Source organism: Leptodactylus fuscus, chromosome 6, assembly GCF_031893055.1.
Source record: "Leptodactylus fuscus isolate aLepFus1 chromosome 6, aLepFus1.hap2, whole genome shotgun sequence".
Lineage (NCBI taxonomy): Eukaryota > Metazoa > Chordata > Amphibia > Anura > Leptodactylidae > Leptodactylus > Leptodactylus fuscus.
In genome coordinates, this window is record NC_134270.1 from 173899856 (window position 1) to 174007716 (window position 107861).

At 45.5% G+C, this 107861-nt stretch overlaps 2 protein-coding genes across 2 annotated transcripts; both read right to left on the reverse strand.

Annotated features, from left to right (window-relative positions):
- Nucleotides 1-30155: 30155 nt before the first annotated feature.
- LOC142210149 (sialic acid-binding Ig-like lectin 12) lies at nucleotides 30156-62148 on the reverse strand. The gene is made up of 10 exons (XM_075279176.1): nucleotides 61998-62148; nucleotides 49254-49622; nucleotides 47756-48118; nucleotides 43428-43721; nucleotides 39565-39825; nucleotides 35820-35928; nucleotides 34702-34756; nucleotides 31904-31983; nucleotides 30428-30473; nucleotides 30156-30266 (listed from the first exon to the last, which is right to left on the reverse strand). Exons 1-10 carry the CDS (start codon nucleotides 62146-62148, stop codon nucleotides 30156-30158), a joined length of 1839 nt encoding a protein of 612 aa, XP_075135277.1.
- Nucleotides 62149-69682: 7534 nt separating this feature from the next.
- LOC142210150 (myelin-associated glycoprotein-like) lies at nucleotides 69683-95312 on the reverse strand. Its single transcript, XM_075279177.1, has 7 exons — nucleotides 95302-95312; nucleotides 77063-77223; nucleotides 75829-75887; nucleotides 74586-74889; nucleotides 72061-72354; nucleotides 70862-71122; nucleotides 69683-69789 (listed from the first exon to the last, which is right to left on the reverse strand). Exons 1-7 carry the CDS (start codon nucleotides 95310-95312, stop codon nucleotides 69683-69685), a joined length of 1197 nt encoding a protein of 398 aa, XP_075135278.1.
- Nucleotides 95313-107861: the final 12549 nt, after the last annotated feature.

The window sequence follows — 107861 nt, forward strand, 5'->3', positions numbered from 1 at the left end:
GCCTCTAAAAAACCCAGTTTGGACCAATTCATGGTGGAGGGAGCCTCTAAAAACCCCAGTTTGGACCAATTCATGGTGGAGGGAGCCTCTAAAAACCCCAGTTTGGACCAATTCATGGTGGAGGGAGCCTCTAAAAAACCCAGTTTGGACCAATTCATGGTGGAGGGAGCCTCTAAACAGCCCAGTTTGGGCAAATTCATGGTGGAGGGAGCCTCTAAAAAACCCAGTTTGGACCAATTCATGGTGGAGGGAGCCTCTAACCAGCCCAGTTTGGGCAAATTCATGGTGGAGGGAGCCTCTAAAAACCCCAGTTTGGACCAATTCATGGTGGAGGGAGCCTCTAAAAACCCCAGTTTGGACCAATTCATGGTGGAGGGAGCCTCTAAAAACCCCAGTTTGGACCAATTCATGGTGGAGGGAGCCTCTAACCAGCCCAGTTTGGGCAAATTCATGGTGGAGGGAGCCTCTAAAAACCCCAGTTTGGACCAATTCATGGTGGAGGGAGCCTCTAAAAACCCCAGTTTGGGCAAATTCATGGTGGAGGGAGCCTCTAAAAACCCCAGTTTGGACCAATTCATGGTGGAGGGAGCCTCTAAAAACCCCAGTTTGGACCAATTCATGGTGGAGGGAGCCTCTAAAAACCCCAGTTTGGACCAATTCATGGTGGAGGGAGCCTCTAAAAACCCCAGTTTGGGCAAATTCATGGTGGAGGGAGCCTCTAAAAACCCCAGTTTGGACCAATTCATGGTGGAGGGAGCCTCTAAAAACTCCAGTTTGGACCAATTCATGGTGGAGGGAGCCTCTAAAAAACCCAGTTTGGACCAATTCATGGTGGAGGGAGCCTCTAACCAGCCCAGTTTGGGCAAATTCATGGTGGAGGGAGCCTCTAAAAACCCCAGTTTGGACCAATTCATGGTGGAGGGAGCCTCTAAAAACCCCAGTTTGGACCAATTCATGGTGGAGGGAGCCTCTAAAAACCCCAGTTTGGACCAATTCATGGTGGAGGGAGCCTCTAAAAACCCCAGTTTGGACCAATTCATGGTGGAGGGAGCCTCTAACCAGCCCAGTTTGGACCAATTCATGGTGGAGGGAGCCTCTAAAAACCCCAGTTTGGACCAATTCATGGTGGAGGGAGCCTCTAAACAGCCCAGTTTGGACCAATTCATGGTGGAGGGAGCCTCTAAAAACCCCAGTTTGGACCAATTCATGGTGGAGGGAGCCTCTAAAAACCCCAGTTTGGACCAATTCATGGTGGAGGGAGCCTCTAACCAGCCCAGTTTGGACCAATTCATGGTGGAGGGAGCCTCTAAAAACCCCAGTTTGGACCAATTCATGGTGGAGGGAGCCTCTAAACAGCCCAGTTTGGACCAATTCATGGTGGAGGGAGCCTCTAAAAACCCCAATTTGGACCAATTCATGGTGGAGGGAGCCTCTAACCAGCCCAGTTTGGAGAAATTCATGGTGGAGGGAGCCTCTAAAAAAACCAGTTTGGACCAATTCATGGTGGAGGGAGCCTCTAAAAACCCCAGTTTGGACCAATTCATGGTGGAGGGAGCCTCTAAAAAACCCAGTTTGGACCAATTCATGGTGGAGGGAGCCTCTAAAAACCCCAGTTTGGACCAATTCATGGTGGAGGGAGCCTCTAAAAACCCCAGTTTGGACCAATTCATGGTGGAGGGAGCCTCTAACCAGCCCAGTTTGGACCAATTCATGGTGGAGGGAGCCTCTAAAAACCCCAGTTTGGACCAATTCATGGTGGAGGGAGCCTCTAAACAGCCCAGTTTGGACCAATTCATGGTGGAGGGAGCCTCTAAAAACCCCAATTTGGACCAATTCATGGTGGAGGGAGCCTCTAACCAGCCCAGTTTGGACCAATTCATGGTGGAGGGAGCCTCTAAAAAAACCAGTTTGGACCAATTCATGGTGGAGGGAGCCTCTAAAAACCCCAGTTTGGACCAATTCATGGTGGAGGGAGCCTCTAAAAAACCCAGTTTGGACCAATTCATGGTGGAGGGACCCTCTAAACAGCCCAGTTTGGGCAAATTCATGGTGGAGGGAGCCTCTAAATACCCCAGTTTGGACCAATTCATGGTGGAGGGAGCCTCTAAAAACCCCAGTTTGGACCAATTCATGGTGGAGGGAGCCTCTAAAAAACCCAGTTTGGACCAATTCATGGTGGAGGGAGCCTCTAAAAAACCCAGTTTGGACCAATTCATGGTGGAGGGAGCCTCTAAACAGCCCAGTTTGGGCAAATTCATGGTGGAGGGAGCCTCTAAAAACCCCAGTTTGGACCAATTCATGGTGGAGGGAGCCTCTAAAAACCCCAGTTTGGACCAATTCATGGTGGAGGGAGCCTCTAAAAAACCCAGTTTGGACCAATTCATGGTGGAGGGAGCCTCTAAAAACCCCAGTTTGGACCAATTCATGGTGGAGGGAGCCTCTAAAAAACCCAGTTTGGACCAATTCATGGTGGAGGGAGCCTCTAAAAACCCCAGTTTGGACCAATTCATGGTGGAGGGAGCCTCTAAAAACCCCAGTTTGGACCAATTCATGGTGGAGGGAGCCTCTAAAAAACCCAGTTTGGACCAATTCATGGTGGAGGGAGCCTCTAAAAACCCCAGTTTGGACCAATTCATGGTGGAGGGAGCCTCTAAAAAACCCAGTTTGGACCAATTCATGGTGGAGGGAGCCTCTAAACAGCCCAGTTTGGGCAAATTCATGGTGGAGGGAGCCTCTAAAAACCCCAGTTTGGACCAATTCATGGTGGAGGGAGCCTCTAAAAACCCCAGTTTGGACCAATTCATGGTGGAGGGAGCCTCTAAAAAACCCAGTTTGGACCAATTCATGGTGGAGGGAGCCTCTAAACAGCCCAGTTTGGGCAAATTCATGGTGGAGGGAGCCTCTAACCAGCCCAGTTTGGGCAAATTCATGGTGGAGGGAGCCTCTAAACAGCCCAGTTTGGGCAAATTCATGGTGGAGGGAGCCTCTAACCAGCCCAGTTTGGACCAATTCATGGTGGAGGGAGCCTCTAAAACCCCCAGTTTGGACCAATTCATGGTGGAGGGAGCCTCTAAAAACCCCAGTTTGGACCAATTCATGGTGGAGGGAGCCTCTAAAAACCCCAGTTTGGACCAATTCATGCTGGAGGGAGCCTCTAAACAGCCCAGTTTGGGCAAATTCATGGTGGAGGGAGCCTCTAAAAACCCCAGTTTGGACCAATTCATGGTGGAGGGAGCCTCTAAAAACCCCAATTTGGACCAATTCATGGTGGAGGGAGCCTCTAAACAGCCCAGTTTGGGCAAATTCATGGTGGAGGGAGCCTCTAAAAACCCCAGTTTGGACCAATTCATGGTGGAGGGAGCCTCTAAAAACCCCAGTTTGGACCAATTCATGGTGGAGGGAGCCTCTAAAAAACCCAGTTTGGACCAATTCATGGTGGAGGGAGCCTCTAAACAGCCCAGTTTGGGCAAATTCATGGTGGAGGGAGCCTCTAAAAACCCCAGTTTGGACCAATTCATGGTGGAGGGAGCCTCTAAAAACCCCAGTTTGGACCAATTCATGGTGGAGGGAGCCTCTAAAAACCCCAGTTTGGACCAATTCATGGTGGAGGGAGCCTCTAAAAATCCCAGTTTGGACCAATTCATGGTGGAGGGAGCCTCTAAAAACCCCAGTTTGGACCAATTCATGGTGGAGGGAGCCTCTAAAAAACCCAGTTTGGACCAATTCATGGTGGAGGGAGCCTCTAAACAGCCCAGTTTGGGCAAATTCATGGTGGAGGGAGCCTCTAAATACCCCAGTTTGGACCAATTCATGGTGGAGGGAGCCTCTAAAAACCCCAGTTTGGACCAATTCATGGTGGAGGGAGCCTCTAAAAACCCCAGTTTGAACCAATTCATGGTGGAGGGAGCCTCTAAAAAACCCAGTTTGGACCAATTCATGGTGGAGGGAGCCTCTAAAAACCCCAGTTTGGACCAATTCATGGTGGAGGGAGCCTCTAAAAACCCCAGTTTGGACCAATTCATGGTGGAGGGAGCCTCTAAAAAACCCAGTTTGGACCAATTCATGGTGGAGGGAGCCTCTAAACAGCCCAGTTTGGGCAAATTCATGGTGGAGGGAGCCTCTAAAAAACCCAGTTTGGACCAATTCATGGTGGAGGGAGCCTCTAAAAACTCCAGTTTGGACCAATTCATGGTGGAGGGAGCCTCTAAAAAACCCAGTTTGGACCAATTCATGGTGGAGGGAACCTCTAACCAGCCCAGTTTGGGCAAATTCATGGTGGAGGGAGCCTCTAAAAACCCCAGTTTGGACCAATTCATGGTGGAGGGAGCCTCTAAAAACCCCAGTTTGGACCAATTCATGGTGGAGGGAGCCTCTAAAAACCCCAGTTTGGACCAATTCATGGTGGAGGGAGCCTCTAAAAACCCCAGTTTGGACCAATTCATGGTGGAGGGAGCCTCTAACCAGCCCAGTTTGGACCAATTCATGGTGGAGGGAGCCTCTAAAAACCCCAGTTTGGACCAATTCATGGTGGAGGGAGCCTCTAAGCAGCCCAGTTTGGACCAATTCATGGTGGAGGGAGCCTCTAAAAACCCCAGTTTGGACCAATTCATGGTGGAGGGAGCCTCTAAAAACCCCAGTTTGGACCAATTCATGGTGGAGGGAGCCTCTAACCAGCCCAGTTTGGACCAATTCATGGTGGAGGGAGCCTCTAAAAACCCCAGTTTGGACCAATTCATGGTGGAGGGAGCCTCTAAACAGCCCAGTTTGGACCAATTCATGGTGGAGGGAGCCTCTAACCAGCCCAGTTTGGAGAAATTCATGGTGGAGGGAGCCTCTAAAAAACCAGTTTGGACCAATTCATGGTGGAGGGAGCCTCTAAAAACCCCAGTTTGGACCAATTCATGGTGGAGGGAGCCTCTAAAAAACCCAGTTTGGACCAATTCATGGTGGAGGGAGCCTCTAAAAACCCCAGTTTGGACCAATTCATGGTGGAGGGAGCCTCTAAAAACCCCAGTTTGGACCAATTCATGGTGGAGGGAGCCTCTAACCAGCCCAGTTTGGACCAATTCATGGTGGAGGGAGCCTCTAAAAACCCCAGTTTGGACCAATTCATGGTGGAGGGAGCCTCTAAACAGCCCAGTTTGGACCAATTCATGGTGGAGGGAGCCTCTAAAAACCCCAATTTGGACCAATTCATGGTGGAGGGAGCCTCTAACCAGCCCAGTTTGGACCAATTCATGGTGGAGGGAGCCTCTAAAAAAACCAGTTTGGACCAATTCATGGTGGAGGGAGCCTCTAAAAACCCCAGTTTGGACCAATTCATGGTGGAGGGAGCCTCTAAAAAACCCAGTTTGGACCAATTCATGGTGGAGGGACCCTCTAAACAGCCCAGTTTGGGCAAATTCATGGTGGAGGGAGCCTCTAAATACCCCAGTTTGGACCAATTCATGGTGGAGGGAGCCTCTAAAAACCCCAGTTTGGACCAATTCATGGTGGAGGGAGCCTCTAAAAAACCCAGTTTGGACCAATTCATGGTGGAGGGAGCCTCTAAAAAACCCAGTTTGGACCAATTCATGGTGGAGGGAGCCTCTAAACAGCCCAGTTTGGGCAAATTCATGGTGGAGGGAGCCTCTAAAAACCCCAGTTTGGACCAATTCATGGTGGAGGGAGCCTCTAAAAACCCCAGTTTGGACCAATTCATGGTGGAGGGAGCCTCTAAAAACCCCAGTTTGGACCAATTCATGGTGGAGGGAGCCTCTAAAAACCCCAGTTTGGACCAATTCATGGTGGAGGGAGCCTCTAAAAAACCCAGTTTGGACCAATTCATGGTGGAGGGAGCCTCTAAAAACCCCAGTTTGGACCAATTCATGGTGGAGGGAGCCTCTAAAAAACCCAGTTTGGACCAATTCATGGTGGAGGGAGCCTCTAAACAGCCCAGTTTGGGCAAATTCATGGTGGAGGGAGCCTCTAAAAACCCCAGTTTGGACCAATTCATGGTGGAGGGAGCCTCTAAAAACCCCAGTTTGGACCAATTCATGGTGGAGGGAGCCTCTAAAAACCCCAGTTTGGACCAATTCATGGTGGAGGGAGCCTCTAAAAAACCCAGTTTGGACCAATTCATGGTGGAGGGAGCCTCTAACCAGCCCAGTTTGGACCAATTCATGGTGGAGGGAGCCTCTAAAAACCCCAGTTTGGACCAATTCATGGTGGAGGGAGCCTCTAAACAGCCCAGTTTGGACCAATTCATGGTGGAGGGAGCCTCTAAAAACCCCAATTTGGACCAATTCATGGTGGAGGGAGCCTCTAACCAGCCCAGTTTGGACCAATTCATGGTGGAGGGAGCCTCTAACCAGCCCAGTTTGGGCAAATTCATGGTGGAGGGAGCCTCTAACCAGCCCAGTTTGGACCAATTCATGGTGGAGGGAGCCTCTAAAAAAACCAGTTTGGACCAATTCATGGTGGAGGGAGCCTCTAAAAACCCCAGTTTGGACCAATTCATGGTGGAGGGAGCCTCTAAAAACCCCAATTTGGACCAATTCATGGTGGAGGGAGCCTCTAACCAGCCCAGTTTGGAGAAATTCATGGTGGAGGGAGCCTCTAAAAAAACCAGTTTGGACCAATTCATGGTGGAGGGAGCCTCTAAAAACCCCAGTTTGGACCAATTCATGGTGGAGGGAGCCTCTAAAAAACCCAGTTTGGACCAATTCATGGTGGAGGGAGCCTCTAAAAACCCCAGTTTGGACCAATTCATGGTGGAGGGAGCCTCTAAAAACCCCAGTTTGGACCAATTCATGGTGGAGGGAGCCTCTAACCAGCCCAGTTTGGACCAATTCATGGTGGAGGGAGCCTCTAAAAACCCCAGTTTGGACCAATTCATGGTGGAGGGAGCCTCTAAACAGCCCAGTTTGGACCAATTCATGGTGGAGGGAGCCTCTAAAAACCCCAATTTGGACCAATTCATGGTGGAGGGAGCCTCTAACCAGCCCAGTTTGGACCAATTCATGGTGGAGGGAGCCTCTAAAAAAACCAGTTTGGACCAATTCATGGTGGAGGGAGCCTCTAAAAACCCCAGTTTGGACCAATTCATGGTGGAGGGAGCCTCTAAAAAACCCAGTTTGGACCAATTCATGGTGGAGGGACCCTCTAAACAGCCCAGTTTGGGCAAATTCATGGTGGAGGGAGCCTCTAAATACCCCAGTTTGGACCAATTCATGGTGGAGGGAGCCTCTAAAAACCCCAGTTTGGACCAATTCATGGTGGAGGGAGCCTCTAAAAAACCCAGTTTGGACCAATTCATGGTGGAGGGAGCCTCTAAAAAACCCAGTTTGGACCAATTCATGGTGGAGGGAGCCTCTAAACAGCCCAGTTTGGGCAAATTCATGGTGGAGGGAGCCTCTAAAAACCCCAGTTTGGACCAATTCATGGTGGAGGGAGCCTCTAAAAACCCCAGTTTGGACCAATTCATGGTGGAGAGAGCCTCTAAAAACCCCAGTTTGGACCAATTCATGGTGGAGGGAGCCTCTAAAAACCCCAGTTTGGACCAATTCATGGTGGAGGGAGCCTCTAAAAAACCCAGTTTGGACCAATTCATGGTGGAGGGAGCCTCTAAAAACCCCAGTTTGGACCAATTCATGGTGGAGGGAGCCTCTAAAAAACCCAGTTTGGACCAATTCATGGTGGAGGGAGCCTCTAAACAGCCCAGTTTGGGCAAATTCATGGTGGAGGGAGCCTCTAAAAACCCCAGTTTGGACCAATTCATGGTGGAGGGAGCCTCTAAAAACCCCAGTTTGGACCAATTCATGGTGGAGGGAGCCTCTAAAAACCCCAGTTTGGACCAATTCATGGTGGAGGGAGCCTCTAAAAAACCCAGTTTGGACCAATTCATGCTGGAGGGAGCCTCTAACCAGCCCAGTTTGGACCAATTCATGGTGGAGGGAGCCTCTAAAAACCCCAGTTTGGACCAATTCATGGTGGAGGGAGCCTCTAAACAGCCCAGTTTGGACCAATTCATGGTGGAGGGAGCCTCTAAAAACCCCAATTTGGACCAATTCATGGTGGAGGGAGCCTCTAACCAGCCCAGTTTGGACCAATTCATGGTGGAGGGAGCCTCTAACCAGCCCAGTTTGGGCAAATTCATGGTGGAGGGAGCCTCTAACCAGCCCAGTTTGGACCAATTCATGGTGGAGGGAGCCTCTAAAAAACCAGTTTGGACCAATTCATGGTGGAGGGAGCCTCTAAAAACCCCAGTTTGGACCAATTCATGGTGGAGGGGGCCTCTAAAAAACCCAGTTTGGACCAATTCATGGTGGAGGGAGCCTCTAAACAGCCCAGTTTGGGCAAATTCATGGTGGAGGGAGCCTCTAAAAACCCCAGTTTGGACCAATTCATGGTGGAGGGAGCCTCTAAAAACCCCAGTTTGGACCAATTCATGGTGGAGGGAGCCTCTAAAAACCCCAGTTTGGACCAATTCATGGTGGAGGGAGCCTCTAAACAGCCCAGTTTGGGCAAATTCATGGTGGAGGGAGCCTCTAAAAACCCCAGTTTGGACCAATTCATGGTGGAGGGAGCCTCTAACCAGCCCAGTTTGGACCAATTCATGGTGGAGGGAGCCTCTAAAAACCCCAGTTTGGACCAATTCATGGTGGAGGGAGCCTCTAAAAACCCCAATTTGGACCAATTCATGGTGGAGGGAGCCTCTAACCAGCCCAGTTTGGACCAATTCATGGTGGAGGGAGCCTCTAACCAGCCCAGTTTGGGCAAATTCATGGTGGAGGGAGCCTCTAAAAACCCCAATTTGGACCAATTCATGGTGGAGGGAGCCTCTAAACAGCCCAGTTTTGGCAAATTCATGGTGGAGGGAGCCTCTAAGAACCCCAGTTTGGACCAATTCATGGTGGAGGGAGCCTCTAAAAAACCCAGTGTGGACCAATTCATGGTGGAGGGAGCCTCTAAAAAACCCAGTTTGGACCAATTCATGGTGGAGGGAGCCTCTAACCAGCCCAGTTTGGACCAATTCATGGTGGAGGGATCCTCTAAAAACCCCAGTTTGGACCAATTCATGGTGGAGGGAGCCTCTAAACAGCCCAGTTTGGACCAATTCATGGTGGAGGGAGCCTCTAAAAACCCCAATTTGGACCAATTCATGGTGGAGGGAGCCTCTAACCAGCCCAGTTTGGACCAATTCATGGTGGAGGGAGCCTCTAACCAGACCAGTTTGGGCAAATTCATGGTGGAGGGAGCCTCTAAAAGCCCCAATTTGGACCAATTCATGGTGGAGGGAGCCTCTAAACAGCCCAGTTTTGGCAAATTCATGGTGGAGGGAGCCTCTAAAAACCCCAGTTTGGACCAATTCATGGTGGAGGGAGCCTCTAACCAGCCCAGTTTGGGCAAATTCATGGTGGAGGGAGCCTCTAACCAGCAGAGTTGTGGGAAAGCAGGGTGGAGGGAGCCTCTAACCAGCAGAGTTGGTGGAAATCAGGGTGGAGGGAGCCTCTATCCAGCAGAGTTGGGGGAAATCATGTTGGAGGGAGCCTAGTATTAGCAGAATTGTGCAACGCTTATGGTGGATGAGTATGAGGATGCGGAGGAATTTGAGAGGTTGAGTACAGACATGGAGTTTCATGTTGGGGTGCTTTACACAGGTGGGCACAAAAATGAAGGCTCTATCCAGTGGTGGTTCATTTTTATCAAAGTGAGCCGGTCGGCACTCTCAGCTGACAGACGGGTGCGCTTGTCAGTGATGATGCCACCGGCTGCACTGAACACCCTCTCAGATAGGACGCTGGCGGCAGGACAGGACAGCACCTCCAAGGCATATAGGGCAAGTTCAAGCCACAGGTCCAACTTCGACACCCAATACGTGTAGGGCGCAGAGGGGTCGGAGAGGACAGGGCTGTGGTCGGAAAGGTATTCCCGCAACATGCGCCTATACTTCTCACGCCTGGTGACACTAGGACCCTCTGTGGCGGCACTTTGGCGAGGGGGTGCCATCAAGGTGTCCCAGACCTTAGACAGTGTGCCCCTCGTTTGTGTGGACCGGTGAGAACTTGGTCGCCTACTGGAGGAACTGTCCTCCCTGCCGCCAACGTCACATGCTGGAAACATCTCCATCATATTCTGCACCAATTGCCTGTGGCAAGCATTGATGCGATTGGCCCTCCCCTCTACCGGAATAAAAGACGAGATGTTGTTTTTATACCGGGGGTCAAGGATAGCAAAGATCCAGTACTGGTTGTCCTCCATGATTTTGACAATACGCTTGTCGGTTGTAAAGCACCCCAACATGAACTCAGCCATGTCTGCCACAGTGTTAGTTGGCATGACTCCTCTGGCCCCACCGGAAAGTTCAATCTCCATTTCCTCCTCATCCTCCATGTCTACCCATCCGCGCTGCAACAATGGGATGATTCGAAGTTGCCCGGAAGCCTCCTGTATCACCATCACATCATCGGACAACTCTTCTTCCTCCTCCTCCTCCTCCTCCTCCTCCTCCATTAAACGCGATGAAGCGGACAGATGTGTGGACCTACTCTCCAGCTGTGACGGATCGGATGCTATCCCTGACTCCTCTGTGTGATCTGAGTTATCCCTGATGTCAATCAGGGATTCTCTCAGAACACACAAGAGCGGGATTGTAAGGCTCACCATCGCATCCTCAGAGCTCACCCTCCTTGTGGACTCCTCAAACACCCGTAGGATGTCACAAAGGTCTCTCATCCATGGCCACTCATGGATGAGAAACTGAGGCAGCTGACTTTGTGGCACCCTAGGGTTTTGTAGCTGGTATTCCATCAAAGGTCTCTGCTGCTCAACCACTCTATTCAACATCTGAAACGTTGAGTTCCAGCGTGTGGGGACGTCGCACAAAAGCCGGTGTTGTGGCACATGCAGGCGTTGCTGGAGAGATTTTAAGCTAGCAGCGGCTACTGTCGACTTGCGAAAGTGGGCGCACATGCGCCGCACTTTCACCAGTAGCTCTGGAACATTGGGGTAGCTCTTTAGGAAATGTTGCACCACTAGGTTGAAGACGTGGGCCAGGCATGGAACATGTTGGAGTCCGGCAAGCTCCAGAGCTGCTACCAGGTTCCGGCCGTTATCACAAACGACCATGCCTGGGCCCAGGTGCAGCGGCTCAAACCATATTGCCGTCTCATCGAGGAGGGCATCCCTCACCTCGGAGGCAGTGTGCTGTCTGTCCCCCAAGCTGATCAGCTTCAGCACAGCCTGCTGACGTCTACCAACGCCAGTGCTGCAACGTTTCCAACTCGTAGCTGGGGTCAATCTAACAGCGGAGGAGGAGGCGGTGGCGGAGGAGGAGGCGGTGGCGGAGGAGGAGGCGGTAGAGGAGGAGGAGGAGGGGGGTGTTCTTCTCGTGTCCCTGCCAGGAATGTTAGGCGGGGAGACGAGGTACACCGGGCCAGTTTGGGAAGCAGTCCCAGCCTCAACTACATTCACCCAGTGTGCCGTCAGTGAAATGTAGCGTCCCTGTCCGCATGCACTTGTCCACGCGTCGGTGGTCAAGTGGACCTTTGTGCAAAGCGCGGAACTAAGGGCCCGCCTGATGTTGAGTGACACGTGCTGGTGCAAGGCGGGGACGGCACACCGGGAGAAGTAGTGACGGCTAGGGACGGCATAGCGAGGTGCCGCAGTTGCCATCAGGTCCAGGAAGGCGGGAGTTTCAACAAGCCGGAACGCCAACATCTCCTGGGCCAGCAGTTTAGCGATGTTGGCGTTCAAGGCTTGCGCGTGTGGGTGGTTAGCAGTGTATTTCTGCCGCCGCTCCAATGTCTGAGAGATGGTGGGTTGTTGTAAAGAAGCGCCTGATGGTGCCTTTGATGGTGCAGGAGAAGGAGATAAGATAGGAACAGGGGAGGATGAGGGAGAAGTCAACAAAGTGGCGGAGGCAGATGAAGTGGTGTCCTGGCTCGTCCTCTGGAGTGCATCGCCAGCACAGTCAGCAGTGGCAGTGGCAGAGGCAGAGGCAGTGGCAGAGGCAGTGGCAGTGGCGTGAACGGCAGGCGGCCTTTGTCCTGCCGTTGCTGCCTGCCACTGATTCCAGTGCTTGGATTCCAAATGACGGCGCATTGAAGTGGTGGACAGGTTGCTCTTCTCAGAGCCCCTAATCAATTTCGAGAGGCAAATTGTGCAGACAACACTATATCTGTCCTCGGCGCATTCCTTGAAAAAACTCCACACCTTCGAGAAACGTGCCCTCGAGGTGGGAGTTTTTCGGGGCTGGGTACGAACTGGAACATCTTGGGAGATTCCGGGTGTGGCCTGGCTTCGCCTAAGCTGCTGACCTCTGCCTCTGCCTCTAGCTACCCTTTTTGGTGCTGCACCTGCCTCAACATCCACACTTCTTTCCCCGCTTGACATCCCCCCTGTCCAGGTCGGGTCAGTGTCCTCATCATCCACCACTTCCTCTTCCAACTCCTGTCTCATCTCCTCCTCCCGCACAATGCGCCGGTCAACTGGATGCCCTGACGGCAACTGCGTCACATCATCGTCGATGAGGGTGGGTTGCTGGTCATCCACCACCAAATCGAACGGAGATGGAGGAGACTCTAGTGTTTGAGCATCTGGACACAGATGCTCCTCTGTTAGGTTCGTGGAATCGTGACGTGGAGAGGCAGGTTGAGGGACAATGAAAGGAGCGGAGAACAGCTCTGGGGATAAGGGACAGTTGGGGTTATTGTTCTGTGAAGCTTGGGAATTTTGGGAGGAAGGAGGACAAGACTGTTGGGTAATAGGAGGAGAGGAGGCAGAGTCTGACTGGCTGCTGGACAATGTGCTGTAAGCGTTCTCTGACAGCCATTGCAAGACCTGTTCCTGGTTCTCGGGCCTACTAAGGTTTGTACCCTGCAGTTTAGTTAATGTGGCAAGCAACCCTGGCACTGTGGAGTGGCGCAATGCTTGCTGCCCCACAGGAGTAGGCACGGGACGCCCTGTGGCTTCACTGCTACCTTGCTCCCCAGAACCATTCCCCCGACCTCGCCCACGGCCTCGTCCACGTCCCTTTCCGGGAGCCTTGCGCATTTTGAATTCCCAGTTAGAAATTGGCACTATATACCAGTAGCAAAAATTGTGGGTGCACGTAACCCCAATATATTCTTTGAATTCCCAGTCAGACAATGGCACTATATACCAGTAGCAAGAAATGAGGGTATTTATAACCCCAATATATTCTTTGAATTCCCAGTCAGAAACTGGCACTATATGGCAGTAGCAAGAAATGAGGGTATTTATAACCCCAATATATTCTTTGAATTCCCAGTCAGACAATGGCACTGTATACCAGTAGTAAAAATTGTGGGTGCACGTAACCCCAATATATTCTTTGAATTCCCAGTCAGAAACTGGCACTGTATACCAGTAGTAAAAATTGTGGGTGCACGTAACCCCAATATATTCTTTGAATTCCCAGTCAGACAATGGCACTATATACCAGTAGCAAGAAATGAGGGTATTTATAACCCCAATATATTCTTTGAATTACCAGTCAGAAACTGGCACTATATGGCAGTAGCAAGAAATGAGGGTATTTGTAACCCCAATATATTCTTTGAATTCCCAGTCAGACAATGGCACTATATGGCAGTAGCAAAAATTGTGGGTGTATATAGCCCCAATTCTATTGCTAGGGGACTTGCAGGGTATTTCTGGGGTGAAGGTGGGGGGGGCACACCGTTGGAACGGGTATCGGGGGTATATATCGGGTATACGGGAATACACTGACAGTGTATTCCATTCAGGATCCTGGGAAAGCTGGGTTGCTGCGATTGAGCCCGTCAGTGCCACGTTACACTGACAAGCTTCTCCCTGGAATTTAGCTCTTATAAGAGCTGTTGGTTGTCTTCTCCTTCCTATCCTAGCCTGTCCCTGCCTACCCAGAATCTAAGCCCTAGCTAGCTGGACGGAAACCTCCGTCCTCGGTGAATTGCAAGCTCAGAATGACGCGAACCTGGGCGGCACTGTTCTTTTAAATTAGAGGTCACATGTTTTTGGCAGCCAATGGGTTTTGCCTACTTTTCTCAACGTCACCGGTGTCGTAGTTCCTGTCCCACCTACCCTGCGCTGTTATTGGAGCAAAAAAGGCGCCAGGGAAGGTGGGAGGGGAATCGAGTAATGGCGCACTTTACCACGCGGTGTTCAATTCGATTCGAACATGCCGAACAGCCTAATATCCGATCGAACATGAGTTCGATAGAACACTGTTCGCTCATCTCTAATGACAATGACTCCATGCTAGGCTTACTGTGTATACATCGGGATAGTGTTACATACACATACTCAGTAGACAGTATAACATATTAGGCTCAGTTGCCAAGTATCACACAATATAGTCTTATATACCTCAGCTTAGCAGACAGCACGACTCAGGTTTCAGTTCCTCTATGTTCTCTTGACTTTCACTACATGATTCTTCTGCCAACAGACCATTCAACAACATAACAATTTTTGTTTCCTCGGTTTGGACAGAATAGATGTGAGGAGAAAGTGTCCTTCCGGAACAGACGGCTTCCAGCTATAAATATCTGCAGATTTCAGTATCCATTTCCTGTTTTGTTCTTCCAAACCCAACATGAAGACATTTCTGCTCTACACACCATAAGACTAAATCTCAGGGTCTGATATTCATCACGGGCTCCAGTCCAAAGACATAACACTGGAACAATACTATGAGCTGATGGGACTCCTCCTCTGTCTTCAAAGCATCTCTCAGATCAAAGGTTTGTGATAGCACTAGGGCAATTATACAGGGTGTGTCCGGTGTAAGAACTTCTGAAATAAGGCAATGTATATCAAAAGATGCAAGAAAATTTCTGGAGAATTTAGGAATAGATTATGGCAGCCTGTATGCAAAAATAAATGTTACCGGTGTCAAAACCCTATAGTAGTATCCATCCTACCAATGTGAAACATACTATAACAAGGGGGCATTTAACTCAATGGACATCTTCAGTAAGTAACATAGATAGACCAGTTCTGCCAGATTAGAAATTGTTGCTCGGGGGGGGGGGGGAGGAGGAGGAGGAGGAGGAGGAGGAGGAGGAGGAGGAGGAGGAGGAGGAGGAGGAGGAGGAGGAGGAGGAGGAGGAGGAGGAGGAGGAGGAGGAGGAGGAGGAGGAGGAGGAGGAGGAGGAGGAGGAGGAGGAGGAGGAGGAGGAGGAGGAGGAGGAGGAGGAGGAGGAGGAGGAGGAGGAGGAGGAGGAGGAGGAGGAGGAGGAGGAGGAGGAGGAGGAGGAGGAGGAGGAGGAGGAGGAGGAGGAGGAGGAGGAGGAGGAGGAGGAGGAGGAGGAGGAGGAGGAGGAGGAGGAGGAGGAGGAGGAGGAGGAGGAGGAGGAGGAGGAGGAGGAGGAGGAGGAGGAGGAGGAGGAGGAGGAGGAGGAGGAGGAGGAGGAGGAGGAGGAGGAGGAGGAGGAGGAGGAGGAGGAGGAGGAGGAGGAGGAGGAGGAGGAGGAGGAGGAGGAGGAGGAGGAGGAGGAGGAGGAGGAGGAGGAGGAGGAGGAGGAGGAGGAGGAGGAGGAGGAGGAGGAGGAGGAGGAGGAGGAGGAGGAGGAGGAGGAGGAGGAGGAGGAGGAGGAGGAGGAGGAGGAGGAGGAGGAGGAGGAGGAGGAGGAGGAGGAGGAGGAGGAGGAGGAGGAGGAGGAGGAGGAGGAGGAGGAGGAGGAGGAGGAGGAGGAGGAGGAGGAGGAGGAGGAGGAGGAGGAGGAGGAGGAGGAGGAGGAGGAGGAGGAGGAGGAGGAGGAGGAGGAGGAGGAGGAGGAGGAGGAGGAGGAGGAGGAGGAGGAGGAGGAGGAGGAGGAGGAGGAGGAGGAGGAGGAGGAGGAGGAGGAGGAGGAGGAGGAGGAGGAGGAGGAGGAGGAGGAGGAGGAGGAGGAGGAGGAGGAGGAGGAGGAGGAGGAGGAGGAGGAGGAGGAGGAGGAGGAGGAGGAGGAGGAGGAGGAGGAGGAGGAGGAGGAGGAGGAGGAGGAGGAGGAGGAGGAGGAGGAGGAGGAGGAGGAGGAGGAGGAGGAGGAGGAGGAGGAGGAGGAGGAGGAGGAGGAGGAGGAGGAGGAGGAGGAGGAGGAGGAGGAGGAGGAGGAGGAGGAGGAGGAGGAGGAGGAGGAGGAGGAGGAGGAGGAGGAGGAGGAGGAGGAGGAGGAGGAGGAGGAGGAGGAGGAGGAGGAGGAGGAGGAGGAGGAGGAGGAGGAGGAGGAGGAGGAGGAGGAGGAGGAGGAGGAGGAGGAGGAGGAGGAGGAGGAGGAGGAGGAGGAGGAGGAGGAGGAGGAGGAGGAGGAGGAGGAGGAGGAGGAGGAGGAGGAGGAGGAGGAGGAGGAGGAGGAGGAGGAGGAGGAGGAGGAGGAGGAGGAGGAGGAGGAGGAGGAGGAGGAGGAGGAGGAGGAGGAGGAGGAGGAGGAGGAGGAGGAGGAGGAGGAGGAGGAGGAGGAGGAGGAGGAGGAGGAGGAGGAGGAGGAGGAGGAGGAGGAGGAGGAGGAGGAGGAGGAGGAGGAGGAGGAGGAGGAGGAGGAGGAGGAGGAGGAGGAGGAAGATTTGAATGGAATTTTCTTGATGGCTACAACATAAGACAATTAGCTTGGGGGTTATAGTTGTTGGTTAGAAGGCCATAAAGATCTCAAGCAGGGATCTCCCCATATAGTCTGTGAGCTTTCAATTCTTGTGTTCCCTCATTGGAGGAAAAAGGGAAATACCAGTTGACAGGGCAAGAAACATGTAGCATTTGGGGAATTTTGCAACATGACACCCACATGAAACCATTTATTTATAGTATAAGTTCTTGCAATTCACGCTAGGTTTCATCCAATGTGAATGGTGCCTCTTCTGGCATCGCTTCCAATCAGAATTGCGCACCATATGATACATGCATACACTAAAAATATAGAATGGCACATATAACACATTTTTAGCAGAAAAAGAAGCTATTCCTTACCATGTGCGGATAGGGAGAAGGTGGACATCTGCAATCTATTAGCGTTCACCTTACTACTAAAGGGAAATTTAGTTTAACCCTATATGAACTGAACACATTACTATTTCATAGTCATGGGCTAGATGGTTTATTATATCTCCGTATATTTTGCAGTATGTGGAATCTTAAGATGCATTCACATGGAGAAAAATGGCGCTGAATTTGGTGTGGAATCCACATCAGATTCAAGTCAATTGAAGTCAATGGTAGTTTTTTTTTTCAGCGGTGAATCTGACATGGATTCCACACCAAATTCAGCGCCATATTCCTCTGTGTCAATGCACCCTCAAAGGCCATACCTGCTGTGCATAGGATTCTGGGACAGTAATATGAAAATAAGAAAAACAATGCTCTAGCCCAGGGGTAGGGAACATACGGCTCTCCAGCTGTTGCAAAAGTACAACTCCCAGCATGCATACTGGCTCTGCTGTTCTGGGAACTCCCATGGACGTGAATGGAGCATGCTGGGAGTTGTAGTTTCACAGCAGCTGGAGAGCCAAAGTTTCCCTACCCCTGCTCTAGCCCTACATTATGGAAAGCAGTTCCCTATACCTTTAAAGGGATCCTATCATTCAGACGACATTTTTTCTAAGTACCACATCGGAATACCCTTAAGAAAGGCTATTCTTCTCCTACCTTTCGTTGTCTTCTCCGTGCGGCCGTTTGCCTACAATCCGGGTTCTTGTCTGTATGTAAATTAGCTCTCTCGCTGCACTGGGGGCAGGCCCCAGCGCTCAGACAGCACTGGGGGCGGCCCCAATGCTGCGAGAGAACTCTCTCCAGAGCCGCCTCCATCTTCGCCAGGAATGGCCTCTTCATTCTCTTCTTCCGGCGGTGTCTTCTTACTTCTAGGCTTCGGGCCTTGGGCAGAGCAGACTGCGCATGCCCACAGGCCCCGAGAAAATGGCTGCTTACAATACTATGAAAGCGGCCATTTTCTCGTGGCCTATGGGCACGCGCAGTCTGCTCTGCCCAAGGCCCGAGGCCTTAGAAGTTACAATGTTGTCTCAATGATCAGATCCCTTTAACTTGGTTTTCTAAGAAACCTAGTGACATTTCCTGGGATAAAATAATTCTCCAAAGTTGCATTGTTGCCTGGGCACATTGTACCCCTTCCACATTCCACATCTATGACCTCTCATTTATCCAAACCAGTTCCCTGCTTCACAGTGATAAAGGGCACTAACTACAAACAGCTGTCTGTAGATGCTTTGGTTGTAATCTCAGACAATATCATAAATTTTCTTAGAAAACCTGCATTGATCTAGACAGATCTACCTTTAAAAAGGTGGCGCTAGAGCAAGTTTTAATTTTTTCATCAAGGATAACTTACTTGCATATCCTGGTTACAGTTACAGGACATGGGGAAGAGACTCTTAAAGACACAGAACATGATATTTATAGTTCTTATGTTGGTGCACAGCTGATTGGTTACAGTTTCTGTCAATTCATTGGTTACAATCTCTCATAGGCATACAGTTTAGTCCTTGCAGACCACAATGGGTTTGTATACTTCTAGTCCCTAGTCACAGACATCCATATATTCCAGGACTTTCTTCAGCCTACAGTACAGGCTCTTTCCTGGAGGCAGTAGGCAGCCGCTTCTATGTTTCCCAGAGACATATGTGGTCAGTAGGGTTGAGCCGATCTTGAGATTTCAGGATTGATTTTACAATCCGATTTCCGATCATTTTCTAGCCGATCCCGATCGTGAAATTTGCTCGATCGCCGATTGCGATCCAATCTTTCCCGATCCCGATCGCTCAACCCTAGTGGCCAAATAAGACCATGATAAGATCACAGGGGTAATAACAATTCGGTGCCCAGATGTATACTTTGCTAGGGGTCGAGATTTAGCCTACTATGTGCTATCAATAATACTCAAAAACACCTTTGGACCACCCAGCTACGATCGCTTAGGTACAATTTTTCTTCCTCACTAGTAGTTGGTGAACCTTGCAAGAATGGTTTCACAAATATTCATGAGGTTCACCTGGAAGTGCCATTATTATACTCTGGGGTCACATAATAGGAGGTTCATGGGAAGTTCAGAAAAAAACATCCTTACTTACCTTTCTTCACCTCTACATGACTCCATTGTGGAGTCCAGTCTTCTCTCCTGGCATCTTCTTGCCTCTTGGGTAATGTCAGTGGTTCCGGGTCAATGCTGAGTCTTATGTTGGGGTCTCAGAGATTCTGTAGGTCATAATGCTTTGAAAAAAGTACCCTGACATTGATGGCTCCCACATGACTGCTGGGACCCAATCACAGGTTTCAAAATTTGCTTAGGACCATTAATGCAACCCAGGAGGTGAGAAGATGCCTGGAAAGAAGACCGGACACCACAGCGTAGCCCCAGAGGTTTTCCATTATACTGTGGGGTCACTACAGACCACAGTGTATAAATAGGGATTTGTGAGTGGCAAACCTCAAAAATTTTTAGGTTCGGATGAATCCACCAACCATCAACCAGTTTGCTCATTTCTCATCTCATTTACTCCACATACACCTTACAAATAATACCGACTTGCCATCAGATCTGGGCCATTACTTTTGTCCGTTGGGCCCATACCTTAGTCATTAGCTAAGTCAGCAGCACGAGACTTAGAGAAAGACAATCACCTGTGTTAGTTTGGGAGGACGAGGTATCCAGCGACGTAGATGCATGGCGTAGGGCCACAGTGGGCCCAGTACATCATTGCTGTAGTAATGTGTCATTATGAGCTAATGGATGTTGTTGTAATCTCATGGCTGAATACACACAGACAATGGTAGTTATGTTCTCAAGATGGCTGGCTACAAACTAACAACAAAAGAATAGAAAAAACAAAGTTACCCTTCACCAGCTCATGCAAAGCTACAGTACTGAGTGTCTGAATGTTAGACAGATGACTCTCAGATTGTGTATTATGTGTACCTTTAACATAGAACATCAGGAGTCCTGCTCATCTACCGGACGGATTCTAAATACAACCTCTGCCCACGAGGTATTGGTCAGTGTTTCCACTTTTTTGTGAACTATATCCTGAATTATACCTCTGTCTTTACTATACTGTTGGCTGAGTAACTGTGTACATACATTACTTATCCTGTATTATACTCCAGAGCTGCGCTCACTATTCTGTTGGTACAGTCACTGTGTACATACATTACATTACTTATCCTGTATTATACTCCAGAGCTGCGCTCACTATTCTGCTGGTACAGTCACTGTGTACATACATTACATTACTTATCCTGTATTATACTGCAGAGCTGCACTCACTATTCTGCTGGTACAGTCACTGTGTACATACATTACATTACTTATCCTGTATTATACTCCAGAGCTGCGCTCACTATTCTGCTGGTGCAGTCACTGTGTACATACATTACATTACTTATCCTGTATTATACCCCTGAGCTGCGCTCACTATTCTGCTGGTACAGTCACTGTGTACATACATTACTTATCCTGTATTATACCCCAGAGCTGCACTCACTATTCTGCTGGTACAGTCACTGTGTACATACATTACATTACTTATCCTGTATTATACTCCAGAGCTGCACTCACTATTCTGCTGGTGCAGTCACTGTGTACATACATTACATTACTTATCCTGTATTATACTGCAGAGCTGCACTCACTATTCTGCTGGTACAGTCACTGTGTACATACATTACATTACTTATCCTGTATTATACCCCTGAGCTGTGCTCACTATTCTGCTGGTACAGTCACTGTGTACATACATTACTTATCCTGTATTATACCCCAGAGCTGCGCTCACTATTCTGCTGGTACAGTCACTGTGTACATACATTACATTACTTATCCTGTATTATACTCCAGAGCTGCACTCACTATTCTGCTGGTGCAGTCACTGTGTACATACATTACATTACTTATCCTGTATTATACTGCAGAGCTGCACTCACTATTCTGCTGGTACAGTCACTGTGTACATACATTACATTACTAATCCTGTATTATACTCCAGAGCTGCGCTCACTGTTCTGCTGGTGCAGTCACTGTGTACATACATTACATTACTTATCCTGTATTATACTCCAGAGCCGTGCTCACTATTCTGCTGGTACAGTCACTGTGTACATACATTACATTACTTATCCTGTATTATACTCCAGAGCTGCGCTCACTATTCTGCTGGTACAGTCACTGTGTACATACATTACATTACTTATCCTGTATTATACTCCAGAGCAGCGCTCACTATTCTGCTGGTGCAGTCACTGTATACATACATTACCTTACTTATCCTGTATTATACTCCAGAGCTGCACTCACTATTCTGCTGGTACAGTCACTGTGTACATACATTACTTATCCTGTATTATACTCCAGAGCTGTGCTCACTATTCTGCCGGTGTGAGTTGTACCTGAAATCTCTGGATTAGATTTGAATTTGGTGCACGGGCAGAATAGTTTTGGTGCCTCAGGAGAATTAACATAGAATGGAGTAGTGTGATTCTAGTTGCAGAATTGTGAGTTCTTCTCTGGAGTACAATACATACCCAGTCTGAGATAAGTAATATAAAGTATCCATAAAGTTGCTCCTCTAGTAAGTGTAGTTTGCACCTGACTCCTTTGCACAGTACGGTCCAGCATTCTATTGCTACGAATTCCTGTAATCTCCAGGGGATCTGGTCGCGACTTGGGTCTGAGAGACGTTTGATCGCGTGTAAGCCATCAGCCAGACAATAGTGTTTTCTTACAAAGTATTTCCTGACTTTGTGACTTGAAATTAAATTTATTTACCCGGCATCACTCAATGGACTTAAAAAAAGAAGATATTTTGACATAAGCTTTACATAGTAAGAGAGTCTGCGAAGGGTGAAAAACGGAGCCAAGGACGGACAAGACCACACAAGGGTGGAGGCAATGTTCCATTAGTGAGGGGAAAATTTCTTCCTGATTTCAGTCTGGTAATCCAATTAAATCCCTGATCAACTTCCTAAAAATCAGCAATCTAATAATAGCTACTGTATAACACAAAGAGCCTCACCTCTTCACCGGCCACTGACTTCCTGCTCACACTGCATGGACCAAGTGGCCACCAACAACTAGGAAAGCTCCGGGCAAATGCTCTGTGTTCTTCTTAAAGAGCCACCATGTGCCCTTGATCTATATACACCAGTAACCAAACATCTCTGGGTATTTAAGGCTCCTTCCCCTGAGGATGATGCCTGGATAATAAGGTACCTAGTATCCGGCTGTGAACTTGTTCTGACTTCTGCCCGATTAGTGTCTTGACCCTGCGCTACCTGCACTGACCTCAACCTGGTTTTCCTTTCTATACAACCTTTACCTGTCCAGACCTCAACTTGTCCCCTGACAACATCTCTGCTTGCGTAGGATCCCTGTGTTGATGTCTCTTGACCCACCTGGCTTAGATCTCAGTGAATGGAAACTACTCTATGAGGAAGAGATCTGGCATCCCCTGCAGCAAAGTCCAGGTTCCCATAGGGGGGTAAAGTGTTGAATATCGGGATACTATTTAGACAACATCCTTTGGTCAAATATGTCAGTGCACCCACTGCATTACAGTTGTTACTCTCAAAAATGGCATCCAGGCCCCTTTTCCCAGCTCTGTGCAGCACAGATGTTTTCATGCTATCAGAGCTTGCTGTAGGTTGAAAGCAATAGGGAAAAAAGCCTCCCATTGATCTCAATGGGGAGCGCTCGTATGCCGGCACCCATTCAAGTCAATGGGAACTGGTTTTTACGCGCTCATTCTGAACGTTCCAGACTTGGCCTATACTTATAACTGTCTGCAGGGGACAGGGAGGAAAGCCAGGTAGGAGCGCAACAGCAAGCACAGAATACAATGGAGAGGGGGAGGGGGTGTTTACAGGATGTCACTAAAACAGGCTATAAACTCCAGGAGACTGCTTATGTGACTGAATGTGAGACTGCGTCACTGAGGGATCTCAGCTACAGACTGCATTGTACATTGGTAAGTCATACAGTTCAGTGCAAATTGAATAATTTGTACACAATTTTCAAGGAAATACTGTATATATATATATATATATATATATATATATATATATATATATATCATGACTATGTAACAAATGTAATGATAATAATAAAGTGTATTAGTGTATTAGTCTATTTTACTCCACGTCCTCCTGTTCCCCCCCCCCCATTCTTCCATCCCAAAACGCCCTCCGGTGTGGTCTCTGACCTCTGGAGCCCTAGATGCCTTTCCCCCTCCTTCATACTGTACATTTAGAATTACATGTAAGGCCTGGTTCACAACTGCGTCAGTCATCCGTTCAGGGAAGTCTGCATGGGGCAAGAGGTGTGCAGTGAAACACACAGACCCCATAGACTATAATGGGGTCTGTGTGCTTTCCGCGTGGTCTCCGCACGCAACATGCGGACAGAAAAATTCTTCATCATCTGCTTTCCTATCTACATGAACCATGCGGAGACCGGGTGGAAAGCACACAGACCCCATTATAGTCTTTGGGGTCCATGTGCTTTCACTGTACACCACTTGCCAATGCGTTTGGTAGTCCATTCGGGGGGTCCCCATGCGGTTTAACCGACGCAGATGTGAACCGGGCGTAAGAGCAGTAGTAATAAATAAAGGAGGGGGCGGACTGTTCTTTATTGTACGCACCCCTTTTATCAGAGAGAAATGTAAAATGTGCTGCAGCCATAATGTGACTATGAAGTCTTACAAAGTGCATAAAAGAATCCCATATTCCATTAAATGAGACTAATGTATCTGTAAAGTCAGTGGCCATTTAATAAATTTATGTTGTATTGGCTGCACATACATAAGTACATAATATGATGCACAATGGGAAACGTATTATGTAACAATTGAATAATTGAGCTCTTATGTTCAGGCCGTGTGGTTTACCGCACCTACAAGTCGGGAGCTTATTTTAGGGCTACCGATGTGCAATCTGCTGGAGGCTAGAATCATTTAGGCAGGATGGATCTTCTAAGTGTTAGATTTAGTTGGTTGCGGAGTCTTGTTAAGTTAAGTGTCGCTCAGCAGAATGTCCGAGTGGCACGTAAGGATTTTCCTGACTCCTTGTATTATAAGTCTTTACAAGGTTATGTCTGCAAGGATTGCCCTGCCATTCTTCACTTTCCTGCTGGAGATTGTCCCATTTGTTGGAAGAACTTAAAACTAAATTGTTGGATTATTTTTTTTATTTTTTTGTTAAAGCGGCTACAGCAACAGGAAGAGCCAATGGGATGTTTTCTTAGACACGGGGTGTGTGGGGTGGGGTAAGTGGGAAGTGCGGAAGTCAAGGAGACAAGTCATATCGAGCTGCTGAATGGAGCTTAAAGGGATTCTACCATTAAACTACTTTTTTTCTAATTACCACTTTGGAATAGCCTTAAGAAAGGCTATTCGTCTCCTACTTTTAGACGTGGTCTCCGCCTCACCGTTCCGTAGAAATACCGGTTTTTACCAGTATGCAAATTAGTTCTCTGGCAGCGATGAGGGCAGGCCCCAGTGCTGAAAATGCGATGGGGGCGTCCCCACTGCTGCTCGAGAACATGATCCTGCGACGCCTCTATCTTCGGCTGGATCCTCCCCTTCTCTGTCGTCTTCCTCCTGCGTCACCTCCGACGCCTGCGCAGTTGGCTCTGCCAGTGATACACTAGTAGAGCCAACTGCGCATGCTGGCTGGCGGCCATTTTTGGGAGGCCGCTCTCGCTCTTGTAGTTCAATGCAGGAGCGGCCTCCCAAAAATGGCCGCCGGCCGGCATTCGCACTCAGCTCTGCTGGTGTCTCACTGGCAGAGCCAACTGCGCAGGCGTCGGAGGTGACGCAGGAGGAAGACGACAGAGAAGGGGAGGATCCAGCCGAAGATAGAGGCGTCGCAGGATCATGTTCTCGAGCAGCAGTGGGGACGCCCCCATCGCATTTTCAGCACTGGGGCCCGCCCTCATCGCTGCCAGAGAACTAATTTGCATACCGGTAAAAAACGGTATTTCTAAGGAACGGCGCAGCGGAGATCACATCTAAAGGTAAGAGACGAATAACCTTTCTAAACGCCATTCCAACGTCTTATCCACAAAAAAAGAGGTTTTAATGGTGGAATCCCTTTAAGTTAACACTCTGCACCATAGAGTCCTGGAAGTGACGATATGGTCCTTACAGACCTAGCCCTAATCTCAACATCATCAGTCTGTCTTGGATTAGATAAAGAGACAGACGGATTGGAGCAAGCAACATCCACAGAAGATCTGTGTTTAGTTCTCCAAGATGGCGGCAGGAACAACCTCCCTGACCAATTCTGCCAAAACTGTCTGCAAGTACCGAGAAGAACTGATGGAAGGCAAAGGGCAAAGGTCACACCGAATATTGATTGGCTTTACATTTCTTTTTCTTCATTTTAATGTACACAGATAAGCTATTAACCCTTACATATCTGAAAGCATTCTTCCTTTGAAGTATTTTTGAACACCTGCCTGATATTTTTGCACAATACTGATTTTAGGCACATTATGCCTCTCTAAAAGGTCCATATAAAGGTAAGTAGAAGAAATAAAGGTCCATATAAAGATTGTCTGACCTTTTGCACGACCTCTTGTTTGTTTCTATAAGGAGTTCTGGAATTCGACATATTATGGGTGGACCAAAGGAAAAGCTCCTACAGATACTTTCCTTCTGTCGTGCAGGCGCAGAATTCAATGAAAGGAAATAATCAGCTGTCTTCATATTCTGAAAGCGCAGGATATTTTCCTAAAGCATCGGCCGCCGGACTCTCCATTATCGAATTGCTGGGTTGATATTGAATTTCCTGTTGGCAGACTCACGTTAGGAATGGCTCAATGTTGGATGACAACCTGGATGTCCAGGAATGGAATATCCCAAAGATACTGAGGAATTTAGGAAAAGTTGAAGGTTTAGGGAGAGAAACAGCAAAGGAAGATGCAAATAAATGTGAGGTTATGTGTTTGGATCAATAGAGAGAATATGATGTAAAATTACCGTATTTTTCGGACTATAAGACGCACTAAGGTTTTAGAGGAGGAAAATAGGGAAAAAAAAAATTAAGGAAAAAAAAATTGGTGAAATATTTAATAACCTAATAATATAATATTTCACCAATGTAAATAGAACCGGGGGCTTTCGGACACAGGGATACCAAATGTGTATGTGTTTCACAGTAATGTTTTTGTTTTATATGTATTGTAGGGCTATGGGGGTGATTTGAACATATCTATCTAATCTATCCTATCTATCTGTCTGTCTGTCTGTCTGTCTGTCTGTCTGTCTGTCTGTCTGTCTGTCTGTCTGTCTGTCTGTCTGTCTGTCTGTCTGTCTGTCTGTCTATATCTATCTATCTATCTATCTATCTATCTATCTATCTATCTATCTATTCTATCTAATCTCATCCATGGATGGAAAGAGACACCCTGCAGTGAAGCTATGTAAGAAGAGAAAAAGAGGCGGGCCAGACGGGTGAAGGAGGTGTGGTTTTCTAAGCAAACTTGAAAACACGCCTCTTTCACCCGTCTGGCTCGTCCCTCCTTCACTGCCTCTCACATCTTGCTTCTGCAATGAAGCCACACAGGCAGGGAAGTAGGGGCGAGCCAGACGGGTGAAGGAGGCGTGGTTTCAAGCTTGCCGAGAAAACCACGCCTCCTCCTCCCGTTTGGCCCGCCCCTCCTTCCCTGTCTGTGTGGTTTCATTGCCTGAGCCAGATCTGAGAGGCAGTGAAGGAGGGGCGGGCCAGACGGGTGAAAGAGGCGTGGTTTTCTCGGCAAGCTTGAAACCACGCTTCCTTCACCTGTCTGGCCCGCCCCTACTTCCCTGCCTTTCAGATCTCGCTCCTGCAAACACGCGACACAGACAGGGAAGGAGGGGCAGAGCAGGCAGGCACCGTGCTGCTCTTCTTTTCATTCGCACAGACGGGACACAGACGCTGCGCACGCTGCATTCGGACTATAAGACGCACACACATTTTCCTCCCATATTGGGAGGAAAAAAAGTGCGTCTTATAGTCCGAAAAATACGGTACATATTTGATAGTAAAATTTGGGTAAAACTGGAAATGACACACGTTGGTGGACAATAAAATGACATGGTCAATAACTTGTTCAGATAACTTAGTCTCATTTCATAGAGCATGTGATTCTGGACCAAAATGTAATACACTTTAATTAAATATATGACTGTTTTCTTTATAATATTCCTGCCACTAGGTGTCTCCCTTCTAGCTAATTTGCATTGCACTTAAAGGGGTTGTCTCATCACAAGGATCCTATCTATACTGCTAGTTTATGTGGATTTAAGACTTTTCCTAAATGCATTGCTTTATCAAAACTGCTTTGTTTGGCTGCTATCTTAATTTATTCACTTCATTGTTGACACTGGCCCTTGGGATTATCTACTTATTTGTCAAATGATGTAGCTGCCTGCTCTCAGGGGGGAGGGAGGGGCTGGGAGAAGCTCGGCGCTGTTTGTGTCTGATAAGTAGTGGAGCTTCTCCGATAGGGGAGGTGAGAGCTCCGGGATTTCTGAGCTCTTATCAGTCGGTTTAATTGAATTTTGCTGATAAGGGCTGAGATAGGGAGTCCGTTACCTCTGTATGTAATGCAAACTGACTCAAATCCTGCTCTGCTACATCAGCTTCACACTGTGGTAATTCATTTACAACCAATCCCGTGCAAGTGAAACCCCGCCCACCCATGTGCCGAGAAAAGCAGGAAGTGAAGAGAGCACAACAGTCTGCAGGTTAGTGAACAAGCGTCATGGGAATACCCCTTTAATTGTTACCAGAATGTCCATAGATACATTAGATAAGGCAGATTTCTGGAGAGGGAGGGTCTGTTCTATCCTCACACAGTGAATGGGAGGGTTGAGTCTCCTCATATCCTACACAGCTATGTCTATGAACTATTGCTCTGTGCAAAGAACTGAACATTCTTCAAATCTCACATCTAATGTAAGAAAAATCTTCTATGTACTTATATAAACTTCTGACTGACGAACCGATCTGCATTACAGCTCTACTCCTGTAAGTCCCTCCTTATAGTTTAACTTTTTATGAAATCTCGAGTACCCTTTGACTTCGGCAACCAGTGCCAGGAAGTTGCTGCCAAGGCAAATATGGGATGTATCAAGCGAGGAATAAATTCTAGGGACAATGCATAATGGTGTCTCTAGTGATGACTAATGACTAGTTAAATTATACATGGAATACTGCACACAAATTTGGGCTTCTCTATATAGGAAGTGGAGAGGGACTAAAGTAATTAAAGGGGTTTTCCAGTTAGATACATTTATCCCCTCCCTACTCTCCCGATTTCACAGGGGATTCTCTGGCTATACGGTCTGACGATATTAAAGTGACCCCTATAGCCCAAGTAACTAACCGTGCAAGCAGGAGAGTAAGGAGGTGGAAGGGGGATATGGGGGACGGGGGCTGGATCCAATAACATTACCCGTGCTCAGAACCAGGTGGAAACGCGTGGGTCCAGCATGACGTACAATGTGCACATATATGAATGGACGTTACAGAGATCCTTCTGGGGATCTGTTTACACCTACAACAGGTCTGTATCCACGCAAGGACTCGATGTCTACGCCTTGTACTTGCTGTATTTATGGCCTGTTTGCACAACAGTGAAGTCAAACTATAAAACAAGATAGAATACACAAGCAGGTTTGTTCCCAGAGGGCACTTTCAGACTTGGGGATTTTCCAAGAGATAATAATTCACATTTTATATGACTCTGATATTATAATTATTGGATACAATTAGATATTATTGATATAACCTAGTGATGTACCATCATAGAAAGCTGTGTCGTATTAGACAAGAGGAGTAATGCTGTATGCCCTATGACAGCCGTCCCGACGAACCCCCAACTACCCTCCAGTAACTCAATACTGCTCTCCGAGCCCCGGTGATATCAATAATACCAATAGTAATAGTAACAGATGCCAAAAATGACAATAATTTGGCCACTTGCCAACGTAGCCCTTAGCTTGCCAAAAATGAAAGGCATTTTCCAGGCCCAAATTGATGTTGCATACTGAGAACGAAGCACAGAACAAGTCATTAGTATGTGATAGGGGGTATTCAAATACCCGGCCAATCCGATTTTCAATGATTTTCCAGCCGATCCCAGTCACAATCGTGAAGTTTGCTCTGATCTTTCCCGATCCCGATCGCTCAACCCTAACCACCAATGGAAATTTTAGAATAACTGATGAAATTACTTCCAAGGTCACATCTTGGACTGATACATTTCTAGATCTTTTGAACCAAAGTAGACTCCATTAGCTTCAACAACAGAAAACAGAACAATGATGAAGCTTTAACAGATCCAGCTGTCTGCAAGAGAACTAGAACTTCTTATCCAATATGTCATAGAACATTCCAGAACAAGATTCCACGGAAGATTCCAGAAGAATTCCAACAAGATTCCAGAATGGTTTTCAAAAAACATTCAGAGACCTGCAGCCATTCCACCAAGATCCAGGTTGTTACTCCAGATATGGTATAATGGGATCCATAGAATGTATTAGGACACTAGGTCTCACCACAAGGAACATCAGTTATGGTCACATCTTTGACGGCTTTATGACCTCATCCATAATCAGGTAGATGACAGTACTTCCATTATGTGCAAAGTAAAGCAAACACAGTATTCCACAGGGACACTATGATATCACCAGTCATATTGGTGATCATGTCATGATATTTATTAAAGGACCCATAAAGTCTTCTTTGATCAAGAACATTTGGAAAAGCTGCAATGATGTTCTCGAGAAAGACAATAATCCATAGGAGCCGCACAGTGGCTCAGTGGTTAGCACTGCAGCCTTGGAGTCCTGGTGTCCAAATCCCACCAAGGGCAAAAAACCATCTGCAAGGAGTTTGTATGTTCTCCCCATGTTTGCATGGATTTCCATCCCATATTCCAAAAAAAATGTACAGTGTGAGCTCTATGTGGGGCTCACAATCTACATAAAAAATAAAAAAAATAATCCATATCCAAGCCTAGTCTATAGTAGATCTGAGTGACTGAAGAGAACTTACTCTCCGAGTTGTGAGCAGATCGTATCAAATTCTTGGCATGGACCCAATCGTGATGTTATTGCAGGACCTGAGTCAGTAGTAATGGCATCTGCTGGGACATCTGAGGACACTTTGATCTTGTCTCTGCGGTATCTATAGCATGACATGTCTAAATATTCAGCTCTGCATATTCTGTCTCTCCGGTGTTTCTTGTTGTTGGTGAGGGGTGATTTGCCGGGGACAGCTCCACTGACGTGTAGATGACGGAGTGCTCAGGATCCTGGCCCAAAAAAGAGAAACATGTCAAGAGAGATAACATGGAAATATCTAAGTATCTTTCTTTCTATCCTCATGTCTATGACCTTCGTACTAAGGTGCCATTAACCCTTCTATTGCCTAAGGGCCTTTCAAGATAATAACCCCGTCCCACTTTGTAGATACCTTGTTTGTTTCTTCTCCTTTGTCATCTTGTCCAACCATAGAGTTCCTGTAAATTGACAGAGACGTAAACTCCATAAGGCAGTCATAGGAAAATATGAAAAACACTTTGTGGAAAATATTGTGAAATTTAGAACCTCCGCCCAAAGAGAAACATTGACACTATATGCATTTAAAAGGGTCATACATGAATCTTTATAATAGTTCAGAAACATCAGAATGTCGGGAGTCTAAAACTCTGCGGGAAGAATCCCGATTTGTTGCCACCGTGGTTTTTCCCACAGAGCTTTTTTGGTGCGGGACGTCCCGTGGAGCCTTAGCCATAGTCCACTACATATCCATAATACAATGCAATGTTCACTTGTCTTTATTAGGTTTAGACCATGATACTTTGTTACAGAGGACAACAGTGACATTTATTGGGCACTAGCAGTACCCACGACTTTGTCCGCCACCCCCTGACACCCTGCGCAACCCACCTACCCACCTCCTGCACTCGCCCGGGCCCACCGTCTTCAACGCACCCCCCATGTGTCTCCCCCGCTGTGGTGCAGCCTTTGCCACCAGTCCTGCCCGAACGCTCCACCATCCCCTCTCCACGGCTCGCAACAATAGCCCCCGCTGGTAGAAGATATGCAAATCCCCCCGCTGCACCCCTACCACAGTTCCCTGTGGGCCCACCCCTGAATACCCGGCTCCCCTTTCCCCGCTGGACCTCCAACATCCCTTTCCCCCTCCCCCCCCAACAACCCTCTGCATGCCCAGACCCCCAATATCCCTTTACCCATCCCCCCAACAACAACCCTCTTCAACCACTGACCCCCAATATCCCTTTCCCCTCCCCCCCACCAACAACCCTGTTAATCCATGGAGCCCCTACATCCCTCTTCCTTCCCCTCCCCCATGCACTGTGAAAGTCCCTAATCCCCGCAGACAGCAAGCCCTGCGGTGTGGTAGCCAGAGTCCCGCGGCTGTTCTTCCCGACGGCACGTCCCTGCTGCTTATGCGGCCACCTGCCGATTGTGTGCTGAAGCGGCGAGAACTTCTGCTGGCTCCATGCTCCTGGCTGGCTTGGCAGCATCGCTCCGAACCCGGGAGAAGCCGCCATTTTCTCCGGCAAGGACTTTGTGACTGGTGCCGCCCACGCAATGCCACAAACTTATGAGGCCGCTCGGTTTCCCCTGCGGCCTGCCCCAGACTGCAGCCACGCAATCGCAGCCCAGCTGAAAGACCTGCGATGATGTCATCTCAGGTCCTACAGCAGAGGCAGAGAGAACGTTCGCCGGTCGCGGTCGGGATACCGGGTGAGTGTGGGACCTAAGACGTACCCTACTGCTCCTTCCTAGTGAATATCTAGGTATGTATGAAATCTGACCTAAATCCGTTCAGCCGTTTGGCTGTGATTGAGGAACAAACATCCAAACACAAACTCACAAACTTACAAACTTTCACATTTATAATATTAATAGGATAACCTACCGGGCTGGTGGTGAGTGTTCCATTGGTGGACGATCCAAGTTTACATACAGTAGATTATCCATCGTCACCTCCTCCGACATCTGAGTCAAGATGCAGATTATTGGTTAGGAATAGATAAATGACAGATATGGGAGATGAGATATTGAAGCTGAAATATGTATTTATAGTAATTCTAGTAAAACTGAACACATACAGTACTGTGGGAAAAATTCAGCAAAAATCAGAATTCTTTCGGCTACAGAAGAGTTGATTCTTTACTTTTGTCAATTAACAAAATTCTAAGTAAATGCAGAAAAGAGAGAAATGTAAATCCCATCAATATTCAGTGTGACCTTTGCCCTTCGCCTTCCATCAGCTCTTCTCGATACTTGCAGACAGTTTTGGCAGGACTCGGCAGGGAGGTTGTTCCCTCCATCTTGGAGAACTAAGCACAGATCTACTGTGGATGTTGCTTGCTCCAATCTGTCTGTCTCTTCATGTCATCCCAGACAGACTGGATGATGATAAGATCAGGGCTATAACTATGGGGGGGCTATATCATCCCCCCAGGACTCCTGCTCCAAAGGGTAAAGGTGACACCAAATATTGATGAGATTTACATAAAGTATTAGCCTATCCTGGATGCAGCAGTGAGACTCATCTGTTGCTGCTCTGATGCTCCCACCCTGTGTCTGTCACTGCACAGAATATTCTTTAACCTTCTCACTCTCAACCACAAAGCCCTTGACAGTGTCATAACACCATAACACCATACATCTCCTCCCTCATCTTTGTCTACCACCTTACCCACATGACCTCTGTTCTACAAATTACCTATGAAAAATATCCTCCATAATTCTGAACTTCGCACTCCTATCTGTAAGACCTTTGCTTTTGTGCTGCACCAGTTCTCTGGATTGTTCTTCCCTGGACAACTGAATTATTACTTAGCAGCGGCACTTTTAATCATCTTCTAAAAACAAACTTCCCTTTCTCCTTGTACATTTTCCATTACAATGTGGTCCCTTCTTTCAGCTTTATCTCAGCACGTTCTAGGAAGTTCTTTGTACAGATGTAGCAGAGTAGAAATTTACAGGTGAATAATAGAGATGAGCGAACAGTAAAATATTCAATATTCCATATTCGATTTGAATAGCCGCTCAATATTCGACTAATTGAATGAATTTCGAACCCCATTATAGTCTATGGGAGAAAATGCTTTGTTTCAGGGGATCCCGCCATTTGACTCAGGAGAGTCACCGAGTCCACTATGACACCCCAGGAAATGATGCCAACACCTCTGCAATGCAACTGGGACAGCAGGGGAAGCATGTCTGGGGGCATCTAACATGCCCAAGTCACTGTCGGGATCCCTGTCAGCTTGCGATATGTGTGAGCTGACTTTTTCCCATAGGAATGCATTGACCAGCGTTGATTGGCCGAATGCCATACAGACTACAGTACAATCAACGCCGGTTCTGCCGGAGGCTCGTCTGTGAGGAGGCAGAGTCTAATATCGGAGCAGAATGGAGACTGCTGTGGACCAATCTTAGACTCCGCCTCCACCAGCAGAACCAACGTTGATTGGCCGAATGCTATACTCTGTATGGCATTCAGCCAATCAACGCTGGTCAATGCATTCCTATGCCGAGATGTAGCAGAGCTGGCCATGCGCTCAGCTCGGCTACTCCGAAGATGCAGTCGAGCTCAGCGCACGGCCAGCACTGCTACATCTGAGATGCAGCAGAGCTGAGTGTGCATTGAACCCTGCTGCACACTCAGCTCTACTGCATTTCTGTGTGTGCTGAGCTCTGCTGCTTCTCTGTGTGTGCTGAGCTGTGTCAGCACTGCTACATCTGAGATCAGACACAATGGAAACTGCTGTGGACCGATCTTAGACTCCGCCTCCTCCAGCAGAACCAGTGATGATTGGCTGAATGCTTTACTCTATATGGCATTTGGCCAATCAACACTGGTCAATGCATTCCTATGGGAAAAAAGTCAACTCGCGCATATCGCAAGCTGATAGGGATCCCGACCAGATAGAGCCCCAAAGAGCTGTGTGAGTGACATTCCCCCCTAAATAAAGGTAATCCCTAGCTAACCCTGCCTGTACATCTATCCCTGTCTCACAGTCACATACAGCACCGCACCTCCCATGAGGCGACCTGAAGCGACCACTTCAGGCGGCGCTATGCCAGGGCCCCGGGGAGGCATTTTTGCTGACCTAAGCCAGTCCAGGACAAGCTGTCCTGGACTGGCTTAGAGTCACCGTCACTGAGCGGTGGATTGGGGAGGCTGCCCCTTACGCTCAGGCAGAGAGCAGGTCCTCTCCCTGCCTGCTCTCTGCCTGCTAAAGACGCTCACTCCGCTCGGCCCCACCCCTTCTGCTCGGTCCGCCCCCTCCTCCGGGGGGGGGGGGGCGGCTTTCTGACGTCTGCCTCAGGCGGCAGACACAAGTGGTTCACCCATGGTCACATAGTCCACAGTCTCAAATTAATCGAATGTTAAATTCACCATTCGTCTAATTGGAGGTCACCTGATTTCGGCAGCCAATTACTTTTTATGATTTTTTTTCGATGCCTCCGGTGTCGTAGTTCCTGTCCCACCTCCCCTGCGCTGACACTGGTGCAAAAAAAGCGCAAGGGAAGGTGGGAGGAGATACAAATTGTTACTGCGTTTGCCTCGTGGTATTCGATTCCAATAGAATACCCTGAAAGGCCTGATATTCGATCGAACAGTGTTCGCTCATCTCTAGCGAATAACAAAAATAAAATAAAATAATAATAATAATAATAATAATAATAATAATATTCTACCTTGGCTCTCACCTCAGATCTTTTCTTTTCTGTGAGGACTGAGGTTCTTCTTTTTCTAGAAAAGAAAAAATTAGTCCAACATGCTTGTGTCACATTTATCAAGTGTCAGACATTTTTTAGATTTTTTTTTTTGCAAAGGGACAGGTGGTGTGGTTTTATTTTCTGACCTTGTGCACCAAAATCTTGTCACATTTTTAAGCAAACTCATAGGAGGTGTTAGGGAGGGTTCACATGGTGTAACGTGCCGCGTGATGTGGCACGTCTACGCCGCGGGACCCTTTGCGGGCCGTACACGCTCCCATTGATTTCAATGGGAGTGGGGATCGTATGCGCAGCGCTAGTTTGCGGCCGTGATGTGACACTCCCTCCTCCCGACTAGGTCCATTCATTTGGGCCTAATCTGGAGCGGAGTGCGTGACTACCTGTGTTTTGGACCGAATCCTGAGACGGCCTCCACCTCAGGTTCAGGTCCAAAAAACCCCATGTGAACTTATCTATCTAAATCTAATGCAGTGTAAGACTGACAGTTTCACTGTCTCACATTCAGGCTACAGCTTCACGTTGCGGAAACAAAGGGAAACATCTAAGTACTTTCTTTATGTTTTCCATTCCTTTCAAGCCATTCCTGACTCAAAATTTGAGCAAAATCTACAACAAAAAAAAAAACGTTTCCGTAATGGGGCCTCAGCCTTAGGCCGGGGCCCCATAGGACGTAAATGCCACAATTTGCCTGCGGTGGAAACAGTGTGGGAAAAATCGCAACATTTTACAGTCAGGGCAACCACAGTGCGGACAGACCGCAATTTCTGAAACCGTCGTAGTTTTGGAAATTGCAGCATGTCAATTATATCTATGGAAACTCCAGAATGAAGATAAAGAAGACTATATAGTAAATAGGGAGGGAGAAAGGGAAGTAAAGTCATGTAGAGGGGAAAAAAGGAACACAGCTGAGAGAAAAATGAAGGAAAGAGGAAGAAATGGAGGGAAGTATAGAGAAGAAGTGATAAAGGACAAAGGAATGGAAGGAATCAGAATGAGATAAATATTCTATATAGACATATGTGATGTTATTGATCACACCGCACACACTATCATATATAATACACATCACTATATACCTCTTTACAATGCAGAGAATCACTACCAGGAGTATGATAACCAGAGCCGTAAATCCTGCGGCACCGCCAATGATCAGAATGTTTTTATAGTTCCCATCTTCAGCTTCATCTGAGAAAAAAAAATCATAAGTTATACAATTTATATCAGTGATATTATCCAGGATCACACAGGCTTTGCTACGTCCCTAAATTCTCTGGATCTTCTTTAGAATGTTTGCAACATTATAGGATAAGTTCCCTTCATTGCCCTAATTTATACCACAACCATTAACACCACTCTCTTATAGATACTGCTAACTAGAGATGGGCGAATCAGCTCATGATGAGGAGAGGTCGCCCTAAACATTGCAAATTGTTTTTTTTTTTTTTTTTTTTACAAAACTGAACAAATGGAGATTCCTCTCCAGAAAACTAAAATGGTCACCACATTACAGGTGAAGGCCCACAGGAGGTGACAAAAATCTAAATAAATTTTCACCTTCCATTATTTCTCATGGGCCTTGTCACAGCATCTATGTTTTACAATATGTACACTATGTTTTATAGATAGGTTCCTAGGAGCCCTAAGAGTATTCTACACTATGTATTATAGATAGGTTCCTAGGAGCCCTAAGAGTATTCTACACTATGTATTATAGATAGGTTCCTAGGAGTCCTAAGAGTATTCTACACTATGTATTATAGATAGGTTCCTAGGAGTCCTAAGAGTATTCTACACTATGTTTTATAGTTAGGTTCCTAGGAGCCCTGAGAGGATTCTACACATTATTTTATAGATAGGTTCCTAGGAGTCCTAAGAGTATTCTACACTATGTATTATAGATAGGTTCCTAGGAGCCCTAAGAGTATTCTACACTATGTTTTATAGATAGGTTCCTAGGAGCCCTAAGAGTGTTCTACACTATGTATTATAGATAGGTTCCTAGGAGCCCTAAGAGTATTCTACACTATGTATTATAGATAGGTTCCTAGGAGCCCTAAGAGTATTCTACACTATGTTATATAGATAGGTTCCTAGGAGCCCTAAGGGTATTCTACTATATGTTTTATAGATAGGTTCCTAGGAGATCTAAGAGTATTCTACACTATGTTTTATAGATAGGTTCCTAGGAGCCCTGACAGTATTCTACACTATGTATTATACTAATTTAAAGTGTGGTTCATACTGAATATGTCCTTTCCAAATCAGAAACCCAAGCTACCAAATCCGAAAATGATACAAATCTTGAGAGTTTTGCCTATCTTTACCGCTAACCTTTCCTATCACTGATCATTGTACGAGTAAGCTACACTATAACCTTTATCTAAGCCAATGAATCCCAAGCCAAGTGTAATCCGCTATATATCCAACAAGATAATAAGAGGATACAAAGTATCTCTATTATTCCTACGGATGATGACAATGGGAATAATAGAGGGGCTAGTTATCCTCTTATTATTTTGCTAGTTTCCCTCGCTCTCTCTGAGGTTTTGTTGGGTATATTGGGGGCTGCACTTTAATTGGCTTACAGTAATTTTAATTATTCATAGATAAATGTTATTTCTTAGCTTACTCCTTCAATGATCAGTGTTAGATTTACATTGAGTCCCTCAGTGACTTGAATCCTACATTCCTCTTATCACTCGGCTGACCCTACACTATGTATACACACTGAAATACTTCATGGAAATCTATCTACAGAATCTTTGCTCCTTTATGTTTTTTTTTTTTTTTTTTTTTTTTTGCACTTCTTAATGTTTTTCATTTTTCATTCCTGGCTTTGTTGATGTTTCTGGATAGATCCGATTATTTGATTTCTTACATTAGCGCTGTTCATCTACTCTTGTGATGTTTCTTATATGAATGTGTGTATCGCTTTAAGATCTCTTAACATCACAGTGAACAGAGACTTGCAACATATGTGACAAACTGAGACATGTAGCTCATGGCAGCCACCTAGTGGAAACATTATTGTAATTACAGCGCAATTTCAAGAATCAATGGCAGATCAAAAGTTGGCACTCAGTTATTAGCAATGTATTGAGAAATGTAGTTGTACAGTTTATATATATAACTCTTTAATGAATATTGATCTCTATTTTATGGCAATCATTAAGTGACTTTTTATGGAGATGGAACCCACGTCGGACCCTGAAGAAGTTCTGATTCTATTTAACTCCTTGATCACTGCAAAATGTAAGAACTTGTCATGATCCAAATAGTCTTCTCCTTCACTAGCCATTCATGTAAAGCAGTTGTATCTTACTGAGGAACCTCACCTAGTGAATCAAGGGGACCTGCCAAGGACCAAGTGCTGCCCTTACATCTGATGGTCCTCGTAAGTATCATCCTAGATAAAGACTATGCAAAAAATATGCAAATCTGTTTCCCAAGATGTAAATAGGGAAGCAGTGCCTCTGTTGTTTCCCTATTTATATCTTGGGAAACAGATTTCCATATTTTCCCATAATCCCCCCCAGTGGAGCTAAAATGGCTTTTTGCAAGACTCCATACGCCTGAGAAGCTGGTCTCTCCTTAGGGAGTGATATTATCCCCAGAACCTAGATAAAGACTGTTATAGTGGCAGAAATTGTAATGGAATAGTATATAGAAATACACAAAGACATTATAGATCCCAGGAGATGCAGAAACTCAACCCCTTAATGCAGAATGATGGTATATATAAGCAAAGAGGCAGATTGATAAGAAAGGAGAAGTAAAAGGACAAGGGTTAGTATGAAATCTTGGTAAAACCGAATGTTCCTTTATGAAACTGAGCAGTGAAACAAGGCAAGAGCTGGGTCTCTACTCATAACACAACCACAGGCAGGACGCTATAGGGTGCATGGGCCAGAGCAGGACGCCATAGGGTGCATCAGCCAGAGCAGGACGCTATAGGGTGCATGGGCCAAAGCAGGATGCCATAGGGTGCATGGGCCAGAGCAGGATGCCATAGGGTGCATGGGCCAGAGCAGGACGCCATAGGGTGCATCGGCCAGAGCAGGACACCATAGGTTGCATCAGCCAAAGGAGGACACCATAGGGTGTATCAGCCAAAGGAGGACACCATATGGTGTATCAGCCAGAGCAGGATGCCATTGGGTGCATGGGCCAGAGCAAGATGTCATAGGGTGCATCGGCCTGAGCAGAATGGTATAGGGTGCATCGGCCAGAGCAGGACGCCATAGGGTGCATCGGCCAGAGCACGACACCATAGGGTGCATGGGCCAGAGCAGAACGCAATAGGGTGTATCAGCAAGAGCAGGACGCCATAGGGTGCATCAGTCAGAACAGGACGCCATACGGTGCATCGGCCAGAGCAGGACGCCACAGGGTGCATTGGTCAGAGCAGGACATCAAAAGGCGCATCGGCCAGAGGAGGACGCCATAGGGTGTATAGGCCAGAGCAGGACACCATAGGGTTCATCGGCCAAAGCAGGACACCATAGGGTGCATCGGCCAGAGCAGGACGCCACAGGGTGTATCAGCCAAAGCAGGACGCCATAGGGTGCATCGGCCAGAGCAGGACGCCACAGGGTGTATCGGCCAAAGCAGGATGCCACAGGGTACATTGGTCAGAGCAGGACGCCATAGGGTGCATCGGCCAGAGCAAGACGCCATAGGGTGCATGGGCCAGAGCAGGACACCATAGGGTGCATGGACCAGAGCAGGACGCCATAGGGTGCATGGGCCAGGGCAGGACGCCATAGGGTGCATGGACCAGAGCAGGACGCCATAGGGTGCATCAGCCATACTAATACGCACCTTCTGTAGTGAAAGAGAAGACTGCAGACTCTCTGGTTCCCATGTCATTACTGGCAGTGCAGATATACTTCTCCTGGGTCTTATTCTGCACACTTATTTGTACATCCACTTTCACTAAGGTCTTGGCTTTCCCAGCTTTATACCAAGTGTATTTAGTTACCGGTGGATTAGCCTGACTTCTGCACTCTAAAACGATATTGGCGTCGCCTTCACCTTCCTCAATGTAACTGAGAGCTGAAATTGTTACATTCTGAGGCTTATCTGTAAGAAGATAAATAAACCTTTTAGGGTTCCTGGTGTAAAAGCTCAGCATCACTCCCCAAAGCAGCTTCTACTGACCATCTTCTGCTACGTCCCATCTGTACATTTAAGCATTATTTAAAGAGAACCTTTCATGTCCTTACTATTATATACCACTAGGACACTGACGGTGTGCAGAATACAGCACACTTTGAGCTTTGTTGGTTTGTGCCCAGGTGTTGGAGATAATGGTGCCGGCACTGATATACCCCCACTATCAGAAAGGCAGGGCTAACAGACAATTGTCATTGATGGGCTGTGAAGAACGCCGCCCCGTTGACACTAGACTGTAAGGCCCACTCTTCTGACAGTGGAGAGATATTGGTTTGCAAAACTAACTGCACCAATATCTCATGCGTCAGGGGGCACACCCCAAAAGAGGACAGTGCACTGAATTCAGCACCATAACTGCCTTCTAGCGTTATATAATACCACCCATCTGCAAGGACATGAAAGGTCCTCTTTAGATTTCACTTTCCTTCTCTATCTGAACTTCATGAAGACTTATTCGCAACTGCTATGAAATTGTCAATTAAGAAATTTGCAAAATTATGACAATGGAATTTCTGGAAACAGGTAAGTAACAGGACTAATGGACAGAAAGTAAAGCAGCCTCCTATAATCCTATACTGATCTGGTTTGCTGAGTCTGAGATCAGCAATAGCCGACATGCAAGGCAGGATAAACTTTGCTGCCTGGAACCCAAGGTGCAGCCATAGAACAAGTTACCAGATAATAGATGCAATTGCAGGTTAAGGACCAGAACAGAAACCTTATGGTGAGCAGAGAAGGTAATACACAAACTGGGGTCAAAACCAGGAGAGTACATGAATAGACACAATGAAAGTAGATGCATGCCAGAGTCCAAGCCATGGTCAAGTCCAGGAGGTTACTGATGAAGCTAAATTAGCAAGAGAAGAGCAAGCCAAAATTAGTAAATCAAAAGTTTGGTAGAAAAAACAGGGAGAGGTACTAGGAATGAATTCTAAGAACAAAGAGTCTGGAAACTAACGTAATCACAGGCAAATATTAGCTGCTGAGCCAGGTTTAAAGAGGACCTTTCATGTCTTCTAGACAGCCAACAGTGCACTGAATTCAGTGCACCTTTGGCTTTTGCGTTATGTGCCCTGGGGCTGGAGATATTGATGCTGTTAGTTTTGGCACCGGTATCTGCCCACTGTCAGAAGGGCGTGCCTGACAGTCTAGATGGGCTGGGTTGATCTTCTGCTCTCCAAAAGCGAGTATGCGTACCATAAATCTTCTTCCCCTCTCTCACTCTAGTGCACCAGTTGGCAGAGGTGAAAAATTTAGGATGCACAGACTAGCAGCCATCAAAAGAATTCAAAAAGGAGATAAAAAAAAGTTTAATCAACCTTATTGTGGTCAAAGTGACCTGTGTTGCCCCCCACCTAGCTTATGGGTCCAGTCGCAACTGTGACTTCTCAATTATGCCAGTGCTTATGGACCACATAAGACTCCTGAGCCGAAGTGTGACTGCACCCTCTGCACCTCCTAATAGGCTCTATATCATGTTTCATGACCTATTATCTCTCAAGGAGATTCAATGGTTTAAACTGTTGGCTTGCAGCTGAGATGTTGCAACATACTCGACTTCCGCTGGATTCAGGGCTCTCTCTCGCTGTTACTGGTTTGATAATCTTTATACTAAGGTTGCAGAAATACTGCGATCTGGATATTAAATGGTTTGGCCCAAGAACAACATTATCTACTAGATAGGCAATCAATCATCTCTGGGAGTCAAGATACGATCCCTACAATCATGAGAATTAGTCTACCTGAATTTATGTTACATTGATACATTTATGTGCTCGTGCTAGTGTATACAAGACTACTGTTACAATTACTCCTATTGGACTAGGAACAATGTATTTGCCATCACTCAATCCCATAGATATGAATGGAGTAGGATTTCCCTCCATTCACATGGGCAACTTGGTAACCATTGATCTAGTGATCAGTGGGGTTCCTAATGGTCAGACTCCCAGCGATCATACACCCATTGGAGTTCTTATCCAAATTCAAGGCAAATCGATTGTATTATTTTTAGCTAGGCTTCTGTTGATGATTTGCATATTGACATCTGATGTAACACAGATTGTTTTATAGGCTTTCTTCATTTGACGACCTATCTTTAGGTTAGATCATCAATGATTACTGTGGATCCAGTACCTGGGACTCCATGGATCAACTATTTGATGTTGCAGGAGGACATTATGTTGTCAGCCGTATCAGTAACAATGTTTAGACATTGCAACTTTCAGGCTCCAGATCTCACCATCCACTACAGCTCGGAAGGCGAGACTCCCATTATTTTATAGACAACCATCTTGGCTATCTCATACCTACATGTGACTTGTAACTATTTAGCATATGATTTGTTATTCTTGACAAGTAACTGTAATGTTACTGTTTTGCTTCTGGTGGTGGAAAATTTTTTTTCTACTTGTATACTACAAATGACATCCTGCTCTCACATTCCCTAATAGCTCAGGGTGTTATTAGGTTGATTCCCAAGTGAAAGGTCAGTGATTCACATCAAGGATCAGCCATGAAGAAGATTTCCCCAAAAAAATATAGGTCCCCCTTAGAGATGAGCGAGTAGTATTTGGTCGAGTAGGTATTCGATAGAATACTATGGTATTCGAAATACTCGTACTCGATCGAGTACCACTCGCTATTCGAATGGAAAAATTTGATGCAGAACCAGCATTGATTGGCCGAATGCTATACAGTCGGCCAATCAACGTTGGTTCTTCTCCTACCTTTAGAAGTCTTCTCCGTGCAGCTTCCCCGCGGCGTCTTCCAGCTCTGAATTCACTCTGCCAGGCATCGGACCTGGGCAGAGCCGACTGCGCATGCCCGCGCTACAAGAAAATGTCCGCTTTGACTGTAAGCGGCCATTTTCTTGTAGTGCGGGCATGCGCAGTCGGCTCTGCCCCGGCCCGATGCCTGGCAGAGTGAATTCAGAGCCGGAAGATGCCACGGGGACGCTGCCCGGAGAAGACTTCTAAAGGTAGGAGAAGAACCAGCATTGATTGGCCGACTGTATAGCATTCGGCCAATCAATGCTGGTTCTGCATCGAATTTTTCCATTCCAATAGCGAGTGGTACTCGATCGAGTACGAGTATTTCAAATACCGTAGTATCAGAACGAACCTCACTCGTGGACTTGGTAAGTATAATTTGATCGAACGTTGCCTACCCCTGAAACGAGCATTTTTTCCCCCATAGACTATAATAGGATTCGATATTCGATTTGAGTAGTCGAATTTTGCGGGGCTACTCGAAACGAATATTGAATATCGAGTATTTAACTACTCACTCATCTCTAGGCCTCCTTGCTCGTTTTTATAACTTTTTTACTCTATGTTATTTTTCCCTGGATTTGTGTTCCTTTATTTTTTCTGTTTAAGTATTGCTATTGTATGATCTTTAACTTTTTTTAATTTTCTGCTAAAAATATATATATTTTTCGGAGTTTTCATTGATGACAATAAGAAATAGAGATATTATCATAAATAATATTATTGTGGATGACTTACATTGGATATCCAGGGTTATAGACTGCCTCATGGTTTGGGTATTTGGGAAAGTAGCCTTACACTCCAGCTGTGATTTGTCATCCTTATGTATAGGAATATATCTGATTATAGAATTTATCCTCCAAAGTCCTTGTATAAATTCCTCCTGGCTTGTGGTGACTTCTAAGCCGGGTTTATTCCATGTAATGGTGGGGGGGCTGGAAGCGCAGGTGTGATTTACTGAGCACCGGACAGTGACTGCTTCATTCTCTCTCATCTTCTCCGGTCCTATTATTACTGGTTTGGGTGGAGAATCTGAAAGAAAGGTCGGAGGTGAAGAAACAATTGGAATGGGTAAAGAGTGACCTACTGCAGGGTCTATATACTATATATATATATATATATATATATATATATATATATATATATATATATATACAGTCCTATGAAAAAGTTTGGGCACCCCTATTAATCTTAGTCATTTTTAGTGCTAAATATTTTGGTGTTTGCAGCAGCCATTTATGTTTGATATATCTAATAACTGATGGACTCAGTAATATTTCAGGATTGAAATGAGGTTTATTATACTAACAGAAAATGTGCAATATGCATTAAACCAAAATTTGACCGGTGCAAAAGTATGGGCACCTCAACAGAAAAATGACATTAATATTTAGTAGATCCTCCTTTTGTAAAGATAACAGCCTCTAGTCGCTTCCTGTAGCTTTTAATCAGTTCCTGGATCCTGGATGAAGGGATTTTGGACCATTCCTCTTTACAAAACAATTCAAGTTCAGTTAAGTTAGATGGTCGCCGAGCATGGACAGCCCGCTTCAAATCATCCCACAGATGTTCAATGATATTCAGGTCTGGGGACTGGGATGGCCATTCCAGAACATTGTAATTGTTCCTCTGCATGAATGCCTGAGGATTTGGAGCGGTGTTTTGGATCAATGTCTTGCTGAAATATCCATCCCCGGCGTAACTTCAACTTCGTCACTGATTCTTGAACATTATTCTCAAGAATCTGCTGATACTGAGTGGAATCCATGCGACTCTCAACTTTAACATGATTCCCGATGCCGGCATTGGCCACACAGCCCCAAAGCATGATGGAACCTCCACCAAATTTTACAGTGGGTAGCATGTGTTTTTCTTGGAATGCTGTGTTTTTTGGACGCCACCAAACAACTCAATCTTTGTTTCATCAGTCCACAGGACCTTCTTCCAAAATGAAGCTGGCTTGTCCAAATGTGCTTTTTTATACCTCAGGCGACTCGGTTTGTGGCGTTCTTGCAGAAACGGCTTCTTTCTCATCACTCTCCCATACAGCTTCTATTTGTGCAAAGTGCGGTGTATTGTTGACTGATGCACAGTGACACCATCTGCAGCAAGATGATGCTGCAGCTCTTTGGAGGTGTCTGTGGATTGTCCTTGACTGTTCTCACCATTCTTCTTCTCTGCCTTTCTGATATTTTTCTTGGCCTGCCACTTCTGGGCTTAACAAGAACTGTCCCTGTGGTCTTCCATTTCCTTACTATGTTCCTCACAGTGGAAACTGACAGGTTAAATCTCTGAGACAACTTTTTGTATCCTTCCCCTGAACAACTATGTTGAACAATCTTTTTTTCAGATCATTTGAAGCGGGCTGTCCATGCTCGGTGACCATCAAACTTAACTGAACTTGAATTGTTTTGTAAAGAGGACTGGTCCTAAATACCTTCATCCAGGATCCGGGAACTGATTAAAAGCTACAGGAAGCGACTAGAGGCTGTTACCTTTGCAAAAGGAGGATCTACTAAATATTAATATCACTTTTCTGTTGAGGTGCCCATACTTTTGCACCGGTCAAATTTTGGTTTAATGCATTTTGCACATTTTCTGTTAGTACAATAAACCTCATTTCAATCCTGAAATATTACTGTGTCCATCAGTTATTAGATATATCAAACTGAAATGGCTGCTGCAAACACCAAAATATTTAGAACTAAAAATGATTAAGATTAATAGGGGTGCCCAAACTTTTTCATAGGACTGTATATATATTGGGGGGTTGTTTTGTTAAAGGGAGTCTGTCAAGACCAAAAGGAAAATCTTCCAAATCAATAATAGTACCATATCGGAGCCTTTAATAGAAACAGAAACATGTTGTGGTGGCCGCTAAAGATGGACACATCTCTGATCATTTGTTGTGTCTGAGGTTCGAACTAATCGATCTTGTTCGGATAAAACATGAAGTTAAATTATTATGCATGTAAGCCCAGGGGAGGTGAAAGAATAAAAAAAAAAAAAAAAATTCATACTCACCTTCCCTCATTTCTCCAGGGCCTCCTCAAGGTATCTGGCCATTTTTTGGTCCTCTTCTGGCCTCTTGGCCAATTGTTACAGCTGAGGCCCAATCACAGCTCTCAGTGGTGGCCGTAGTCCAGAAGAGGACTGCGAGAACGCACCGGATGCTTTAAAGAGTTGGGTTGAGCGATTGGGATTGGAAAAGATCAGATTCCGATCGGCGATCGAGCAAATTTCACGATCGCGATCGGAATTCCGATCCCCATCTTTTTAGGCGGGATTGAGGTCTCACGTTTGTTCGCACAATGCTTGGCTACTGGCCAATAGGTTTGAGCGATCGGGATCGGAAAAGATCGGATTCCGATCGGCGATCGAGCAAATTTCATGATCGGGATCGGCAGGAAAATGATCGAAAATTGGATTTTAAAAACGATCCTGAAATCTCAAGATCGGCTCAACCCTTATAAAGAGGTGCAAAACAGGTGAGGTAAGGTAAATATAAGTGTTTGTTTTTTGTTTTTTTTACACCTCCCCTTGGACTTCACTTATTTTACTCCCAATTCATGGGTGACAAACCTCAAAAGACTTAAAGGGGCTCTATCAGCAAAATCATGCTGATAGAGCTCCACATATCGAACCCTTTAAATAGGCTATTCAGGCACCGTAAATATTATATTAAACTACCCCCCATTTTAAAATAAAACCCTAAAAAAGAATGTGCTCTACTTACAGAACGTGCACTGTGGGCGGGCATTCAGGGTGTGTCTTCTTCCACACCTCCTCTTCCTCTGATGTCCTCCGGTCCCGTCCTCCTCCGGCGCTCGCAAGCGGACACTGATATAAAAAAATGGCCTGGGCGCCTGCGCAGTAGCCGCTGTAGCAGCCGCATGCTACTGCGCAAGCGCCCAGGCAAACGCTGGAGGAACACGGGACCGGAGGAAGAAGAGGCGTGGAAGAAGACACACCCTGAATGCCCGCCCAGCGTGCACGATGCGTAAGTAGAGCACATTCTTTTTTAGGGTTTTATTTTAAAATGGGGGGGGGGGGGTAGTTTAATATAAGACTTACGGTGCCTGAATAGCCTTTTTAAAGGCTATTCACGCATATGTGGGGCTCTATCAGCATGATTTTGCTGAGAGAGCCTCTTAGTTCATACAAACGCAAAACTTTTGGAAAACTTGGGTCAAAGCTGGTTCCATCTAAACTCATCAACTCATTACTAGAGATGAGCGAGTAGTTAAATACTCGATATTCGATATTCGTTTCGAGTAGCCCCTCAATATTCGACTACTCGTATCGAATATCGAATCCTATTATACTCTATGGGGGAAAAATGCTCTTTCAGGGGTAGGCAACGTTTGATCAAATTGAACTTACCAAGTCCACGAGTGAAGTCAACAGTCAAAGCGGCCATTTTTTTGTAGCATGGGCATGCGCAGTCGGCTCTTCCAAGGTCCGATGCCTGGCAGAGTGAATTCGGAGCCGGAAGACGCCGCGGGGACGTAGGAGAAGAACCATCGTTGATTGGCTGACTGTATAGCATTCGGCCAATCAACGCTGGTTCTGCATCAAACTTTTCCATTCGAACAGCGAGTGGTACTCGATCGAGTACTACTCGCTCATCTCTACTCATTACTAATGGCCACAAACTCTGGCCTGAGCAGAGCAGACTGCGCATGCGCGTGTATGCGCGTGCATGCCCGCGCATGCGCAGTCAGCTCTGCCTAGGCCGGATGCCTAGGCAGAGTGAATTCCACCCGGAAGAAGACGCGGGGACGCAGCGCAGAGAAGACTTCGGAAAGGTAAGAGAAGAACCAGCGTTGATTGGCAATGTATAGCATTCTGCCAATCAACGTTGGTTCTGCATCGAACCTTAAACTTCGAACAGCTAGTAGTGTTCAATCAAGTACGAGTATTTCGAATACCATAGTATTCGATCGAACACCTACTCGCTCATCTCTAATAATAATGTAAGGATGGCAATTACATGAAAGCTTAGAATGACTGATCATTGGCTAAATGCAAATGCCCAGAGTTAATAAAATGTCCCCCCTATTTACCTATGATGAAGAGTCTAGTGACTTTTCCATTATGGAGCTCATAGGAGTTGATATCTTCATTGATCCCGGGATAGACCTCGTCTGGTTCTTGCACATTATCGATCCGCAGGGTACAGTTGTCCAGAGAATTTCCCACCAGAGACGTTCTTCCCTTGTACTTTCCTTCCACATCAGTTGGGTTTCTGCTACTGAATATCTTCGGATATCCTATTGCTGTATTCTTATACCAGAACAAGGTAAAGTTTTTAGTATCATCAGGATAGGTGAGTTTGCAGGGAACATCCACACACGAACCTTTTAAAACTTCTATGGAGTAAGGGATCTTAAATCCCCAATCCTGGCATGAGTCAGTTTCTTGGCAACCTGAGGAAATTCCAAAATGACAATTATCGCACATGTACACTTACTTGACCCCTGTGCGTGACACCTACGATATGTTTGTGAATAGTGTGCACCAGAATAATTTCCCATCATGCACCACTTATTTGTTGCCTCAATTAGCAAGAGATGATTTGTGATGCTTATGATGTGCCAAAAATTGTAAGGTCTTTGATTCGTGCACCAAGTATTTGTTCCTACCAGGTAACCTTTCTGTCTATAGATAGTTTTCTAGTATAGAGGGATAATATTGAGGTGCACATTTAGCCCAAGGCTCTTTCCTGTGCCAAATGGGCATCTCAAGCACCGATCCTCAACGCGCTGCCACATTTTGCAAATGTAGGTGAAGAACAGGGTGGTGCTGGCAGATTTATTATAACCCTCAACAGTTTCCTGGCAAGAAGTAGAATGGTTCCCCATCTCCCCATCTGCAATGGAGTCATAGTATTTCCCAAAGTGTTGGCCAGGTCAGGTGACAATGGGCACTCTATTCCACATCTTTTGGGATTGTTCTCTGCTGTTTTTGGATGGAGGTCAAGGCCCTTACTGATGGCCTTTTTCTGCAGGGAGTCCCACTGAACCCTCTCACCTACCTACTCAATTTACTACCCAGATACCTGGGTGAAAAGACTTCCAAGCTACTTCTATATCTGTGCACCACTGCTAAAATATTCATTGTTCTCCACTGCAAGAAGAGGCTCCCCCCTACATGTCCTGAGCTACTCACTCATGTAAAGGACGTCCGTAGTCTGGAATTCCTGACCCCTTCCTTTAACCACACGGTGGAGGCCTTTGATTCCGAATGATATTCTTGGGACACCCATTGCAACATGCAAGGTCTCTCACTCTTACCCCTTGTTCCCTTTCCTTCCCTTGTTTCCCCTGTTGTCCTTCCCGTACTCTCTGTTCTACTCTCTGTTCACGCCGTCCCCTGTCCAATTTGTCCGGGGTTTAGGACGGAAACCCCTGGACGGACAGCGGTGGTAGTGTGTACGCCCCCTAGAGATATGTTTTCTTCTAGAAGTACAATAGGTTAATAAAATTGTAACAAAAAATTGTATTACAAAATTGCAATACAATACAATAGAAAAAAAAATGGAACAATGGAATGTCTAAATACCTGAGACGATGACACGGATATATCTCTTTTTGTTCTCTGTGTTTAAATCAAATGCATTGATCTTCTCACTGATCCCCGGATAATACTGCGCTGTATATCTCACGTCCGTTATTCTCAGCGAGCAGTTGTTTGTTCCATCTCTTATTAGTGAGGTGCGACCTCTGTAGTCCAGGATGACTGTAGAGGAGTCTTCGCTGTACACTATCGGATATGAGATTTTATTGTACTTATACCATATTATATGGACCTCTCCAGGGTCATCGGGGGCAGTGAATGTGCAGGGAATCTCCACATCAGAATGTTTCACTGCAGTTATGGATTCTGGGAAAGTAAATGTCCATTTCTTTTTTTCTTCATCTGCAAAACACCCTGAATAATGCAAATCATACAAAAAAATGCAATATATTACTAAATAAATATACTAAGATAAGATAATCCTTTAATAGTCCCACCGTGGGGAAATTTCAGCATGTTACAGCAGCCTAGTAATACAGATGCAGGATAATACACAGTGATATATTATAGACGTAGACACACATAAGCTGAGAAAAATACTAGAAACCCATAACAGCAATGGAAGAAAAAGAAAGAAAGAAGACTTCAGGATCATTTAGTTCTCAGTGCAGAGTGATCTTTGCTTAGCCTGATGTAGATTATACAGCCTGACTTGGGAGGAAGAATCTCTGATAGCTCCTTCTCACACTTGAGGTGAAGCAGTCGGTCACTTACAGTGCTGCCAAGTGCTGTCAAGGTCTCATACATGGGGTGGGATTTATTCTCCAGCATGGCGGTCACCATGGACAGTGTTCTTCTGTCACCCACCACCTTTACTGGGTCCAGGGGGCTCCCCAGGACAGAGCTGGCCCTTCTCATCGGCCTGTCAAGTCTATTTCTGATCTTTTCTGTCTGGTTGATATACTGCTCGCCCAACAGGCCACACCGAAAAGATGGCTGAAGCAACCACAGACTTGAAAAAGGCCCTAAGAAGTGTCCCCTGGACTCCAAAGGCCCTCAGCCTCCTGAGCAGGTAGAGTCTGCTGTGGCCCTTTCTGTGCAGCGCCTGCAGGTGATCAGCCCAGTCCAGCTTATTATTGAGGAGCACACCCAGATACTTACAAGTCCTGACTATCTCAATTCCTGTCCCCTGGATCTCTAATGGGATTGGAGCACTTCTCCATTTACTAAAGTCCACCACCATCTCCTTGGTCTTCCCAGCATTAATCCTGAGGTGGTTCTGCTGGCACCATTCAACAAAGTCCCGGTTTAAGTCTCTGTATTCCCTATTGTCACCAGCAGTGATGAGGCCTACTATAGCAGAGTAGAGATGAGCGAGTACTGTTCGGATCAGCCGATCCGAACAGCACGCATGCATTGAAATGAATGGAAGCACCTGGTACTTCCGCTTTGACGCCAGCCGGCCGCTTAACTCCCCGTGTGCCGGCTGCGTCCATTCATTTCAATGCGTGCGTGCTGTTCGGATCGGCTGATCCGAACAGTACTTGCTCATCTCTATAGCAGAGTCATTGGAGTACTTTTTGTGCTATTAGCATACTCACGCTAATCTCATTCTCACAGCGGGAGATCCCCAGGATTATGTGTATTGTAACCCTGCTTAGCACGCAAAACTTTGTCTATGTCTTTAGCCAAAACTTCAAAGGAAACTTGGTTTTATGACAATATTTCTCCAGGAGAACCTCCCACAGTTGCACCATTAAATTCCTCTGTTGTGCAAGATGAAGATGAACGATTCAAACCCAAACTCGGTACTGTTGGGAGCAGGGAAAAGGTCCAAACACAGAACTATCTAAAGAGGATTGGTTTGTCATCCTTGGTGTCTATACAATGGGGGTCTCACCAGGAATCTCATCATACCCCTTGCTTGACACTACTGTACTCTGATGAGGAATTATGACTATTCATGGTTATTTCATTTTAAGGATGGAGGGTGGGACTTCCCTTCTCAGTGATGGAGACCATGTGTGGGCAAAAATGTGAGGGCAGGTCATGGCGTGGACTTAAGCCAGTGCCCGGAGGCCGAGCAGTGAGGCCTGAGAGCTCTGAGAAGGATATGAGCACATGTTCAGTGACCCCCTAGGAGTGAGGCCCCAGCAAACCAAACTACAAACTCATTTTGGTATTGTTTCTTTTCTGTCTTTTATTCCCATTTTATTTTCTTTATGTTATTGTGATTGTACCTGCATTTGCTTGACCATCCATTGATGTGTATTCTGTACATGTTAGTGGCTAGTACTGACCTACTCAGGCTAAATATATAACATTTTCTATCTATCTACTTTCTTGCTCTGCAATCTCTCTCATAGGATCTTGCCTTTATCCTTCTTTTCAATCTCTGTCCACATCACTTGTTAATCCCAACAACTTTTGACCTTAAAGGGTTGAGAAAGAAATGCCCCTTTATGGTCTCAGTCTCAGTTTCCTAGTCCATAACAAGTTGCTGCACAGTGACAACTGGACATTTTGGCTGGACAAAAGCCAACATTTTCAGACATGTTTATAGTGCTTGAAACATATCATCATCATCATCATCATCATCAATTTTGTTGTTATTATTATCATCATCATCATCAATTTTGTTGTTATCATCATCATCATCATCATCATCAATTTTGTTGTTATTATTATCATCATCATCATCAATTTTGTTGTTATTATTATCATCATCCTCCTCCTCCAGGGAGCTTAAACAAGCATATATTAGATTGCTTATACTATAGACTCAATACTATAGCTTTGCAGTTTATTGTAAAATACTTTGGTTTCTATTACATTCTGCCAGACACAGTGTTACGGTTCTGTGTGTATATATATAAATATTTTTTTTAAACTACGGAACCTCTTAGCTGTAGAACATTACAACAAGGTCCACAGGCCCAATGGTGCACAGCTGTATGTCTGACCTCAAATGTGAACTACTGCAAGACACTGCAGCCTGGACTAAATGTGAACAGTGTGTACTGTATGACACTCCATGTGAACAAGGTGCAACTAAAACCCTGCCAGTTTAGCTCACTGGCCAGGTGCACCAGTACAAGTGAAACACACGGCTGCCAAGGGTTAAACACTCACCCCAGGCCAGCAAACACCCACACTTACCCCTGCGACAGCTAGGGGCCACCACAGAAGTTTTAGAACATTCTCCTGCACACAGCTTGGAGTTATCAGGGGAGTTTGCAATGGTCTTGCACACAGTTTGGAGTCCCAAGGGGGGTTTGCATGCTCCTGCACACAGCTTGGAGACATCACACACCCATGCTCCCGCACACAGCTAGGAGCCATACATGAAGTCAGACAGTACACATAGGCTATCTCAGAGACCATACCTGCCGCAGATCTACAAGCTGGAACAGCGTCTACCGCTCCTAGCCCTGGTGTAGAGCTGACAGTTCAGGGCTTACAGGTCCTAACAGCACCCAGGAGAAGCAGAGGAACCCCACACAGAGGCCTAGTCTGAAACCTGCCTGAATACTGGAGCCTATCCCTGACTACTGTCATTCACTCCGTGGACTTTGAGGAAATTTTAGTGGAAGTGTGAGCACCCGGTGGGCGTCGGCTCACACTATTTAAAGGGAAGTCGCCGCCCAATAGGGGCGGTGGCCATGACCTCACCGCTCATGCTCAGTAGGGGAGAAATGGCACTTAGCTTGTGAGCAGTTCCAAAAGTCTGAGCATGCTCAGTAGGGTGAAAGCTGGATGGATAGACTGACCTGCAGGTGGCGCTGTGCGCTATGATAGCAACCTGCGGGACCCAATCCTATCACACAGGGCTTAATGCAAACCTATCATTGGCAGGCCTGGAGCTAATGCACTTCCTCGGCTTCTGAACAGGTGCCATCTTTATAGATCAGTATATTTACACCAAATGCCGGGAAGGAATTAAAGGTATTGTCCAAGAATCAGCAGAGGTGGAGCAGTGACTTGGTAGATTTGTGGTTGGAGTCACATTTACTAAGACTGTATAGCAGGAAATGGTATAAGGACTATAAGCTCTCACCTACCCAGAATAAAAAGCAGAAGACAAGATTCTTTCAGAAAGAGGAAGTTCCGGGACATTATTCTTACATGAATTCAGTTTTCAGACTTTCATTTATTATTTGTTTTATTTCTTGTGGCAAAACTAGAAAAAAAAAACAAAGCATAAGACAAGATGTGTAAGGTCCAGAATACAGACACAATACAGAACGCTTTGTCCAAGAATATTCCTACTATTGTCATCTCATTGATCATGAGAATGGGGATCCCAAGTCCTCATTCCAAGGACCTACAACCATGCATCGTGCTGCTGTATCCAATATATGGGAAGGACAGAGAATTTCAGAGCTCGGACATTGTCACCTGTCCCGTATTCTTTGAATTCAGCTGCAATGTGCAGGGATATAACTAAAGGCTCAGAGAACTTATGCAAAAGCCTAATTGGGCCCCTGCGCAACTTCTCCGCACAAACAGCGGCCATGTTCTTTCCATACATTTCATGCCATTTAAATTGGGACAATGGCCCCCTATCCTTACCATCAGGGGCATCCCAGTAGTGGATCCATTGGGGTTATGGACTGTAGGAAATGTAACTGTGGCATACAATCTTTAAGATATTAATAAGAATTGCTAATTGTTGAATTTGTTTTAGATATTTTAGAATAGTTTAGAATGTATATACAGTATCTCATAATAGAGTCCTCATGTTATAATACATTGTATATGGGGGTGATGGAAGGTGATCTAGTTATACCATAGTGGGTTCCTTAAATTATAGTTACAGTTCTGATATACAGTGTTGGACAAACGTATTGGCACCCCTGCAATTCTGTCAGATAATACTCAGTTTCTTCCAGATAATGATTGCAATCACAAACTCTTTGGTATTAATATCTTCATTTAATTTGTCTTCAATGGAAAACCACAAAAAGAATTGTCAAAAAGCCAAATTGGATATAATTCCACACCAAACATAAAAAAGGGGGTGGACAAAAGTATTGGCACTGTTTGAAAAATCATGTGATGCTTCTCTAATTTGTGTAATTAACAGCACCTGTTACTTACCTGAGGCACCTAACAGGTGGTGGCAATAACTAAATCACACTTGCAGCCAGTTGAAATGGATTAAAGTTGACTCCACCTCTGTCCTGTGTCCTTGTGTGACCATATTCAGCATGGAGAAAAGAAAGAAGACCAAAGAACTGTCTGAGGACTTGAGAAGCAAAATTGTGAGGAAGCATGAGCAATCTCAAGGCTACAAGTCCATCTCCAAAGACCTGAATGTTCCTGTGTCTACCGTGCGCAGTGTTATCAAGAAGTGTAAAGCCCATGGCCCTGTGGCTAACCTCCCTAGATGTGGACGCAAAAGAAACATTGACGAGAGATTTCAACGCAAGATTGTGCGGATGGCGGATAAAGAACCTCGACTAACATCCAAACAAGTCCAAGCTGCCCTGCAGTCCGAGGGTACAACAGTAACTGAAAAAACAATAAAAAACAGTACCGCGCAACACCTAGTGCATTATCCTTTGAAAGTAGATCCATACATAACAAAGGAGCTAATGAAGTAATCACCTTTCAGGCAAAAAAATACACCTTATGATAATAGGGATATACAGCAGCAAAGATCAGCATGCTAGCACGTCACAAAATCCAGTAATAGGGACCATCCAATCCACAGTATTAAAAATGGAAAGAAAGATATCAGATCCGCGCTTACCCTCACACCAGTATTTTATTCAGCTTAACAAATACACAACGCGTTTCGGGACACAGCTTGTCCCTTCTTCAAGTGTCCGTTTCTGTTAACAGAAACGGACACTTGAAGAAGGGACAAGCTGTGTCCCGAAACGCGTTGTGTATTTGTTAAGCTGAATAAAATACTGGTGTGAGGGTAAGCGCGGATCTGATATCTTTCTTTCCATTTTTAATACTGTGGATTGGAGGGTACAACAGTGTCACCCTGTACTATCCAGCGTCAGCGTCTGAATGAGAAGGGACTGTATGGTAGGAGACCCAGGAAGACCCCACTTCTTACCCACAGACATAAAGCCAGGCTGGAGTTTGCCAAAACTTACCTGAGAAAGCCAAAAACGTTTTGGAAGAATGTTCTCTGGTCAGAGGAGACAAAAGTAGGAGAAGGCCTCAACATAGAGTTTACAGGAAAAAAAGAGGCCTTCAAAGAGAAGAAGACGCCCCCTACAGTCAGACATGGCGGAGGTCCCTGATGTTTTGGGGTTGTTTTGCTGCCTCTGGCACTGGACTGCTTGACCGTGTGCATGGCATTATGAAGTCTGAAGACGACCAACACATTGTGCAGCATAATGTAGGGCCCAGTGTGAGAAAGCTGGGTCTCCCTCAGAGGTCAGGGCTCTTCCAGCAGGACAATGACCCAAAACACACTTCAGGTCAGCACTAGAAAATGGTGGTGAGAGAAAGCCCTGGAGACTTGTAAAGTGGCAGCAATGAGTCCAGCCCTGAATCCCATAGAACACCTGTGGGGGAGGGGGAGAGATCTCTTGGTGGCAGTTTGGAGAAGGCCCCCTTCACATCTCAGGGGGGACCGCGAGCAGCAGCCAAAGAAGAAGGGTCTAAGATTCCAGCAGAGCCTTGTAAGAAACTCATTGCTGGTTAGCGGAAGCGGTTGTGCGCAGTTATTGTGTCTAAAGGTTGTGCTACCAAGTATTAGGCTGAGGGCGCCAATACTTCTGTCCGCACCAGTTTTGGAGTTTGGTGTAAAATCATCAATGATGTGACTTTTTTTTTCATTCTCTTTTGTGTTTTTTCATTGCAAGCAAAATAAATGAAGATATTACCAAAGAGTTTGTGCTTGTAATCATTATCCGGGGGACACCGAGGATTATCTGATAGAACTGCAGGGGGGCCAATACTTTTGGCCAACACTGTATATATATACAATACCTTTCATACATTATATACAATGCACAACCATACTCTGTAACAAGCATACATTGTATCTCCAGACACATCTGTATATACCCCAGCAGCACAGTCAGACAGTATATAAGACTATAGAGCATGGTATATACTTACACGTCCTCTGAGGTTCTGCTCTCGCTCGCACTGCAGGGAAGCTGCAGAATTCATGTAAATCACTCGGAGCTTCATTTAGAGAAGTGGTGACAGGAAATTTCATGATATTTCTAGTTTCCAAATTTACAGTTACTCTTCAGAAGAGCAAAGATAGAAGTGCAGGAAATAATAGAAGACGTCTCGTAAGGTGTGAATGGTTATTCGCAAGTTCAATTATTCATCACATCTCCTGTTCTAGTGAAATACATATATAGCACTCTAAGGGGGACACGACTGACAGACTACTGTATGATTAAAGGGAGTCTATCAGCAACATTTTCAATGTCACCCTGCATCCTGTCATTTTCAGTCTGACCACTAAGCCTAATTATTAAGTCTGTTGGGGATTTCATCCCAGTAGTCACCTCATTTACATAAGAGACAGGATCACAATAGAAGATTAGGCTGTAACAGTAATCTCCCCCACTAGTAACACCCCGACCTTTATCTTGAATTAAAGATGGAGGAAAGTAGGAAGAGGTTAATAACCAGTGCTCTCTATCCAGGGTTTGACTCAGAACATGTCAAGTTAGTTGAGCAGATTGATAAATGTTTCTTCCTTTTTCATTATAATTCATGCACATTTAGGTAAAGTTTCGCTTTCATTCTTAGGGTTAATGTTTAAGTTTTTCTTCAGTTTTTTTTATGCTTCTCGGAATAGACCGGTAACTACAAGAAGTCTCTCCAGATATTGACACCTTACACACCAAAACATAAAAAGTTACAGATGTCACGATATAGCGACACCAAGAATGTTTTCGATTCATCAAGTTTTTATCGATGAATGAACCGATCCAGGTAAAACCATATTCAACCCAAATTTTCCAAGAGCTCCTGAGACAGAGTATAATAAGTGATGGTCCAGGGGAACCTCTTCAGGACTCCTCTGGCTTCTGGCTGACATCATGGCCTCAGTGATCATGATGACACTTTTGACCCAGCATCGTGACATCAATGTGCCCATGTGACCACTGGGGTCCAATAACATTCCTCAGTGGTGATTCCAGGGGACGTGACATCAGACATAAGAGGCTGGAAGGGGACACTTAAGGACATCCAGATACTCCAAGGATGCCCAGCAAAGGTGAGGCAAGCAGAGTATAACTGTTACATTTACTCAAAGTATAAAAAAGTATATGGGGTTTGTGCTTGACATGAATCAGGAGAACGAACCTCACAAATTTGTCACAGCGATAAGAAAATAGTGTCATTGTGTTTTTTGTCCAATTCCACCAGGCTCAATTTTTTTCCAGATTCCATTCCATTGCACATGTTAAAGGGAGTCTATCATTAGAATGCCCTTTTTAACTAAGTACAGGAATGACTTGTACCTCTCCGTACTGCCTATGTAGGCACACACTCTCCCTAATGTGTATGATTATCCCCTGACTCTGGTCTATAGTCTCACTCTGCCAAATCAGTATCCCTGCGCTATGCTGAGTAGGCCCAAAAGACCGAAACAGCGCTGTCCATAGCTGGGAATCTGTTCCTTTTGGAATAGAAATACTAATTTGGCAATAAACTCCGCATCATGTTAGTAGGCTTATTAACTGAGTCATGCATGATGTTAAGGAGGCTGCCCTCTAGAGGGCGGCGTACAGAGTGCACTGTTCTCCTAATTACATCCTGCAGAATAGATTTGCATATTTTTTACCCAGAATCCCTAGCGGAGCAGGAATGACTTGTAAGTCTCCGTACTGCCTATGTAGGCACACACTCTCCCTGATGTGTATGATTATCCCCTGACCCTAAGTACATGTAGGGATAGTCTTAAGAAATATCTTCTTTCCTCCTTATGTAAATGAGTTTTCTGGCAGCACTGGGGGTGTTGCCTCTGTCTTCTTCTCCAGACCACCTCTTCTCCCGTATTACCCTTGCCTCTTCATTCAAAAGTAACAACTGCGCAGGTCCGTTGGCCATTTTCCTGTGGCCTCTTCTTTTCAGTCACAGGACCATGGTCAATGGACATGCGCAGTCTGTACTTTTGGATGAAGACTTGAAGGTGACAAGGGAGAAGAGGCGGTCCAGAGAAGAAAACGGAGGCATCACTGGAGAGTTTTTGGACAGTACGGGGGATGCCTCCAGTGCTGTCTGAAAATTCAATTACGTAGGGAAGAAAGAAGATATTTCTCAGAAACAGGGGTGCAGATCAGAATAATAAAGGAAAGCTCTATAAATGGATACATGAAGCCTCTTGGAATGGGGGAGGGAGAGTTAAAAACAAAACATAAAATGCAAAATTAGACTGGCGTTGAAAGGGTTAGCTCCCTCACCTCCATACTGGTGAAGGAATGGATTAAAGGAACTAAAAAGAATGACCTCTCCTTTGGATAAATGTATAGCCTGTGATGGTCTGACCACCATGACAACCTTCACCAGTCTCGGTAAGCAGATGTTCCCTGTTCTAGCTGTTCTTGAGGTCTAAGTGGTCAGATTTCCATCCATCTCACGTTTGTTCTTCGGTGCACAATAATCTTCTGGGTTTAAGTTTTTTAAGGAACTTGTAGACAGATTTAAGTGGTGGCCAGAAGTGGAAGCTTTTCTGCTCATCACATTGCCCCGTGATCTATTTCTACTCACTTCCTCTTATTGCACAGTTCAGTAACGTTTCTGTGAAATCTTATCATGATTTAGTGTAACTCGGTTTCGTAGGACCTTATAATAAGGCCAATAAGGTCAGGAAAGGGGAACTTGTAGAACAACAATCAAAAAATGTAGTCATAGAGTCATCTATAAGATCTTCTACAACAGTGGGACTCAATATTGGTTATATCAAGATACCCCCAAATCTATAGTCATATGTAGAGATGAACAAAGATGTTTCGTAAAAAGCTGACTTCAGTATTTCAAAGAATTTTAGATGAACCTGAAATTTTTGTGGTTCACCACCCATGAATTATTATTGTACTGTGCGGTCTCTGTACACTTTCTCCCACCTCTCCAGAGTTTCTTCACAGTATCGGACGTTCTTTCCCAGCCTCTTCTGGCCTCCTGGGTGATGTCAGTAGCCCCATCACAGGCCTATGTGGTCATGTGGGGCTCATCATCATCGAGATGTTTGCATTAAAGTTTCATGAGGTTGAAGAAGGTACAATGGCCTCCGCGATAACGTCAAGACCACTGACATTACCCAGGAGGCTTGGAAAGAACACCACAAGGGAACCCAAGAAAGGGAATCTGAGTATCAGCGATTATTATATTACCGCATCTCCCCTGAACCTCTAAACAGACCCCAAAGTATAATCATAGTACTTTCTATTAGGAGCAAGCGACTTCAGTCCGAAACAAAAGTTGCGGGCACACCTTGCAAATTTTTGAGATACAAATCTTGTGGCAATCGTCCATCTCTAGTCACACATGAGGATGAACTTATAAAAGCACACCAGAACAAGGTACACGTATTCTGTGAAGACATAAGGGGCTCCAAAATGGGTAGGAGTAGACAGATTTTTTTCTATGACTTAATCATTTTCTGTAACTTTTTGGTTAATGAGACTATATATGTGGACTCACAGGATAATGTAGACCCTTGATATGGATTTTTAGCTCGCATATTCAGGCCTAAACATTTTGCAGGATGTCGCTTGGTCTTGTGATTGTGCAGGAGAACAGGATATTATCTCAAGATCGGCTCATCCCTATTCATGTATATATCATTAATAGGGTTGAACGATCAGGAAAGATCGGATTCCGATCAGTGATCGAGCAAATTTCTCGATCGCGATCGGAATCGGCTGGAAAATGATCGGAAATCATATTTTAAAATCGATCCTGAAATCTCAAGATCGGCTCAACCCTTATCTTGTGATGTTTGCCTGTGCCAACATAGTAAACAGAGTGAAGTATCAAAAGGACACAAGTGTGCCCACCAAAAAGACTGCTCACTGTATAAAATCTACAAAATAAAAAAGTGCAAACTTACACCATAAAAAACAACATCTTTATTTCAACAAAACAAATACAGACTATTGAAAATGACACCAAGAGTATACAAGAATAAGAGAGAGTCTGAGGATCCAAATATTAGAATATACAGAATTACAGCAAAGCTTGGACTCCCCCAGACTACATGTGCCATTGGAGGAGTCTACCATTGACGTTCCCTTTATGACTGTTCTATGGCACCAAGTCTTGACCTTGGCGGTTTGGGACTCTTGGCAATAAGCGAGTCACTTCTCTCTTTTCCTGCTGGCCCCTCTCCCCTTATTTTGGTGAGGTACTTAATTATTTCCCAATTGCAATGTCTCTTTGATACCGAAAGAGATCTTCTATCTACCATACGATGCCATACTCAACGATGGAGCATTTCCCTCCTTTACAATGAATCCATTCCTTGCCTCCACTCACTTCTTGATGTCCAATCTATTAAGGTGACTTCCCTTTGAGAGCTAAAATTGGCCATATAATCTTGTACAACCTCCTGGTTATAAACATTTTGTCTCCATTGACACCCCCTGAAGAAATCTTTATTAACCCTCTACCTCAATCTAATACAGGAATGGAAGATGACACCTCCATCATACATACAGTACAGACCAAAAGTTTGGTGCTACACCAGATGACCTGGCCTCCACAGTCACCAGACCTGAACCCAATCGAGATGGTTTGGGGTGAGCTGGACCGCAGAGTGAAGGCAAAAGGGCCAACAAGTGCTAAGCATCTCTGGGAACTCCTTCAAGACTGTTGGAAGACCATTTCAGGTGACTACCTCATGAAGCTCATCAAGAGAATGCCAAGAGTGTGCAAAGCAGGAATCAAAGCAAAAGGTGGCTACTTTGAAGAACTGAGAATATAAGACAGATTATCAGTTGTGTCACACTTTTTTGGTAAGTATATAATTCCACATGTGTTACTTCTGAGTTTTGATGCCTTCAGTGTGAATCTACAATTGTCAAAATGAGAAGGTGTGTCCAAACATTTGGTCCGCACTGTATGTGCCTGAGAAACTAGAGATTTCCTTATCGTCAATGGAAATATACTCTATATTTAAACACTCCATGGGCCCCGGTGTATACGCTTACAAGAAGCCACCTATAAACTGATGGTGCAATGGTATAAAACACCTGCACAAGTACTCCCCAGATGTCTCACACCAGTGTTGGTGCTGCCATAAGGCTCCTGGCTCTGACCTTCATTTTATGGTGGGAATGTGAGAGGATTCAACCTTATTGGGAGCAGCTTCTGAACCAAATCCATGGCCTTTCTGATCATCTGGCCCTACTTACCTCTCAGGCCACTTATTGTTGGCAGGAAAAGCCCTTATCCCTTTGTACTGGGACCCCCCCCCCCCCCCTCCAAAATCTCCAAATACTTCTACAAAGTCTCCCAGATTGCTCAGTTGGAAGAACTTTCACATCTACATCTTTGCATCTATTCTAAATAATCCCTCATATGGGCTCCATGGTTTTCTTTCACCTGAGACCCAATGGTCTCATTTATGGGTTGAGACCCCTTCTGCTTAGCTAATCCCCCACTGACGTTCTGTGACCATCCACTCTATCGCCCTTTTCAATTCCTGTGACTATCTCAGTCGGGATATGTGGCAATTGTTCTGACCTTGCTTTCTTATATTCATATAATTGTATATTGATTCCTTTCCATGACAATGTTTCTTGTTTCTATGATTGAACATTGAAAATCAATAAAAATATATTTACAAACATTTTTTTATGACAAATCCAACATGTATTATCCCCAGCGGTGACACAAGATTTGGTATTCTGTCTTGTTTTTCCAAGTCTAGCCCGGCCTTCAGCATCTCCATCTTCCATCTCCTCTGTGGCCGGTTCTTGCTTCGCAGTTGCGAATACATTTTTCACAACATTGCCATCTATTCATTTTCATAGTCAGTTTTATTTAATTATCTTGAAGTTTTTGCATTTCCAATCTAAAAAAAAAGAGAATTAAGAAATAATTATTTTCTGTTTTTATTTCCCCCGGAAGGTTTTCAATTATTCTTATTAACTGATGACCAGTAGAGATGAGTGAATCAAGGCATAACAAAGTGGAATTCCATCCGAATTTCAGAAAATATTTGATCGTATCGAATCTGCATCTCCTCACACTTCGTGGTAACGAATCACACAGCGGGGATCGGAGGTTTTAACCCCTTGGATGCAACGGACAAATATGACCGCGGCATCCAAGGGGTTCCGTATGCTACATGTCCCCCCCAGAAAAAAACCTGCGCCGAGATTAAAATTTAAAAAAAAAATACTCACTCACCTGTCCTGAATTCAGCGTCCACTCTGGTGCTCTTCTGGCCAATGACTGAGGTCCTGCTCCCCAGGCTCCCCTGCTGGGGCCTGTGATTGGGCACCAGTGTTCAGGTGAAGTGCTGCAGCGTAATGACATCATTATGCTGATGTAATGACGTTGTTGCATCGGTGCACCCCACGTAACCACCAAGTATTTTTTTTTTATCACCTCCCTTGAGCCTCTGCTTATTATACTGTGGGGTCTGAGTAGACCCATAAGTATAACAATAGCACCAGCTCTTAGGGAATGGGGTCTTGGGAGCATATATTACTGTGTGGGGGCCACTGTGGATCATATAATACTTTGTAGGAGCAACTTTTTAATTTTCTTTTGTCCCCTTAGGGGATTGAAGCAGTGATCTTCTGAAGAACCAGTGTGTTCTGCACTTGGTAGGAAATTTGCTCATTTTATTGGTCACAGCCTTCTGATATATTGTATTCTGCATGTAAGGATTCCTACCTTTAAAGTGTCGTAATCTTCTCACGAGACTTGTATAAGTTCAGGATTTTCTTCCCTCTGAAAAAAATAAAATAAACGCATATCATCTCTTCTAGACTCTTTCCCTGGTTTACATGTTTTACGTGTTTCATTTTTCTTTAAGTCATATTGTTTTCCCCCTCCATTATTGTATTTTTATGTAGGTGACAATTATTGATGTGTCACTGAGGTTGAGGAGAGGACCTGAGCCTTAGTCATTCTCGTGTGTCCTGTGTGTGGCATTATAATACTTTATTTAGAATTCCTACCTTTAAAATGTCATAATCTCCGGCAACCTCTGCTCTTACAAGTTCTGTATAAGTAAGTTCTGGGTTTTCTTCACTCTATAAAAAAATAAAAAAATAATGATAATGATAATAATAATAATATAATATTATGTATTATAATTAGGGTTGAGCGATCTTTTTAGGTGGGATCAAGATCGGTACTATTTCCCACAATGCTTTGCTTAGCCTTCACACTGAGTATACGGTCTGCTCATTCTGAGTGGAGTGTATACTCAGTGTGAAGGCTCCGCTGCGGTTCCATAGGAATGAATGGAAGCAGCCGGCACACAGCCTTAACCCCCTGCATGCCGGCTGCATCCATTTTAATGGGAGACTAAACTAATATCTCTAGTAGCTACTTACCTGCAGAGATGGCTGCTCCGATGCCCGGTGTTCTCATTCTTCTTCGCCTCGCTGCCGCCGCCGACTCCCAGGTTAGTGTTTAAAGAGCTAGGCGGGGCTTGTGGCTTAGGAGAGTGTGGGCGGGTACCCGCCCACACTCTCCTAACCTGGGAGGGGGCAGCGAGGCAAGAAGAGCAGCAACAAGGCGCAGAAGCACCGGAGCAGCCATCTCTGCAGGTAAGTGGACACCAGGGGGGACTAAGTAGCCAGAGGATTAAAAAAAAAATCCTGTAACGGTTTTGGGTCTGGTTTGGAGTCTAAGGTTGCTACCACCTGGATAGAGACTTACTTGTAAGGCTGGAAACGTGGTCGGGAGCTAGCCAAGGGTTCGGTAACAGTCGAGCGGTGAGGTGCCGAATCAAAGTCCAAGGAATCGTCAGAAGGGAAAGCCAGAGGTCGGTACACGAGGTGAGCGTCAGAGTTGGAGGAGAGAGCAAATACCGTGGTCAGGAACAGGCCAGTAGTCAGTACACGAGATGAGATGAGCGTCTGAGTCAGCAGCAGGGCAGTAAGGAAGCTTGATCACATGCAGAGCACAATAATCTCACAAAGCAGGAAGTCCAAGGCTGGGCTTAAATAGGAAGCACAATCAGAGAACAGGGTGGAGCAACCCAGAGAGGCAGGAACTGGAATTAGAGCCAGCGGGAACTAGGCTCGGATCAGCACTGGAGCTGTCCAAGAGGCTGACTAGCTCAGTTTGCAGAGCTGCCGCCTGGGACACTGAAGTCCCTAGGTTCACAATCCTGACAAATCCTCTGGCTACTTAGTGATTCACTACACAGCATGGATTCTAACAATTAAGGCGTTCAATTGTTAGATTCCATGCTGTATAGTAAATAGGGTTGCTTTTAAAATCTGATCTCCAATTAATAAAAAAAATCCCATTGACTTGCATTGGGATAGGAATTGGGATCGAGATCAGGTTCAAATGAAAAATGATCAGAAATCTGATTTTAAAATTGATCGTGAAAAGTCAAGATCAGCTCAACCCCACTCATAATAATTTTTTATGGATTTTCCACCCTAGAAAAATAAATAAATAAAAATAAATAAAAAATAATGTTTTTGTTTTTTTTTCTGGATTTACTTCACTCTAGAAAAAAAAATGAATAAATTTGAAATATTTGCAAACATATACTATTACTAATTATTATTATTAGTTGAAGTAGTAATAGTATTTTAGTATATTTTTTTAGGTGAAAACTTTTAGGTGAATTTTTTTTTTTATTGTAAATTCAAATAAAAATGTATTTATTGCTATTCTGTATTTTTTTTCTTTGCTCCTTTTTACTATAATTTTGAGTCATGTTGGCTCAGTGGGAATCCCATTGACAATTTTCCATTACATTAGTTTACTGGAAAACTATGTGACAAACTTTGTGTTATCGTGCTCAGTGTAATGCAAGTGATAGAAATTGTGCAACCTCCTGGTCTGTCTGAAGATTGGCCGGGGTCCTACACCAGGCATCCCAGTGGGGGTTTGAGTAGGGCACAACATTAAGGGGAGCATTGCAGCCTTTTCACTACTTACCATGCACAGTGCTGTTCGTTTCTATAGTGGTTGTGCTTGGTGTTGTCCTAAGGATAGGTCATCAGTAGAGATGAGCGAGTAGTATTCAATCGAGCAGGTATTCGATCAAATACTACGGTATTCTAAATACTCGTACTCGATCAAGTACCACTTGCTATTCGAATGGAAAAGTTTGATGCAGAACCAGCATTGATTGGCCGAATGCTATACAGTCAGCCAATCAATGCTGGTTCTTCTCCTACCTTTAGAAGTCTTCTCCGTGCAGCTTCGTCGCGGCGTCTTCCAGCTTGTAGTGCGGCCATGCGCAGTCGGCTCTTCCCAGGCCCGATGCCTGGCAGAGTGAATTCAGAGCCGGAAGACGCCGCGGGGAAGCTGCACGGAGAAGACTTCTTGGAGGATCCAGCCCGACCCTCACTCGTGGACTTGGTAAGTATAATTTGATCGAATGTTGCCTACCCCTGAAACGAGCATTTTCCCCCCCCATAGACTATAATAGGGTTCGATATTCAATTCAAGTAGTTGAATATTGAGGGGCTACTCAAAACAAATATCGAACCTCGAACATTTTACTGTTTGCTCATCTCTAGTCATCAATTAATAAGTCCTGGAAAACTCCCTTAAGTGCCCCACTCTGACATTCTGTATCAATAGAGGGGTATCCTCATTTTAGCTTCCAAGTGTCAATGACAGATGTAATATTATGATGGAGCCCCCTACCAGCCAACCTCCCATGTAGGGGAACTGCAGCACCTCTGAATGGGCTACTTGCACTGTAGGCACTATATGATTAGTCTGTTCCCTATACCTACATCGTGGCTCTGAGATTTCTCACATATCTTCTTTCTACAAATAAAATAAAAATATAAATAAGTTCATCTCCTTACTTTGTGGTATAAATGAGAAAATATGTTATTAAATTATATTCTACATATATCTATTGTGTACCAGTAAAAAAGTCTGTGGTAGGGTTGAGCAATTGGGATCGGAAAATATCAGATCCCAGTTGGCGATCGAGCAAATTTCACGATCGGCTGGAAAATGATTGGAAATCGGATTTTAAAATCTCTAGATCGGCTCAACCCTAGTCTGTGGCAATTCATAAGAAACACAAGATGCTGCAAGAGTCCATGGAAGAAGACCAGCAGAGCCCAGGAGTGGCGAGAAATGCAGAGAATCTGTGGGTTTTTTGTTTTTGTTTTTCCCTGGGTCTGAAGGATGAAGATCCCCAAAAATTTTGAGTTGAACCAAAAACTCCAACTATATTGTTATGGACTAGAGATGAGTGAGTACTGTTCAGATCAGCCGATCCGAACAGCAAGCTCTATAGAAATGAATGGATGCACCTGGTACTTCCGCTTTGACGGCGGCCGGCCGCTTAACCCCCCGCGTGCCGGCTACATCCATTCATTTCTATGCGAGCGTGCTGTTCGGATCGGCTGATCCGAACAGTACTCGCTCATCTCTATTATGGACCTGTTTTGGGTCCTTAACTTCAGAAATTATTAGATTTTTTTTTTGTTTATTAATATTTATATATACAGGGTGGCCATAATATAACCTCAGGTGTTTGGAGTCGTGTGCAGGCTGACCCAATGGACAGAATTGCCTGAAAATTTGTATGTGTACTAATCAAGGCATGAGGAAACGGATGGCATGAATGAAAAAAAAAAAAAAAAAAAAAAAAAAAAACTAAAAATCATCACCAACTGCTTCCTTGTGACAATGACACCTGCATGACATTTGCATTAATGTTTCTGGCCAGAGTGGAAGTGGACACCAATTGGCCATGGAATATCCTGTGGAGCGACGAAGCGCATTTTTACCTGAATGGAACGGTCAACACACAGAACTGTCGCATAGGGGCCACCGAAAACCTACGTGCGCTCAAGGGGGTTCTGCTGCATTTGCCCAAGGTGACCGTTTAGTTTGGGTTCACCTCATCGTTCATGATTGGGCCGTTCTTTTTCGAAGATTTGGGCCCAACTGGGGTTTCCACCTGTTCCGTCACAGCAGCGAGGTAGCGGACAATGCTGGAAACAGTGGTTGTTCCCCAACTCCAACAGCGGCAGTGTCTGCAGACGATCACCTTCATGCAGGATGGAGCCCCTCCTCACATCACAAACCCTGTGAAGAACACTCTTGGTGCACATTTTCTCGATGACAGCGTGGCCACCGCGCTCTCCGGATCTCAATCCTTGTGATTTCTGGTTGTGGGGACACTTGAAGGATCGTGTTTATCAGGGGGATGTCGAAACCCTGCCTGACCTCAAAGACCGCATCACGTTGGAAGTGCGCAGCATCTCACCAGAAATGTCACATGCAAGCGCCGAGCACACTCGGATGACCATGCTCACCGTGCATGATGGCGGCCACAATGAACAGTCATGCTAGTCAGTGGTCCAAATGGGATATCCCCAAGTATCGACAGATGGGTTTTGTACCTCATGCTCACTGTACAGCGCCACATTATCCCCTGGTGGGGAGTCTTCGTATTATTATTTTTTTTTTCATGCCGTCCATTTCCCCATGCCTTGATTAGCACACATACAAATTTTCAGGCAATTCCGTCCATTGGGTCAGCCTGCACACGACTCCAAACACCTGAGGTTATTTTATGGCCACTGTGTGTGTGTGTGTGTGTGTGTGTGTGTGTGTGTGTGTGTGTGTGTGTGTGTGTATACATACATACAGTCATGGCCAAAAGTTTTGAGAATGACACAAATCTTCTCTTGTCACATGATCTGCTCCCTCTGGTTTTTCTGTGTGTTTGTCAGATGTTTTTATCACATACAGAAATAGAATTGCAATCATATTATGAGTAACAAAAGCTTATATTGACAGTTAGAATGAGTTACTGCAGCGTTGCAATATTTGCAGTGTTGACCCTTCTTCTTCAGGACCTCTGCAATTCTCCCTGGCAGCTCTCAATCAACTTCTGGACCAAATCCTGACTGATAGCAGTCCATTCTTGCACAATCAATGCTTGCATTTTGTCAGAATTTGTAGGTTTTTGTTTGTTCATCCGTCTCTTGATGATTGACCACAAGTTCTCAATGGGATTAAGATCTGGGGAGTTTCCAGGCCATGGACCCAAAATCTCTCTGTTTTGTTCCCTGAGCCATTTAGTTATCACCTTTGCTTTATGGCAAGGTGCTCCATCATGCTGGAAAAGGCATTGTTGATCGCCAAACTGCTCTTGGACGGTTGGGAGAAGTTGACCTTGGAGGACGTTCTGGTCCCATTCTTTATTCATGGCTGTGTTTTTAGGCAAGACTGTGAGAGAGCCGATTCCCTTGGCTGAGAAGCCACCCCACACATGAATGGTTTCAGGATGCTTTACAGTTGGCATGAGACAAGACTGGTGGTAGCGCTCACCTCGTCTTCTCAGAATAAGCTGTTTTCCAGATGTCCCAAACAATCGAAAAAGGGATTCATCAGAGAAAATGACTTTACCCCAGTCCTCAGCAGTCCACTCCCTGTACCTTTTGCAGAAAATCAGTCTGTCCCTGATGTTTTTTCTGGAGAGAAGTGGCTTCTTTGCTGCCCTTCTTGAGACCAGGCCTTGCTCCAAGAGTCTCCGCCTCACAGTGCGTGCAGATGCACTCACACCTGCCTGCTGCCATTCCTCAGCAAGCTCTGCACTGCTGGTAGCCCGATCCCGCAGATGAAACACTTTTAAGAGACAGTCCTGGCTCTTGCTGGTCTTTCTTGGGCGCCCTGGAGCCTTTTTGCCAACAATGGAACCTCTCTCCTTGAAGTTCTTGATGATGCGATGTTGACTGAGGTGCAATCTTTCTAGCTGCGATACTCTTCCCTATTAGGCCATTTTTATGCAGTGCAATGATGACTGCACGTGTTTCTTTAGAGATAATCATGGTTAACAGAAGAGAAACAATGATGCCAAGCACCAGCCTCCTTTTACAGTGTCCAGTGGTGTCATTCTTACTTAATCATGATAGATTGATGTACAGCCCTGTCCTCATCAACACCCACACCTGTGTTAATGGAGCAATCACTAAAACAATGTTAGCTGATCCTTTTAAGGCAGGGCTGCAATGATGTTGAAATGTGTTTTGGGGGATAAAGTTTTTCTAGGCAAATATTGACTTTGCAAGTAATTGCTGTTAAGCTGATCACTCTTTATAACATTCTGGAGTATATGCAAATTGCCATTAGGAAAACTGAAGCAGTAGACTTTGTAAAAATTAATATTTGTATCATTCTCAAAACTTTTGGCCATGACTGTATATATTACAATTTTCTATATTTTTTTGTATATATACTTCATTTGTTTACAATGTGAGTGCCCAATAGATTTTTTTTTTAATTATTATTATTATTACATTGCTATAACTATGGTACTATTAATATCAGGACTTACATACAGTCACTTACCTCTTAAAGATGCAGAAAATTACTACGGACAGTATAACTAAAGCCACCAGTCCAGCCGCACCTCCAATTACCAGAACGGTGTTATTGCTCTCATTTTCTTCATCTATATAAGACAAAAATTTAGACCAATACTCCATCTATATATTATAGTCTATTGGTGGATCTGTGATTGTGGAGGTCATGCATACATGTCTTCTGCCAATTTTAAGGATTAGTATTTGCAGACATTAGAAACCGCTATGGTCTTGTGCAGGAGGCATTAGGGTCTATTTACACGGAGATTTTTGGGAGTGGATTTTGACGCAAAATCTGATTCAAAATCCACTACCAAAATGGCTCCCATTGACTTCAATGGGAGCCACTCGCTTTTTTTTCCACTAGCTAATACTGGAAAAAAGAAGCGATCCAAAAACCGGGTAGCCGCGACTGAGAGCTGGTGCCCTGTACCGGCATCCAGCTGTGCACTCTGCTCTGGATTAGGGCCAATGAATGGGTCTAGTCCAGAGGAGGGAGTGTCTTCAGGCCGAATCGTGAGGCAAAACAGCCTGAAGAATGAGCACCTCGCTTCTTTTGTCCGGGACCCGGAAGAAACGGCTCCCGGAAAAAACTGCTGAGCGGCTCCCATTGATTTCAACGAGACCTGTCTTTTTGGTCAGGATTTTGAGGCCGTATCCGTCTGAACTTACCCTTATACCGAAAGTTTATAAATGTAAAGAGGCAGCATATCAAATCCTTAAAGGGGTGTCTCAAACATAACTAGATTTAAATGTAAAAGTTAATCATTTTTGTAAATATAAATAATTTTAAAAAATTTGCAGTTTAAAAAATTTTCTCAAACCATCTTAGTCTGTTTCTATGGTATGAACTTGTCAGAAACCCTCCTAGGATTTCTTTATTGTGGTCTCGTACATGTGAAGACCCAGACCATAGAAAGTCCTTGCATTCGTGGTTGCATCCTTTTCAATCAAACAAGACAACAGACGGTCAACGCTAAGAGGATTTGAAAAAAATAAAAATAAAAAATCTTTGCAACAATTTTTAATTATTTATATTTGCAAAAATTGTTTAACTTTTGACTACAAATTTAAATATTGTTAAAATTGCAACAATTGTAACAAAAGTTTCAAATGACGACAATTGGATTTTTTTTGGATTATATTCCCACCAATACGCACTTTCTGTAGTGAAAGAGAAGACTGCAGACTCTCCGGTTCCCATGTCATTACTGGCAGTACAGATATACTTCTCCCAGGTCTTATCCTGCACAGTTATTTGTGCATCCATCTTCACTAAGGTCTTGGCTTCCCCAATTTTATACCAAGTGTATTTAGTTACGAATGGATTAGCCTGACTTCTGCACTCTAAAGTGATTTTGGCGTCGCCTTCACTTCCCTCATTGTCATGGAGAATTGAAATGATTACATTCTGAGGCTTATCTGGAAATCAAGAAAAAAAATCATTTTATGGTCTCCAGGTTTTTCATTTCTAAAAAAAAAATATTCAAGTCAATAAAACAAGACAAGGCTCAGATCTGCGTATTCTTTGTGCTTATCTGGTTGACTCTTTTTCAAGATATTACAGGGCTCCGACCATGATGTGTCCTGTGGTTGAATTGAAATTTACAAGATGTGGATGGAGGGTTCATGGTTTCCTGGTACTGCAGAGGTTATCTCTAGAGATGAGTGAGTAGTACTCGATGGAGTAGGTATTCAATCAAATACTACGGTATTCGAAATACTCGTACTCGATCGAGTACCACTCACTGTTCGAATGGAAAAGTTTGATGCAGAACCAGCATTGATTGGCCGAATGCTATACAGTCGGCCAATCAACGCTGGTTCTTCTCCTACCTTTAGAAGTCTTCTCCGTGCGTCTTCCGGCTCTTCATTCACTCTGCCAGGCATCGGGCCTGGGCAGAGCCGACTGTGCATGTCCGCTTGTAGTGCTTGTAGTGCGGGCATGCGCAGTCGGCTCTGCCCCGGCCCGATGCCTGGCAGAGTGAATAAAGAGCCAGAAGATGCCGCGGGGACGCTGCACGGAGAAGACTTCTCGGAGGATCCAGCCCGACCCTCACTCGTGGACTTGGTAAGTATAATTTGATCGAATGTTGCCTACCCCTGAAACGAGCATTTTCCCCCCATAGACTATAATAGGGTTCGATATTCGATTCGAGTAGTCGAATATTGAGGGGCTACTCGAAACGAATATTGAACCTCGAACATTTTACTGTTTGCTCACCTCTAGTTATCTCCCATACACCGCTTACTATTAGATTTCTTGGGTAGGTTTCTGTTATGTGGGTGGGCTATGGCTTTTTTTAATCTATATATTTTCTGCTAGTAAATGTATAAAGAGAAGCCTGTCAGTTACTTACATTGGATATCCAGGGTTATAGACTGCCTCTTGGTTTGGTTATTTGGGAAGGTAGCCTCACACTCCAGCTGTGATTTGTCATCCTTATAGGTAGGAATATATCTGATCATAGAATTTATCCTCCAAAGTCCTCGTGGAAATTCCTCCTGGCTTGTGGTGACTTCTAAGCCGGGTTTATTCCATGTAATGGTGGGGGGGCTGGAAGCGCAGGTGTGATTTACTGAGCACCGGACAGTGACTGCTTCATTCTCTCTCATCTTCTCGTGTCCTGTCATTGATGGCGCTGGTGGAGAATCTGAAAGAAAGGTCAGAGGTGAAGAAACATTTGAGTCCAATCTCAACACCCAATATACTAATCAGGCTCTCTACGGTCAAGTGGGTGGTGCCTGGCTGTTTACTCCAGCTTAGAGCTGCCCACCTTATAGTATAGAGCCTTATATGTTGTATATTGGATCCAAATGTAGATCCAATCTCTAATTTTTTAGAAGGAAATCTGAACAATGCATGGGAGTCAGTAGATAAGGATCAGTAGATTGATCTCTATGATTACTATAGTGATCTTTTAACTGTTTGTAGAGTGATCAATATTTACACTGATTTATATTGTTAGCTCCTCCAAAGAGATTTATGTGGGTCAATATGCATGCCAATCGATATGTTGATTATCATAGTAACTGCAGGTAAAGTATGGTGAATGGTGAATGCAAGAAACTTTGTAATATATCATTACTAGCTGGTACCCGCGACTTCGTCTGCGGTGATTGTAGAAATGGGTATATACAGGCGTGGGTAAGGTTTTCGTACTGTGTATAAGTTTCTCTGCTCCCAGAGCCATATTAGGTCTTAATTTTTCCTGGGACAAATTTTTCTTCATGATACCACCATTATTTATTCTATATAATGTACTGGGAAGCAGGGAAAAAAATTCAGAATGGGGTGGATTTGAAGTAAAAATGCATTTCTGCGACTTTCTTACGGGCTTTGGTTTTATGGCGTTCACTGTGCAACCAAAATGACATGTCCCCTGTATTCTGTGTTTCGTTACGATGCCGGGGATACCAAATTTATATGGTTTTATTTACATTTTGACCCCTTAAAAAAAGGCAAAACTGTGTTAAAAAATTTTTTTGGGGAAAGTCGCCATATTCCGACAGCCGTAAATTTTTTTATACGTGTGTATACGGGGATGTATAGGGTGTATTTTTTTGCGGGACCAGGTGTACTTTGTAGTTCTACCATTTTCAGGAAATGTTATTGCTTTGATCACTTTTTATTCAAATTTTTATCAGAATCAAAACAGTGAAAAAATGGCGGTTTGGCACTTTTGACCATTTTTCCCGAACAGGAAAAATATTTGTATAGCTTTGTAGAGCGGGCGATTTCGGATGCGGGGATACCTATTATGTATGTGTTTCACAGTTTTTAACTACTTTTATATGTGTTCTAGGGAAAGAGGGGTGATTTTAATTTTTAATCCTTTTTATTTGGTTTTATATTTTTTTTACTTTTTTTAAACTTTTTTTGTTTGCATTTATTAGACCGCCTAGGGGTATTGACATGGGTGGGCGGTGTCGCGGATTGTCAGAGCGGTGGGGGTCGGCAAACATGGCTGCTCCGGAGCGTTAAAGAGAGCCTCCTGGAGTATCGTTAAGGTGTGGGGCAAAGTGGTAAAGTATCTGTATATGAGATTGTGTGGGGTTAGGGGCGAGGCTGTAGGGGGCAATATGAATTTTGTGGCTTGCTATGGTCCAAAGTGTGTGAGATTGCAGAGATGGTGGTGTGAGTTTGGGGTTTGTGGGGGTCCTGGCACAAACATATGTGCGCTATTGTGATGAGAAGTAGCCTATTGCACAATCGGGTGTATTAACTATGTTTGTGGAAACTTTCAGCCAAATCGGTCGAGCAGGTTTTGCGTGATTGAGGAACAAACATCCCAACATCCAAACACAAACACACAAACATCCAAACTCACAAACTTTCACATTTATAATATTAATAGGATTAAAGAAGTTTTTTTCCTTCTATACTTATCAGGTTGAAATACTTTTTACATAGAAGTATATGGAGAGGGGAGGGGGAGGGAGGTGCTTGAAAAGATCTACAAATGACAGGTCCTTCTATTCTCTGCTACACTGTATAGAGACAGCCCATTGGATACTGCTGTATCTTTAAGACATCACTCTACCACTGGACAGGATGGAGCAATAAATCAATAGCCTTCTCCTCCCCTCACCTCTTTCTATAGACTTCTATATGTGAGGGTAAATTGGCCGACACCTCAATCAGTCAGGTAGCCGGCCACACCCGGCTGCTGCAAGGGAAGTTAACTTCCCCAATGCTGGACTGTGCAGTGGAACAGGCTATGACTTCCATATCATGGCCGCACCTGCTGCACAATCCTAACAAGAATAGCATTGTATAGATGACAATTATACTTTATGATACCTTGTAATCACTGATCATTGGCTAACAGTGTTTTGGGGGAAGAAATCAAAACCCAGAGGTCATAAAATCTCCCCTTTTTACCTATGATGAAGAGTCTAGTGACTTTTCCATTATGGAGCACATAGGAGTAGATATCTTCGTTGATCCCGGGGTAGACCTCGTCTGGTTCTTCCACATTATCGATCCGCAGGGTACAGGTGTCCGGTGAATTTCCCACCAGAGACGTTCTTCCCTTGTACTTGTCTTGCACATCAGTTGGGTTTCTGCTATTGAATATCTTCGGATATCCTGTCAGTGTATTCTTATACCAGAACAAGGTAAAACTTTCAGTATCATCAGGATAGGTGAGTTTGCAGGGAACATCCACACATGAACCTTTTAAAACCTCTATGGAGTAAGGGATCTTAAATTCCCAATCCTGGCATGAGTCAGTTTCTTGGCAATCTGAGGAAATTATGAAATGACAATTATTGAACATGTACAGTTACTTGACTCCTGTAAGTCAGCGATAAACAAATTCCTAAAATTATACAATTTCACATATTAAAGCTATTTAATTCCTGTAAGACTGCAATATACTAGGTGTGGGAGTTGCGAATAAGGTCACAAGAAAATGGCCACCGGCATGTGCAGTCGGCTCTGCCTGAGGTCCGATGGCAGAACTGACTGCGCATGCCTAGAAATTTGAAGCCAGCACCGGAAGAAGACACAGGGAGAAGCCGTTCCAGGCAAAGACAGAGGCGGAGCTGGAGAGTTCTCTCGCAGCATTGGGAACACCCCCAGGGCTCTTTGAGCCCTGAGGCCCGCCCCCTGTGCTGCAAGAGAGCTCATTTGCATATAGAAGAAAACTGGGATTTCTACCGAGTGGTGGCGCAGAGAAGACATCTAAAGGTAGGAGACGAATAGCCTTTCTTAAGAATATCCCTATGTGCTAAGGACAAAAATAAAATAAAAAATAGTATTTTAATGTTTGAATCCCCTTAAAGCAAACCTTATATAGACAAGGAGGAGCAGATCATGTAGATAAAGTCTAACTGTTGTTTCAGTTTTGTAGGTGGGTGTTTGGGGAACTTTTTTGTAATATACTTTAATGTAATTCAATTTCTCACTTCTTATACCAAAGCAAGGTAAAGTTTTTAGCATTATCAGGATAGGTGGGATGGCAGGAGATGGGGATGGCAGGGGAATGGGGATGGCAGGAGATGGGGATGTCAGGGAATGGGTATGGCAGGGAATGGGGATGGCAGGGGATGGGGATGTCAGGGAATGGGGATGGCAGGGAATGGGGATGGCAGGGGATGTCCACACAAGAGCCCTTTAGAACATCTATAGAGTAAGGGAGCTTAAACCCCCAATCCTGGCATGAGGAAGTTTCACAGCAACCTGAGGAAATTCAGAAATATAGTTCATTTTAATGCTATAAGTTACCAATAAACATTGTTTCAGTCCTAAAAATTGTATTTTCACATATTAAGGCTGTAATATTTCCTATAGCATTGCATTATACTGATAAAGAGTTGTGAATAAGGTCAAGTGGATGTGGCTAGTAATATGTCATGTGTGCAGCATCCCAGAGTGAACTGCTAGGTTTCATGTTTGTCATTTGTACCCACGGGTTGTCTTGTTTGTCCTGTCCTCTATGTTCTATGTTATATGTACAATGATGTGCTTTTCTACAGTTTGAATAATGCTGTACTACCTCATGGTCAATCACAGGCCACTGGGTGGGGTTGCAGAGAGGGTTTGTAGTCCCCTTTTGGGAGTTACAGATTGAGTCCAGTCCAGTCCAGAGTAACGGTTACAGCCTATTCATTCATGTGTCCTGCTGTGCAGAGCAGAGGGAGAACTGAACTAGGAACCCAGCAGACAACAGTCCAGCCTACACCAGGTCGGTCCAGAGACAACCCCTGAGATAGGGAGAAACTCTGGTGAGTCTTTGAGAGACATCTGCTTTCCATGTAGGAGCAACAGAGGTATCTGACAGAAGTACTTCAGCTGAGCCTAGTTTTTCAGGTCTCTATCAGGACCCTTTGCCCCATTCATCCCCTATATACTGATGTTGGGAGGGATACGAGAGGAGGAGTAGGTGAAATGTATTTCTGCAGGGTCTGTCATCCCTGGAAAACCTCCCAAAATCAAGGCTTTGGGGAATGTAAACTGTATCTGTACCCATCTGCAAGCTGTTCAGTAAAACAGTTCTTTGGTTTTACTCTGCAACACTAGACTCCTGAGTCGTGCCTGCATCCACCATCAAGGGCCCCTCTGAACACCATCACACCGACTCAGCTAGGCCCAACTAGAAGGGCCCCGGGGGGAAACAAGACCACTATCATCTCCAACAGATAGTGCTGCAGGACCCCTTTTGACTGCGCACAGCCCTGGAGAGGGATTTAGGATGAGAGTGGAGCATCCCCGACCTAACCAGTGGCACAGTTGGTGTCATCTTTACTCTCACTTTACGGTCTCCTCTACTGGGTTGTATGTGAATAACCTCAGCCAATCACTATAATATATTACAGACTTACTCATACAAAAAAAATTACAGAATGTCTAAATACCTGAGACGATGACACGGATATATTTATTTTTGTTCACTGTGTTTAAATCAAATGCATTGATCTTCTCACTGATCCCCGGATAATACTGCGCTGTATATCTCACGTCCGTTATTCTCAGAGAGCAGTTGTTTGTTCCATCTCTTATTAGTGAGGTGCGACCTCTGTAGTCCCCCAAATTTGGGGGGAAAAGAAGGGTGCGTCTTATAGTCTGAATGTGGCGCCTAGCATCCGCTGTAATAGAGAGGCGGAAGCCGGCAAGTGATAGACGCTGGCACAGGTGCCGGGGCCTGAGACATCGCTGCGCTCCTCTGCCCTGCATGAAGCCAGCAGCGGCGATGCTATTCCGCTCCTCCGTCCCCCCGCCGCTGGCTTCATGCAGGGCAGAGGAGCGTAGCGATGTCTCAGGCCCCGGCACCGGGAAGGGGGGGGGATAAAATAGTAAAAAAAATAGTAAAAAAAAAAAAAAAACAAAAAAAAAAAGCTTTAAAAAAATATAATAAAAATATGAAATAAATAAAAGTTCTAAATCACCTCCTGTCCCTAGAATATATATATATATATATATTAGAGATGAGCGAACAGTGTTCTATCGAACTCATGTTCGATCGGATATTAGGCTGTTCGGCATGTTCGAATCGAATCGAACACCGCGTGGTAAAGTGCGCCATTACTCGATTCCCCTCCCACCTTCCCTGGCGCCTTTTTTGCTCCAATAACAGCGCAGGGTAGGTGGGACAGGAACTACGACACCGGTGACGTTGAAAAAAGTAGGCAAAACCCATTGGCTGCCGAAAACATGTGACCTCTAATTTAAAAGAACAGCGACGCCCAGCTTCGCGTCATTCTGAGCTTGCAATTCACCGAGGACGGAGGTTTCCGTCCAGCTAGCTAGGGCTTAGATTCTGGGTAGGCAGGGACAGGCTAGGATAGGAAGGAGAAGACAACCAACAGCTCTTGTAAGAGCTAAATTCCAGGGAGAAGCTTGTCAGTGTAACGTGGCACTGACGGGCTCAATCGCCGCAACCCAGCTTTCCCAGGATCCTGAATGGAATACACTGTCAGTGTATTCCCGTATACCCGATATATACCCCGATACCCGTTCCAACGGTGTGCCCCCCCACCTTCACCCCAGAAATACCCTGCAAGTCCCCTAGCAATAGAATTGGGGCTATATACACCCACAATTTTTACTACTGGTATACAGTGCCATTGTCTAACTGGGAATTCAAAGAATATATTGGGAATACAAATACCCTCATTTCTTGCTACTGCCATATAGTGCCAGTTTCTGACTGGTAATTCAAAGAATATATTGGGGTTACGTGCACCCACAATTTTTACTACTGGTATACAGTGCCATTGTCTGACTGGGAATTCAAAGAATATATTGGGGTTATAAATACCCTCATTTCTTGCTACTGCCATATAGTGCCAGTGTCTGACTGGGAATTCAAAGAATATATTGGGGTTACGTGCACCCACAATTTTTACTACTGGTATACAGTGCCATTGTCTGACTGGGAATTCAAAGAATATATTGGGAATACAAATACCCTCATTTCTTGCTACTGCCATATAGTGCCAGTGTCTGACTGGTAATTCAAAGAATATATTGGGGTTACGTGCACCCACAATTTTTACTACTGGTATACAGTGCCATTGTCTGACTGGGAATTCAAAGAATATATTGGGAATACAAATACCCTCATTTCTTGCTACTGCCATATAGTGCCAGTGTCTGACTGGGAATTCAAAGAATATATTGGGGTTACGTGCACCCACAATTTTTACTACTGGTATACAGTGCCATTGTCTGACTGGGAATTCAAAGAATATATTGGGAATACAAATACCCTCATTTCTTGCTACTGCCATATAGTGCCAGTGTCTGACTGGGAATTCAAAGAATATATTGGGGTTACGTGCACCCACAATTTTTACTACTGGTATACAGTGCCATTGTCTGACTGGGAATTCAAAGAATATATTGGGAATACAAATACCCTCATTTCTTGCTACTGCCATATAGTGCCAGTGTCTGACTGGGAATTCAAAGAATATATTGGGGTTACGTGCACCCACAATTTTTACTACTGGTATACAGTGCCATTGTCTGACTGGGAATTCAAAGAATATATTGGGAATACAAATACCCTCATTTCTTGCTACTGCCATATAGTGCCAGTGTCTGACTGGGAATTCAAAGAATATATTGGGGTTACGTGCACCCACAATTTTTACTACTGGTATACAGTGCCATTGTCTGACTGGGAATTCAAAGAATATATTGGGAATACAAATACCCTCATTTCTTGCTACTGCCATATAGTGCCAGTGTCTGACTGGGAATTCAAAGAATATATTGGGGTTACGTGCACCCACAATTTTTACTACTGGTATACAGTGCCATTGTCTGACTGGGAATTCAAAGAGTATATTGGGAATACAAATACCCTCATTTCTTGCTACTGCCATATAGTGCCAGTGTCTGACTGGGAATTCAAAGAATATATTGGGGTTACGTGCACCCACAATTTTTACTACTGGTATACAGTGCCAATTTCTAACTAGGAATTCAAAATGCGCAAGGCTCCCGGAAAGGGACGTGGACGAGGCCGTGGGCGAGGTCGGGGGAATGGTTCTGGGGAGCAAGGTAGCAGTGAAGCCACAGGGCGTCCCGTGCCTACTCCTGTGGGGCAGCAAGCATTGCGCCACTCCACAGTGCCAGGGTTGCTTGCCACATTAACTAAACTGCAGGGTACAAACCTTAGTAGGCCCGAGAACCAGGAACAGGTCTTGCAATGGCTGTCAGAGAACGCTTACAGCACATTGTCCAGCAGCCAGTCAGACTCTGCCTCCTCTCCTCCTATTACCCAACAGTCTTGTCTTCCTTCCTCCCAAAATTCCGAAGCTTTACAGAACAATAACCCAAACTGTCCCTGCTCCCCAGAGCTGTTCTCCGCTCCTTTCATTGTCCCTCAACCTGCCTCTCCACGTCACGATTCCACGAACCTAACAGAGGAGCATCTGTGTCCAGATGCTCAAACACTAGAGTCTCCTCCATCTCCGTTCGATTTGGTGGTGGATGACCAGCAACCCACCCTCATCGACGATGATGTGACGCAGTTGCCGTCAGGGCATCCAGTTGACTGGCGCATTGTGCGGGAGGAGGAGATGAGACAGGAGTTGGAAGAGGAAGTGGTGGATGATGAGGACACTGACCCGACCTGGACAGGGGGGATGTCAAGCGGGGAAAGTAGTGTGGATGTTGAGGCAGGTGCAGCACCAAAAAGGGTAGCTAGAGGCAGAGGCAGAGGTCAGCAGCTTAGGCGAAGCCAGGCCACACCCGGAATCTCCCAAGATGTTCCAGTTCGTACCCAGCCCCGAAAAACTCCCACCTCGAGGGCACGTTTCTCGAAGGTGTGGAGTTTTTTCAAGGAATGCGCCGAGGACAGATATAGTGTTGTCTGCACAATTTGCCTCTCGAAATTGATTAGGGGCTCTGAGAAGAGCAACCTGTCCACCACTTCAATGCGCCGTCATTTGGAATCCAAGCACTGGAATCAGTGGCAGGCAGCAACGGCAGGACAAAGGCCGCCTGCCGTTCACGCCACTGCCACTGCCTCTGCCTCTGCCTCTGCCACTGCCACTGCTGACTGTGCTGGCGATGCACTCCAGAGGACGAGCCAGGACACCACTTCATCTGCCTCCGCCACTTTGTTGACTTCTACCTCATCCTCCCCTGGTCCTGTCTTATCTCCTTCTCCTGCACCATCAAAGGCACCATCAGGCGTTTCTTTACAACAACCCACCATCTCTCAGACATTGGAGCGGCGGCAGAAATACACTGCTAACCACCCACACGCGCAAGCCTTGAACGCCAACATCGCTAAACTGCTGGCCCAGGAGATGTTGGCGTTCCGGCTTGTTGAAACTCCCGCCTTCCTGGACCTGATGGCAACTGCGGCACCTCGCTATGCCGTCCCTAGCCGTCACTACTTCTCCCGGTGTGCCGTCCCCGCCTTGCACCAGCACGTGTCACTCAACATCAGGCGGGCCCTTAGTTCCGCGCTTTGCACAAAGGTCCACTTGACCACCGACGCGTGGACAAGTGCATGCGGACAGGGACGCTACATTTCACTGACGGCACACTGGGTGAATGTAGTTGAGGCTGGGACTGCTTCCCAAACTGGCCCGGTGTACCTCGTCTCCCCGCCTAACATTCCTGGCAGGGACACGAGAAGAACACCCCCCTCCTCCTCCTCCTCTACCGCCTCCTCCTCCGCCACCGCCTCCTCCTCCGCCACCGCCTCCTCCTCCGCTGTTAGATTGACCCCAGCTACGAGTTGGAAACGTTGCAGCACTGGCGTTGGTAGACGTCAGCAGGCTGTGCTGAAGCTGATCAGCTTGGGGGACAGACAGCACACTGCCTCCGAGGTGAGGGATGCCCTCCTCGATGAGACGGCAATATGGTTTGAGCCGCTGCACCTGGGCCCAGGCATGGTCGTTTGTGATAACGGCCGGAACCTGGTAGCAGCTCTGGAGCTTGCCGGACTCCAACATGTTCCATGCCTGGCCCACGTCTTCAACCTAGTGGTGCAACGTTTCCTAAAGAGCTACCCCAATGTTCCAGAGCTACTGGTGAAAGTGCGGCGCATGTGCGCCCACTTTCGCAAGTCGACAGTAGCCGCTGCTAGCTTAAAATCTCTCCAGCAACGCCTGCATGTGCCACAACACCGGCTTTTGTGCGACGTCCCCACACGCTGGAACTCAACGTTTCAGATGTTGAATAGAGTGGTTGAGCAGCAGAGACCTTTGATGGAATACCAGCTACAAAACCCTAGGGTGCCACAAAGTCAGCTGCCTCAGTTTCACATCCATGAGTGGCCATGGATGAGAGACCTTTGTGACATCCTACGGGTCTTTGAGGAGTCCACAAGGAGGGTGAGCTCTGAGGATGCGATGGTGAGCCTTACAATCCCGCTCTTGTGTGTTCTGAGAGAATCCCTGATTGACATCAGGGATAACTCAGATCACACAGAGGAGTTAGGGATAGCATCCGATCCGTCACAGCTGGAGAGTAGGTCCACACATCTGTCCGCTTCACTGCGTTTAATGGAGGAGGAGGAGGAGGAGGAGGAGGAGGAGGAAGAAGAGTTGTCCGATGATGTGATGGTGATACAGGAGGCTTCCGGGCAACTTCGAATCGTCCCATTGTTGCAGCGCGGATGGGTAGACATGGAGGATGAGGAGGAAATGGAGATTGAACTTTCCGGTGGGGCCAGAGGAGTCATGCCAACTAACACTGTGGCAGACATGGCTGAGTTCATGTTGGGGTGCTTTACAACCGACAAGCGTATTGTCAAAATCATGGAGGACAACCAGTACTGGATCTTTGCTATCCTTGACCCCCGGTATAAAAACAACATCTCGTCTTTTATTCCGGTAGAGGGGAGGGCCAATCGCATCAATGCTTGCCACAGGCAATTGGTGCAGAATATGATGGAGATGTTTCCAGCATGTGACGTTGGCGGCAGGGAGGGCAGTTCCTCCAGTAGGCAACCAAGTTCTCACCGGTCCACACAAACGAGCGGCACACTGTCTAAGGTCTGGGACACCTTGATGGCACCCCCTCGCCAAAGTGCCGCCACGGAGGGTCCTAGTGTCACCAGGCGTGAGAAGTATAGGCGCATGTTGCGGGAATACCTTTCCGACCACAGCCCTGTCCTCTCCGACCCCTCTGCGCCCTACACGTATTGGGTGTCGAAGTTGGACCTGTGGCTTGAACTTGCCCTATATGCCTTGGAGGTGCTGTCCTGTCCTGCCGCCAGCGTCCTATCTGAGAGGGTGTTCAGTGCAGCCGGTGGCATCATCACTGACAAGCGCACCCGTCTGTCAGCTGAGAGTGCCGACCGGCTCACTTTGATAAAAATGAACCACCACTGGGTAGAGCCGTCATTTTTGTGCCCACCTGTGTAAAGCACCCCAACATGAAACTCCATGTCTGTACTCAACCTCTCCAATTCCTCCGCATCCTCATACTCATCCACCATAAGCGTTGCACAATTCTGCTAATACTAGGCTCCCTCCAACATGATTTCCCCCAACTCTGCTGGTTAGAGGCTCCCTCCACCCTGATTTCCACCAACTCTGCTGGTTAGAGGCTCCCTCCACCCTGCTTTCCCACAACTCTGCTGGTTAGAGGCTCCTTCCACCATGAATTTGCCCAAACTGGGCTGTTTAGAGGCTCCCTCCACCATGAATTGGTCCAAACTGGGCTGGTTAGAGGCTCCCTCCACCATTAATTGGTCCAAACTGGGCTGGTTAGAGGCTCCCTCCACCATGAATTTCCCAAAACTTGGCTGTTTAGAGGCTCCCTCCACCATTAATTGGTCCAAACTGGGCTGGTTAGAGGCTCCCTCCACCATTAATTGGTCCAAACTGGGCTGGTTAGAGGCTCCCTCCACCATGAATTTGCCCAAACTGGGCTGTTTAGAGGCTCCCTCCACCATGAATTTGCCCAAACTGGGCTGGTTAGAGGCTCCCTCCACCATGAATTGGTCCAAACGGGTTTTTAGAGGCTCCCTTCACCATGAATTGGTCCAAACTTGGCTGTTTAGAGGCTCCCTCCACCATGAATTGGTCCAAACTGGGCTGGTTAGAGGCTCCCTCCACCATTAATTGGTCCAAACTGGGCTGGTTAGAGGCTCCCTCCACCATTAATTGGTCCAAACTGGGCTGGTTAGAGGCTCCCTCCACCATGAATTTGCCCAAACTGGGGTGGTTAGAGGCTCCCTCCACCATGAATTGGTCCAAACTGGGGTGGTTAGAGGCTCCCTCCACCATTAATTGGTCCAAACTGGGCTGGTTAGAGGCTCCCTCCACCATTAATTGGTCCAAACTGGGCTGGTTAGAGGCTCCCTCCACCATTAATTGGTCCAAACTGGGCTGGTTAGAGGCTCCCTCCACCATGAATTTGCCCAAACTGGGCTGGTTAGAGGCTCCCTCCACCATGAATTTGCCCAAACTGGGCTGTTTAGAGGCTCCCTCCACCATGAATTGGTCCAAACTGGGTTTTTTAGAGGCTCCCTCCACCATGAATTGGTCCAAACTGGGCTGGTTAGAGGCTCCCTCCACCATGAATTTCCCAAAACTTGGCTGTTTAGAGGCTCCCTCCACCATGAATTGGTCCAAACTGGGCTGGTTAGAGGCTCCCTCCACCATTAATTGGTCCAAACTGGGCTGGTTAGAGGCTCCCTCCACCATGAATTTGCCCAAACTGGGCTGTTTAGAGGCTCCCTCCACCATGAATTTGCCCAAACTGGGCTGTTTAGAGGCTCCCTCCACCATGAATTTGCCCAAACTGGGCTGGTTAGAGGCTCCCTCCACCATGAATTGGTCCAAACTGGGGTGGTTAGAGGCTCCCTCCACCATTAATTGGTCCAAACTGGGCTGGTTAGAGGCTCCCTCCACCATTAATTGGTCCAAACTGGGCTGGTTAGAGGCTCCCTCCACCATGAATTGGTCCAAACTGGGGTTTTTAGAGGCTCCCTCCACCATGAATTGGTCCAAACTGGGGTTTTTAGAGGCTCCCTCCACCATGAATTGGTCCAAACTGGGGTGGTTAGAGGCTCCCTCCACCATTAATTGGTCCAAACTGGGCTGGTTAGAGGCTCCCTCCACCATTAATTGGTCCAAACTGGGCTGGTTAGAGGCTCCCTCCACCATGAATTTGCCCAAACTGGGCTGTTTAGAGGCTCCCTCCACCATGAATTTGCCCAAACTGGGCTGGTTAGAGGCTCCCTCCACCATGAATTGGTCCAAACTGGGGTTTTTAGAGGCTCCCTCCACCATGAATTGGTCCAAACTGGGGTGGTTAGAGGCTCCCTCCACCATTAATTGGTCCAAACTGGGCTGGTTAGAGGCTCCCTCCACCATGAATTGGTCCAAACTGGGGTTTTTAGAGGCTCCCTCCACCATGAATTGGTCCAAACTTGGCTGTTTAGAGGCTCCCTCCACCATTAATTGGTCCAAACTGGGCTGGTTAGAGGCTCCCTCCACCATGAATTGGTCCAAACTGGGTTTTTTAGAGGCTCCCTCCACCATGAATTTGCCCAAACTGGGCTGTTTAGAGGCTCCCTCCACCATGAATTGGTCCAAACTGGGTTTTTTAGAGGCTCCCTCCACCATGAATTGGTTCAAACTGGGCTGGTTAGAGGCTCCCTCCACCATGAATTGGTCCAAACTGGGGTGGTTAGAGGCTCCCTCCACCATTAATTGGTCCAAACTGGGCTGGTTAGAGGCTCCCTCCACCATTAATTGGTCCAAACTGGGCTGGTTAGAGGCTCCCTCCACCATGAATTTGCCCAAACTGGGCTGGTTAGAGGCTCCCTCCACCATGAATTGGTCCAAACTGGGTTTTTTAGAGGCTCCCTCCACCATGAATTTGCCCAAACTGGGCTGGTTAGAGGCTCCCTCCACCATGAATTGGTCCAAACTGGGGTTTTTAGAGGCTCCCTCCACCATGAATTTGCCCAAACTCTGCTGGTTAGAGGCTCAATCCACCCTGATTTTCAAAACAAATGTTGGTGCCAACCTCAACTTACTACAAGGGCCAAATTCACTGCTGGTGACAAGCTCTCCTCACTGCAAGTGCCAAATACACATGTTTCAAGGTGTTTTCCTACTGTCAGAGAGGTGGTATTGAGTGTGTAAAGTGTGTAGTTGTTAGGCTGTGATGTTGGGGTAATAGAGGGTCTTTGGTGTGTTAGATGCCCCCAGGCATGCTTCCCCTGCTGTCCCAGTGTCATTCCAGAGGTGTTGGCATCATTTCCTGGGGTGTCATAGTGGACTTGGTGACCCTCCAGACACGGATTTGGGTTTCCCCCTTAACGAGTATCTGTTCCCCATAGACTATAATGGGGTTCGAAACCCGTTCGAACACACGAACATTGAGCGGCTGTTCGAATCGAATTTCGAACCTCGAACATTTTAGTGTTCGCTCATCTCTAATATATATATATATATATATATATATATATATATATATATATGTAGAAAATCATATATCATAAACCACCGGGTTTTCTTTTCAATACAAGGTGATCTAAGAAATAGATATTCCCCAAAATAGTATAACTAAAAAGTACTTCTGGCCCCGCAAAAAAAAAAAACACTCCATGCGTCCCCGTACAGCTGCAGGGTCACCTGTCAATGTGGCCTTGCAGCTGTTGCAAAACTACAACTCCCATATATTAAATATTTTACTAGTTTTTGCTTCAAAATTTTTTTGCCCTATTTTCCTCCTCTTCCTCTTCCTGCGTCTTATAGTCTGAAAAATACGGTAATTGTTAACCTGTTAAGGTTAACTCTTATTTTTCTGCCAACTTATTTTTTGCATGACGAGTTGTACTTTCATTTGGCACCATTTTGGGATGTCTATAATGTTTTGATTTGCTTTTGTTAATGTTTTTGAGGATGCATTTGAAAAAAAAACACAATTCTATCATTATTTTTTTTTTTTTTTGCAATGAGGCTGAAACTTTGTATGGTGGGTCATTACGATGACAAATAAAACGTCACTTTTTAAAAATCAAAGGGGTCTCCGTATTCTGACGCCTATGATATTTCTACAATTTTGCTGAAGGAGATATGTCAGGGCTAGGGTTGAGCGATCGTGTTCGGAAAAGATCGGATTGGTGATCGAGAAAATTTCACGATCGGTATCGGAATTCCGAACACAATCTTTTTAGGTGGGATCGAGATCGGTGATTATTTCCCACAATGCTTTGCTACTGGCCAAGAATTGTGGGAAAAGCTAACAATGTTAGCCTTCACACTGAGTATACGCTCGGCTCATTCTGAGCGGAGTGTATACTCAGTGTGAAGGCTCCGCTGCGATTCCATAGGAACAGGGGCGTAACTACCGTGGTAGCAGCAGTAGCAGCTGCCACAGGGCCCGGGCCATTAGGGGGCCCGGTGACAGCCGCTACCGCTGCATTTTTTTTGTTTTGTTTTTTTAAAATAGTCCGTTACGGGCCCCATTCACTTGCTGATCCTGGCTGGGCCGGGATCGGCAAGTGACACCGCGGGCCCCACAAACACTATCATTATACTCGGGGGTCTTTGCAGACCCCTGAGTATAATGATCAGCGGACCGGGAGACGTAAGGAACATAACAAACAGTGTTACTTACCTCTCCACGATCCTGCCTCCGGCCTCCCTCATTCGTGTCTGACATCTCTGACGTCACATGACCCGGGTCTGCTAGCCTAGGAGCCGGGCACAGGTAAGCAACTGTTTTTTTTTTAAATGTTTTTATTCCCCCGGGTCTCCGATTATTATACTCTGGGGCCTGAAAAGACCCCAGAGTATAATAATTGTTTATGGATGTCCACAGTGGGACATAATACTGTGTGCAGGGGCCACTATTGGGGTTAATACTGTGTGCAGGGGCCACTATTGGGGTTAATACTGTGTGCAGGGGACACTATTGGGGTTAATACTGTGTGCAGGGGACACTATTGGGGTTAATACTGTGTGTAGGGGACACTATTGGGTTTAATACTGTGTGCAGGGGACACTATTGGGTTTAATACTGTGTGCAGGGGACACTATTGGGGTTAATACTGTGTGCAGGGGACACTATTGGGGTTAATACTGTGTGCAGGGGCCACTATTGAGGTTAATACTGTGTGCAGGGGACACTATTAGGGTTAATACTGTGTGCAGGGGACACTATTGGGGTTAATACTGTGTGCAGGGGACACTATTGGGGTTAATACTGTGTGCAGGGGACACTAATGGACATAATACTGTGTGCAGGGCTTACTAAGGGACATAATAGAGTTCTAATGAGGGGGTCGGTTGAGGTCTTCGGCGTCGGTTTGGGGGGGGGGGGGGGCATGTCAAAAGTTCGCCATGGGGCCCCGCCATTCCTAGTTACGCCACTGCATAGGAATGAATGGAAGCAGCCGGCACACAGCCTTAACCCCCTGTGCGCCGTCTGCGTCCATTTATTCTAATAGGAGACTAGCTAACATCTCTAGTAGGTACTTACCTGCAGAGATGACTGGTCCGGTGCCTGGTGTTCTCGTTCTTCTTCGCCTCGCTGCCCCCGCCTCCCAGGTTAGTGTTTAAAGAGCTAGGAAGAAGGCGGGGCTTGTGGCTTAGGAGAGTGTGGGCGGGTACAGGGCAGGGAGATGCCACACATGGCATGCTATGTGAGCCCTCTCTTGCACATGTGCTATAGGTTTGCCATCACGGATCTTGACATTTCGGGATCGATTTTAAAATCCAATTTCTGATCATTTTCCATCCGATCCCGATCGTGAAATTTACTCAATCGCCAATCGGAATCCAATCTTTTCCGATCCCTCAACCCTAGTCAATGCTAGAGATGTTAATCACTACACTGTGTGGGGTACAGGCTGTGCAGTGAATAGGATAGTCGTTACAATCCCAGCTCTGCTTAATAAACAAACAGTAGTGTCCTATACTACAAACTCAGCTTGACTATACCGATAAACTGAGCGTGTAGTGTCCGATGTAGGTGAGCTGTGTGTGTAGGAGATGTAGATGTAGGAGAGCTGGCAGATATGCAGCAGACTAACACACTCAGCTCTGCTAACATCGGCCAGCTCTGCTACATCTCTGGTTTAGCAGCTCTGCACTACACCCAACCAACCCTCCATCTACTCCTCCTGTCACACACATCTCGTGTGTAGCAGAGCTCAGTGTACACTCAGCTCTACTACATCTCTACAACAGAGTGTAGAGATGTAGCAGAGCTGAGTGTGTGCTGAGGTATGTTACACCAGAGATGTGTGTGACAGGAGGAATAGCCAAGCTGAGTGCACGGCTGGCACTGCTTCATTTCCCCATAGGTATGCATTGACCAGCGTTGATTGGCCAGTCTTATAGCATTTGACCAAGGCAATTGGACCAGAATGGAAACTGCTGTGGATGGCTCTTAGACTCCGCCTCCTCAGGCAGAACCAGCATTGATTGGCCGAATGTTGTAGACTGGCCAATCAACGCTGGTCAATACATTCCTATGGGAAAAAGTCAGCTCGCGCATATCACAAGCTGACAGGGGATCCCAACATAATAAAGGTACTTGATGCCCCCAGACATGCTTCCCCTGCTGTCCCAGTTGCTTTCCAGGGTGTTGACATCATTTCCTGGGGTGTCTTAGTGGACTTGGTGACTCTCCTTTAGTCGAATGGTGGGATCCCCTGTAGCAAAACATTTTCCTCCATAGACTATAATGGGGTTCGATATTCATTCAAATAGTTGAATATTGAGATGCTATTCGTAACGAATATCGAATCTTGAACATTTTACTGGTCGCTCATCTCTAGTCAATGCTTCTCAATGGGAAAAGTCACTTTCAGGGTTGAGATGATTTTGAGATACAGTCCTATGAAAAAGTTTGGGCACCCCTATTAATCTTAATCATTTTTCGTTCTAAATATTTTGGTATTTGCAGCAGCCATTTCAGTTTGATATATCTAATAACTGATGGACACAGTAATATTTCAGGATTGAAATGAGGTTTATTGTACTAACAGAAAATGCGCAATATGCATTAAACCAAAATTTGACCGGTGCAAAAGTATGGGCACCTCAACAGAAAAGTGACATTAATATTTAGTAGATCCTCCTTTTGCAAAGATAACAGCCTCTAGTCGCTTCCTGTAGCTTTTAATCAGTTCCTGGATCCTGGATAAAGGTATTTTGGACAAACAATTCAAGTTCAGTTAAGTTAGATGGTCGCCGAGCATGGACAGCCCAAATCATCCCACAGATGTTCAATGATATTCAGGTCTGGGGACTGGGATGGCCATTCCAGAACATTGTAATTGTTCCTCTGCATGAATGCCTGAAGATTTGGAGCGGTGTTTTGGATCATTGTCTTGCTGAAATATCCATCCCCGGCGTAACTTCAACTTCGTCACTGATTCTTGAATATTATTCTCAAGAATCTGCTGATACTGAGTGGAATCCATGCGACTCTCAACTTTAACAAGATTCCCGGTGCCGGCATTGGCCACACAGCCCCAAAGCATGATGGAACCTCCACCAAATTTTACAGTGGGTAGCATGTGTTTTTCTTGGAATGCTGTTTCTTTTTGGACGCCATGCATAACGCCTTTTTTTTATAACCAAACAACTCAATCTTTGTTTCCAAAATGAAGCTGCCTTGTCCAAATGTGCTTTTGCATACCTCAGGCAACTCTATTTGTGGCGTACGTGCAGAAACGGCTTCTTTCTCATCACTCTCCCATACAGCTTCTATTTGTGCAAAGTGCGCTGTATAGTTGACCGATGCACAGTGACACCATCTGCAGCAAGATGATGCTGCAGCTCTTTGGAGGTGGTCTGTGGATTGTCCTTGACTGTTCTCACCATTCTTCTTCTCTGCCTTTCTGATATTTTTCTTGGCCTGCCACTTCTGGGCTTAACAAGAACTGTCCCTGTGGTCTTCCATTTCCTTACTATGTTCCTCACAGTGGAAACTGACAGGTTAAATCTCTGAGACAACGTTTTGTATCCTTCCCCTGAACAACTATGTTGAACAATCTTTGTTTTCAGATCATTTGAAGCGGGCTGTCCATGTTCGGCGACCATCAAACTTAACTGAACTTGAATTGTTTTGTAGAAAGAAATGGTCCAAAATACCTTTATCCAGGATCCAGGAACTGATTGAAAGCTACAGGAAGCGACTAGAGGCTGTTATCTTTGCAAAAGGAGGATCTACTAAATATTAATGTCACTTTTCTGTTGAGGTGCCCATATTTTTGCACCGGTCAAATTTTGGTTTAATGCATATTGCGCATTTTCTGTTAGTACAATAAATCTCATTTCAATCCTGAAATATTACTGTGTCCATCAGTTATTAGATATATCAAACTGAAATGGCTGTTGCAAACACCAAAATATTTAGAACTGAAAATGATTAAGATTAATAGGGGGGCACAAACTTTTTCATAGGACTGTAACCTCTGACCTCGATCCCGCTGGAAAAGATTGGGATCAGAATTCCAAACGCGATCGTGAAATTTACTCAAACGCTGATCGGAATCCGATCTTTTCCGATCCCGATCACTCCACCCTAGTACCAACCTCTCAAGTCAACATAGTCGGCTAAAGTTGGAGACATGTGCGGATGGAGTCATACTCATGAAATGATTTATACTGTAATACAAAATACATTAATAGTAAGACAATAAGAAATCTCTTACCCAGAATAAGAAGCAAAAGAAACAATTCTTTCAGTAAAAAACAGTGACGGGTCATTATTCCAACGTTGATGCAGTTCTCACACTTTGCTTTAATTGACGTCTTCCGTTTTATTTCCTGTAAAGAGACCCCCCCCAAAAAAAAACAAACAAAAAAAAACAAAATTTAAGACGAGCAAAGTAATCAATAACTGTACATTGAAAATAATGAACGAGAGTAACAGAGAGCCCAGAATAACATTACTGTCACACACAACGACTGTCACACTTCCATGCATATGTATAAGGTGGTGGGACCGACCCACATGTTTTGGTCTTAAAGTGTAACTAAACTTTATGCCAACTTACTATTTTCTGGCAGTATTTGTGTCACTGTGTATGGAGGACGGGGTTATGTAAAATGTATAGAAATGAGGGTGGGGGAGGGTCACTTCCAACAGTTATATCTCAGACATTATAAAACATACAGACTTGCTGATAAGATAAGATAATCCTTTAATAGTCCCATTATGGGGAAATTCAGTGTGTTACAGCAGCATGGATAATACAGCAATATATTACAAGACAGAACACATACAAGCTCATAGCAGATAGAAAAGATACTAGGAGTCATAGCAACTAAAAGAAAAGAAAGACTCAGGATCACTTAGTCCTCTGTGCGGAGTGCTCCTTGCTTGGTCTGATGTAGATTATACAGCCTGGTCGCGGTTGGGAGGAATGACCTCCTATAGCTCCTTCTCACACTTAGGGTGAAGCAGACGGTCACTGACAGTACTGCCCAGTCTCATACATGGGGTGGGATTTACTCTCCAGCATGGAGCTCACCCTGGACAGTATCCTTCTGTCACCCACCACCTTTACTGGGTCCAGGGGGCTCCCCAGGACAGAGCTGGCCCTCCTGATCAGTCTGTCAGGTCTATTTCTATCCCTGGCTGGTATGCTGCTCCCCCAGCAGGCCACACCGAAAAAGATGGTTGATGCTACCACAGAGTTGAAAAAGGCCCTAAGAAGTGTCCCTGGACTCCAAAGGCCCTCAGCCTCCTGAGCAGGTAGAGCCTGCTGTGGCCCTTTCCGTGCAGCGCCTCCAGGTGATCAGCCCAGTCTAGTTTATTATTAATCCTGACTATCTCAATACATGTTCCTTGGATCTCCACCGGGGTCGGAGCACTCCTCCGTTTACTAAAGTCCACCACCATCTCTTTGGTCTTCCCAGCATTAATCCTGAGCTGGTTCCGCTGACCCCAGTCCACACAGTCCCGGTTTAAGTCTCTGTATTCCCTATCATCGCCATCAGTGATAAGGCCGACTATAGCAGAGCCATCGGAGGACTTCTGTAAGTAAGTTGTGAGTTGTGAGTTATTAGAGTTTTACTTCAGGTTTCCATAGCAACCCAGCCATTTTTCTTCACTACTTTATGTCAGCCATAAAGGGGCAGGGCGTTGTGAATGACACTGTTACACAAGGTCACTGTTATGGTCAGCAGGGGTTATTAAAAAAAAAATAAACAAATGAAAACCCTGCGGAGCCCTCTGGGCTTCTGAACTGCCAACACCTAGTGTGAACACTGTCTGACAGTTCCTGTCACTGCCAGCTAAATTATAGGACCAGGTTTGCTCTGTTAACAATTCACAGAGCCCTGTGCAGTCAGAGCAGCCGCACAAATAAACTAACTGGATAGTCAGAACTCCAGGACTAGCCAGAGACCAACTAAACCCAGTGTGTTAGTTCCACCCAACCACCCAGGCAACTACTGCCAAGCCCCCTCCCAGTGATCCCAGACTGAGAAGGGATGCTAGCTAAAGCCACTGAGTACTATCACACAACATACATGGCAGCATGCTGTCTAATAGTGACATTGCTGACTCAGGGAAGACTACTAGCTAGGGCAACTAAGGTTTATAGGCTGGAAAACACACACGCGCGCACGCACGCACGCACGCACGCACGCACACACACACACACACTATTTCAGGTTTCAGAATGTAATCATAGAGCGCCGGGCGTCCAGACCAGCCCCCTTATATAGGCAAGGGGCGGTCACCAGCAAACAGCCCAGCTGCCCAATCCAAGCGTCCATTGGTCGACACACAAGTCCATCAAAGACTCGACCACACCCGGCTGTTGCCAGGCAGGTTAACCCCTGCAACCCTGGACTGTACAGAAGAACAGGCAGCGACGCCCATCTCATGGCCGCAGCTTCTGCACAATCCTAACAGTCACATACACACAGCTTTACTCCAGATCTCCATAACAACTGATCGCAGGTTTTTTACTGATATTTGAAATGAGATACACATGATCACATGACGCTTATGGACATACACATACGCTATACAAAATACACCAGTGCAAAACTGGACAATTCTTATGGGACCACTACACAAACAAAAAATTAAATATACCCGTGTGACATCGGGACCTCCTGCTAGATATATATATATATATATATATATATATATATATATATATATATATATTATACAGCAGCATATAAATATTCTAATCCTGGCTTTGTATTCAATCAGTTTCAATCTCCTCTTTCATATGACACCAAAAGCAAGTTTGTAGGTTTTATAATATCTGAGATATATCAGTTTGAAGTGACTCCCTTCCCTCTCTTTTCTCTACATCTTAGCCAGTCCATATTCCATACACAGTAACATTCAGTGAGAGGCAGGAACAAATGTGAAAAAATGCAGGATTTCACAACAAGGATAAAACAATTTGTTAACAATTACAAACTTGTTAATGATACAAATACTGCCAGAAAAGCAAAAGTTGTCTGAACGTTACGTTATGCTTTATGCTTTATATGCGCTTTTATGCACCGCTAGGAAGTCAACAGTGGACTGAATTCTGAATTGGTATGTGCCCCGGGGCTGGAGATATTGATGCTGTTAATTTAGGCACCGATCTCTCTCCACTGACAGAATGGCGTTCCTGACAGTCTAGGGTCATTGCTGGTCAGTACAGTACAGAGTTTTGGACAGCCAGGACCCCTGCAGATCAGCTGTTCCAGGACAATGCTGATCCTTGTAATGTTTACTTCAATGATGCATGTATCTTAAGCTGCTGCTACACTTGGCTAGTGAATGGCTAGTAAGCAGAGCAACTTCCGCCATTCAAACACAACCAGGAGTTGTGCTACCCTGGTGCAGCTGATCTGTAGAGGTCCCAACTATCTGTAATACCTATAAGACATTAACATATATAATGATACCCTCTAAGAACCATATAATGTGTATACCGATACATCTCATGTGTATATAAACAGCTCTCACCCCTATAACCAAACTGTACATACTCCATATAACTAGTCAGCTACGGTCCCCCAGTGCATACTCACATGTCTTCTTACTGAAGGGAATCTGCAATAGAGATGAAATTCACTTGAAGGTCACTTTACAGAAGTGGTGACAGGATATTTCATCACAGTTCTAGGGTCCGCTATAGGAGATACTGATATTCTTCTGCAGGAAATACGAGATAACACCTTGTAAGGTGTGAATTCTATTTTATACATTATATCCTTTAGGGGCTTTTCTTCTAAATTAAGTTAAACAGGATGAAGAACATTGGAAACCACAAAGCTGTAACCCAGAATGTCTGTACGATTAAAGTGGGCGAAAGGCTGACCGTTACATCCCTTATTAAAGGACAACATACTATAAGTATCAGTATGTCTTTGTAGAATGGGAGGAAATCGCAAACACAGGTAGAACATACAAACTCCTTGCGGATGTTGTTCCTGGCGGGATTCAAACCCAGGACTCCAGTGTTGCAAGGCTGCAGTGCTAACCACTGAGCCACCGTGTTACCCCTCCTTAGTTCATGTTATGTGATACATCATTTTGTTAGGAATGTGTAGAATGTAAAATTCTCTTCCATTACATTTATTTTACTTCCATTACATTTATTTTACATTTATTTCTCTGGATACATTTATTGTTGCAGCACAGACAGAGCTGTCCGCGATGTTTACAAGCTCCCCCTTACCTGGGTGTCATTACTGCTTACTGACCACTGGAATGGAGGGGTCTCCAATATTTGTAAAAATGTTTTAAAATGTAACTTCATGCTCCGTGTTTTCTTAGAACTGCAATAACTTTGCATCTTTTTCGCGGTTTCTTCCTCTTTCATTATTATTCATACACTTTGTGCTTTAGCATTCTTATCAAGTTTCTTGGCAGCGACGCTTGACCCATAGAGCAAATGGTGGACGTCCATCAGCCCTGGATCTGATCAGCAGACTATCTGCGCAGGAGAGTTCCACTTACAACTGTATCTTCGTGCTATACATACCAATACAGTTACAGTCTATGACAGAGCAAAGAGCAGTAAAGTTCTTGGTCTGCCACAAAAGATTTAAGCGACGTTCACACTGGGTTTTTTGGTCCTGATTTTGACGTATAATCCTTGAAAGGGAGAGGTCAGTAACAGTGTTTTTTTTTATGTTGGTATCACTTCTCGGTCTCTGGTTATTGTGCTCTGGGGTCTGAAAAGAGTATAATAATTGTTAATGGGTGTCCACAGTGGGGCATAACACAGTGTGCAGGGGCCACTATGGGACATAATACTGTGTGCAGGGGCCACTATGGGGGATAATACTGTGTGCAGGGGACACTATGTGGGATAATACTGTGTGCAGGGGCCACTATGGGACATAATACTGTGTGCAGGGGCCACTATGGGACATAATACTGTGTGCAGGGGCCACTATGGGACATAATATTGTGTGCAGGGGCCACTATGGGGCATAATACTGTGTGCAGGGGCCACTATGGGGGATAATACTGTGTGCAGGGGCCACTATGGGACATAATACTGCGTGCAGGGGCCACTATGGGACATAATACTGTGTGCAGGGGCCACTATGGGACATAATACTGTGTGCAGGGGTCACTATGGGGGATAATACTGTGTGCAGGGGCCACTATGGGACATAATATTGTGTGCAGGGGCCACTATGGGACATAATACTGTGTGCAGGGGCCGCTATGGGGGATAATACTGTGTGCAGGGGCCACTATGGGGCATAATACTGTGTGCAGGGGCCACTATGGGACATAATACTGTGTGCAGGGGCCACTATGGGGGATAATACTGTGTGCAGGGGCCACTATGGGGGATAATACTGTGTGCAGGGGCCACTATGGGACATAATACTGTGTGCAGGGGCCACTATGGGGCATAATACTGTGTGCAGGGGCCACTATGGGACATAATACTGTGTGCAGGGGTCACTATGGGGGATAATACTGTGTGCAGGGGCCACTATGGGACATAATACTGTGTGCAGGGGCCACTATGGGGCATAATACTGTGTGCAGGGGCCACTATGGGGCATAATACTGTGTGCAGGGGCCACTATGGGACATAATACTGTGTGCAGGGGCCACTATGGGACATAATACTGTGTGCAGGGGTCACTATGGGGGATAATACTGTGTGCAGGGGCCACTATGGGACATAATACTGTGTGCAGGGGTCACTATGGGGGATAATACTGTGTGCAGGGGCCACTATGGGACATAATATTGTGTGCAGGGGCCACTATGGGGCATAATACTGTGTGCAGGGGCCACTATGGGGGATAATACTGTGTGCAGGGGCCACTATGGGACATAATACTGCGTGCAGGGGCCACTATGGGACATAATACTGTGTGCAGGGGCCACTATGGGGGATAATACTGTGTGCAGGGGCCACTATGGGACATAATACTGTGTGCAGGGGCCACTATGGGGGATAATACTGTGTGCAGGGGCCACTATGGGACATAATACTGTGTACAAGGGCCACTATGGGGCATAATACTGTGTGCAGGGGCCACTATGGGACATAATACTGCGTGCAGGAGCCACTATGGGACATAATACTGTGTGCAGGGGCCACTATGGGACATAATACTGTGTGCAGGGGTCACTATGGGGGATAATACTGTGTGCAGGGGCCACTATGGGACATAATACTGTGTGCAGGGGTCACTATGGGGGATAATACTGTGTGCAGGGGCCACTATGGGGCATAATACTGTGTGCAGGGGCCACTATGGGACATAATACTGTGTGCAGGGGTCACTATGGGACATAATACTGTGTGCAGGGGCCACTATGGGGGATAATACTGTGTGCAGGGACCACTATGGGACATAATACTGTGTGCAGGGGTAACTATGGGGCATAATACTGTGTGCAGGGGTCACTATGGGGCATAATACTGTGTGCAGGGACCACTATGGGACATAATACTGTGTGCAGGGGCCACTATGGGGGATAATACTGTGTGCAGGGGCCACTATGGGACATAATACTGCGTGCAGGGGCCACTATGGCACATAATACTGTGTGCAGGGGCCACTATGGGACATAATACTGTGTGCAGGGGTCACTATGGGGGATAATACTGTGTGCAGGGGCCACTATGGGACATAATACTGTGTGCAGGGGACACTATGGGACATAATACTGCGTGCAGGGGCCACTATGGCACATAATACTGTGTGCAGGGGCCACTATGGGACATAATACTGTGTGCAGGGGTCACTATGGGGGATAATACTGTGTGCAGGGGCCACTATGGGACATAATACTGTGTGCAGGGGTCACTATGGGGGATAATACTGTGTGCAGGGGCCACTATGGGGGATAATACTGTGTGCAGGGGCCACTATGGGACATAATACTGCGTGCAGGGGCCACTATGGGACATAATACTGAGTGCAGGGGCCACTATGGGACATAATACTGTGTGCAGGGGTCACTATGGGGGATAATACTGTGTGCAGGGGCCACTATGGGACATAATACTGCGTGCAGGGGCCACTATGGGACATAATACTGTGTGCAGGGGCCACTATGGGACATAATACTGTGTGCAGGGGTCACTATGGGGGATAATACTGTGTGCAGGGGCCACTATGGGACATAATATTGTGTGCAGGGGCCACTATGGGGCATAATACTGTGTGCAGGGGCCACTATGGGACATAATACTGTGTGCAGGGGTCACTATGCTGGATAATACTGTGTGCAGGGGCCACTATGGGGGATAATACTGTGTGCAGGGGCCACTATGGGACATAATACTGAGTGCAGGGGCCACTATGGGACATAATACTGTGTTCAGGGGCCACTATGGGGGATAATACTGTGTGCAGGGGCCACTATGGGACATAATACTGAGTGCAGGGGCCACTATGGGACATAATACTTAGTGCAGGGGCCACTATGGGGGATAATACTGTGTGCAGGGGCCACTATGGGGGATAATACTATGTGCAGGGGCCACTATGGGGGATAATACTGTGTGCAGGGGTCACTATGCTGGATAATACTATGTGCAGGGGCCACTATGGGGGATAATACTGTGTGCAGGGGCCACTATGGGACATAATACTGAGTGCAGGGGCCACTATGGGACATAATACTGTGTTCAGGGGCCACTATGGGGGATACTACTGTGTGCAGGGGCCACTATGGGACATAATACTGAGTGCAGGGGCCACTATGGGACATAATACTTAGTGCAGGGGCCACTATGGGGGATAATACTGTGTGCAGGGGCCACTATGGGGGATAATACTTTGTACAGGGGCCACTATGGGACATAATACTGTGTGCAGGGGCCACTATGGGACATAATACTGACTGCAGGGGCCACTATGGGGCATAAAACTGTGTGCAGGGGCCACTATGGGGGATAATACTGAGTGCAGGACCCACTATGGGGGATAATACTGTGTGCAGGGGCCACTATGGGGGATAATACTGTGTGCAGGGGACACTATGGGGGATAATACTGTGTGCAGGGGCCACTATGGGGGATAATACTGTGTGCAGGGGTCACTATGGGACATAATACTGTGTGCAGGGGCCACTATGGGGGATAATACTGTGTACAGGGGCCACTATGGGGGATAATACTGTGTACAGGGGCCACTATGGGGGGATAATACTGTGTGCAGGGGTCACTATGGGACATAATACTGTGTGCAGGGGCCACTATGGGGCATAATACTGTGTGCAGGGGCCACTATGGGGGATAATACTGTGTGCAGGGGCCACTATGGGACATAATACTGTGTGCAGGGGCCGCTATGGGGGATAATACTGTGTGCAGGGGCCGCTATGGGGGATAATACTGTGTGCAGGGGCCATTATGGGGCATAATACTGTGTGCAGGGGACACTATGGGGGATAATACTGTGTGCAGGGGCCACTATGGGGGATAATACTGTGTGCAGGGGCCACTATGGGACATAATACTGAGTGCAGGGGCCACTATGGGACATAATACTGTGTGCAGGGGCCACTATGGGACATAATACTGAGTGCAGGGGCCACTATGGGGGATAATACTGTGTGCAGGGGCCGCTATGGGGGATAATACTGTGTGCAGGGGCCGCTATGGGGGATATTACTGTGTGCAGGGGCCACTATGGGGGATAATACTGTGTACAAGGGCCACTATGGGGGATAATACTGTGTACAGGGGCCACTATGGGGGGATAATACTGTGTGCAGGGGTCACTATGGGACATAATACTGTGTGCAGGGGTTACTATGGGACATAATACTGTGTGCAGGGGCCACTATGGGGGATAATACTGTGTGCAGGGGCCACTATGGGGGATAATACTGAGTGCAGGGGCCACTATGGGGGATAATACTGTGTGCAGGGGACACTATGGGGGATAATATTGTGTGCAGGGGACACTATGGGGGATAATACTGTGTGCAGGGGCCACTATGGGGGATAATACTGTGTGCAGGGGCCACTATGGGGGATAATACTGTGTGCAGGAGCCACTATGGGACATAATACTGTGTGCAGGGGCCACTATGGGGGATAATACTGTGTGCAGGAGCCACTATGGGACATAATACTGTGTGCAGGGGACACTATGTGGGATAATACTGTGTGCAGGGGACACTATGTGGGATAATACTGTGTGCAGGGGCCACTATGGGGCATAATACTGTGTGCAGGGGCCACTATGGGACATAATACTGTGTGCAGGGGCCACTATGGGGGATAATACTGTGTGCAGGGGACACTATGGGGGATAATACTGTGTGCAGGGGTAATTTCAGGATTAGATATTCTGTGCTGCCTGTGTCAGTATCTTCTATATGTGATGATCAATTTTGATTTCCTCTGAGAAGATATTTTACTTTAGATGTTACAGACTGTTGGTAAGACGTCTCTTAGTGTACGGATACTTTGTATTTCCCTTTCTTATTTCTCCTCTATAACACGTTATGGTTTGATCACACAAGTTTCCTTGTTTTCATGTTGTAATATTGTTATATCCTATGTTCCAGTCCACACTTTTGTCACCACAAATTTGTTCTTCCTTCCCTTTAACCCTTTAGTATCAAATATATTTGATCTATAGGGATCATAATTCGCCTGAGATAACCCAATTACTTGTTGTAACCAAAGCAGCAAGAAACGTAAACAATGGAGCGAAATTATTATTCCAAATGTGTCTGAACTGTGCATTAATTCCGTCTGCAACATTTACTATGTGTATGTGTATATACTATTGGTTGTATACTGAGAGGGGGTGGGGCTTTATTAAGTCAAAAATTCACCAGATTTATTTTGCTTATTTTAATATGTAATCTTGGGGGGATGTATCTGTTGTTTTATACTCAGTCATGAATATAGCTGAAAGCTTTTAATATTCGACTAATTGCTATCCAACAAGTTCTCTCTCTCTCTCTCTCTCTCTCTCTCTCTCTCTCTCTCTCTCTCTCTGTATATATATTATTGTTATAGTATTATTATTATAATTATTATTATTATTATTATTATTATTATTATTTATTTATTTATTCATTTATTTATTTATTTAGTACAGGGGCTTCCTCTTTTAGTTTAAAATATTTTAGTATGTTGTCTCCACCTAATGGTCACAATGGGAACTTATATTTACCTCTATAAAGCAGGAACAGACCTGTATATATCTTTGTATACTGTATGTCTCAGATTACTATTCACTTCCATTTACTGACAAGTATTGCCATCCATTTGCAGGGGCCAATTGACTTCCATGTGTGCAGATATCCTGCAGACGTCCGTGTTATTCTAGCACATTAGTGATCTACATCCTGACCCTGCTCCTACAGGGAGACATAACACACAGCAGTAATACTAGCACTTAGGGGTTGAGCGATTGGGATCGGGAAAAGATCGGATTTCGATTGGCGATCGAACAAATTTCACGGTCGCGATCGGCAGGAAAATGATCGGAAATCAGATTTTAAAATCGATCCTGAAATCTCAAGATCGGCTCAACCCTAGTAGCACTCCAATGACTCTCCATTCACTCCTATTAAAATGCCTGTAATGTCTGATATTATCTGGGAAAAATATGCAAATCTGTCTTCCATGATGTAATTAGGAAGTCTATTGGGCTGCATGACTGAGGCACTGGCATCCTAATTGAATCATGGAAGACAGATTTGCATAGTCTTCCCATGTTCCTTTGCACAGTGGAGTGCTAATGGCTTAATAAGACTCCACACACCTAAATGGTGGTCTCTCCCTAAGGAGTGACAATATCCCCCTAACCCTGTCTAGAAGCCTCTCACCTCTGCCAAGTCAGTCCTCTCTGCGCCGGGCTGAAGAGATCCAATGAGATTGAAACAGCTGACCTCGTCTGAGAGACTGTACTTGGTAAAATCCCACAACATTGCAGCAAAGGCGTCTGGGAAGGTCAGGCATGATGTTAAAGGGAGCGCCCCGTATGGGGCTGCATGACTGAGGCACTGTCTTCTTAATTACATCATAGGTAAAAAATATGCAAATCTATTATCCAGGATGTAATTAGGAGAACAGTGCACTCTGTACACCGCCCTCTAGAGGGCAGTCCCCTTAACATCATACATGACTCAGATAATAAGCCTACTAACATGATGCGGAGTTTATTGCCAAACCGGTATTTCCACTCCAAAAGGAACGGATTCCCAGCTATGGACAGCGCTGTTTCGGCCTATTGGGCCTCCTCAGCATAGCGCAGGGATACTGATTTGGCAGAGTGAGAGACTATAGACCAGGGTCAGGGGATAATCGTACACATCAGGGAGAGTGTGTGCCTACATAGGTGTACGAAGACTTACAAGTCATTCCTGCTCCGCTAGGGATTCTGGGTAAAAAATATGCAAATCTATTCTCCAGGATGTAATTAGGAGAACAGTGCACTCTGTATGCCACCCTATAGAAATACTGATGTGTACGATTATCCTCTGACCCCAATTACATCATGGAAGACAGATTTGCATATCCTCAGGGAGCGCCCTCTATTGGGCTGGATGACTGAGGCACTGACATCCTAATTACATCATGGAAGTCAGATTTGCATATTCTTCCCATGTTCCTTTGCACAAGTGGAGCGCAAATGGCTTAATAAGACTCCACACACCTAAATGGTGGTCTCTCCCTAAGGAGTGACAATATCCCCTTAACTCCAACGTAACAATAAAATATGCCAGCTACTTCTGAGGACAATGGTGAAAAATGAAATTTCTGCAGCTTTAAAAATTAACTATTATTTCCATTCTTCATTAAAACAGTTACATAGTAACTGGAGTCTTGCCTATACATGTTCTGGGCAACGCGTTTCGGGTTAATATCCCCTTAACTCTGATATTATCTCGTCATTGCTTTGGAATATTTTTGCCACTTTCTCACTAAATATTGTTATTAATTATATTTTCCATCAGATTAATTGAATGCAAAATGTCTGACTTATGACGGATTTCCTAGTCATCTAGGGCTACCGAATGACAAAGCTTACAAGAGAGCATGTGAAGAGGCACAACAAGTTATCAGATCCCTGCTGAGCTATGGCAGGACAGTGTGGTGACACGCTCAGCTCTGCTACATCCATATAGACGGATTCTAACTAGGAAGTAGAACATGAAAGTGGAAGTCATTGAGATGAATACAGGAGTCAAAGTCTTGAGGCTCATCAGATAACAGGAATAGATAATAGATTTCCTTACAATGGACAGTTCAGGCTTAGAATGAGGCAGTGTGAATACCGCCACAATATCCACAGACTGAAGCCTTTACATTAAAAGTATTGGAACCAATTTATTCAGTTGTTTGTTTTTTGTTATAAAATACATTTCAGCTTCTACCAGGACTCTGTAGATTTGTTGAGCCAGACGTATACAGTGATATGTATAACCCTTTCCTGACATCTGGCGTTACATTGTGGCAGATGTCGGGTTGAGCGATCGGGATCGTAAAAGATCGGATTCTGATTGGCGATCGAGTCAATTTCACAATCGCATTCGGAATTCTGATCCCGATCTTTTTTGCCGGGATCGAGGTCTCACTTTGGTGCCCACAATGCTTGGCTACTGGCCAATCATTGTGGGAAAAGCTAAGATTAGGGTTGAGTGATTCAGTAAGATCGGAACCCGATTGACTCCACCCTAGTGTTGAAATATACAGCAAAGACCTGGCATTAGTGCTCACAATGATCGTGAGCATTAGCGACCCCGGCGCCTCGTTCCAGGGTTACTCAAATGTCATTTTTGTGGCTGTGCATGGGTGCCGCCATTTTGTTGTGGATTATCTTCCCCCCGGAACAAGATTTGGATCTGATGATCCATTGCTATGATAAGTCGGAGCCTATTGTAATCCAGCAATAGAACTGACAGTATTTTACAATTTCTCACAATGTGTTATATTAGTGATCAGGACCCCTGGGGTAATCAAAATAAAAGCAAACAAAAAATTAAAAACTAAAAATTTATATCACCCACCTTATAAAACATATAAAAGTACATATAAAATTAAAACATGTAAACATCAGGTATCCCTGTGTCTGACAATGCCTGGTTGCAAACTTATAAAAGTATTGTTCCCAAACGGTGGACTTGCTATACTGAAAGTAGCCGCCTCCTTCTTAAAGCAATACAATGTATTCATCGGACAACTCTATACATATTTCTCCTGCAGTGGCCACTACAGGAGAAATCTGGTATTACATGGTGTCCATTCAAATTACATCAACCCCACTGAACATTGTCACAGAGGAAAATAAGATCAATTCTTCTGAACGTTCTCATAGTCTGGAGCTTGCTTTCCACTTCCAGTAGTTGCTGCTCCATTCACACCGAACTGTAAAGAAGAGAAGAAATACAAACTGATGGAAAAATAAAAAGGAGAAAAGAAAGGTTCACAAGAATCCCATCCACTTTCCACCAAGGGAAAATCGCTGGCCCGTGGGGCCGTGGCCTAAGGGTTTGTCAGACTTGTCACTATGACTCTGTTACAGGCTGCCCTAAGCAATGTGTGATAGAAGCCAATAGATTTTGCAATATACAGTTTTGCAGTATATTGTATCGGTGATCAGTTCCCCCATGATTTAAGCCCCTTAGGGTTTCTAAAAATAAAAAATAATTTTAAACATAAAAAAATTGCTTTTTCAAAACATTCCCTTTCCCAAGATCACATATAAAACAAATGCAGCATTATATTCAATTCAAGTGAATGGGGGATATTCACATGTCAAACTATAGGTCAAGTCCTGTTTTTGTTACATTTCACTCCTCCATACACTCAAAAATTGGGGGATTTGTGATAACAGGGGCTCCTTAAGTGCAAGAGGTCGGTGAAATTTGTATTCTCCCCTCTACTTCCATAGGTAATAGTGTGCTCTCCAGGGTGCACGTGTGTCACTATATGCAAACTTTGAAGATTAGCCAAAACTATCTTCTGTTTCACTGTAGCTGTGTCTTTATGGTCACCTGATGAACCTAACATGGCAAACAAATGCACAGAGTGACACACAAAAATTCTGAATGTCACAAAATAGTTTCTGGAAGCAACAATAAGCTATAAAGCCCTTAGGCTACAATAAGGTGTAAGGTCCTAAGTCCCAACGCGTTTCCCCATATTAGGTTTGTTATGTTATCAGATACAAATGAAATATTGTTACATCTCTACAATTCTAGATTGTGGATCACACACTAGATATACCTTTAATGTGTCATAATCTTTTGCCACTTCTTTCTTTTCCAGGCTTGCATATGTGCGGTCCGGGCTTTCTCCAACCTTGTGCAAAAATCACAATGACATGTTAACTTGTCAGATTTCAATGATACTTTAAGGTGATATCCACTTTACGCTAAGTACATGTCTGAATTGGGTGTCCGGTAAAATTTTTTCCAGATGATAAAGTTCTGCAATCCCGACTTTTCCACCCGGAAATTTTAAGTTAAATAGTGGAAATCCAAGGGACAAGTAACAGACCCCATTATAGTCAATGGGGTCCCTCCTGCTCCACTATTTACTTTCCATTTTTTGGTTCTTCTGCTCCTCCAACAGACCAGAATAATAGAAACGCGACACCGCTTTCATAAAACAGTGCCATACTCTTGAATGGGACACTCATAACCGCAGCTTCAGCCATGTAAAAAGCTGCAGTCTGGTGGAAACAGCTGATCTGCGGGGGCCCCAATAATTGGACCCAAGCTAATAATTATCCAATGGCTAATCCTTAAACTAGGTCATCAATTTTAGAAAGTGAGAAACCCCTTTAAGCTGAAGACTTGAACTAATCCAGTTTGTAGGGGATCTTTAAGACAAATATACAAAATAGAGCTCCTCCACAAAAAAATAAGAGTCCTATCACTGGCTACAATGTTAGAGTTACAATTAGGGTTGAGCAGCTGTAAAATGATCAAAAATCAGATTTGAAAAACGATCCTGAAATCTGAGATCTAGTCACAAATTCCCCTTTCTTTCTCCGTCTTTGAAGAGACTTTAGAGCCCAGATGTGTTACCATAAATCTCTATACCACCCTTGACCACCAGGGGACATATCATTACTCCTTTTATTATCTAGACCTCCAGGAAAGCTGGATTTATCTCCTTGTGACCTTTGTGTTCTAGTAGTCTACACCTCCTGAGATCGCCCCCCCTGGTGGTCACCAATGTTGTCATTTTTTTGTTTGTTTTGCCATTATATTGTCATTTTTTTTGTATTGTGTTTTTCATCACTTCACTCACTAGTAGGGTTGAGTTATCGCGATCGGAATCCCAAGCATGATCTTTTTAGGTGGATCGAGATCGGTGATCATTTCCCACAATGCTTTGCTTGCTAGTCTCCCATTCATTCTACTGGGAGACTAGCTAACATCTCTAGTAGCTACTTACCTGAAGAGATGGCTGGTCCGGTGCCCGGTGTTCTCGTTCTTCTTCGCCTCGCTGCCCCCTGCCTCCCAGGTTAGGAGAGTGTGGGCGGGTACTGGGAGGGGAGACGTCACGTTTCCTGGCCCTGTTCCCGCCCACACTCTCCTAAGCTACAAGCCCCGCCTTCCTAGCTCTTTAAACACTAACCTGGGAGGCAGAGAGCAGCGAGGCAAAGAAGAACGAGAACACCGAACACCGGACCAGCCATCTCTTCAGGTAAGTGCACACCAGGGGGGACTAAGTAACCAGAGGATTAAAAAAAAATCCTCTGGCTACTTAGTGATTAAAAAAATTCACTACACAGTGTGGATTCTAACAATTAAAGCGTTCAATTGTTAGATTCCATGCTGTATAGTGAGTAGGATTGCTTTTAAAATCCGATCTCCGATTAGTAAAAAAATCCCATTGACTTGCATTGGGATCGGAATTGGGATCGAGATCGGGTTCAAATGAAAAATGATCCTGAAAAGTCAAGATCGGCTCAACCCTACTCACTAGCCAATGAAACCTGATATAATGTATCAAATGGGATTTATTTTCGGTACCTACCTCACTGCTTACTGGCGTCTGACACATTTTCTTCCTAAAAATAAAAATTTAAAAAACTTAAAAAACACACATACAATAGGATTTAAATGAAGTCTACCACCTAACCATACGTAACTAAATATAGTGTCTATCAGGGAACGCTTTAGTAACATATCTTTGTTCTGACGGTCACATACAGGGGGTGTTCACATGTAGGAATTTGAGAAAGAAAGAAAAGAGGACAACGAGAGCCACTGAGTGTAGGATTTAAGTGAAAAAAAGTTTAGATAAGACAGATTAGACCCCACCTGGTGGGGTTGTGAGTGGATCACAACACCCTAGACCACATTATGCCTATTGGAGAGAGTGGTAGTGGTTCCAATAGCATGCACCAATAGACAACAACAGGAACTGGAATCCCGTACCAGAGGATCCGCGCTCGATGGTCATATAGATGAAAAAGAAATCCACTGATGGGTAAACAAATCTTTTATTGAGGTGAAATACAGTAGTCACAACGCGTTTCGGGCTCTAAGATAGCCCTTTCTCAAGTGCAGGTTTACTAACTAGGCAGCATGCAGCCAAACTAATCTTTTGCACAGCCGTGCACATATGAGGCTAGAATAGTACTTGTACCTGTACTTGAGTAAGGGCTATCTTAGAGCCCAAAACGCGTTGTGCCTACTGTATTTCACCTCAATAAAAGATTTGTTTACCCATCATTGGATTTCTTTTTCAACTATACGACCATTGAGCACGGATCCTCTGGAATGGGATTCCGGTCCCCATTGTTGTCCATATGTAGGAAT

Bases quoted from the DNA above. Each gene is read 5' to 3' on its own strand.
- LOC142210149 (XM_075279176.1), bottom strand. From the start codon at position 62,148: ATGTATTCGCAACTGCGAAGCAAGAACCGGCCACAGAGGAGATGGAAG. The intron at 49,623-61,997 runs GTTTGTAAATAT...TGCATTATTCAG, and splicing joins TGGATTTGTCATAAAAAAAT to GGTGTTTTGCAGATGAAGAA. The intron at 48,119-49,253 runs GTATTTAGACAT...GAATTTCCTCAG, and splicing joins TATCCGTGTCATCGTCTCAG to GTTGCCAAGAAACTGACTCA.
- LOC142210150 (XM_075279177.1), bottom strand. The intron at 74,890-75,828 runs GTTCTAAAGGGC...TACTCCATAGAG, and splicing joins AGCTCCCTTACTCTATAGAT to GTTTTAAAAGGTTCATGTGT. The intron at 69,790-70,861 runs GTGCGTATTGGT...TGTCTTATATAG, and splicing joins CTTCTCTTTCACTACAGAAA to ATGAAGAAAATGAGAGCAAT.